At 53.1% G+C, this 121,756-nt stretch overlaps 2 protein-coding genes and 3 long non-coding RNA genes across 10 annotated transcripts; 2 read left to right on the top strand and 3 right to left on the bottom strand.

Moving 5' to 3' along the window:
• The first annotated feature begins 462 nt into the window (after window positions 1–462).
• On the top strand, window positions 463–102,956 carry ERGIC1 (endoplasmic reticulum-golgi intermediate compartment 1). The gene is made up of 10 exons (XM_070569038.1): window positions 463–695; window positions 49,825–49,886; window positions 56,096–56,168; window positions 65,720–65,814; window positions 69,904–70,028; window positions 77,787–77,891; window positions 82,611–82,671; window positions 86,768–86,868; window positions 89,522–89,644; window positions 101,085–102,956. The coding sequence occupies exons 1-10, from the start codon at window positions 502–504 to the stop codon at window positions 101,190–101,192; spliced, it is 1,047 nt and encodes a 348-aa protein (XP_070425139.1). The 5' UTR covers window positions 463–501; the 3' UTR covers window positions 101,193–102,956.
• LOC139075038 (uncharacterized) lies at window positions 23,768–25,965 on the bottom strand. The gene is made up of 2 exons (XR_011525062.1): window positions 25,773–25,965; window positions 23,768–25,416 (listed from the first exon to the last, which is right to left on the bottom strand). It is a non-coding gene; the product is annotated as an uncharacterized lncRNA (long non-coding RNA).
• LOC103542928 (uncharacterized) lies at window positions 72,682–74,652 on the bottom strand. The gene is made up of 3 exons (XR_542793.2): window positions 74,513–74,652; window positions 73,858–73,940; window positions 72,682–72,969 (listed from the first exon to the last, which is right to left on the bottom strand). It is a non-coding gene; the product is annotated as an uncharacterized lncRNA (long non-coding RNA).
• Window positions 102,957–103,515: 559 nt separating the features above from the next.
• Window positions 103,516–117,283, top strand: RPL26L1 (ribosomal protein L26 like 1). 6 transcript variants are annotated; one of them, XM_070569041.1, is made up of 7 exons: window positions 103,516–103,590; window positions 104,051–104,169; window positions 109,144–109,290; window positions 109,399–109,823; window positions 110,183–110,359; window positions 116,153–116,293; window positions 116,964–117,283. In XM_070569041.1, exons 5-7 carry the CDS (start codon window positions 110,192–110,194, stop codon window positions 117,090–117,092), a joined length of 438 nt encoding a protein of 145 aa, XP_070425142.1. In that variant the 5' UTR covers window positions 103,516–103,590; window positions 104,051–104,169; window positions 109,144–109,290; window positions 109,399–109,823; window positions 110,183–110,191; the 3' UTR covers window positions 117,093–117,283. The 6 variants fall into 6 exon arrangements, with proteins under 6 accessions (XP_070425142.1, XP_070425141.1, XP_008508096.1 ...); XM_070569040.1 differs by lacking the exon at window positions 103,516–103,590 and having other exon boundaries at window positions 104,050–104,169; window positions 109,144–109,264; window positions 109,399–109,819; XM_070569042.1 differs by lacking the exons at window positions 103,516–103,590; window positions 104,051–104,169 and adding an exon at window positions 108,813–108,952.
• LOC139075039 (uncharacterized) lies at window positions 112,891–114,321 on the bottom strand. Its single transcript, XR_011525063.1, has 2 exons — window positions 113,935–114,321; window positions 112,891–113,820 (listed from the first exon to the last, which is right to left on the bottom strand). It is a non-coding gene; the product is annotated as an uncharacterized lncRNA (long non-coding RNA).
• Window positions 117,284–121,756: the final 4,473 nt, after the last annotated feature.

The raw sequence follows: 121,756 nt of genomic DNA, 5'->3' as shown, positions 1-121,756 counted from the left end.
CTAAGCCGGTCTTCCAACTTTCTCTTTGGGCCCCCGGGAAAAAGCCCTTCGAGTAACTGTCATCGTCCTTTTTGTGCAGGCTAGAAAGGGATGGGGGCTCAGAGAAGCCAAGTGTCTTTCCCAGAGAGGCACAGCAGGGGAGTGGTGGGTCCACTTTATAGATCTAGGACTGCCTGACCTCGTCCCTCCTCACACAGTATTAGGCCCTTACTCAGAGCTAGACGCCGTCCACGGCCCAAATCTGGATCGTTCCATGTAATCTTCACAACTCAGTGGAACGGTTTTACAAATGCAAAACTCGGAGGCTCAGAGAGGCAGAGGGATTTGCCCGAGGCCACACAGAGGAAGAGAAGGAAAACACAGGGGCGCTTGGAAGGAACGAGCGCGTGAGTCTTTGCGGGGCGCCCCCCCTCCGAGAGCCTCGACCCGAGGGAGCCTACCCCCGGCCGGCGGGCCCCTTTAACCGGGCGGCGGAAGGGGCGGCGGGGCGGCGGGCGCCCAATGGGCTGCGCGGAGCGTCACTTCCCGGCGGCGGCCGCGGCGGCCAGTGTCGCTGGCGGGGGGCGGCCGGCGGGGCGGGGCGGCCGAGGAGGCGTTGGCAGCGGGCGGGGACCCACGCGGCGCGCGGCCCGCCTGGCCTGCGGCGCTCCCTCCCCCGGCGGCGGCGGCGGCACGATGCCCTTTGACTTCAGGAGGTGAGTGTGGCGACCCCTGGCCACCGGGGAGCCCCCTCCGCGGGCACAGGCGGTGGCCGGGCGCGCCGCGGGGCCCTCCCGCTGGGCTCCCAGAAGCGGCCCCCAGCCCGATGCATGCCTCGGCGGGCGCTGGGGGACCCCGGGCGGGCCCCCTGCCACGCACAAAGACAGCTGGAGCCGTGCAGGGCCCCCTCGTGCAGCGGGAGGGGAAGCCCCCCGCCCCCCGGGGCCGTCCCACCCCTTCCCTCCGCCCAGCCCCCTCCCCAGTCTGCCCCGACCTTTTGCAAACCCACCTCCCCTCCCCCATACTGGGTAACAGATTTCCTCCCTCCCCCAGATGGGAGCAAACATGCCATCCCCCTCTCCCCACTACAGAGCCTTGTTCCGTGGACCCCACCCCGGCTGGGCTGACAGGTGCGTCCGGGGCACCTTGACTGAGCCCCCAGGGCTCCGCGGGGGTCTGCAGCCCCATCCGCAGGGGGCTGGCAGCAGCTGGAGAGTTTTAGGTTTCCATAGGCTGAGGCTGCCACAGGCTGGGCAGAACCGGAGGCCCGTCCCCCAGCCAGTCCTGGTCCTGCTGGGGTCTGGGGGCGCCATGTGGAGGGGAGGAGGCCAGGGGAGTGATGGGCAGGGCCCTGCAGAGGGCCGAGCCCTGGCTGGCCTTGGCTTTCTGCAGGCACCACAATGGGTCCTTTGTGGGGTCCAGCTGCCTCCTCGTCCACGTTGTGCTGGGCTGGGCCTTCTGGAAGGCTGCCTGGGAAGGGGTCTCCACCAGACTTTCCCTTGAGGGGTGGAGCCCCAGGGGATGCCCTGGCCCGAGGCAGCCTGCTGTGGGTGTGTGGCCAGGAGAATAGCTGGGGAGGAGCTGAATTAGAATCCTGGTCTGCCCACTCCACTGAGCAGTTCAGTATATTCTAGAGATTAGGGGCAAAGGCTCTGGATTCAGAGCTCCTTTGGTGGCTCAGCTGGGTGACCTGGGCAAGCGTGGGAGCCCTCTCAGTATCTCTGTTTCACCACTGCAGCCTGGAGCTAAGAATAAAGTCCCACCTGTGAGGGCTGAGTGTGGACAAGCGTGACCACAGCCTGGGAGGATGTGGAGCGCAGGAGTGGGCATGCATGGGTGAGGGGCTGCTCTGTGAGGCCGGCCGTTTCCTCATCTACAAACCAGGGGTTCTGTGCCTGCTCTCAGGAGCCAGCTCTCCCTCCTGCCTGCTCCCTCCATCCTTACAGGTGTGACTGAAGTAAGCTTTCCTAGGAAGGAAAGCCCAGCAGTGACCCCCACGGCCTGTGGGCACGTTGGCTTTAGACCCCTTACCCTGGTTGACATGCCCCAGCAGAGTTTGCCACCCCTTCCATGCAGCCTGGAGGCGGCCGCAGGGTGTCAGACGAATGCTTGCAGACCCAGGGCAGATTCGAACAAGCCCCCTTGATGGAACTTCGGGGGCGGTCCTCATGCCAACACCTGGGCCATGGGCACTGTGGTTGGCACATGGTTCCTGGTTCCACAAAGCCGCCCCTCACCCAGCTGATAATTCCTGTCCCCCCCTCCTCCATCCCCACATGATGCAGTGGGTTCTGGTGATTTTGACCTTGTTGGGGAAATCACTGCTTTTGGTCATTGAATCCTTTCACTCTGCACCTGGTCTCCCACTTTAAGAGGAGGAAGTTGAGGCCCCCGTGCTGGGTTTTGCCCTGCACTTCACGGGAGCTAGATTGGAGGGCGGCCAGCATCCCGGGTCCCGCACAGCTCCCGACCTGGTGCCCATTGAGTTGGAGGTTTGGAGTGCCCAGGTGCCATCGGGGCCCCAGCTTCCTGAGGTGTTTTCATCAGTTTTCTCCAGGGCTCGCGTTCACCATGGAACAGGGAGACTAGGTTCCTCACTTCGCACGTGCACCCTGGAGCCTGAGCCGTCTGTGCCCGGTGCCCTGTGCTTTTGAAGGCTGTGAGTTCCATGGCTCAGGTTCTGAGGACGGTGCCTCCGTGCCCCGCGCCTGCCTCTCTTCAGTCCTCATTCATCACGTCTTCGCCGTGCTCAGCCCTCTGCCTCGTGCCCACTGTGCAGAGCCGGATGTCAGGTCGCCCTGCCTCTCAGCTCTGGAGGGGAGAAGGGAGGAGGCCGTTGTGGGGTCCCAGCAGTGGGGCGTGCGTGGGGCAGCCACCAGTGTACAGGCGCTGCAGAGTGCAGACTGGATCTCTGTTCCCTTGTCACCTGTGGGAGGGACTTTTCATCTTCATTTTAAATCAAAGAGCTGGGAGAAAGCTGTCTGCCCAGGGCCACATGCCCTGCCCAGGGCCACATGCTGGTGAGCTGGGGTTTAACTCGGGCTGTTAGCTCCAAAACCTCAGCTCTAGGAGAAAAAGGCGGGCTTGGAGGGGCCCACCACCCTGTCAGGTCTCTTAAGAACCGTGGGGGAGTGGATTGGACCCTCTCCTCCAGTTCGAGGCCAGAGAGGCCAGGCTTCCTGCTTGTTTTGCTCTCGTTAAAACAAAACAAGATCAGGCGAGGGCAAAAATAGCAACCTCCTACCCCTTCTCATCAATACTCCTTGTTTTCTCACTGCCTCTGGGACCTTGTGCAACCTGCCTCCTGTGAGTTTTCCTGTCTGTGAAATGGGGATGAAAACAGGCCCTGCTGCCAAGAGGATTAAATGAGTCCGTGCGTGTCAAGCGTTTAGGCACAGAGGAAGCACCCAGTCAGTTTTGGCCGCTATTTTCATCATTTGTGTTATTTCCTCTAAGCACCTGTATTTTCTGACACTACATAATTCCCTTAATTATTAAGCTTTTTCTCTCTCCCATTATAACATGAGCCTCCTAGGGCGAAGATGATTATCTGTTGTGTTCCCTGTTGTAACTCCAGCGCCCAGACGGTGCCTGGCCCAAGCTTGCCCCTTAGAAATGCTCCTCAGAGTCTGTCAAGGAAGCCAAAGGGATGGTGTGACAGGACATGCCAGCTCTTCCTTTATGGGGCAGATTTTCAGCTGTCGGTGGGATTTTCCCCGTCCTTCCTTGAATTTGCTCGGTGTTGGGGGGGGCGGGATGCAGGGTGCAGAGGAGGGGTCCCGGGCCTCCACAGATGACTCCTGTTTGCTTTGCTTCTGCTGCATTGTTTGGTTAATCGCTGCACATTGCTGATGTGGAACTGGCCGTGTGGCCCAGATCCGTGGGCGTTGGCCCCAACTGCAGCCAGTTCCGGCTGGCAGGGTGAGAACACCTGCTCGTCCCTCCCAGCCTAGGGCGGCGGGGGGTGGGGGGGACAGCTCCCTCGCAATGGCGGTCCCCAGGGTGAAACCCCGAGCCCTGGGATATGCTGTTGCTCTGCCACTGACCAGCTGCATCCTGGGACAGGTGACTTACCTTCTTGGAGCCTTAGTTTCTTCCTTTTAAAGAGGGAGCAGTAACTGTCGCTGCCTCCCCTGTTAGGGTAGAGGTAGGGGCAGGTGAGATGTCCCTGCAAGGCAGGGCCAGCCACATAATTTGTGGGGCCCAGTGCGAAACAAAAATGCAGAGCCCCTTATAGGAAAGGTGTTAAGAATTTCAGGGCAGCGACAGCAGAGCGTTGAGCTGCGCAGGGACCCCTCAGAGCCTGGAACCCTGTGTGGCTGCGTGGGTTGCAGCCCCTGGCGCCGGCCTCCTGGTGTGCCTCTGGCTCTGCCCTCTGAGAGGTCTCTCCTCAGGAACCCTCGTGAGCTTTCCAGAGTTGACCTGATTTTCTCACATCCTGGCTTCAGTCTTCAAGCAAGGCCTGTTGCTCTGAGGATCGAGTATGAAGTCCTTAGCTCCCCATGCAGCCTCGCCCGAGGGGGCCCTGCAGACCTTGTGGCCCCCTCACTGCCTACACCAAGATAAGCCCCGGCCACCACCGGGGGCTCCGGGCACACAGGTAACACTCAGCAGCTAGTAGCTAACGTGAGTGCCCGTATTTCTGCCCTAGCTCATTCCAGAAAGAAGCTGGGGACGCTGACAGAAACAAATACTGTTATGTTTTAAAAAGTTTTTTAAAATATAGACTTAAAAATCAGGGCAAAAGGGAAGTAAAGATTAGACCAGAGGAAACATTCTGTGAAAATCTGGTATTTTGCATTTATTGAGCACTTCCTGGTCCTGACGCTAGGGCTCTTGCATACATCAACTTGTCCTCCCTCAGCAGCCCTGGAGGACAGGCCCGGTTGTTGCCTCGCTTTACCCACGAGGGGAGTGAAGGGCCATGGTGGGTCAGCAGGAGGCGCTGGGGCTGGGACCGCCTCTGGCCCAGAGCCCCGCTTGTGTCCCACAGGCTCGTCTCTAAAGCTCCCCTTCCATTCGCTGAGCTTGGAGACACCGGAAACCACCTCTGCATTGTCGGCCTTCTCTACTCCTTCTCATCTCTACTCCTTTCCCAGCAGTGCTCATTAAGAAGCTTCAAGTCATCAGCTTTTTTTTTTTGACACCTGATTCTGAAATGGTCTTTAGTGCCCCACCCCCCCAACCCCCCCAGTTTCACACCAGCGTAGAGCATCTCGCTCTGAAGGGCCCAGGTGTCCCCACTTTGGCCAGCAGGGCTTTAGGGCGTAGAGCGTGTTTCCCTCCTTGTCTGGACGTGGAGTGAGACGGAGACTCTCCTCCTGAGGCGGTTTGGGTTTGGGGTCCTGACTGTGATGCCGTGCTATCTTGAGACAGGGCTTGGGCCAGCTGGGGCCTTGCTAACTCCGTTTCCCATCTGGCAATCCTTTCCTGCTTTGGGAGTTGCTGGCAGGCGCTGTTTGTCAGGCCTTGGAGAGGCAGGCAGGTGTGAAAAGGGCTTTTGGGGTGAAGCTTATCTCTGTGTCAGGGAACCTTAACTCTGGCTGCACGTTAGAATCACTGGAGGAGTTTTAAAAATCCCCGTGCTCAGGCTGCACCCCAGACCCAATAATCAGGATCGGGGGTGGGGAGGGCGCAAGCATCAGTATTGTTTGAAGAACTTCATGTGATTCTAGCGCACAACCAGGACTGAGAAGGACTGCTCTAAATGGGGAGAACCCATAGCAAGCAAGGTCGAGATGGCCGGAGCAGCTGGGTGGTGGAGCAGGTCCTTGGAGGAGGGGCTGGGGAGCGGAGTCTGGTCCCACCGTCACCCCTGCGTGACCTTTGGCAATCCCATTCCTACTCTGGGACACGTTCCTCACCAGAAAAATGGTCAGTGGGAGGAGAGAGTCTTAGCTTTGTATCGATGGGCTTACTCTTTGAGCTGTGGTCCCCACACCAGAAGCTTCGGCATCACGTGGGAGCCTGTGGGAAATGCAGAATCCCAGTGCCCGCCCTGAACCTGAATCTGTAGTTTGACAAGATCCCCAGGCGATCTGTAAGTAGAGGAAGGTTGACAAAGCCCTGCTCTGTATGATTGACTTGACTCAGCATCTCCCATCTCTGCTCCTTCATATCCGCTCTCCCACTTGGAGATTCACGACTTACTAAAGGCTCTGAGAAGTCCTGCACGAAAGGAACCCGAGTCACTTGGTTCAGCCCAGCTTTTGCCAAGCTTTTTGTCTAAGCCACCTTGTTCTTAGGGCGCCCAGTACCATTTCTCAGGATATAGTTTGGGAAACACAGCCCTAATTGATCCTTTAAGGAAGTGGTAATTAAGCCTAATTGTCTGCTGTCAACTTGAAGTCTGTTAACTTAATTACATTGGTTGTATATGCAGGAAAAATACAGGACAGGAAAAAACCTCCAGCACTACTATGTATTTGTTTTTAAAAGTCTTGACCCTCGGGAGAGGCAGGTGGAACTTGGGCTTCCCTGTACTGCTGAGGGCTGGCAGGTATGTAGGTAGCTTTGCAAATTCCTCACTCTCTGAGTGGGCAGTATTATTCCTAGTTTAAGTCCAGGGAAATCAACCCTCAGAGATGCTGGGTCACACAGCTGGTGCATCAAGGGGCCCCTGGGGACCAGCACACCCCTGACAGTATAATCCCCCCAGCAACACCTTCCTCCTGGAACCTGCCGGGGCGGCCTAGCTGGACAGGAAGCAAGATCCATTTGAAATGGACTAAATGTTCTGTTTATCCAAAAGGTGGACACCCTATTCAAGATGAGAGGCCTGGCTGTTAAATTTAAGTGTAGTCACAGGCCCTGAAACACTGGGTACTGGTGTCACGCAGCCTCTTCGGTGGCCTTAGCTTTCCCTCTCGCATTCCAGTCCTGGGCTGGAGTCTCTCTGGAGGAGGAGAGGAGGCAGTGCTAATCTTGTTAGGAACGCCTGCGAGTTCCTCAGCTTGTCACGTGTGGAGCACTGTGCTGCGCCAGTTGCTGGACTGAAAAGTCACCCTGGCCCCACGAGATAGATATGGTTATTGGTAAATTATTTTGTTTTAATTAACATGCAGTGAACTTGACCTTTTTTTTGGCGTACTCTTCTATGAAATTTAAGACATTATATCACGTAACCACCCTACTATCTAGGTACAGAACAGTTCCCTCACCCCAAGAAACTCTCATGCTATCACTTTATCATCACACTATTCAGTTTTGTAAAAATTGTGGTAGGAACACTTAAGATGAGATCTACCCTTTTAACAAATTTTCAAGTGTATGATACAGTGTTGTTAACTAGAGGCACAATGTTGCACAGCAGAATCATCTTGTGTAACTGAAACTTTGTACCTGTAGAAGAGCCACTCCCCATTTCCCCTTCCCCCAGCCCCTGGCGACCGCCGTCCTACTTTCTATTTCTATAAGTTTAAGTATTTTAGATGCCTCATCTAAGTGAATATCATGTTGTATTTGTCCTTTTGTCACTGGCGTATTTCGTCTAGCATCATGTCCTCTAGGTTCATCCGTGTTGTTGCGCACAGCAGGATTTCCTTTTCTGAGGCTGAAGAATGTTCCGCTGTGTGTATGTACTGCATTTTCTTTATCCATTCATCCATCCATGGACTTTTAGCTTGTTTCCATATCTTGGCTATTGTGAATAATGCTGCAACGAACATGGGGGTGCAGATGTCTCTTCAAGAGCCTGATTTCAGCTCTTTTGGATACACACTCAGTTGTGGGATTCCTGGATCATATTATATTTCTAGTTTTAATTTTTGTTGTTGTTTTTGCTTGAGGAAGATTAAGCCTGAGCTAACATCTGTGCCATTCTTCCTCCACTTTGTATGTGGGTTGCCTCCACAACGTGGCTGATGAGTGGAGCAGGTCTGCACCCGGGATCTGAACCCACGAACCCCGGCCGCCGAAGCGGAATGTGTGGAACTTTAACTACTTGGCTACGGGCCAGCCCTTGTTTTAATTTTTTGAGGAGCCCCCATGCTGTTTCCATAGTGGCTGCACCAATTTACATTCCCACCAACAGTGTGCAAGGGCTTCGCTTTCTCCACATCCTCACCAACACTAGTTATTGTTGATTAGTTTTGATAATGGCCATCTTAATGGGTGTGAGGTGATATCTCACTGTGGTTTTGATTTGCATTTCCCTGGTGATTAGTGATGTTGAGCATCTTTTCATGTGCTTGTGGGCCAAACCATACTTCTTTGGAGAAAGGTCTATTCAAGTCCTTTGCCCAGTTTTTAATCAGGTTGTTTGGTGTTTTTTTGTTTTTGTTCTTGCTGTGGAGTTGAAGGAGTTTCTTGTATATTTTGGATACTAACCCCTTTTCAAATATATAGTTCACAGTTATTTTCTCCTGGTGAAAAGGTTGCTTTTTCACCCTGTTAATTGTTTGTTTTATTCAGTTTTTTGTCTGTTTAATTAATTAATTAATTTTTTGAGGAACATTAGCCCTGAGCTAACATCTGCTGCCAATCCTCCTCTTTTTGCTGAGGCAGACTGGCCCTGAGCTAACATCCGTGCCCATCTTCCTCTAGTTTTTACGTGGGACGCCTGCCACAGCATGGCTTTTGCCAAATGGTGCCATGTCCGCACCCAGGATCCCAACTGGGGCACCCCAGGCTGCCGAGTCGCGGAACGTGTGAACTTAACCGCTGCGCCACTGGGCTGGCCCCTGTTTTATTCAGTTTTAAAACAGGAAGCCGGGTTCCCAGCTGGGGGTGGCTGGCCCAGGGCACACAGCAGGGCAGGTGCACTGCTCAGGCTGGAACCTGGGTCTGTGGTTCCCGAGCTGGGAAGCTTCACCCGGGGCCATCCTGCCTGCCGATACTCTACCATCATTGATTTTTATGATTCCCCACCAGGTCTTCTCTCTCCTCCCCTCTCTGCCCTCCTCTCTCCTGCTTTCACACCAGGAGCCACTGACATATAGAATTTAACCAAAATGTCCCTTGAGAACTTTGGGGCATCCTGGTGTCTTTGGCCTCTGGATGTTTTGCTGCGTCCAAGAGTACATTCACCGTGAGGAGAAAGTGACTCCAGGTCTTCGGGGGGGAAGCGCTAGGTGGAGGGCCGACCCTGCCAAGTCCCTCCAAGGGCTGCCCACAGCATGCTTCCCCGGCTGCCAGGCCGCCCTCGGAACAGACACTCACGTTGTGCTCGTTCAGCACATCCCTCTGGATTCGAGTCCCTTCCCCGTGTTTACTAGCCTGGACCCTGGACATGACACTTGGTCTCTCTGAACCTCAGTTTCCCTCATCTGCAGATCGGGGTGCTCACACTTTCCTTGCAGGGGTTTCGTGAGGATGAGAGGAGCTCATGTGGAATGCGAGATAAGCAGGCTTAGAGATAGGGTGTGTCTCCCCCTTCCTGGCCCACTCTGGCGGCACTGGCCCCATGCTCCTTGCCGAGCCCTGGTAGACCTCTGCAGAAGGTCATCTGGTGGGTGGACCTGGTGAAACCGGGGACCTGCTCACGGGAGAACACCTGGGGTGATTACACCTGGAGCCGGACTCCTCTTTCTGAGTGGCGCCCACGCGGTAACCCCAGACACCAGGGCATTAATCTATGGTGAGAGACAAGATGGTCAGTCACACCGTGCTTGCCCCCAGGGCCCAGGCGGGTGCCTCGGTGGGCGATTTGGCATGGCCTGTGCCCACCGGACATCTGGAAGGGGCAGCTCCAGGGCAGCTCTGTGGCTTGTTGCCCCACAGATTCCCCAATTTTTGCAGAAATGACGAAAATCTTCTAAACTGTGTGAAAATAGTTCATGCTAGGCCAAACCAAAGCCTTCTGAGGGCTGATGACGGTCTGTGGCTAGCAGCGTGCAGCCTGTGTGTCATACGCACCAGTGTGGCCAGCATATGCCAGCCGGTGGACAGGACTTGGGGTGGAGCCCCTGGGCTCTCGGGCGGTGGTCTGCTGGGCACGGCCTTGGAGGCGGAGGCAGAGGAGGGTGGGACCCACAGGTTGGGCAGAGGCCCCTCGGGGCACGGTTCCTCCAGGCCTGGCAGCTGGGCTTCCCCCCCGGAGGGCACTGGGATGGCACTGCCAGCTCTGCCACTGGACCTGGCCTTCGTCCTCGGCTGCCCCAGGGCTGGCCACAGCCCGAGCTGAGTGACGCTCCACTGCTCCAGACCCTTTAATACCTTCAGCCCCCAGGGTGTCTCTTCGGGTGACCTCCCAGGGCTGTGCTGTGATGACAGTGGTGCCCGCAGTAGCCCCATTTATCAAGTGCCAGGCCGAAGGCCTTCCTCAGGTTCCTTCAGTTCATCCTCATGTGAGGCAGGAGCCAGGCCTCGTTCCCAGCTGCCTGATGAGGATGCTGGGCACAGAGCGGGGACAGGATTTGGCCAAGGTCACACAAACCATGGATGACACGGCTGAGACTCGAGTGCTCTGTGTGTGACACCAGAGCTGGCTTTCTTAACCACGCTTTCCTGGAGCAAAAATGCCCTGGAGGGGAGTGTTATGGTCTTGATCTTATTGGGGCCGCTCCATGGGCACCCCACATCAGCTGCTGTCTACTTAGCTGTGTTTACGGTTGGTTGTGATGGAAGCCTTGGGGCGGGGGCGGGGGGGGGGGCTCTCTGGGTCCCTGGGGAGAAGGCCAGGCCTGGGTGCATTTCCTGTCACTGTGCGCATCTGTGGGCAGCTGAGCCCCTGCTGGGCAGCCGGGCAGAGCTGCAGCCCCTCCTGTGGGGGAGGGTTGGGCTGGCCATCCTGCCCTTTGGAGCCACTGTCAACAATCCGGGAGCGAGCTGTGGTGGTGAAGTCATTGGATCATTGAACATATTCATTGAGGGCCTACTGTGTGCCTGGCGGTGTTCTAGAAGCTGGGATAGAGCACTGAGCCAGCCAGACAGCTGTTGCCCCCCAATCTTGTGGGACTGATGTTTTAGTTCTGGCATTTTGCTTTTCTCTCTTTCTTTTTTTCTCAAATACACTTTTTATTTTGGAATAATTTAGATTTACAGAAAAGTCGTAAAGATATACAGATACCTCCATCCCATTTTCACCTTGGGTCACACCGTATGTTACCATATTTGTCACAACTGAGCCCCTGACACTGGCACGTTCTCATGGACTACACTCCAGACTTAATTTGGATTTCACCTGTTTTCCACCAATGTCCTTTTCCTGCTCCAGGATCCACTCCAGGGTCCCACACTGCGTTCGTGGTCATGACTGCCCGGTCTGCTCGGGCTGGGGACAGTTCCTCAGTTTCTTGTTCTGCCTGACCATGGCAGTCCTGAGGAGCACTGTCCAGGTGTGCTGTAGAATGTCCCCCAGCCTCGGTTTGTGCCAGGCTTTCTCACGATTGGACTGGGTTAGGGTGGAGCACCCTTCTCAGTTCATCCACCGGGGGCACCTGACATCCGTGTGACGTCTCAGGTGGTCTGGACCTTCAGCACCTGGTTCAGGCGGCGTTTCTCAGGCTCCCCCCGTATCGCTCCTCACTGGTCGGCTGTCGTTGTCCTCACCCTCCTTGCTGTAGGCTGGCCCCGCTGCGGGGAAGTGGACCACCAGCTCCTAGAATCCCTTGGGCTGTCTCACGTGACTTAACAGCACCTCTTTCTGCTCCATCGGTGCACGCCCCGCTGCGGTGGGCTGTGTATCACTCCTGAGGGGGTAGGAGGTATCGTGATATGGAGTGGTCCCCCCTCCCCCAATCTTTCCATTACGCCCCGTGCCCTTTGGAAGAAGAGTTGATAGCGAGGCCCATAGAAGGAGGCTTGGAAGGACTAGGAGTGTTTCACCCGGCTCAGGGAAGGGTTTTAAGGAGTGGGCGTGAGTCTTGTCCCACAGTCTTTTAGGCCACTTGTGATAGACAGGGTGGCGGGCCTGCCCTGAGCTCATTCCTGAGGATCCAGGAGGTGCTGTTGGCTGTAGGTGAGACAGCGTGTCCCCACCCAACCATGCCAGATGAAATCTCACCCGCCCTCCGCAGCCAGCCTCAAGCACCACCTCCTCCAAGAAGCCCTCCCTGTTCTTCCTAAGTGGGGATGCCCCCTGCCCTCCCACTGCCCCGTGCTTTCCTGCAGCCCTCCCTGACTGTGCTGGCCCCTCCTGTCTCCATCATGCCCTATGCCACGTGCCTCCCTTGCTCCCTTCCTGTCTCACTTGCAGGGCTCCAGGCCATGGCAAGGTCACACTTGTGCTGTCTCCTGCAGGACCCAGCGAGGCCCTACACGAGGGGTCTTGTGTAGTCGGGGCACGGCAGCCCTGGGTGATATGCTCAGCAGAGGCTGTGGGCATTGTGGCAATGTAAGGGCTTGGTGCGTCTCTGACAGTCCTGGGTTCCAGTCTCAGCTTCACTACTTGCTAAATGTGTGACTGCAGGCCAGGTGCTTCACCACTCTGGGCCTTGGTCACCTCATTGAAAGACAGGCCTATTAATCAATAGTGCCTGGCTCCCAGCACTGCCGCGAGGAAGAGTTGAGCTCGGCTCTGTAAAGCCCTTACACCTGTGCCTGGCACCTGTTAGGGGCTCAGTAATTATTCATTACAGAAAAAAGCACCAGGACGTCCAGGCTGTCATAGAAGAGTCCCAAGTTGGCAGGAAATTAGACTAGAAATGCCCCTTTTATATTAGCCTAAATCAGCTAATTCCTATAAACAACCTGAAAATCTCAGTGATTTGATGCAACAGTTCACTTTTCACTCATGTGAAGTCCCAGGGGCTGGGGATGCTCTGTCCCTCTCAGGTACCCAGAGACCCAGGCTCCTGCCATCTTGTGGCCCTGTCCTCCCGGAGAGTGTGTGGGATCCCCTCTGAGGCCTGGCAGTGGGAGGACACGGAGGGCTGCGGAGAGGGTCTGGTTGTGGCACCATCACTTCTCATGTTTCCTTGTCCTGAACTTGGGGACCTGGCCTCACGTGGCTCCAGGAGTGGTCAGGAGACCAGGTCTCGCCATGTGCCCGGGAGGAAGAGGAAAGAGCGGGCTTTGATGCTCCTGTCACCGTCTCTGCTATGGTAAACTTCAGCCCATTTTTAATCCTCCACCATTCTGGTACCATCTTCATAATTTGGGGCATATTCCTAAACAACACATGTTATTTACCTAATAATTTTTTCTTTAAGTTACTCAGTTTTTGAACTTAACATTTTTATTTACAAAAGCTAACTTTATAACAGCTTTGAAAATGGAAAAGCAGTACCACCTGCCACAGATAGATATTATGCAGAGTTGCTCAGTTCTGGCTCAAGTTGCTGGGTCTGTTAAAGAAGGGATGTCAGCAGGTGCTGGAGAGATGGGAGGTTGGAGACCGAACAGTGCCCATCTGAGACTTTCTCTTTATGTCCTCAGAACATTCAAATGAGACCGGAAAGGAAACAGCCTTCTCACTGTGACGCCTGCCATTTAAGCAGGTCCCAGTATTGCCCTGAAATCACCCCAGGTCCCCCTGGTGGCATGGGTGCCGCACTTTGGGAAATGCTGGCGTAGGGGACAACCAGCACACAATCTGTGCACAGACAAATCCGAAACTCGGTGCAGGGAGAGGTGAAGGGTGGAAATCACCCGTTCACCTCAGCGCTCATCCTTGAGGTTTGCACCTTGGTCACCTTGATCTAGAGGGAGGAATTAATGGTGTCGCTTTACCCATGGGGAAACTGAGACTGAGGGCAGGGCATGAACCCCCAACCTCCAAGGGCCACACTGTCAACTTGAGTGCTTCTTCCATTGTCCCTGGCCATCTCTGGTCGGGGAAGATGCCACCCCACTGGGCAGGGGTCTTGTGTATTCATGCTGCCCTCCCATCTCTCTGTCAGTGTCCCTCATCTCCTGCCTGGTACGTGTGGCGGTGTTTGCACAGGAAAGCCGGCCTCCCAGGCCTGCTTCGAGGAGCTGGGAAGTCAGGAGGCAGTCCTGAGCATGGCTGGGGACTTGTCACCATTTGCTGGCCCAATGGGTGACATAAGATTTGTCCAGTGACAGCATCCGTCGTGCCAACACCTGGGGAGGTGCTCAGCCGTGTGCTGTTCAAGGGGGCCTCCCTTGTGCCCCCACATGCCTTTCCGCCGTTGTCTTGTCCTCTTGACCCCACGCGTGATTTTTTCACCAGGTACAGGAGTCCCACTTTCTCTCCTGCTCCTAATTCCCCCCTCACATCCCACCCACCCCACGTTATAACAGCACGCAGCCCCACCCACGAGAACAGGCAGTGTGCCCCCATCTCCCAGCAACATTGGCCCAGGAGCCTGGTTATTCCCACCGTGGGGAGGGGAGGTCAAGGCCCAGGGAAGCGGGTTTGCACGTTCATTCATTTGTTCATTCACTTACTCACTCAGAGACCTATTGGGGAAGATTCCAGGGAAAATGAGACTGACATCGTCCTTACCTTCATGGCATTTCCAGGCTAGTGGGGAAGATGGGCAGAGTGACAGTGTGCAAATAATTGCACAGATGTTTGTTTTCCATTGTGGTGGGTCCTGAGGGGGAAGGAGGAGATGGGGTGAGAGAGTTTGTGGAGGAGGAGATGACTGGGTTAGCTTGGCCAACCGGTGCTCCTCCTCCAGGGAGCTGCCCAGACTGCCTCTTCTGTCTGATTTGGGTTGCCCCCACCCTGTCCCTGGCTGTCCCATTCTGTCACACCTGGACCTGTCCTTCAGGTCACTTAGCACAATTCCTATGGTTTGTGTGTGCATTGGTCATTTAACATCTGTCTGTCTTGATGGAGTGTAAGCTCTTGAGAGCAGGAACCAAATCCATTTGCTCATCACTGGATCCTGCTGCTGAGTGCTGGGTCTGCACCCAGCAGGTGCTCAGACAACAGGTATTAAATGGAGGAAGGAGAGAGGCAGGAAGGAGGGGCCAGTCCAGCTCAGATCAGAGCCCAATCTGTGGCTATGGGGCCCGTGCTCCCCCAACTTGCACTCCCACAAAACAGCTTGGAACCCCAAACGAGAGGAGAGTCCCCCAAGACCTGGCCGAGGGTCCAGCCCTGCCGGATTGGGTGCTTTGCTGCTGCATCTCTTTGTGTTTGGAAAGCGTTGCTGGTTTTCTTCTAAGGGTGTAAGTGTATTAGGAAGGATTTATTTCTCTAGCAGTGGGGATGGAAATTGTTTGCTCCCAACTGTGTCCTGAGGAATTGGGAAGTCAGACACACTCAGGTCCTCCCACAGTGGGAGCATGTGGCCAGCTGCCTGTCCCAACGGGAGGCCTTGGGTACCCCCACCCCCGCTGGCTCCACTTGCTTGAAATGGCCCAGAATCTGAGGTGGGGAAGTTGGGAGGGAGGGACACCTGACGTTCCACACTCACCCCAGCCTGGGCGGTTAGCCTAATTGTTCCCATTTTGAGGAAACAGGCTCAGAGAGGTTGAGGACCTGGCATAGAGTCACACAGCTGGCCAATTGTCAGAGCTGGTCCCTAAACTCAGGGCTCTCTGACCACCAGCAAGCAATGCTTTATTAACCTGCCTGACCTGGAAGATCCAAGATGCCTGATTTTCAGTTTCAGTTGAACAATTCTGCTCTCTCTCGAACTGGCAGGTTTCCCTAATCTCCTGGGCCCTGTGCTGCCCCCACCCCTACCCCCAGTCCAGTGGGCCTGGGATGGGCCCGGGAATCTGTATTTTTAAGGGTGTCCTCAGTGATTGCTAGGACCAGGTGAGCTGGGGAAGGCCTGAGGAAGGCTCCCCATTATGATGCAGGTGTAACTCTGGCACCGAGAACCACAAATCTTCATTGACTTAGTAATGACTATCACAGAGCATCACGTGGGACTTGAGAGTTTAGAGACCCCTTAGGAGATGCGTGTGCCCTGGGGATGGTGCTGTTCTCTGCAGACGAGGACACTGAGGCCCAGAGGGGTCATGCAGCTACAAAGCGGCTGCAGGAAAGTGACTTTTCTGAACCTGAATCCCATGCTTTTTCTAGTTTACACGGGAGGCGTTTGTGTCTTGCTGGGTGTTGGGTCCCCAGATCCTTGTCAGTGACGCAGCTGTGGGTTTTGCCCCTCTTTGTCCCTGGTGCAGAGGACCGACCTGGCTCTGTGGAGGGAGGAAGTGAGAAGCCGCAGGTGCTAGACGGTTCAGTGGCGGTGATGCTGGAAGTCAGTGATGTGAGCGGCTCAGGGCTGGGCTCCGTGAATACACCACTGTGTTCTGTTCTGACGGCAAACCCCGGAGGTGGGGTTCTCACCTGCCCCGTTTCACAGGCGGGAAGACAGGTGGAGCGGTTTGCCCTGCGTTAGGTGTCACGGCAGCCTGGGAGCTGGGAGGGCCTCAAGATGGATGGAGCCGGCCCCTCCTTTTTGGAATCGAGCTGGGGTTCCGAGAGCTGAGAGCCCTGCCCAGATTCACCCTGCAGGCCCTGTGGCAGGGCCGCTTCCGCTCCCGACTGCCGACCTTCCCGGCTCGCTCGGCTGGCCATGCTGCGAAACTGGGTCACAGCGAAGCCAGGTGCTTGTCAGAGCTGAGCTAACCCTGAGTCAAGGCTGGATGAGAAGGTTTGCCACCCCGCCCCGCCCCGCCTGCTCAGGCCCCTCGGAGCGGGGCCACATGGGCACATTGCCACGCTTGGCCCTCCGCCTGCCCCGCACTCTCAGAGCCGCAGTTGCGTGCTGCCAGGCAGACCTGGGGCAGCTGTGCCTCAGAGCCTGGTGCACCTGAGTCCTGATCCTGGCCGCTCGCTGTTTGTCCTTGGGCAGTTCACTTCACCCCTCTGAGCCTGCTTTCTGATCTACAAATGGGACCATGAACCCTGACCCCACAGGGTTGCTGTGCAGGATTCAGGAGAGAGCCTCCCACAGCTCTTGGCTCATAGTGGGTCCTAATTCAATGTCACGGCTCCTCTGCTCTCTGCCCCCATTTGTGAAACTTCCCGACAGACATGATCTTCTAAAACGGAGATTGTAAACTGGCAGCATGGGGGCTGGAATTCTGCCCAATCACAGATGTGATTATTTGGTCCTCAGATTTAAAAAAATTTTGAGTTCAATGCAAGCATTTTCAAATTAGGAAATCTCACATAAAAAACTGGATTTCCAGTGCCTCTAAAAAAAATGGGGTTTCCTGGCCTCTGTGGCCACGTGGCAGCTCGCAGCTGCTGCTAAGAGCAGCCGCCTTGTGGATGGGGCACTCGCTTTCCTGCCCCCCACACTCCCTGCTGCCTCACACGCAGCACTTCCCCTCGTTTGTGAGACCTGCACCCTAGTTCTTTTAGGCAGCTTGTGGGGATGAGGCGGCCTGAGGGGAAACAGGCCTCAGGCAGAAGCTGGGCTGCACAAAGCCATGGGACCCTGTAACTGGGTGGGGAGGTATGTGGGCCAGGTCAGAGGCCCGGGGCCTGGACAGGGAGGGGAGTCAGCTCAGGGGCCTCAGGCACCCCGAAAACTTCTGAAACGTGAGGACACTTGCAAAGAAACCGAATCGACGTGACCTAATAGAGAGGCGATGGAGTTTGAGAGTCCAGGTTCCTGAGACAGACCCCAGGGCTCAGGTGTTCCACTACCAGCTCTGTGACCTGGCGAGTTACTACACCTCTTAGTGCCTTACTTTCCTCATTTGCAAGATGAGACTAATAGGTGGTTCAAATGTGTGCCCTGGCACATGGTAAGCGCTCCATGAATGTCAGTGGCTGATAGGATTCCATCCCCAAGTGGGAGATTTGCCTAAGATCTTTAAGAGATGGTCCTGGAAAGATTCCTGGAGAGATAGGCCTGTGTCTGGAAACCCCAAACAGAGACTAGTATAATTGAGTCTACGCCTGCCAAAGGGAAACTGCCAAAGAATCAGGTGCATTGCCATCCTCGGGGCAGTGGGGGTGGGCAGTGTTGCATGTCTGCTGCCTCCACGGTGAGCCCAGTGCCTGAAGATTCTTGAAGGCCACCCCACCGGGAAGGAACAGAGAGGAGGAGAGCGAGGTCGGAAGTGGCTCTTGATTTTCCAGTACGCTGGTGCGGTCTGCCCGGGGCCTGTGTCAGTAGACTAACCTACAGGACCAGGTTTCTGCTGGCTGATGTCATCTAATCTGGACCACCACCTCACAGGGTCTTCAGAGGGCCTCCTTCCAGCAGCGGATGCCAGGGCCCCAGGCAGGGAAGTCTCCTTTTGGAAGGAGCCGGTGGCCTTTGGAAGAGTGGACACCAGGGTTAAGAGCTTGGTCTCCAAGTCTCCCACTGGGCCATCGGTGCCATGCTCTGCCCCCAGGGGTCCCCAGGGCCTAGGACAGTGCCAGGCACACTAAAGGCTCTTACGTCAAGTGGTGAACGAGCAGAGCCCTCCTGGGTTTGAGTTGTCTCTCTGCTCCTTGCAGGCTCTCTGATTTGCTAGCAGCCCGCCCTGGTCATCTGCGGGGATGGTGATGACGCCTTCCTGCTGGGCGGCAGTGGCGCTTCAATGAGATAACTCGGCACGTCGCTCAGCGTGGCCCTGCCGTGGTCAGCGCCCAGAACACGTGGCTGTGAGTGTTATTTAGTTTGCACAGGTATTTCTGTGTGTGAACCTTGATACAGCTGCCACGTGGGACTCTGGCCCTGCAGGTGACAGTGTTACAATGGTCATTTTGGAATCTTTACCCGAGCGTGCTGGCAGCAACGGCCCAGAAGAGAGAGGGCATGCGGGTTTGGCCAAGGGAGAGGACCTCAGGGGGAGCCACCCCTGTTTGTCAGAGAAGTGCCTGTGGATACAAGTGTGCATGTGGGCGTGTACGTGTGTGAAACGTGTGTGTGTCTTTGCTGCAGGCCCACGAGGTGGCCATCAAGTGCCCCAGCTGGTGTCACCCTGTGGGGTCCCCGGTGTGGGGTGTGCGATGTAGTCCTGGTGTCCACCCTGCCCCCAGCTCAGCCGGTTTGCCGCGTGCTGCTCTTGCCTGGAAAGACAATGCACAGAAGATAGGCTGCGTAGGCGTGTGCCCTGGCCCAGCCCACCTGGTGACTTGTGAGCGGCTCCCCGGTCTGCTACTGCCTCAGGTGGAGGCAGCCGGAAGAGCCTTGGCTGCAGCCCCGCAGAGGTGTATGGGCATCTTCAGAGGGCCCTTTATAGCCCAAGGGCCCCTGAGGTGGAGGTGGAGGGGCTGGTGGGCTGCCCAGAGGCGTCTTCCTCCATGGAACCTCCTGCCAGGCACCTCTGGGCTGTGTTTAGAACACATACCCAGCATTCCCCTCGCATGACCCCAGAACAGCCTGTGGGGAAGGAATCACCCCTTTCACAGATGGGAAAATTGAGGCCCAGGGCTCACAGCTGGCTGAGGGCAATTTGCTGGTTCAAATGCAGATCGCCAGGGCCCCGCCCGGAGACCGTGTCATGGGACATCAGGGCTGCAGCCTCTGTATTTTAAACATCCTCTCTGGGCCGTGGTAATGATCAGGAGAGTGGGAGACCCAAGCAGGAACCCCGGGTTTGTGCTCTGGCCCTGCTGTTTGCTCCTCGGCCAATCACATCACCTCTGGGCTTCCTTCAGTTTCCCCAGCTGTGAGGTGGGGAGGGTAATGGTACCCACCTCAGAGGGAGGTTGTGAAAATTCCCTAAGCGGTCGGTCGTGTCACACTCCTAGGGTTCAGTGAAAATGGGTTTGTTGCTATTGTTCCTCATGGGATTTGTCACAAAAGCAGAAACACGGAAAAGACGTGTGTGTGCTTTACAGCAGTGCCCTCTCGTCTCCTTAGAGGGGAGGGTCTCTCAGGATGCTGGGGGCAGGCTTGCTCTGTCCCCATTTTAGAGATGCAAACACTGGGGGGACCTCTCGTGGACGCTCAGCCGCCGTGGGTCTGGGCTCCTGAAACGGACCCCTTCAGAGCGCTGCCTGGGCTCGGTGCTCCTGGGGGCCAGCCGAGCATGGGGCGGCCGCCTTGGGAGGGGCTGACGGTGGGCTGCGGCTACAGCTCACCGTACCTCCTGCCACCTCGCCTGAACCCAAGGGACGTTTCTCAGAACACCAGGACACTGCGGGGCAGAGGCCGTGAGGCTGGTTTCCAGGAGGGCAGTGGAGGCGGGAGAGGGAGCCGCACACCAGTCAGCTGTACCTGGTCTGGATCCGGGGAACACAGCGTCCGACATGCTCTGCACTTCTCCGCTGGCAGCTTGGCTGGGCCAGAAGTCCCACACAGAGCACTTCTGCCAAGAAGGTCTCACTCCCGGCCACAACTAGTTTGCACCTCTGCTCATCCGTTCGTGTCAGAGTCACCTGTGAGCAGCGACTGCGTGCCACGCTCTGTGCTGGGGGTGGGGCATCGAGCTGCACACCACGGACACGGTAGCTCCTCATGAGCTTCCGTTCCAACAGGGGAGGTGGGCAACTAAATAATCAAGAGTTTTCTGAGCAAAAGCATCCAGGGGTCTCTGGGGATGTTCTGATTGAACTTCATACGGGGTTCAAGAAGGGCCCTCCCACAATGCCACCCCAAGACCTCAGTGATGAGCGGAGCTGGGTGGACGCCAGGCGAGGAGAACAGCCATCCAGAGGCAGAGGCAGGAGTGAGCCGTGGCACATGGCAAACTGGAGACTCATTGCAGGTGTGGTAAGTGAGCCCTTGACCCTCAGCACAGTGAGGACAAGTTTGAGCAGGGGACCGGCTTCCGTCTGTGGTGTGGGCAGCCGCACGGGCTGTGCTCCGGACCCCGGCCTGGGTGCAGCCCAGCAGGGGCCAGGCTGGCAGCCGCTGGCTCTTGTGGTGTCCGGTCTCTGCCAAGAGGCCTCTGATTCACATTTTCCACATGGACTTGATGTTTTGAAAATGTTGACCTTCAGCTAATAAAGTATCACTTACTAAATTGTGTCACATCCTATTCTATTAAAAAAAGGACAATGGACCAGTGAATTAGTTCGTGGCCTGTTGGCAGGAGGAAATTTGACAGCACTTGAGGCCAGAGAAAAGAGCCTTATCAGTGACAAGGCCCACTGTGTCCCCAGCGGGTGGGCAGTGTCGTTTCTGTGAGAGGCTGGACTGAGCGTGAGCTGGGTCAGCAGCCAGGCCGGAGAAGCTGTGACGAGGCTGGAAGGCCAAGTCCAGGCGGGGGGACCTGAGTCTTGCTCACAAGAAGCAGAGTCCTGTTGGGAAGGTGAGGTCTGTTCACAGGCCGGAGAGGAGTTGAGGCCACGTAGGCAATGCTGCTGGACCAGAAAAGAAGCAGGTGGCAGAACGTGCACAGGCAGGGAGTGAGTTGGGAGGGCTTCCTGGAAGAGAGACACTGGAGAGATGAGTTGGGATGGGATCAGTGGAGGGGAAGGTATGGTGTTCTAGCGAGAGGCTCTGCAGCCTGATGAGAGATTGGGGGGGCAGGGGCAGCAGTGTGGGAAGGAGTGGGGCCACCAACAGGCAGGGGAGGTGGGCCTAGTTTGTGGACCTGGCTCTGGGTCTGCATGTTTTGCATCAGGCACTGGGGAGCCATAGCAGGTTCTTGAGCAAAGGCAGTGCTTAGGAAGAAGAAAGCGGTCAAGTGAATGCAAAAACTCCCTAGGGCATGGACAAAGGGGAACAGAAAAAGCCCAGTGGCATGGGTTAGTGTGTTCCCCAGAAACGTGGGGGGTGTGTTCTCCCTGACAGGATGACTGCTCCTTATTCAGACTCTCATGGTGACAGAAGACAGACTGGAGGCCGACCTGAGACTGAGACTGAATTCATGCATATCAAATGCCTAAAGCACATGGCAGACGTTTGGGCGGCACTGGGGGAACTGCGGCCAAGGGTTAGGGCCCTGAAAACCCCACGGCAGGAAATTCACAGCCGGGGAATTTAAAAGCTTTTTGGAAAATAGTGTTGGGGCCCCGGGGCCACTAGTAGACCTTGGGGACTTGTTGATGTATGTTGAAGTTCCTTAAAATAGTACAGTAAAGAGAATCCCTGTGACGTTTTAGGCATCTCGAGTTAGGTGTAGCAGGAACTCCTGTCAGCGTCAGTGCCCTCGTCTGTAGGATGGGTCTAGATGAGCCTGCCCCTAGGGCCAAGCTGGGGTTCAGCGGGCAGGTGCAGGGGCTGCGCTCGGCGTGGGCCTGGATGGGGGTCCTCGGCTGGTGTCCCTGCGGCAGTCCAGTGCGTTCCCACTTGACTATGTTTACTTGCTCAAAGTGTGAGCAGTTCTGCCCCAGCATTTTCAGGAGATGCTTATCACTTTGTTTCGCTTTCTTACAGGGATGCCTGGCCCCACCCCATCCCAGCTGTGGGACCTCAGGCAGGGCCTTTCTCCCCCTGGGACTCAGTTTCCTCATCTGTGACAATGGGCTAATAATAGTGCCTCCCTCCAAGCGTTTTGTGAGGCAAAGTGAGATGGTGTTCAGGAATTGTCAGCGGTGGCCCACTGTGGCCCCAGGTCACTGACCCCCGCCTCCTGGGGTCTCGTCCCCTGGGAACCTGGGAAGCCCTTACCTCTGACTCAGCTCTCCCCCCTGCTTCTTGTCTTCCTCCTGCCGTTGTAGTCCCTGGAGCGGGAGCAGTAAGACCTGGGCCTGCCCCTCTGCTCTCTGCTTTACTTGCCCTTGCACTTGTCACCCCGCAGGCTGTTTGTTCGCTCACTCACTCACTCACTTGTTTATTTACAGACATTGATGCTGGTCATTGCACTAGGCCCCGGCCATCAAGGGGTGAATGAGAGCGATACAGCTCCTGCCATCCTGGAGTCCTCGGTTTCAGCAATTAAATCAAACATCCAATTAAATTTGTACTTCTCAGTTGATCTGTGGGCTGTGAAGGGAAAAACAGGAGGTTCTGGGACCTGAGTGTTCTAGGGTCCGGGGAAACCTCACTGCAGTGATGTTGGAGTGGCCATCTGAAAGACACTGAGTTCAGTGGTCATTGAAAGGAAGAACGCCCAGGTGGAGGCAATAGCATGGGCAAAGGCCCTGAGGTGAGCAGGTGGAGGTGGCAGCAGACAGAAAGCTGAGGAGTGCCCCAGCTGGAGGTGTCGGCTGGGCCAGGCCATGAGGGCCTGGTAGGGGACAATTAGGAATTAGTTGTTTATCTTGAGAAGCTTCGGCCCTTTAAGTATTTTAAGCAGACCGTCTGCAAAGCTCACTCTGGACTGAAGGGAAAGACCAGAGCAGTCAGGAGCCTCCTGCAGGTCTGAGTGAGGAGGGGGTGGTCTGCATAGCCACACACCAGCTCCTTCTTTGATCACGCACAAGAAGGCTTGCACTTAGCGAGGCCAGAATCCTGTGCTGGTTCAGAAGAAAGTCACAGACCCCAGGCTGTGCATCCCCGAAGCTTGGGGTGCGGTGGAGGAGCCTTTGCTGGATCACCGGCTGCCATGTGGGTGTGACGGTTATAGTCCAGGCCACTCCCGAGGAACCAGGGGAAGCCTGTCTACTTAGACCCTACTGTGCGCCCCGCAGGTCTAGGTTCAAAATCTCAGCTGACCTTCCCAGCGCCCTGCAGACTTGGGTGGGAGCCCTCTTGTCCAGAGAAAGAGCACAGAGTCGGGAGTCGCCCAAGATCCCGAGGCTGCTGCCTGCCAGGTGTGTGGGGCCAAGTCCGCGCTCCCCTGCCCTGAGGTGGCCGCAGGGAAGGCACCCGACCTGAAGCCCTTTGGGTGGGTAGCACCGAGGAAGAAGCTCCGTGTGTAGCCATGAGGCCCGAGTCTGGGGAACTGGCTCTGGAGGCGTGACTTCTGAGCCCTCACCGCCTTCTCATGCTACCTAGTCCTGGCTCGCCCTCAGCTTCCGGGATCCTCCAGGCCTGGCTGGGCAGTGGCTGGCTTTGCCCGGAGGGCTCTGCTCCCCTGCAGGCCCCCGTCTTGTCCCCAGGCCCCCAGTCCCTCCTTTCGGTCCTTGGGTCAAGGCAGGGCCGTTCCCTGTAAATACCAGTCCCCTTACATGCACATTTTTCCTCTATGATTTTTCCTGTTTTGATGAAGCACTGCTCTTGGCTGTGCAGGTTCCCAAGAGGGGACTGAGGCCCCGGCCTGGCCAGCCAGTCATTCAGGAACTTCGCTCCCAGGCCCGGCCCACGCCCAGCCTGCATTCCGCCGGCAGGGCCACAGCCTTCGTGCTCGGCGTCAATGGGCCTGTCCCCCCCCAATTCCCATGGTTCCCTGGCCCCGTCCTTATCGCTTTTCCCAGCTGCCTGAAAAGGCTGCATTCCAGGCCGAAATTCGCCCCGACTCCCTCCTTTCTGCTTTCTTCTGGACCGAGGGCTGCGAGAGTTTAGAGCCCGCTGCATCGGGACCAGATCTGCAGGCTGCTGGGGGAAAGGACAGGAGTGATGTCTGTTAAACACATTAGCCCATTTATTTGTTCACTCATCCGGCAGATACGAGGAGCGCCTCCTGTGTGCCAGGCACTGTTCCAGGTGTCAGGCGCAGAAAGCAGGACGTTAACAAGTGTCGCGGGGGGAACAGTGCCGTCCACAGCCCGGGAAGTGTGGCTGCCTTCCTCGGTCCTCACGGCGACTTGGAACTGAGGCTCTAGGAGCCGGTGCTGCTGCGGGAGGTGCTTTAAAAGCCCTGCTTCTTCGGGTCCCCCAGAGCCCCATGTGGCCCTCATGCCTCCTCCAGCTGGGCCTGGGCTGGATTCCAGCCCTCGCCCTCTGCCTCGGTCAGGTGTCCTTGGGTAGGGGGCAGCCTGCCCGCTGTGCACGGTGGCCTCACTAAGACCATAGCACGGCCGGTAGGTGGTGGCTCTGGGACTCAGAAGCCAGCTTTGCCTGACGCCAAACTCAGAAGTCAGTTCTTGGGGGTTCTGGAGTGTTGTTGGCTCTGTTATCTCGATTGCTCTTCTCCCTCTGCGTCTTGCCTGCGGGCTATGCTGTGCCTGCAGCCTTGTCTTAATCACCCAGCTCTGCCACAGACACTTCTGTTGAAAGTGTTTGTCCTGAGTAATTGCAGGCTGTTAGTCTTACCTCTGACGCACGGTTACCCGTTCGGACTCCTGCTTGTTTGTTCATTACTTATTCATTCTGTCAACAAACAGTGGGTATACAGTGCCAGGGAGGGGGCAGGGACAGAGCTGAGCCCACGTGCCCCTGTCCTGGGGGCTCCCAGGCGGATAAGGCAGTGGACGCAGTAGTCCGACGGGGGAGCGGGGAGGGCTGGGAGCGCGGCGGAGGCTTGAACAAGGCCCTGGCGATGGCAGTGGGAAGGCCCACGCTGAGGTAGTGCTGTCAGGGCGCCTGCGCTGCCTTCTCGGGTCTGTTGGCTGACTTAATCCTCACGTCCACCCCTGTGAGGGCGTAGGATCAGCTATTGTGAACGTTTTGCATTTCAGGAACTAACTTGCCCTGGGTCACCTAGACGGTGGCAGAGCCCAGATTTGAACCCAGACTTCCTGGCTCCTGAGTCTGTGCCCTTAACCACTGCACCACACCGCGTGAGCATGAGCTTGCCACATAAACGGGAGCCGTGCGTGCACCTCTCAGAACCGCGGAAGAAACGGATGCTCCGAGGCTCCTGTGGCAGCGTGGAGGCCAGCAGGCGCCTGAGCAGGAGCAGGCCGTGGGCTGGTCCTGAGCGCGGGTCCCGGGGTCAGGACAGGAGAAGGACGGGGCGCAGGTCGTTCTGGAGGGGGAGGTTCAGAGGGATAGTGTGTGAGGAAGAGGTCCAGGGCATTAGCCACGCCTGTGTTTCTTTGTGAGCTTAAAAACGCATTCCAGTGCCAGACACTGAGCTCCGCAGTGTCTGGAGCTCTGCCTGAGGGCCTGGCCAGTGCTGTGTGGAGGAGGAAGGGCCTGGCTAGGGTGGACGTGGGCTAGGCCAGCCTCGGCCGAAGCCCAGCTCTGTCACTGATGGCTGGGGTCACTCTGGGTGAACCTCGGTCCCCGCTCCTGGGCACTCAATGCTCTACTTCAAATCCACCATGGAGAACAATCCAGAGTCCTTTCCCAGCCCCCAAGGCCCTGCGTGATCCGTCCTACCTTGCTCGCTGACCTCATGCTGTGCCATCTCCCTCCCCATGCTCCAGCCACGGCAGGCAGTGCTGCTTCTGGACCAGGTCGACTGTGCGCCCACCTCAGAGCCTCTGCTGAGCACCAGCCCTCCCCTCTGCTTGGAAGCCCCTTCTCAGGCTCTCAGCACAGCTGGCTCCTCCCCGTCCTTCGGGTCTCTGCCGGGAGGGGCCTCCCTGACCGCTCAGCCTGAAGAGTCCCTGCCACGCTATCACATCACCCTGAAGTGTAGCATGATCCCCTTTCCTTTCTGCTGATCAGAAGGTGTATTGTCTGTCCCTCCCTGAGCACATAAGTCCTTCAGTTCATGGGCCTTGTCCATCTTGCTCACTCCTGTTTCCCCAACACCCAGGGTGCCTGGCACTTGTGGACACTAAATATTTGTTAGTTCAATGAATGAGCCTCAGTTTCCTCATCTGTAAAATGGGAAGCATCTTGCCGACCTACTAAAGTTGGTGTAAAGATCAGAGTGTGTTTAAGTCAAGGTGCCCAGTACAGTGCCTGGTGCTTAGTAGGTACTTAGGACTGACAAATCAGGCAAGTGTTAAGGCCCAGGTGTGAATTTCCAGCCTAGTAGACTCCGTGTACACTGCGGAGCTGTGTTTTTTGACATTACCAGGACTGGTGCTCACCAGCTCCAAAAATCAGGGTGATGGGTGGGGCAGGATGAGGTGAAGGAAGGAAAGAAGAAAAGAGGAAAACAAGAAAAGTCCTGGGGTGCAGTGGACTGTTCCAGTGGAAATGTCAGAGATGGTTTATCTCAAGGCCAGCTTTGCCCACTGGAACGTTTATAAATTCCTGCCAAGGACTTTTATTTTGAAGACCAAAAAAAAGGGGGGGAGTCACAGGTATTCTAATTAATAAATGTAGAAAGAATGATGGAATTTGAAAATCACCATTCGAACAGTAATATTGTTTCAGTTAAAATCCACTGTGGATGCTGAAATTAGGGGCAGGAGTTTAAGCAGCAACAAAATATTGTATAGTCTCAGTGTATCTCCTCCCAGGTATTTAGTAATTATAGAGGGGAAAACAGTAGCTGTACGGTGGAGAATCCTAGCAGATCCCATCTCAGCCAACTGATGAAGGCTCACGTCACAGTAGTAAGACATATGGACATCCCGTCCCCTGGTGGGTGCACTGAGAAAGGCACATCGCTGTGGGATTCTTCCCAGAAACGCACGGCCTGCCCTACATCAGCAGAAAACGTCAGACGGACCCAGTTTGAGATTCCGCAAAAGAACTGACAAACACTCTTAAAAGTGTCGCAGTCACGACAGACAAGGAAAGCCTTGGAACTGCCACAGATTGGAGGGGACTGAGGAGACACAACAGCCAAACACAGTGTGAGACCCTGGATTACATCCTAGACCAAAAAAAAGGACATTAGTGGAAAAACTGGTGAAATCCTGATTAACTTTGTCGTTACTTAACGGTATTGTACCAAGGTTAATTTCTTAGTTTTGAGAATTTTTCTGTGGTTTTCTAGGCTCTGTCGGATGTGAACGTTAGGGGAAGCTGGGTGAAGGATGTGTGGGAACTGTCTGTGCTGTTTGTGCAATGCTTCTGTAAGATGCAAATGACCTCGAAATGAGACGTTTGGAGGATGGCATGAGACGAAGGGGGAAGAGAAAGAGGCACAGTAGAGAAAAATGTAAGCCGAGACTTGGTTGTGGCATGGGGACCACACAAATGAGTACGTGTTTGTAGAAAGGCCTGGTGGTGGTGACAGGAGCAGACTCCTTTCAGTTGTGAAATCCTGTTTCCATGAAGGATTCTCCACGGCTGGTTGGCTGGCCGGCCTGGACTTTGCTCTTCCCTAAGGGGGTCTGGTTCTCCCCGCCTGAGCTCTGTCACCCCCTTTCTCGGCAGGGGGCATGTCCTTTTGTGACACCCATTGATGTCAGTGCACCATGGTAGCACTCCCCAGCCACAGATTCAGGAAGCCCGTAGCTGCCTTCGCCAAATTTGAACCACTCCTGGGCCACTGTCACCCTTTTTGCCATATCTACCTTCGCCCATACTATTAGAAGCTTTATATTTTATTTAAACAGACCCACTTGTAAAAACTTGGTAGATGAGTTTGAAAAAAAAAAGTAAATATGTTACCTCAGCCCTAGAAATGGAAAACCAGTGTTGCCTGCCATGAATTCAAGGTTTCTAGAAAATTCAGAGCAGTGAGAAGCAAGTTCTAGCTCAGGCATGTTGCTGGGAGAAGGTGCTGAGCTTGAAGCCTGCTCTTCTCTTTAATAACAAGTGAGATTAGTGGGTGATGAAAGCCCTACTAGTACAAATGAGCCTTCCTCCTAGACTCCATCAAGAGAATTGAAGGAGAAGTGGAACGGAGTCACTCCCTCACCCGCTGATTCCTGCTGTTTGCTGCCGGGTCCGGGTTCCACCTGAAACCATCTCGTGCGGGGCCACTGCGAAGCTCCCCACAGCCACCAAGCCCTTCCTGTGGGACAGGAGACAAAGGGCCCCGGGGCACGGCTGGCCACACTGTCAGTCTCCCGCTGACCTGGCCCACTTCTTCCTTCCAGTCCCAGGAATTTGCATCTGACTGTTTATGCAGATCCAGGTCTGAAGCCACTTCCTCTAGGCGCTTCCCTCAGCTTCAGAGCATTTTGGCCCTGAAAAAAAAAAGTGTGACTTCTTGGAGGTGTTAGAGTTCTTCTCACAGTGTACTATTGTTCCTGCCTAGTTCCAAGAGCTGGGCTTTGTCACATTGAGCTGGTACCTGCGAAGTCACAGAGCCGTCGGCTCCAACGGAACAGGGCTTTTAATCCCTTTTGACATCTGCTCTTTGTAAGAAATACATTTTATGTCACAACCCAGCATACAACATATAAAAACAACACAACGATGCTTCCCTTGGTACAGGCAATGCAAATAGATATTTTCTATTCTGTTGTAGTCTAATTTTTTTTAACACTGGTTGCAACCCACTAAATTGATTGCCCAACCCACTAATCAGTCATAACCTGCAGTTGGTAAACATTGCTCTGGAGGGCTAGAGCACAAGCTGTATTAACAGGTCCCATTTTTTGGAGCGCCCGTTATGAGCCAGGCACAGGGCTGAGCACCGTCTTGTTTAATCCCAACCACAGTTTGTACGTCAGACCGCCAGGTCTGAGAGAGGGGCGTCACTTAGCCCAGCTCACATAGCAGGTAAGGGCAGGACCAGGATTCCTGCCCGAGTCAGCCTGACTGATGCCCATGTTCTTTGGGCCTTGGAACACTTCCCCTGCGTGTCTGCCATTGCACCTTGCTCAGGATTCTTCCAGAGCAGGTGTCGAAGGATCCAGGAATGACGGAATCAAACATCAAGTTGGTGTAGAAAGAGATAAAAGAGAGTCTCTTTACTGTGATGCTGAGCCAGGGCAAGGTCCCAAACCTGGCTGATGATTTGATTTTCTTTCTTTTTAGAATTTTAATTAATTTTTAAATTGAGGTATAGCTGACTGTAATGTGCTCTCTCTCCTCCTAAGTGCTAAAAGCAGCTCGATGGCTTTTTACATACATACACCACGTGAGCATCCCCAGATCAAGCCACAGAACCCTTCCAGCAGCTCTGAGGGCTCCCTCGTGCCCTGTCCCGGTCAGTACCCCACTGAGAGGCCCCCTTCCCCTGACTTCCTTGCCGTTGGTGAGTTTTCCCTGTGCTTCAGCCTCATGTGTTGGAATCCTACAGTGTGTGTGTGTGTCAGTCTTTCATTCACGGTAACATCTGTGGGCTTCACCCCTGTTGTATGCGTGTCAGTAATTCATTCTTTTTTGTTATTGTAGCATCTGATTTCTTTTTAGTACTTTTAAGCTTTTTTCAATTTCATAGAATATTCTAGACCTATCAAACAGCATAGAGAATGACCTAGACCTGCCTCCCGTCTTAGAGACAAACCTAAAGCCTGCCTGCTTTCATACTTCCATCTGGGATGCATCCCCAACCCGTCCCAGTATACCTATCCTCCTAAATGTGGTGGCGATCCTTCCTGTGCATGTCAGCAAATTTTTACTACCTATGTATGGATTCTTATGAGTCCTTAATTTGAGTGTGTGCATGCTTTTTTTTTTTTGCGTTGCTGATAAAAATTTTTTTTTTTTAATGTTCCAAGTCTTTCTGGAATTCAGAACCCCAGCTCTGTGCTGAGGTCAGGAGAGTTGGAGCGGAGTCCAGAAGGAAAGACAGCTGGGGAGCAGCAGGAAGAAAGCAGAGTGGGGAGAGAGGCCCTGGGGCAGGGGGCAGGGGAGCTGTTCCTGGCCTGGGGGAAGCAGCTGTAACCCGGGGTCCCTGAGGCCCCTGCCCTCTGTCTCATCCTGGACCTATGGGGAGCTCAACGTTCCCCTCTTTCTGGCTGATTTCCTGGGTCTACTGGTGCCACCCCCTAGCCAAGGCGGCCCTCAGAGGGACTTGTGGGGGAGGATGAGTTTCTCTTTTGGGAAGAAGGACGTGCTTGTGGTCCTCCATTCCTCACAGCCTGCAGCCTCGTGGTAGTGGGTACAGCGCTGAGCACCCGCTTGTGAGGCCAGGCACCGTGTTAAATAAGCACTTTCCAGGGGCTGACTCACGGAACCCCTCAGAACAGCCCAGTGGGGTGGGCACTGTGTGACAGACTGGGAAACTGAGGCACCAGGGCAAGGAAGTAAGTTCCCCAAGGCCATAGCTAGCGACTGGTGGCGCTGAGACTCGCACCCGGCTCCAGACCCACCACGCCCCATACGCTCTCCAGTCCCAATTCTAGCAGATCACAGAAGGCCCCTGGGCCTTTGCTTCCTGGCGCTCCTCTCCTCCTATAACTCCACATTTGTGATGGAGGTTTTCTTGACTCGCGCTCCAGGCAGGCAGGGACTGCCTTTGTCCAGCTCACATTGTATCTCAAGGGCCTAGCCTGGCATCCAGAACAGAGTGGATGCTAGTGATATTTGCAGAATGGATGCTGAATGAATGAATGAATGAATGGGCAATAATGCAGATGCAGAGCGGTGGGAAACCATCTATGGGGAGGCCTCCGCGTGGAGTCTCTGCAGACCCCAGGCTTGGCTCCCGGCCGTGAGGAATCCGAAAGCCAAGGGTTTGAGTCCCAGCTCCAAGGCTCCCTAGCATTAGTGTCACCTTGAGCGACGTTTATCTTCCTCACCTGGAAAGCAGGTATTGTGACCGTCCCTCCTTCCCAGGGTCACTGGCACAGCGTGTCAAGGTATGACACGTCACAGACCATCCTGGGTACAGGTGGGGCAATAGGCCTCCCATCTGGGCAGGTCCTTTGTGGACAAAAGGCCAAGGTCGTTTGGTGGGACAGCACAGAAGTCCTTGTTCAGGCCCAGTGGTTCCCCAGAACCCACTGGGGGCACATGTGAGCTGTGTGATTGATGCTGCCCCGTAGCATTTCCTGTGTCCCCAGTCCTGCCTCTCGGAGGCCGCAGGAACAATGCTGACTGGCTTTGGCCACTGCCTCCTTGTTTCATCCTTCTCTGTCATTTGACACCAAGAAGACAGCCAGCCAGGCCTTGGCTGCCTGCAGAGGTGTTACTGCCCCCGTTTCTGGCTGATGTCCGCTGGGTCCTGGCTGAGCAGGACAGCACTTGCCTCTCCCTAGACTCACTCCGCTGGAAGGCGCCCCTCCTGGCTCTGGTTCTCACCAGCAGGCTTCCATCTCTGTCCTCTCCTACGCCCGCTGTTTGCCTTCCCTGTATTGTGCGCTCAGCAGGGCTGTTCACAGGAAATGCCAAAGACCTCTCCCTCACAGCTGGGAACTAACCTTTTGTGAGTGCCTACTGGGTGCCAAGGGCTGTTTCTGCATTCCAGTTGGTGATCTCATTTTCTCAAAATTGTACTGGGAGCGAGATGTAATCCCGCTCCAGTTTAAAGATGGGTAAACCGAGGCTCAGAGAGGTCTAGCCAGTTGCCTAAGCAGAGTGAGGATTTGAACCCCAGCCTCTGAGCCCAAAGCCAGAGTTGTCTCCACTCCCCCCACCCCATGCCGCTGTGCAGAGAGAAGGCGGTGACAGCCACGGTGCTGGTGATGTCGACTGCGGCCACCATCTGTCATGCACTGCGCCGTGCTGCAAACTGGAGTCACTGCCTCACGTGCGCTTCCACGTGTAATCCTCACTCCCATGGAGTAGTCAGTATTTTTATCCCCATTTTACAAACGAAAAACATGAGGTTCAGAGAAAAATTTGTCCAAAGTCATGTAGCAAGTGCATGAGGCAACAGAGGCCCTGGCTCTGCAGACCCACGTCTTAGGGACTGGAAAACCAGGTACGCTGTGGGACATCCAGACTCTGGGCTGTTATTCATCACTAGAAAGAAGTGAGCTGCCGAGCCATGAAAAGATGTGGAGGAACCTTAAATACATATCACTGAGTGAGAGAAGCCCATCTGAATAGGCTGCACACTGTGTGGCTCCAGCTATATGACATTCTGGAAAAGGCAACACTAGGGAGACAGTCAAAAGACCAGTGTTTGCCAGGGGTGAGGGTGAGGAATGAACAGGCAGAGCAAGAGGCTGTTTAGGGCAGTGAAACTGTTCTGTGTGATACTGTAGTGGTAGATATAGGTCATTGTACATATGTCCCAACCCATAGAATGTTCAACACTAAGCGTGAACCCCAATGTGGACTCTGGACTCTGGGTGATGCTGATGTGTCCGTGTAGGTTCATCAGTTGTAACCAATGTCCCGCTCTGGTGGGGGATGTTGATAACGGGGAGGTCATATGTGTGTAGGGGCAGGGGGTGTGTGGAAAATCTCTGTACCTTCTGCTCAATTTTGCTGTGAACCTAAAACTGCTCTAAACAGTAGTCTCTTTTTACAAAAGGAAACAGGTACACAGTGCCCTCGTTGGTGCTTGAGCCGCCCTCAGCCTGGCCCCCTGGCCTGTGCTTTTCCCACAAGCCCCAGCAGTGATGTGAGCGGGGCGTGGCTCTGCGGACTGCAGGGCTTCCTTGGCTGGATTATCTGCGTCTTTTCCAGGTGTTGTTCCAGGCCTGCTGTCAGGTGTGGTTTGAAATCCAGTCCAGGAGTGCGCACTGCATGGGGAGCTGGAGGGAGGTAATGCTACAGTTAGGTGACCAGGGGAGGCCAAGGGGATGGCAGGCGTGCCAGGAGGCTCTGCTGGGGGATGGACTGATCCTTCCACTTGGGGAGGATGTGAGGGAGGTGATAACCACATTCTTTGGTACCTATCCCCTGGGACACAGTGTGCTCGCTTAGGGGAGGCTGGCCTCAGCACTGCCAGGGCATTGCAAAATTCAGGCTCAGTTGAATCAATGTCCTTTGGAAAAGTACATTTTGCTCGGGAGCCAAGTAATACTGAAGACTCTGCAGCCAGCACAGTGAAGTGGAGAGCCGTGACTCATGCTGAGTGGGAGGGCCGAAGGCCCAGGGCCGAGCTCAAGGCAGACGGCGGCCCTTGCGTGGGCCCAGGCTCCCTCTGGTGCCAGGCCCCTCTGCCAGCTCAAGGCCCTCCACTGGGACAGTGTATGTGCTGTGGGCAACATCCTCAGATGGCTGCATCAGGGCTCCGACCCCCTTGCTGTTTAGAAAAGATTCTGTCCCTAAGAAGCCATGGATAAAATGAACCACTGTAAAAATCAAATTTAGGGGCCGGCCCGGTGGCGCAGCGGTTGAGTGCGCACATTCTGCTTCGGTGGCCTGGGGTTCACCAGTTCCCATCCCGGGTGCGGACAAGGCACTGCTTGGCACACCATGCTGTGGCAGGCGTCCCACATATAAAGTAGAGGAAGATGGGCACAGATGTTAGTTCAGGGCCAGCCTTCCTCAAAAAAAAAAAATCAAATTTAATTATTGACTTGCATTATTGGTTTAGAGATACCTTCTGCCTAAGATTACTATTTGGTAGGTCACAGCTCCAAAAGCCTAAAGATTTAGGAGCATCTGGCTGTCTTAGAAAGAGCCCACAGATAGTTCTTACTTGTGACATTAGGCAATTTGTTGTAGCTCCGTGGACCTGTTTTTCTGCCTTTAAAATGAGTCTGGACTAAATCAGCCTTGCTGAGGACCCAGGAAGCGTGTCTGCAGTGTCCCCATTCCCATGTCCTTGTCAGACATTGCTAATCCATCCCAGCACACACTCACACACTGACTCCAGTCTCAGCTTAGCAGCTGGGCAGCCACTGGAATTGATTCCTGAGAAGAACCTTCTGGGCCCACGGGGACCCCGTGATCTCAAAGTTCCCTTCTAGCTCCACAACTTTTAGGTTTCTTTGCCCTGTTCTGTCTTTTCAGTTCTGTTGTCTATTCTGGTACAAAAATACTTCAAGATTTAAGGCCAGGTTCACAAACTGTTTGGTCCTTAGGCCAAATCTGACCCATAGAAGTGTTTTCTTTGATTTGTATACTGTTTTATTTTAAAAAACAAAAAACTAGTTGCCATCATCTTTAAACTGGTGATTTCACGTAAGACCCCAGAGTTCTGGTTTTCCCTGATCTGGCCACCTTGGGGCTCCTTGTTCCAGCCATGGGCCAAGCTGAGGGGCTCTCTACCCCCTTTATAGGGGCCATGGACCCTCCAGTTTGCCACAGGCCTCTCCTGGTCCGCTTCCCTCTCTTGTGGTGCCTGCCAAGCCTCGGTGGGCGTTTTCCACTTGGGAGAACGCACGGCTTTCAGAGACACTAATGCCTGGTTCTCTCTTGTTTGGTGATGAGAGCAGCTAGGTGATCGGTGCCTGGACCCTTCATTCATTTGGGATTTTTGATGTTTCCTGGAACCTTTCAGAGGGCAGGGTGTCTTCTGTCTGTGAATGATCACTCCCCGGTGGATAGGTTTCTGTTTTTATTTTCCTGAGTGGGCTTTCCTTAAAGCGAGGGCTCCGATAAGCCCTGAGCTGGTGGGGACAGCACAGCTTGAGGCAGATGCTGGAAATGCGGGATGGGGAGGAGGCCCCTCCCTCTCTCGGTCGCCCACTCTGCCTCCCGTAGGTCTCATCAGGAGAGTCTCATTGCTGTTGCGTGGTTAGGAAACCAAATGGCTCCTTCTGGGGACTCACCTATACGTCTCAGGTGAGCTCTTGGCTTGGGCAAGACCCACACTCTTCTGTGACTCAGTGGGCCTCTTGCTTGATAACTCCCTACCTAAGTGCAGTGCCAGGCACTGGGGACCCCAAGATGCGTAAGACCATCCCTGCCCTTGAGGAGTTCACAGCTCCGAGGGGAAGACACCAATAGTGTTGATGAGACAGAGTGGGCTGCGCTGTTCATTCACGATTGCAGTCGTACGTGTTTAATGACAACGCACCATGGGCCAGATGATGACAGAGAGAAGCAGAAGAGTGTGCCTCAGGTGGCCTGAGGCTGAGGGAGATGTCTTCTCAGAGAAAGGGATGTGTGAACTGAGTTTTAAAAAGTTACCTGGGGCCTCTGACCTCCTCCCACTCCAGCTGCATCAGCCTCCTTGCTGTTCCAAGAGCCTGCCACGTGTGCTCCTTGCCTCGGGGCCTTTGCACTTGCTGTCCTTTAGCCTGGAATGCTCTTCCCTGGATATCCATGTGGCTGCTATCTCACTTAATTCAGATATCTGTTTGCTTGTCACCTTGTCAGATGAGCCTTCTGTGACGCCCCTCACACCCCATCCGAAACAGCACCTCCATTGCACTCTATCTCCTTAGCTGATACATTTTTCTTCATAGCCCTTCTCAGTACAGACATATATTAGTTCATTTATCGTTTGTCTCCCCGACTGGGATGTGAGCCAGGTGAAGGCAGGGAGTTCTGTGTCTGAGCACCGCTGTGTTCCCAGCACCCAGCACAGCCTGGTCCTCAGTAGGACCCCAGAAGTGACAGGAGGGTGGGGATGGCGCAAGGGTGGTGGAGAGGGCACAGTGCAGGTGGAGGCACGGGGCTGCGGCAGGACGGGCCTTTCTGGAGCAGAGAGCGGTGGGGAGGAGGGGAGGTAACCCCCAGACAGGGATTGGGCAGCCAAAGACCCTGACTGTCCCTTTTCTTGTGTAACCTATTTACTTCAGAACAGCTGAGAAGCACTGAGCTGCCCCAGTGAAGATGATCACCGACTGGCCTCCCACCCAGGCCCACGAGGAGGGTGCTCTGCTCCCTTTCCTTAGGCTTTTTTGCATGCGACTGTCTGGAAATCTCACCTTATAACTTGAGCCAGACTTGCCCTCCCAGGCACACAGCTGCTCCCCGTGCGGCACAGTAACGTCATCAGACAGATGAGGACGCAGGTCCCAGCTGTGCCGCGCGCCACTTGAGTGACCTTGGGCTTCGGGAGCTGTGAACCTCAGTGGGAGCTGTCGTTCTGCCTGGGACACCCTCTGCCCTTTCCCAGCCTCGTTTCTGCTTGTCTCTCTGGACTCAGGCTCCCAGCCTGAGAGTCGCCCTCTCTACACAGTCTCTTCCGAGCCTCAGTTTCTTTTTCTGTAGAAATGGGGATGATCCCAGTTTTGTGTCTTGGACAGTTTTGAGGATTGGACAAGATGACGTGAGTTAAGAGGCTGGCTCACAGAATATTCTCTTCTCCCCATGACACCGGATCCCTCGCCAGCTCCTTCCCTAATATACTTTCCTTGCCCTGCAGACCTCTTAAAATCCTAATCCTGTCCTAGGCTTTTACCCCCAGGCCGAGCCAGAACTCAGCCTCAACTTCTCAAGGTAGCTGAGGATGTTGCAGGGGGGGCGTCTCCGAGCACAGAGTAAAATGGGGTCACGTGGCAGGTGTGGGTGGAGGTCGAGGGACATCTGGGCTCCCCGCGAAGGGGCACCTTCCACAGGTGTCTTGGCATGACTGTCTTTCCCCTCGGTGCTCTCCCCCTAAACTTAAAAACACTGACATCAATGGTTTCTTCCTTTTAAATCTCTGTTGACGGCCGTGCCCTGGCGGGGAGCCACAGGGATGAGGATGCAGGCCCCAGAATAGCTCCTGCCGCGCAGCATTTAAATGCCGTCTGTATTTTTATCCGATGATGGGTCACTTCTGAAAACCCCGCTCGTGTTCTGCCCTCTAAGAATACATTGCCATTTATAGCGTCCGCACTCGGGATGTTGCTGTGTCTCGGTGTGGGGCCGCTGGCTGCGTCCTGTTTCCAGTGATTTGGAAACACTTTGGGGGCCCTTGCTGTCCCCCTGACCCATGTTCCCTGTGGCCTTGACAAGCAGGAAGGCTGATTCCCAGCCGAGCCCTCAGGCCCCGACACCTGGCCTCTCCTCTCTGTGAGAGCGTGAGCTTGTGGGGCTGTTCAGGGGTGGGCGAGGGACCCCGTCCAGCTGTGCTCCGCCAAGGCCTCAGGGTGGCAGCGCACCCCATTTCTGTAGTCCACGGGACCCTTCCTCCTTCGCTCCATCCCCAGGTGCCCACGGCTTGCTGATGGCACCAGGCCATCGCACGGGCACAGGAGGGCAGCGGTGAGCACAGACAGCCAAGGCCCCCAGAGGCCAGCGTGGAGCTTTTGAGAGGCTGGAGAAGGTCGTTGTGAGGCTGTCCAGGGTTCCAATCCTGATTCCTGCTCTTGCTGGCTGTGTGAGCTTAGATGAGTGGCTCAGCCTCTCTGAGTCTTGGTTTCCGCATTTACTGAAGGTACCTCCTGGGTGGTGGGGAGGATTCAGTGGGCTGGAGTAGGTCATGTCTCAAGTAGTGCTTGCTCGTAGGGTTGGAGCCCAGGAAATGCAGTCCTCTTGCCTGTGCCTCTGTTGACCTGTGGTGACTCAGGTGGGTACAAACTGAAAGTCTTAGGAAGTAAATCTGAGCTTAGAAATAAATACGCGGCTTTTTCCTTAGCAGCTCTAGCCCCCGGCATCTCCCGAACTGCACTTTTCCGCATTGCAGGTTCCTGCCCTTCCCGCCCCGTCCTAGTTTAGTTCATTCTATGGGGGGCGGGGGGGGGCCTGGAATCTGCAGATTTAACCAGCTTCCCAGTGGATTCTAGGGCAGTGGTCCATGGACCACACTTTGAGAAATGCTGCCTCCTTCATCCATTACACAGGTGTTTCTGCAGACCTACTATGTGCCTGGCTCTTTTCTAGGCTCTGGGGATATAGTGGAACTCAAAGACAGGCAAGGTTCCTGCTCTCCTGTTACTTATGTTCTAGTGGTGGAGTCCGGCAGTGAACAAAGACACATAATGCCGGGTAGCGATCTTAAGTGCTGTGAAGGAAAACACAGCAGAGTGAAGAGAGGGAGGATAGTGTGTTTTAGTTGGTGCGAGGATAGGCCTCTCTGAGGATGTGACATTTGAATATAGACCAAAATGAAGTGAGGGAGCAAGACATGCAGATATCTAGAGAAGAACTTTCCAGATAGAACGGCAAGGGCAAAGGGCCTGAGGTGGGAGCAAGCTTGCATGACAGCTCAAGAAGCAGGTCACGTTAGGACTTAGAACTCTTTGAGATGCTAAAATTGATCCCTGGGTTCAGATGACCCTCCCTGCTGTGCATGAGCCAGGGCCGGCCGGCAGGGAGCATATCCTGGCTGAGTCTGCCCACTGCTGAGGGCTCGGGGCAACTGTGTCATTGTCCTTTGAACAGGTTAAGAGTCTGCTACAAAGCAAGAGCTATTTGCTACTGATTTCTGCTCCCCGTCTCTAGAGAGCTTCTGCTAATGTTTGTTTCCATTGTTGTGAAAATCCTAAATTCTGACAGTTAGGTAAAGGGTGTTGTCCGGCCCAGAAAGGTCTCGTCTTTTTGCCGATAGAACATCTAAAACAGCTTCTGAGAATTTCTTGGTCGTCTTCCTGATCAGCTGATTGACTGTCTTGCTCATCCTCGTGGCCCGGTGGCCAGCACAGCACATCTCAGCACTTCTCAGGCATTCAGGAGCCTCAGGAGCATGCCAACTGTGACTTGGAAAGAATCGGGTCCTTGCTCACTCGAACACAAATGCCTGCCCTTTCTGTGTTTCACTTTAACTATCTGCGGGCGCGCAAATTTGGGTTCCACGACCCCTGAGGTTCCTCCTACGTCTGTTGTGTTGGGATTGTAAGAGCAGGTTTTGTGTGAGAAGCTGTTGAGTTTTGATCTGGACATGTCAAGTGTGATTGGCAGGCGGGATGCCCCTGGGAATAAGGAGGCTCCTTGGGCATTACCACGGGAGCTCTGTGAGGACAGGGATCATGTCTGTCTGGTTGACTTTCTCCTGTCTCTCTGGAACTTGGCGCAGTAAATTAAGGCATAGATGAGTTGGCTGTGAAGTTGAAAGAGAAGGGGCCTGAACACAGACCCTTGGGGGTACACCTGGGTGTCAGGGGCAGGAGGAGGAAAAGGAGCAGACAGAGAGGATGCGGAAGAGTGAGGATGCCATGGTACGTCAGGCAGTCAAGAGAAGAGAGAGTCAAGAAGGAAGGGAGAGTCAGCAGCTTCTGTACCGAGACGGTACCGAGGAGAGCCTTTGGCTCCGGCCCTTAGTGACTCTGGGTGATCTTAGCTAGAGCAGGAAGAGAGTGGGTGAGGGGAGCTGGCGTCAGACTGCTGTGGGATAAGGATCAAATGGAAGGTGAAATGTGAGGTTATTCTAGGCCAGTCATTGAGAAGTGTGCTGTGTACTTCCTGTTGCGTCACGTTGAGAGGTACAGAATAGCTGGTTATCTTCTCTTTGAGATGCTAAAATTGATCCCTGGGTTCAGATGACGGCAGCCCGATCCATCTATTGTGAAATTTCCCATCATTGCTGATCATTGCCTGGATCCAGTATTTCATCAGAGGGTTCACAATGATGGTTTCTCTAATTCTATGGTCTTTCTACATTATTCTTTGAAATTATTCTGTAAAATAAAACTTTGCCCTCATCAACTATTTGGTTACCTAGGAATACATTTTGTATACCAAAAAAAGTCAGAATTAGTGTTTTCCCTTTATTTACCAGTTTTCAGAAGAGTGAGTTGGTGATCTAGCAGCTCGAAAGGTGTCCAATGGGGCTTCTTTGTTTTTTGAAGTATCGTTACGAACTCATAGACTGTTTGATGTGTTTCAGTCATGACTATCATTAAAGATTTTTCCAACGGCTTTTTTGAGGTATAATTACGTACAATAAACTTCACATACTTCAAGTGTTCAGTTTGAGGAATCTGAGGAACACTTAAAGTGTTCATGTATAAATCCATGAAACCATCGTCCCAGTCAAGGTAATGAATGTATTCCTTGCCCCCCAGAGTTTCCTCTGTTCCTCCCTTCCTCCCTCCCCAGGCAACCAGTGATCACTCTAGATTAGTTTGCACTGTCTACAATTTTATTTAGATGGAATCATACCATGTATACCCTAGTTTGTCTTTCATTCAGCTTAATTAGTTTAAGAATCATCCATGTCGTTGCTCATATCAATACTTCATTGGTTTTTATTGCCAAGTAATATTCCATTGTATGGGTATACCGTAATTTGTCTATCCATTTGCCTGGTGATGGACATTTGGGTTGTCTCCAGTTTGTGGCTATTACAAATTAAGCTTCTATGAACGTTCATCTACGTATGTTTGCATGGGAATATACGTTCATTTCTCTTGGGTGAATGCCTGCGACTAGAATGGCTGGGTCATATGGTAGGTGTATGTTTAACTTTTTCAGAAACTGCCAGACTCTTTTGCATAGTCGTTTACTACTTTACATTCTCACCGGCAACGTCTGAGAGCTCCAGTTGCTCCACATCCCCACCACCACTTGGTGTGATCAGCCTTTGTAATTTCAACCATTTTAATATGTATAGAGTAGTATCTCATTGTGGTTTCAATTTGCATTTCCCCGATGACTTTGATGTTAGCATCATTTCATGTGGTTATTAGCCATCAGTAAATCTTTGGTGAAATGTCTTTTCAATTCGTTTGCCCAATTTTTAGTGGGTTGTTTGTTTTCCTTTTGCTGAGTTCTGAGAGTTCTTTATACTGCCTATAAATCCTTTATCAGATGTGTGATTCACAGATTTTTTTTTTCAGTCTGTCGCTTGTCTTTTCATTCTTTTAATAGTGCCTTTCAAAGAGCAGAAGTTTTTAATCTTGACGAAAGCTTATTTATTAGTTTTTTTAATGGATCCTGCTTTTGTTGTCTTATCTAAAAAAAACTTTGCCTAACCTAAGATCACAAAGAATTTCTCCTATGTTTTTTCTAGAAGATTTATAGTAAGTCTTGAAGTCAGACCCAACTTTGTTCTTTTTCAGAATGGTTTTGGCTGTTCTGAGTCCTTTGCGTTTCCATATGAATCTTAGAATCAGCTTGTCAATTTCTACAAAAATGCCTGTGGGATTTTGTTGGGAATTGAGTTGAATCTGCAGATCAGTTTGGGGAGAAATGCCATCTTAATGATATTGAGTCTTCTGACCCATTAATAGTATATTTCTCCATTTATTTAGGTCTCCTTTAACTTCTCTTAGTGATATTTTATAGTTTTTATTGTATGTTTCTTGTGCTTCTTTTGTCATATTTACCCCTAAGTATTTAATATTTTTTATGCATCTCCTAAGAATAATAGAAGTAACCATTTGTGTTCACTTTTGGTTACATCTTCCATTGTTTCTTTCTGAAGATATAAGCAAGAGTGTACGTTTGTTTTTACCCACCCCCACCCCCACAAACACACATAAAATTTAGTGGAACACAGTGTTCCACAATTTTTTTTTTTTAAAGATTGGCACCTGAGCTAACAACTGTTGCCAATCTTTTTTTTCTCCCCCTACTTTTTCTCCCCAAATCTCCCCGGTACATGTGGGTCCTTCTAGTTGTGGCATGTGGGATGCCACCTCAACATGGCCTGATGAGCTGTGCCGTGTCTGCACCCAGGATCTGAACCAGTGAAACCCTGGGCCGCCGAAGCGGAGCTCACAAACTTAACCACTCAGCCATGGGGCCAGCCCCAGTGTTCCGCAATTTGCTTTTTTCTCTTACTATGTAGAGAGACCTTCCTCAATCTCCTGTCCAGCTGTATCGTCCTCCACTTTACAGATGCTCTGTCATTTATTAAGCGGTCCCCTTGGGTGGATGTTTGGATGGTCTCCAGTCGTTTGCTGTTACAGCTGGTGCTGCCGTGCATAGCCCTGTGCACACGTCATTTTATGTTTTCACCTGGAATTTACTGAATGCCATTAATGGGGCAGGCCCTGCACGACCAGCAGGAGATTCAGGAACAAGTCTGACCCGTCCCAGCTCAGCAGGAGCCGAAGACCCTGCAGCCATCTCAGGGCTGTGCCAGAATCATGTGTATGTCCCTAGAACCCCGGAGGTGGGGGGGCTGCTTCAGAAGGGGCTTCTAGAAGCTCAGTGGTCAGACTTATTCCTCTTCATCTTTGGCCAGACTTAGTGGCTTCTGTGGGAAGGAGGGGAAGGGAAAGGCCAAGACTTTGTGGTTTGAGAGGGTGTTCTGGGATGGGAAAGGTCACAGGTGGAGGCGATTGGACCCGGGAGGTCACCCTGTGATAGAGACTAGGGCACCGAGATTCGGGGAGGGAACCACAGGGGGCTGGGCTGGAGGGAGAGAGCTGTGCGTGTGTTAGTGCTGTGTGCACAGTCATCATCATCTAGACCTCTGTAAACACAGGCCTCCACCCTGCAGCCCCCATCTGTCTCCCTGGGGCACGTGGCACAGTGGTCAGAGCACGTGTCCTGAAGCAGACTGCGGGAGTTCACATCCTGGGCAAGGGAAATGGGCAGCATGATGGTGTCCCTGCCCAGGGCCGTGAGAAGCAGGTGAGCTAGTGAGTGCCAGGTCCAGGTACCAGGCAGGTGCCCACGATCCCTCACGACGGGGCGGCAGCAGCGTGACTGTGATTGCGCCTCGTGGGGGCCAGAGAGGGAGACAGACGTCTTTTCCTTCTTTGACAGGAGCGGGAGCGGTGTGAGCTTGTGTTAGCAGGTTGAGTGTCAGGACACGATTCGGGGGCTGATGAGAGTGGCTCTGGGGCTCGTCAGAGCTGACGCTGGCAGGGCGTTCTCTCTGCCCGTGCTCGGCCCTGGGGAGTTCATTTACCTCTGCGTGCCCCCCGACACACACGCGTGTGCGCACGTGCACACACACATGCCCCAGTGGTTCTCGGCGAGGTGGAGGAAATGAGTAAGTGAACAAACAGGCACATTTTTCACCTAACTCCCTGGCACTCGGCACCGAGGGCTCTGACAGGCTGGTGGGCAGGGGTGACCGGGCCCAAGTGCCAACTAACAGCCTGGCTGGCTATTTTTGGGACAAATGACCCACCACTTCCAATGCCTTGCATCTAAATGGCATCTAATTTCATTAAACTTTGGAAACAGTGACATCAGGAGCGCCCGCCGGGTAGCCACCCCCGCATGGCGAACCACAGAGCGATCTGAGATTGGTCTGCGAGGGCAGGGGAGAAGTGCGGTCCCAGGCAGCAAAAGTTAAAATAGCAAAGCTGAGGCACTCTGCTAGGAAAAGAAATTACAGAAGAAATCCATTAGTCAGAGCTTTCCAGCGGCAGTTTGCTCGCTTGGGAGCAGGAGACACGCGTGTTTATTTTGGACGAGGCGAGGCAGCCCTTCCTCACTCTGGGGGCTGGATGTGGCCTGTGGAGTGGGTTTCTGCTGAGTATATCCTCTGTTCTCATTCACTCCTAGTACTCATGTTGACCTATGTTTTGTCCTAAGGAATTTGTTGTATCCTAAGGTGTAATGAAGTTAGAAGCTCAGATTCGGCACCTTTTTGATTAAAATAGTGGCACTTGTACTTACTGCACCATCAGGTCAGTCAGAAACCCAGATGGACTTTAGTTTTTCCCTGTGGGCTCCTTTGTCCAGTTCTCTCCACATGAGCTCTGTCTTCTCAGGCACAGAGCAAAGAGGGAGAGGGAAAGACTGCTTCATCCGCATCCTGGTCTCCGTGGGGGCAGTTGAGACCGTGGTCTTGGCCTCAGCAGTGGGAGCAGAGACACCTGGAGGCCTGTCAGAGAGAACACAGGCTCACGGGGAAGATGCGCGTCCGGCTCTGCAGACGACGGGGTTTCTCACCTTTAGCCCTGTAGACATTTGGGGCCAGTAATGCTTTGTTGTGGGGGGCTGTCCTGTGCATTGTAGGATGCATCAGCATCCCTGGCCTCTACCGGCTGGGTACCACTAGCACCCCCACTCCTCAGTGTGACAACGAAAAATATCTCCAGACATTGCCCCTTGTCCCCTATGGGGCAAAATCACCCCTGGTTGAGAACGACCAGCATATGACTTTTCAAAAGCATGAGAGACAACAAGGGTTTCACCAGCTTTTTATTAGCCTGTTTTTGTTTTAAATACTCTGAGTTTAATTATACCTTGAACTGGGCACGTCACTCCTCTTCCTGGGGCTTCCTTTTCTCATCTATAAAATGAATGGGTTGGACACAGTGATTTCAGAGGACCTTCTAGACCCGACAGCGGAGACTACTGAAGGCAGGAGGCCCTTCTGGGGTCTCTGTGTTGGGGTCCTGTCCCAGCAGGTGACATACCTCTTCACACTTAGCCCCGGTCACTGCCCCCCATTCTGGCATTCAGGTCAGTCTTTCTTGAGTCCAGTTGATTGTTCTCTTGCTTTAATTTAAGCCCATTTTGCCTTTTCCTTAAGTGAAAATTTCTAAACATCCACAAAAGTAGAATGGTACAAAGAACCCCCGAGGATCCACGGCTCAGCTTCCCCACCGTCCATTTCATCTGAATGTTTTTCAGGCCAGCCAGTGGACCTTGTCTCCGTGCAGGTTCATTCACTGACTCATTCATTTGGGTCAGTCCCCCAAGGGCCTGGATCGGGCAGGGCCAGGCAGCAAGGAGCCTAGGCCTGCCCTCGAGAGACTCATAGTCTGGTGGGAGTGTGGGGAGAGGGGATTTATTTGACAGCCATGAAGAATCCATCCTTTAGCTTCCTGTTTAAGGCTAAGCAATTCCAGTTCTTTAACCTTTCTTCCTAAGAAGCATCTTCCATCCAAGTGGTCCCGATTTGCCCCCACATTGTTGGGAAAAGCAGCAAGAACATGACTTAGGCCTGGATTCAGGTCCTTACTTTGGCATTTCATAGGTGTGTGAGTTTAGCCAAGTCACCAGCCTCTCTGAGCCTCAGCTATAAAATGGGCTAACAATCCCTAACTCACAGGTTGTGCGGGAGAATTGGATGAGAACATGGCGATCAAGGGCCTAGGATGAGCCCAGCACACAGTAGGTGTACACTAAGCATCCCTTCCTGTCCCCCCCCCCCCATGCTCTTTACCCTTTCCTCTACATTCTCTTGACAGCGGACAACCACAGCTAATCACATCACCGCAGTGAGGGACTGACTAATGTGAGCCAGAGGGGACGGCTCACTTCCCGATCTGTCACATGCCTGGGGTTCTCACCAGCCTCCCCGGTGGCCCGTTTTCTCAGTGACATTCACTGCTGACTCACTTGGTTTGTGGTCAGCTCTAAACCCAGGGTCTTTTTCAGCTCTCCGTTTACCCCACCACCACTCCCCAGCTTGGACTTGTGGCGTGAGAATGAGATCATTATCAGAGAACCTTCTGTTTAGGTGGCCCTTCTCAAGGAGCCAAAAGCATTGCTAGACTGGCGGCTTCATGAGGACAGGGGCCGTGTCTCCCTCGACTGCTTCCATTTCCCCACCATGTAGAACACTACCTGATAGGTAGATACTGAGTAAATATCTGTTGAATGAATTCGTATGTTTTGAACTGGTCCCTGTCTTCCAGGAGATTCCCACCTGCCCTGGGGCAGCATCCTCGGAAAAACAAATAAGCAAAACCTTGAGACTCTAATTTACCAATAAGTGAGCTCTAAACTGATTCCCACAAGTACAGGGCAGTGGAAGGACCGTGGCCCACGGACTCGGACTTGCGTTTGGACCTCAGTTCTGCTAATCATTGGCTGGGTGCTTTGAACTAGTTGCCTCAGTCTTCTCCCTGGAGAAATGGGATTTCAGTATCTGCCAGGGTTAGTAAGAGAATTAACTGTGTATGTGAAAGCGCCTGGCACGGGCTGGAAGCGATCTTGGTTAGCATCGTTCCCTCTGTCCGGAGCACCCACCTCCTGTAGTTTGGTTCAAGTCTTAGCTCCCCTCTTGGACCTCTCTTCATCCAGCCTTCCTGCCCACCCCCACTCCCACCCCCTGCCCCCAACAAAGACATACTCTGCCTGACACCCAGCACGCTCAGCAAACGTTGTGAAGCCAGCACCTCACAGTTGGAGGCCTACGGGGACCAGGCATGTGTGAAGAAAGCAGGCTGGACGGGATTTTTAAGTGAAATCTCCCCCTTTAAAATTCTTTTTTTCATTTCCATTAAATTAAAAAGAATGTTTTAACTTTTCATTTTGAAATCATTCAGACTTGGAAAAAGAAGTGTAAAATTATTGTGAAGACTTCCCAGTACCCTTTACCCAACCTTCCCCAAATGTTACATAACCAAAATATCGTTACCAAAACCAGGGAAATGACACTCTACAGTCCTGTTAACTAATCTGCAGATCTTATTCAAGTCCCGTCTCTTGTCACTCTGATGTCCTTTGGCAGATGCAGACATCTCGCATGATTTGGTCATCGTCTCTTGTCTCCTCCAGTCTGTGACAGTTCCTTAGTCTTGTCTTTCATGACCGTGACACTTGACAAATGCTGGCCAGTCATCTTGTAGAATGACCCTCAGTTTGGATTTGTTTGATGTTTTCTCATGATTCATTTGAGGTTGTGTGTTTTAAGCAAGATCCCCGCAGAGCAATGGCGTGCCCTCCCCAGTTCGTCATATCAGGAGGCACATGACATGTCTCCTTACTGGTGACACTCACTTTGGTCACTTGCTTAAGATGAGGTCTGCCAAGTTACTTCACTGTAAAGTTACTCTTTTTCCCTTTGTAATTAATAAGTATTTTGTGGGGAGGTACTTTGAAAGTATGTAAATATCCTGTTCCTCATTAAACTTCTGATTTATTCGTTTCTTTATATCTGTATAGCCTCCTGGCTTCCTATTTCATCCAGTGGGTTGTAATCTGTTCCTCTCACTAATGATTTCAGTGCTCCTAGTGTCCATTCTTTGGTCAGTGGGGGCCCTGTTAAGCTGGCTTCTTGTCCTATAGACATGTCCCTATCATACTTTGAACACTTTCCTGCTTTCTGACATAAGAATATGCTCCAAGTTCATCTTGTATTTTTCCTGCCCAGCCCTGGAGTCAGCCGTTTCTCCACGGAGCTGATTCCTTTGAGCAGAGAAGGATATTTAGACGCCAAGATTTGAGTGCCAGATGTGCTCATTGCTATGGGGCCGTCACTGTTCCTGGACCCCCTCCATGGAAAGAGCTAGGACAATGTATGTGTATGATGTGTCCACACACGTATGGATGCTTCTATATTTCTGCATATTGAAAGTCATGAATTCACACTGATACCTCCGTGTCCACTCTTGCACCACAGGCTTTATTCTGCTTTCTCTCTGTTTATACCTCCCTTCCCCAACACCCCATTATCCTCACTATATTTACATATTTGATCAGTCCCCTGTGTGTAACAGTCTCCCACTCGCCCCTCCTCACCCCTATTGGGTTCTGACACTCCGCCCCAGGCCACCCCCACCTCCTCACCTCAAGCAGCCTCCAACTTCCCACAAGGCTCCCAGATTTTTTTTGTTTTTGAGGAACATTAGCCCTGAGCTAACATCTGCTGCCAATCCTCCTCTTTTTGCTGAGGAAGACTGGCCCTGAGCTAACATCCGTGCCCATCTTCCTCTACTTTACATATAGGATGCCTGCCACAGCATGGCTTGCCATGTCCGCACCCGGGATCTGAACTGGCAAACCCCGGGCCGCCGAAGTGGAACGTGTAAACTTAACCGCTGCATCACCGGGCCGGCCCTGACTCCCAGTTGTGAAATGATGGTTCATATATTTTTTGCTGTGGGGCCCATGTTCCACCGGTGGGTGCTCAAGAGTGACCTGGTATTAAGTGGACCAGGAAACTGGATTGGGATTCCCTCCCATCTCTCCAGCCTCCGCTCCATCTGTTCCTGTCCCAGCGCTACTGCAGGTTAACGCAGTGCCCATCATGTCAGGCTCGGTCCTCCTTGTGGCCTCTGCCCTGCTCTTCTCATCCCCTGGACTGCTCTTTGCCTCCACCCACCCTTCCTCCTGTCCTCCTGCTCTGTCCAGATATCACCTCCTGCAGGAAGCTTCATGGACCCCCCAGGTGCCCCTTTCTGGGTATCTCCAGTGCCTCCAGCTAACCCCTGATGGAAAACCACTGCATGCTCCCTCTGTGTCCTTCTTTGTCTCTGCTGCTAAACTATAGGTACACAGGGTGATTTTATCTCCATGTCCCTAGTGCCTGAAAGTAGGTGCTCATGAGTGGTCGTCAAATGAGCATTAATAAGAGTAAGAGCAGATACTCACATAGCACTTCCTGGCGCCAGGCATGGGTCTGAGTGCTTTATATGCCCCAAGTCATTTGCCACTAAACCCTGTGCTGTGAGCTAGTTGCTGTCATTGCCCCCATTGTACAGACAGAGGGACTGGGGCACGGGGAGGTTAAGTGACGTGCCCAAGGTCTCACATTCGTGGAGTTCCACTCGAGCTCAGGCAGGCTAACTCTGCAATACCTGCTCTGACCTCTCTGTGCCTGTCAAAGTTGAAGGGGTTAGCGTTTTCAGAATAAAGGAGGCGAGTGGGTTTGAATGGTTCAGTATCATGAACCACCCCCATCACACTCCCAGCCTGGTTTCTAGTGCCCTTGGGGCCCAAGCACAGGTGAGTGGTGGCTGAGCAGACAGGAGAGAAGGTGGTACTTTTTAATTTGGCAGCCTATAGGAATTTTTTCTCCCCTGAAGTCTTACGAAACTGAGCACGTTCCATGTGAAATTAGAGTGAACACCCAGGAGTCAAGTATCAGATCTTATGCAAGATTTCCAAGTCATTGCATGGGAGTTAGCAGGGCATACATTGTTTCTCAATCACCTAAGGGAAACCAGCCTGCCACCCCCGGGGCTGGAGCAGCCGCCTCTTCACTCAGTGGGTTCTGCAGAGGGCCGGGGAGCACTGTGGGCGTGGAGCTCTGTTGATTGAACCCAGCTATGTGGGAACCGTCTGCTCAGGTTCAGTGAAGGGAAGGAAACCAAGTGCGTGAGGAGCCTGCCCTGTGGACCCTGTATGTCACATCTTCCACAGACATGTATTCCCTTACTCCTCAGTAGCCTGGCAGGGTCTCGCAGTAGTAGGCCCATTTTTACAGAGGAGGAAACTGAGGCTCAGAGACGTTAAGTCTTTTGCCTGAAGTCACACAGCAAAGAAGAAGACCAACCAAGATTTGAACCCAGAGTGTTCTGATTCCAGGGTCTTGACTCTCAAACAGCTGGCCAGAATTACACCCATATCTCTCTGAGTCCAAAACCCCAAATTCTTCCACCATACCCCACGACCCCTGTCTGCTCTGGTGGGATCCGCATGAAAGAACGGCGTCTGCTGTGCGTCTGGGACGGAAACCCATGTTACATGGGAGCCAGAGCCGTCACGAGCAGCTGCTGAGCCTGCGGGCCCCAGGCAGGATTTTGTGTTCCCCTCTGCCTTGGAGCTGAGGAGGATCTCCCAGAAGCAGGAGCTGGGGAAGAGGAGAGTGGGGAGGGGGAGGGAGGAAGGGGAAGAGGGGGTGGAGAGGTGACACCTTGCAAGCATGCAGGCTGTCACAGAACTCGGGAAAGACTGCGCTTCCCTGTTCCCTTCAGCGTCAGAGGAACCCGAGCCCGGGATTCAGTTCATCGCACAAACTCCTGCTGAGTCGCCTTCTGTGAACCAGGCCTCTGCTGGGTCTGGGGACGGGGTCGGGGACAAAACCCAACCAGGTCCCTGCCCTCATGGGTCCCTCATTACATTCTCATGGGGGGAACACCAACCAAGAAGTGTAACCAAATGAGGGGTCAAGGTCGTCTTGGGGGGTACAGTGTTGTGAGGGAGTGCGATAGGGCTGTGTGGGGTGCAGGGTCCCATCAGAGGGGTGTCCCGCAGGACTCTCAGAGGCGCTGGTTCTGGGAGGAAGCGCGGCCTGCAACCTGTGTGGCACACCAGCCACACCATTTCCCCTGCTGTCTGCAACCCGCCCTGTGCGCCCCCTCACCCCTGTCCCCTTTGCTCTCCGCAGGTTTGACATCTACAGGAAGGTGCCCAAGGACCTTACGCAGCCGACGTACACCGGGGCCATTAGTGAGTAGCCGCCCTTCTCACCGTTGCCCCCCCCACCCCCTCCCTGCTCTCCCTGTGCAGAACGCTGGGCCAGGGAGGGAGGAAGGGATGGGCATCTGCCAGGCCCTTCATATGGTGTCTCATCTCGTCTCTGTCCTCACTGGAACCCTGCAAGCTGCAGGCATCATCTGTTTCTGGAAGGAGATGCCAGAAACCATCAATAGTAGCTTCCGTGGGAGAGGAAACGGGGCTCAGGGGTGGGAGGGAGCCTGACTTTTCTCTTCATACCTTTTAGACTATTTGAGTTTTTGACATAAGCATGTTTCTATCCGTTTTAAAAAAATAATAATCTCACCCAGATTTTGGTTTCCAAATGCCAGTCTTCAATAAAACGACCCAGGGCTCCGTGGAGAAATGGCTGATTGCAGGGCTAGGGCAGGAAGGTTACAAAATAAGCCTGGAGCACCTTGTGCCAGCAAGCAGAGAAGCGCTCGCAGCCAGAAAGGATGGGGCCGTGTCAGCAGGACACAGGAGCCAACCTGGAAGAGACCAAAGACCAACGCTGGGCGATTCGAGTAACAAAATAAATAACGGCATTATTGGCTTATAACCCAAAGAATGAAGGAAAAGGTCCATGAGTCCATACTGGTCTAAGGAAATGGAGGAGAAGGGCTGAGTCTTCCTTACAGAAGAAGTCCAAACGGTATACGTGACTCCATCCCCCTCCAGGAGGTAGAGTGCGTTCTCCTCTCCTGGAGTGTGGGCGCACTTGGTGACACGTTTCCGAAGAGTAGAGGGTGGAAAGGGGAAAAGTAAGCTTCTGGCGGAGAGACCTGGGCTGCAGCTTAGCCGAGCGCTGGAGATCAGTGTCAACCGGTGAGGAGTAATGAGGACGTCACACCCCCTCGAGAGGATGCAAGGGGAAGGGCACCCCAAAACCACAGCCCAGTCTGATCAGGAGAAAATGTCAGACAACCCCAGTTGGGGGACATTCTACAGGACACCTGACCAGTGCTCTTCAAAAGTGGCAAGGTCTTGAAAACCAAGGAGAAACTGAGGAACTGTCATAGTTCAAGACCAAGGACGCGTGACGATTGAATGCAAAGTGGGATCCCACGCGGGTCCTGGGACAGGGCGTTAGTGGGGAAACTGCTCTGAGTCAGTCTGCAGCTCCATCGATAGTGTCATACAAAGTTGCTGTCTCCATGGGGCACGTGCTGGGGTTCCGCAGGATGTTAACGGAGGGAGAAGCTGGGGGCAGGGCATGTGGGAACTTGCTGTACTGTCTTTGCATCTGTTATTACTCCACAATAAGAAGTTTATTTAAAAAACAGTAAAAAGCAAACCCAAAGTGCCATGCAAGCAGAAGTACTTTACCCTCATTTTCCAGGTGAGAAGATTGAGGCAGAGAGGTGAAGCGACTTGTCTGAAGTTTCACAGCTCGCAAAAGGTGGGCCACCCTGCACCCTGGCGGAGGAGGGCCCCTCCCAGCAGACTGTCCCCCGATCCAGGGCTCAGGGCCAGGCAGTCAGGGTGGCGTCCACAGATGCCTCCCAGGGCAGGCCATTGTCAGGTAGGGGGATGACCTCAGGGATCCCCTCACCCTGGCTGGTCCTGCTCTGGCTCTCCCCGCTCCAGCTCAGCTGTTGAACCTGTGGATGCCTTCTTGAGTCCTGTAGCTCCACATGCCTGGGGAAGGGAACAGGGCAGCCAGCAGCAGGATGCATGTCCCACAGGCTGGGGTCCAGCAGAGCTGGGTTCACGTTCCCATTTAGCAGCTGAGTGACCTTGGGCCAGTCACTTCACCTCTCTGAGCCTCAGTTTCCTGATCTGGGGATTAAATGCGATGGCACCTGTCAGGTGTGTGTGCGTGCCAAGTCCTTGGTGCATGGATGACACTCCTTTTCCTGTCACTGTCCTCCTGGGGCCCACAAGGCCTATGAGGGTCTGTGACACTTTGTGCATTGATGCTCACAGAAAGGAGATTCGGGACGTGAGAGGAAAGGGGCTTGTTCATCTATCTGTTCAAGTAGTTCAGGAACCTAGTCAAAAAAGTTCAAATGAGGCTTCTGGTCCCCTTCCTACCGCCAGCCAACAGCTCAAACCTCCTCTTGGCTCTCTACAGTCTCTCCCTTGTCAAGAATGTTTAACAATCAGGTGTGTGTCCTTCTAGAATTTTCTAAATATGTGTTCAGTCTTTGATATACCTGTGTCGTCGTTTTAAGCACAGACGGGAGCTCCCTGCACACACCGTTCTTCCCTGTCCTTTCCTCAGCGATGTGTCCACCTCTCACACCAGCGCATCCACGGCCACCACGTTCCTTTTTCCAGCTGTGTCAGTCCCTTATCTGGGCGACCCACGGTTTATGTAACCAGCCCCCTGACGGTGGACATTTCCGAGTCCTGTTTATTGCTATCACAGACGTCCTTGTCCATATATTTTTGTATCCTTGTATGGTTCTTTCTGTAAGGTAACTTTCCTAGAAGAGGAATTACTGGGTCAAAGGGCATGTGCATTATAAAATTTAGAAGGTACTGCCAAATGGCCCTCTGGGGACGTGACGGCGAATTCCCCTACACCAGAGGAAAGACGTGAGGCATGACAGGCCAGCCCTTAGCTACCACTTAGTGAACAAATATTTATTAACCAGGTCCTGGGGCCAGGCCCCGTGCCAAGTCCTGGGACCACGCTGATGAACAGGCTTCACTGTTTGTCCTTCAGGAGTGCACGGCTGAGCAGGGCAGGCAGACGCAGAAACCCATCTTGCATTACGTCATAATAAGTGCTATTAATAGCTGGAGGCGCTAGCGAGGGCGCTGGACATTCACAGGTCGGGGTTTGAATTCTGTCTCCTCTGCTTAAGCGGCCGCGTGGCCTGGGACAAATTCCTTGACTTCCCGGAGTCTTGGGCCTTGGGTCCAGCGCCCCCTTTGCAGGCTGCACCAGGTTTCCCACCAGCAAGCCTTCTCCTAGGAGGATCACATTCCTCCTGCCCAGTCCTGAGTCAGTTCGGAAGAAGTCTGCAGTCAGACGGCCTGAGCATCTTGCCCAAACATGGGCTGAAAACCCTCATCAAGCCTTCAGTCTCAGAGGCCTTTCTGGGTGAAATACTTCCTACCTGTCTTCGTGTGTTTCATTTATCCATTCAGCAAACAATGACTTCGTACCTTCTCCGAGACAGGCACTGTGCTAGAGCCTGAGGTCACAGTGGTGCTGTCACCATCTCTGTCCTCCCAGTCTGGGGACGGGTTAGGGGAACAGACACAGAACGTGGATGATGAGGGCTACTGGACGTTTGGGTTTCAGCTGAGCGGCCTCTGTGCTTATCATGTCCACCTTCTGGGCTGACCAGGCTCTGTTCCAAGCTTTGAGCCAAGAACGTGGGTTTCAGCAAGAAGCCTTCCCAGCCCCTTCCCACACCTCTGCTCTGGACAGAGTTGGAACTTTGGGGCCTGTTGGGAGGCTTGGGGCAAGGAAGGGCAGCTAGAAGACCTCGATCTGACCTTCAGAAACACCTCCCCTTTTGTGTCCATTGCCCATTACAGCAGCCACGGGGTTGTCAGGGCTTGGGCGCGAGGGGCAGGAACGTGATTCTGCAGCGTGGGGCCTGTGGGTGATGCACAGGAAGGGTTCCAGCTTCCAGGGGAGGCTGCTTTGCCCGTTGAGTGGGATTCTTTTCCAGAGAGCGTGGTAACTGCGTTTGCAGGTGAGAGGCGGAGGGGCACGAGTTGGGACGCTTGGATTGAGAGCCAATCTCCTGCAGCGGGTTCGTTCAGCAGCTGGAGAAGGCACTGGAAAGGAATTTCCATACCATAAAACAAACACACATGGCCCCTCTGCATGAACTGAAGTGGCAGCTGCCAAGACGGAGACCGCTGCGTGAGCAAAGCACGGTTGGAGAGGATGCGGACGTTACGCTGCCGTTGGCTCAGAGGAGAAAGGATTTCTACGTCTATGCTCATGTGTGTGTGGAAGGACCCAAGACTGTAACAGCAGCGTCTCTGGGCCGGAATTTGCAGATCAGGAGTGAGAAAGAGGCTTGCACAGTATGCCTTTTTATACAAGCTTGACTATTTTTCTATCATGTGCATGTATTACTTCTTCAAAAAAAAGGGTAAACCCTTAAACTCCGCCCCATCCAGCTTTTTCAAAGTTTGGAACAGTTTGGGAGTAATTCTAGTGTGCCCCTTGTCTTGGAAGCTGAGTGAGGACTCTGGGATTCTGTGCCGTCCTCCACTTAGAGCCCAAGTTCTTGGGATTCCCCTTCTTAGGGCATTGGTTCCAGAATGCACAAGTTCTGGTCCTGTCCCACCACCATCCACTGTAGCCCCGGGCCAGTCTCTTGCTGTCTCTGAGCCTCCATTTCTATACTCTTGGCATGGGCTCCTGCCCCCTGTCAGGTGGGAGCGTGAGATGATAGGGTGTCCATTGACGCTCCCACAGCAGGTGCCCAACCAACACAGCTTGTCTTCCCTCTTCACGGGGGACACGTCGTTGTTCATTTTAAGATAGATGATGATGATGATGATGGTGGTGGTGGTGAGTAGCTGGTCTCAGGTCTGTCATGATGGTTCAACCAGTCCAGGTCGGGCTGTCAAGAATGTAACAGAATCAGCAAGTGGGACTGGGAACTTTTTTTCTTTGCAGAAACTAAGGGTCAACCAGTCTGTCAATCACCTTCCCCAAATTGCCAGACCCTCCAAGGTGTCCCTGATGAAAGTCCTAAAACTGAACTGATACTTGAGCCGTGATTACCTGCTGGGCACTATTTCAAGCCCTGTGTTGTGGAAATTCTCAGAGTAGCCCTGTAAGGCAGGTGCTACCACTGTTGCCATTTTACAAATGAGGAAACTGAGGCAGGGAGAGGTTAAGTAGCTTACCCAGGGACACACAGCAGGTGAGTAGTGTGGCCACACCATGTGAGCCCATGCCCACTGTGTGCCTCTGTGGTTAGCCCAGACAAGGCATGCTCAGTGCTCATTTCATGCTCTGGGGAACAGCTCCCTGCCTTACATGACACCTGTCGTTGCCTGCTGTGTGCCCAGCCCCGGGCCAGGCACTGGAGCTGTGGAGTGTTTGCCCTAGTGAGAGAGACAGCCACGGATAATCGATAAAGTGTGGAAAGTGTCAAAATAGAGGCTGGGAAGACAGGAGCAAGAGTGACCAGCTCCACCTCTGGGGGTCGGGGGAGCTTCCCACCAGAAGGGACATTTGAGTTGGGCCTCAGCCTGGGAGGATGAGTAGGAGTTCGCCATGCAGAGAGGGTCACCATGGAGGGGGAGGGAAGATGGGGAAGTTCACTCCAGGCAGAGGAACTGCGAGAGCCATGTTGAGGGCACAGCATGTGGCTCGGGGTGGCCGGGGGGCGGGTGTTGGGGGAGTGTCAGGAGCTGAGGCTGGAGATGGGTTGATGGCCAGACCCCAAAGTGCTTGTTATGTCCTGCCCCAAGGAGTGACTCCAGGAGCCACAACTCCGACACCATCAGGGGCCAGCCAGGCAAGGTTAATACGAGTGAAGTGGCCAATCCTAGCACTCTGTTCCACTCTCTCTGCATTTCAGACTTGTAGGACCACTCTTCACCTCCATAAAGAATTGTCCCTTCTCTTGAAGCACAGTGCTTGGTGTCCTCATTTTCCTACTTCTGATGGGGACACGGACAGAGGTTGATGGCACCACTGGGGGGGGTGGTAAATGGCAGCAGACATTCGACCTCGGCCTTGGCATCAAGGAGGCAGGAGGAAGTGGTGAGGCCTGCGGCAAAGTGCTGAGCTCAGACCCCGTGGAGGAACAAGGGCTCAAGTGTTCTAGAGCAGCGAGAAATCTGGACTTTTATGTGAAATCTCTCTGATTGTTCAGTAGCGACTCCAAATTTTAAAATATATATCACTCGAGCCAAAGAGAATATGTTTGTGGGCCACCGGTTTGCAACCTCTGTTTTTGACTGACCTCTGTGTTAAAGAGCTTTTGTGGAAGAAAGCTGGGCTGGCCCCCAGGAGGATCTGCCTGTGTCGGGGGTCGGTCCGCATGGGAGGGTCAGATCAGTGCCAAAGGCGGTCTCCCTTCCTGGGAGCTAGGCTGCTGCATATTGAGGCCAAGAATAGGAAGGGGCTTCAGAGGCTCTGCGGGCCCCCCTCCAAGCAGGTTTTCTCTGAGGCTGGAGGGTGGGTGCCAGCCTCTCTGCTTCAGTGCCCACCGCCCTTAACTGTGCGTCTGTGTTGTTTCTTCCAGTCTCTGTCTGCTGCTGTCTCTTCATCCTCTTCCTCTTCCTTTCGGAGCTCACCGGATTTATAACGACGGAAGTGTAAGTCACATCCCCCCTGGTGGCCTGTTCCAGAGCCTTCTGGGACCCCAGTTAAGAAGAGGGAGGGGCTTTAAAAGAACAGAAACCTCGGGAACTTCCAACTCCCGTTTCCAAGCCCGTGGTGCCCGTCACTCCTCCGTTTCTTACGAGGGTTTTAAAGTTAGAGCAGAAGTGAACGTTGCCATGTTAAAGCCGAAGAAAACATGTTGGCTTCCTCTGCGGGGGGCCTCCTGGGCCGCAGATGAACAGCCATCGTTTGTCATCTTTGCCATCCCTGTGTTTGGCCAGTGGGCCTTTTTCCCTCTGAATCATCACAGGGTCATTTGATGTTAAAGCTGGAAGAGTTCAGAGAAGCGGGTGCAGCTTGCTAGCCGAGGGGGGCGAGGTTGCTGACATCAGAGCCTGGCCCCTCAGCGAAGCCCCCTTGCCTGTCCTCGGGCGCACTCTCGGTGAGGAGTCAGTGTGGCTTCCTGGCAGCGACTGACGCACTGTGAGTCCATCTCCGATTCCTAGAATCATTCATTGTCTGGATAACCTAGTAAACGCTCCGGGGTGTGTGTAACACAGAATGCCATCGGAGTTATTCAGTCACGGACTCATCCGACGCCCCTCTGAGACGGAGTCAGACCCAAAAGCTTCCTGCCTTTGCCACTGGCCGGAGGCTTCCAAGCCTCTTCGTTTCCATGTTTACAACCCAGAACGTCATCCTGGGGCTGGGCCCGGGCCACCCACTCCCTGTCCAACTCTGGAATTTCTGGGTTTCCTTTGCCTCCCTCTCAGCCACGAGACAGTAGGAAACTGGAAACACAGCTGCTTAGCCCAAGGTCGTCCTCGTGGCTGTAGCCGCGTTACCCCCTTTAATCTGCAAACAGCCCTGGGAGGTAGCTGTCCCCGCTTTACAGATGATGAAACTGAGGCTCAGAGAGGCGGGGGCTTGCCCACAATTGCAGGGTTAGGCCTGCTGGGAGCATTTGGGAGCATTTGTCTTCCCTGTCCCTCTCATCCTCTTTTTAACCCTCGTGGCACCAAAGCTCAGGGGGCTTCATGGAGTGGTGGAAAGAGCACTGGACAAGGCATTGGGAGACCCAGGGCCAGGTCTCTGCTCAATTACCACTTTGCTCTGTGACCCTGGGCAAATTGCCAAACCTCTCTGGGTCTCAGTATTGCTGGTCCAACAAGGGAGGGCAGATCAGAGTCACAGCTCCCATCCAGGCCTGGGGAGGCTTGTCTGCTTCCCAAGATGTGACCCCTGACCATGCAAGGGTCAGAGAAAGGACTTGGTCCCCCCCAGCCCCTAAAGGGGAATGACTGAGTCAAGCACCTTCCCCTCGTGTGTATTTGGGCCACTAGACGTCCCAGGGGCCCCCCCATCACGAGTTGGCGGTGGAAGCAGAGAGAGCAGTGAGAGATTGAGACCCGCCGCCATTATGAAGGACCTGCTGTGTGCTAGGCACCTGCTGGTCTCTCCAGGCTGCATCCCGTTCCCTGGGAGGAGGATTACTGTGCAGGCCCCTCCTGTTCTGAGCAAGGTGAGAGGGGAAATCAGTGACAGCAGCAAGGGGGGAGCCCCAACTGTGTCCCAGGTACCAGTTGGGAGGCTTTACGTGTTCCTGGTAGGGGCACTACCAAGTGCAAAGGCTCTGAGGCAGGAATTACCTGGTGTAGGTGAAAAGCAGAAAGAGCTCGTGTGGCCAGAGCAAAGTGAGCAAGCAGGGAGGGTAGAACATGGAGTCGGTGGAACCGAGTCAGGCCAGGCCCTGGACACTGCTGTGTGTTAATGGGCATCTTCCTTGGTCCCCAGCTCCCAGAGGTCAGGGGCCAGATCTGCCTCACTCACTGCCCTGTGGTTCTACACTCAGAGGAGCTGAAAATGTGGGCAGTGGACACCGATGGTCCCCAGGCAGACAGAGCTAGACTATGTCAATTCGTGATAAGAGCTCTGAAGGAGAAACAAAGCAGGGCAGGAGACGGAGCAGGCCTGTGATATTTCATGGGGCTTAAACAAGATTGTTTACCTGGAAGGTAATTAACATAGCATCTGATATACTTTAATAGCGATAGACCCACATGTCTTCGTGCATTTATTCATTCATAGTTATTCCCCACCTAAACTAAACTAAAAAGGTTGTAAGGCTGCAAAGGACCTTTCATGTCATCAGTGTTCCGTGTATGTTGATTTCCTCATGCCCTCCCGTGCCTCCTGCTGACGTTGTTGGGGGCGGCTTGTGATCCTCAGCTCGGCCCATAGCGAGGCGTGGTGCTGAGGCCGAGGGCCCCTGACCGTGAGTTCTGACATCAGAGCTTGTGACTAGAGCAGGTGGGGCCCCACCTGGCATGTGGAGGGCCCCTCCAGCAGGCCTGACGGCTCGCTCCGCTTGCCCTGCGCAGGCCTGCTGCTCCTAAGAGCACGGTGTGTTCCTGCCGCTCTGCCCCCTCGCCTTTCAAGGGCTTCCTCGTCCCGGCTCCTGGGGACATTCTGGATACTCGGATCCCACCACTTCCCCAGAGGGGAAGAAAGAGGGGGCAGAAATAAAAGCACGAGGGGCCATTCACTGACTCTTGGCCTTGTGTCCAGCCCTGGGCTAGTAAGCACTTCATTCACAGTGTGAGCGGCTGGAGAGGGAGGCAGGCGAGAATGAGAAGAGAGACCTGCCCGGGGCCAGAGGCTCCACCTATGACCGTGCAGGGACCCTAACACCCACTTCTCTCTGTGGCCTTGTGACCACAGTGCAGGAGTTACCAAATGGAGTGCACAGGGCTGAGGACTGAGGACTCCGCAGAAAAATCCACAGGAAAAAGGATTGCTCCTTTGGGGTCTTCCCTCTACCAGAAGCTTCTCTGACCCCTGGGAAGCCCTGCTAATGCAGAAAGAACCAAAGGTCACAATTCTTTTCCTTTTCTGGATGGCCGGCCCTCCCTGGTGGTTTTATGACCACAGTGGGTCAGCCCCCCCACCTCCCATGAGATTGTAACCCAAGGAAATGAGGTCACCGCTGTTGGATCACGGTCGCTCCAACCTGGGCCTGTGGTTATCAGTGACATAGGAGGCCATTCTGGCCCAGCCCAGTGGGGAGGGGGCCTGTTTGTTTGGGTGGCTGGACTCCAACCTGGGCTCTGGACAGGCCATTAGTTATCCTTGAGAAAGTGGCCGCACAGGGGGCTCTGAGGCCTTGTGTTTCCAGGGGAGCAGCCCAGCCCCTCTCTCCTCGGATAATGTGGCGGCAGAACATTCCAGCCTTCGACTGTCCAGGCTCTGGCTGCTCTTAACTGTTACCCTGATGAGGCTTTATAATAAGAAAATGTAGTAGCTGGAACCCTCCATTGATAATTTATAGCATAATACAGCTCATCATCCTTTCCAGTTATGATTTATAATAGGTGGCCACGTGCCAGCACCTTTACAATGATCATCTCATTTAATTGTCCCAGAACCCCTCGAGTTAAGTACCACTATTGGCGTTAGTCCCACTGTGCAGATGGGGAAACTGGGCGCTCGGAGGCTGAAGCCACAATGGAGTTAGTAAGTGGTGGAGCCAGAGTGAAGCCCAGGTCTGTCTGTCGCCAGTGCCCAGACTCGGCACCCCAGCACCATCACCGGATCCTTTTCTGCCCGGAGCATTTTGGAGCCCCAGGCTCCTGGGAGCCACTGGTTTTGGTCAGAATAGTTGACCGGAAGCCTCGGATGCACCCTTCTGGGGTGCGGCGGCCAAGCAGACAGTCAGACCTCCAGGAAGCTGCTGCCCACCCACTGGGAGCTTGGAGGTACCTTCAGCTGTGTCCTCACTCTCCGGGGAACAGGCGCAGAGTGGGGAGGCCAGTAAGTAGCTTAATCAGCAGGAGGAGCTGGACGTCTCTCTCGGAGCCCAGGCTACCCGCTCTGTGGCCTGGATGTGAGCCAGGGCCGGGGGAGAGCCGTGGCTCTCACATGAAAGAGGAATGGGAGGCCTGAAGGCTTCTGAGCATGGAGTGACGGGATCGGGTTCCTCCCTGGGAAAGATCACCTCTTGTGAAGATGGGCTTGGGCTGGGCCACCCCGGCAGCCAAGGGCCTGGTGAGGAGGCTGGGCGATAACCCAAGGAGAGGGGCTGAGGGGTCAAGGGGCCGAGGGCAATGGCTGCGGAGACGGAGCTCGGGCAGGACCAGGTGGCTGCGAAGGGATGGTTCTGGACATGTACCTGGTAGGTAATAGGTGCACTTACTTATGCCTGGAATAGTCGGGGTGTAAAACTCTCCGGCCCTGGAGAGCCGGCTTGCATAAGCTCCATCCCTTCCTCCCCGCCACCCCAAGCCCTTGCTGTGGGCCTCGCTCCTGTGTAAGTTTCCATTAGATCAAATTATTAAGCATGGAGCTCAGTGACTTTGGGCAGGAATCCAGACTATTCAAGTGTTCTTCTAAAAGCAAATAAAATTGTTTTCCGTAGATGTCATCGGACTCACGCCTCAGCCTAGAATTTCAAGGCCACCTACGCTCCCCCACCCATACTTCCCAGTCCCTTTCTTCCTCTCTCCCTATGTGGCTACTGCTTACCGACCCCCACGCAGTCCACCCGACTTCTGACACTGTCTGGAGTCCCCACTCCCTCACCGGCGCACGTTGGTCACCTCCCTGGCTCATCCCACGGAGGCTGTGAGCAGGTGCTCTGTGCAGGGAGCTCTCGACCTGCTGGGAGTCACATGCTGCAGCCCACTGGGTGTGGCAGGTGGAGGCGATGGGGAGAGGGCGCAGAGGGAGTGTACCCCTTAGTACCTCCATGGCCTGTAGGGTGGGGTCGGGGTGGGCATCTGAAGATTATCAGAAAGATAATCTTGCATCACTCCTGCATCAGAGGTCCGCCTGGGGCCACTTGCTCCTCAGTTTTTCTTTGATTCCTGTCCTATCCATGTAGTGCAAGGGAAAGACAGTGGCTGTGGGCTCCAGTGGCCCTGGGTTCACATCCTGCCTCTGCCTCTTCCTGGCCAAGTGATCTTAGCCAGTCTTTTATCTGTCTTCCTCTGAGCCTCATTTCATCTTTGTGAAAAGAGAACAGTAACCCCTATTAAACACTGGCTTGCTGTGGGCATTAAATGAGGTGTTACCCGTCAAAGCCCCTAGCAGGGGGCCTGGCACCAGCTGCTCAGAACTGGGGCTTCTCCTTTGATTAGCTGTGGGTGAGGCTGGCTTTTCTGCGCCCCTTAGCATGTACGAGGGGCTGCGCTCAGCACCTTGCACACGTCAACACGTTTAATTCTCACCATAGTGCTATGAGGTAGGTACTCCCAGTACACCTGTTACCATCCACCCATGAACAATGATCTTAATGATAACAGTAGAAGTAGTGGACACTTACTGAGCACTTACTGTTTACTGAGGCTTTGCCGAGTCTGTGATTGTGCCCATTTTACGTCTGGGGAAACTGAGGCTGATGGAGGCAAAGCCCCTGGCACAAGGCCAATCGGCCGGTGGGTGGCAGAGCCAGGATTTGAATGCTGGCGGCCTGCACTTCCTCGTGATGACTTATTCTCTTTCCCTGGGAGAGCCTGTGCTGGAGAGCTGAGTAACAGACACACCCCTGCCTGGGGCAGCCTGCGGTCTCCACGGTCCGCACAGCACCATCAAGCAGCCAGAATCTTTAGCCCTTTTTTCTCCTTTCTCTCTTCTTTTCTCCCTGCCTCCCCTCCTTTTTTTCCTTTCCTTTTTAGTGAGGTGTAGGTAACTCACAAACAGCAGGGTGTACAAATCTTAAGGGTGAGACTGGATGAATGTTGGCCCATGTTTACACCCATGTCACCATCACCCCATCAAGACAACACACTTCCACCTGGGACATTCCCTTGTGCCCCCTCCCAGTCAGTAACCCCCCCACCCCCACTATTCTGACTTCTGTTACCGTAGATTAATTTTGCCTTTCTTCAAACTTCATAGAGAGCTTCCCCAGTTTTAAGGATGAGGAAACTGAGGCTCAGAGAGGTGAAGCAACTTGTCCCAGGTCCCCCAGCCTCTAAGTGGCAGAGCCAGGAGGTGAGCCCACATCTGTCTGCTGCCGCCCGACAGGCCTGCTCATCACCCACACTAGTAACAGGAGGAGTCAGGCCCACACGAGTCCCCACACAGCAGTGAATCCACAAGAAGCGTTCATTTTCCTTCTAGATGGGCTGATTTCTGGCATTTTAAAATCACTTCAGCCCAGCCAATAATTTTAGCTAGGCTTGGCAGGCACCTGCGACACTGGCCAGGGGGTGGCAGGAAGCCAGCAGCCTTGGAACATTTGCTTTGGACACGGAAGGCGGCCGTATTGACCTCAGTGGGTGGGCGGCTCAGGTGGTTGAACTGTGTGTGTTTATTCCACAGCCTGAGGCCCTTCAGGAAGGCGCCTGGGAGCAGCCGGTCCTGGCCTTACGTAACCCCCGCCTCCCGCCAACCCCCGGCCCCAAGCTCTGCAGGCTAGTGGGTTTCCCATCCCTCCGCAGCCCCTTTGTTTTGGGCAGCTCTTCAGCCCCTGGGAGCCAGTGGGCTGGGAGAGGCCTCCTGGGGCCTGGAGGCTGAGCTCACCTTGGCGCCACACCTGGGATTCACCTGGCTGTGCACCAGAGGATTGCCAGGGGGTGACATCATCCCTCAGTCCCTCAGTGGCCTCGCCTCCAGGTGGGAAAGGTGAGTCGCTTCAAGAAAGAGTCACTCACCCAGCAATCTTGTTACTCAACAGCCCGCCAAAGTTGCGAATTACGGCTGGGGTAGAAATTGGGCGCTGAAGGCTGAGGAGGAACATTTGGCTGTGGGGAAGTCGGTCCTCCCCCCGTGGAACCTCCTGTAATCCTGTTCACTCCTCCCGCGCTGGCTCATCTCTTCTTCCTGTCCTCTGATGTGGGCCAGTGCTGGGAGCCTGCCAAGCACAGGCTCCTGTCTCCCATCCCCACACCCTGGGGCCTCAGGGCCAGGGCCCTCTCATTTCTCCTTGGACCCTGGATGCTGAGGAGGGGAGGACGGGGAGGCAGCAGGAGCCCTGGAGAGCCTGGGGCCCAGGCCTGGGGCAGGACTCCAGCGCGGCCATTTCCTGCTGTGTATGCTTGGGGACAGGACTGACCCTCTTTGAGCCTAGTTTCCTGGTTTTAAAGTGGGGATCAGGGCATTTCACAGGGGCAGATGGGATAATGTGAATGCACATAGGCCTGACAGGGCCTTTCCTGGCTTCATGGGCTGGAGGCCCAGCAATCTGAAGGCCACTCTGCCTCTGTGGCTCTCTTGTCTCTGGGAACATCCCTGTGACCCCCACAAGGAAACGAGTCCCGGGTGTCCTTTTGCGCGCGCCGTTCCTGTTACTTGAGCAGCAGCTGCATCACACTAGGTGCTGGGGCACGAAGACAGGGTCTTAGTAAAAATGAATACCCTTGCCCTGGCTCCACTCCTTTTTTCCCAAGAAGTGGCCGTTTACAAGGCTCTCTTAGAGTCTAACTGTTTACAGCCAGCAATCCTTCTTTATTTTACAGCCTGTGGACAGCACCCAAGGGGCCTAATTAATGTTTAAAATAACCTCAGCCCAGCCACCTCAGGCACTGCCCCAGAGCTGCCCACTAGGCCGGGCTTTAAATTCGGTTCCCTCTCCCCATGGGCAGTTATCTGAGAATCAGAGGTGGGCTTCAGATACAGCCATCCGATGTCCACCCAGTAACCCCTCAGGGGTGTCTCCAGAGCACCTCAAGCTCAGCATGGCCACATGGAACTCACTACTTTCCCACCCCACCAGTCCCACTCCTCTTCCAGGGGCTCCCAGCCCAATGAATGGTTCCAGAAAGAAACATGGCAGCCTCTGCATGCTCCCCTCAACCTACCGCCACACCCTGAGCATCAGCGAGTCCTGCCTGCTCTGGCACACCATGCCCTGCATTGCCCCCCATCCCTGCCACACCCAGTCCAGGCCGCCATCTCTCACCTGGACCACCGAAGCAGCCTCCCTTCTGGTCTCCCTAATGCATGGTGGTCCCTCCAGTCAGTCCTCCTCGAAGCAGCCAGAGGGAGACTGTTAAAGGGCAGGCCTATCCATGCCACTGCACTCAGGATCAAGACTGAAGGCCTCGCCGTGGCCTCTGAGCCCTCACTTGGCCCACGCCCATTCTCCGGCCACCTCCCATGCCATGCTTCCCTGTGCTCCACACCGCAGTGACCTTCCTTCGGTTCCCCAAATGAGCCGTGCCCCCACTTCCTGGCCTCTGCACGTGCTGTCCCAGGGGTTCTCCCTCCCTCCTTGCCAGGACAGCCTCCTACCTCCTCAGAAAAGGCTGCCCAGCCTACTCTCCCCAGAGGTCAGTCACCCCGTTAGTCCCTCTCGTGACACCCCGCAGCTTTCCGTCAAAGTAGTAATCACAGTTGGCGTAAGGTGTTTATTTAGGAGATGAGTGGCGTCTGTAAGCTGGATGAAGGCAGAGACCACATCTGTCTGGGTCCTCACTGTCTCTAATGCCTGACTGGTGGTAGGTGCTCAAAAAGTATTTGTTGAATAAATGCATGTTGCTGACAGATCCCAATGTGGCACCCTTGTCCCCAACAACAAGGTGTCATGGCTGTCCACAGAGCCTCATGCCCCCAAACTGCGCCTCCCCCACAAAGATGTCCACGTCCCCATCCCTGAAACCTGTGAATATGTTACATTACGTGGCCAAAGGAACTTGACCAACGTGGTCACGTCAAGGGTCTTGAGATGGGCAGATGATCCAGGGTTATCCAGGTGGGCAGGATGAAACCACAAGAGTTTCTAAGAGGGAGTGAGGAGGTCGGAGAGGAGAGAAGATGCTCTGTGGCTGGCTGTATAGATGGATGAAGGGGCTATGAACTAAGGTGGCCTCTAGAAGCCGAAAAAGGCAAGAAAATGGGTTCTCCCCTGGAGCCTCCAGGAAGAGTACAGTCCTGCAGACCTATTTTGGACTTCTGACCTCCAGAAGTATAAGATAATAGATATGTGTTGTTTTAAGCCATTAACTTTGTGATGGTTTCTTACAGCAGCCACAGGAAACTAGTATGTTAGTCTAGTCATGTCTCAGACCCACTGCCTGCCCCAGGGCTTTGTGAGAGCTGGGACGTTGAGCGTGAGCACCCAGGGAGCTCCCGACTTCCCAGCTTGGAGGCGGGGAGGGAGCTCAAGAGAGTAGGGAGTAAGGTACTGTGTGCCTGTTGGTGCCAGGCCCTAATTCCTAGTAAGGCCCACGTTTCTCATTTAAGTGTTCAGACCACCCCATGGACAGTGGGTGGTCGTATCTCGTTAACAGGTGTGTTTGAAGAGGGGGTTCTCTGCCTAGGTTCACATAGAGGGCGACAGAGCCAGGACTGGAACTTGCATCTGCCTGATGCCAGAAAGCTCTGCTCTTCGCACCGCTCCGTCCCCTCCCTCCCAGTTGGAAGGCCAGCATTTGGAGAGCGCCCTCAAGATGGGAGCTCCCCTGAGCAGGCGCAGACTTCCCCCAGATGGGGCTCTGGGTTATCTCAGCAGTGGTCACCAAGTGAAGGGGTCCCTGGCCGTCCCCTGCAGCCGGTGGGGGCGGTGCCCTCATCTCAACGAAGCTTCTCTGCTTTTCTCCCTCAGCGTGAATGAGCTCTACGTCGATGACCCAGATAAGGACAGCGGGGGCAAAATCGACGTCAGCCTAAACATCAGTTTGCCCAATTTACACTGTGAACGTGAGTATTCCCGCCAGCCCTCTGCCCCGGCAGGAGGCCTCTGTAGGCAGAGCCGCGTGCACGGAACTGGCGAGATGACCAGGACGAGTGAGGCGAACGGGGCAGGCTGCAACCAACAGGCAGCATGGGGTTCTCCCCACTCTTTTGGGGGAAGAATGTAATCAACTGTGCATACACTTGGAGGTTTCCTAGAATAAAAAAAATCAAGAAACTGCTAATGGATTACCTCTGGAGAGGAGCGGTGGTGGTGTGGGGGTGTTGCTTGGGTCCAGTTCCCCAGAAGCAGAGCCCGAGACTCTGCAGATGAGTTATTGAGGGAGAGCTCTCGGGAGAGCCTGAAGGGCCCGAGGGAGGTGAGAGGACCAGGGATGTGGGTACAGCCTGGTCCCACGGGGAGCTATGATGGGGGAAGACACCCCAGTTTGTGTGTGTGTGTGTGTGTGTGTGTGTGTCCGTCCATCCGTCCGTGTGTCCCTGGCATCCTTGGCTAATGGCTGCAGGGTGGTGTGTGCAGGAGGGTGGGGGTCACCTAACTTCTCAAGCATCTCAAGGCAAGGAGCCCTCCCACCCGCCGAGAGCAGACACCTGGAGAGGATGCGGCTCTGAGCTGTGAGCAGCCCATGGGGAACTTCCTTTTTTACTTCCTACTCTGTTTTGTTTGTTTTTTTTCATTTGTTTCAACCATGAGAATGAGTTACTTAAACAAAACAAAACTCATGGGAAGTCTGGTTTGGAGTCACGTTCTGCCTCCTCTGCTCACTAGAACTGCGTGACCCTGGTTGAGACAACCTCTCAAGCGTCCGTTTCCTCATCTGTGAAACGGGCTTCGTGCTGGTATTGCCTGAAGTTGTTGGGCAGATCTGATGAGCTGGCTCCTAGACTTGTTAGTGAGGGGACTGGGTGTCCCCTCCTGGACTGGGGTTCTAACCATCCCTCTGCCCCAGCCTGGCATGGAACCCGATGCAGGCCCTTCTCCTCCCCCGGTTTCCTTCCTACTGAGGGCAGGACACTGGGTGGGTCTGTGGCCAGCAATAGGGAGAGATTCAGCCCTGTTATTGCCTTTGCTGAGAATTATGTCACCGTTATGAATCCACAGTGGGCCCCGAGCCAAGCAACCTGTTGCAATGGATTGGTTTTATTTTCATTTGTTCTCTTTCTCTCAGAAAAATAATTCATCTGACAGCTTCTCATTCAGGAGTTGGTCGTGTCTCTGGAACAAGGAAAGTCTTAGTCAGGCCAGAGGACTGGGACCGGTGGGCCAGGGGAGGGAAGGGATGTGGTTCCAGGCTGCATCCCAGCTCTGGGCAGTGGCCCAGGAGGGACCAGACAATCTCAAGCTGCTGGCGCACCAGCCCACCCGGCCTGCTGCTCTGCGGGACCGTAACCTGAGCCCAGGCAGCTCCTGGTAGAGCCCCGTACCCTGGCTTTTCTTTAAAAGAACTTCACATTTTCATTATGGAAAAAAATGCATGCTCATCATTGTACCTTTGGAAAATCAGAGCAGCAACGAGAGAAGAAATCGCCCCTGATTCCACCCCCTGATGACAGCGTCGGTTCACTTGACGCCATCCCGCCCCGCTGGCCTTCCTCTCTAAACATGGCTGAGATCATGCCGCGTGTGCAATCTCATATCCTGCTTTTAAAAATAATATTTTTTGTTACACAACCAATGCAGGAATACATTTTTTTATTTTAAGAAAGATACGTGTTGAAAATAGAGAAATATATAAAGAAAAAAGTAAAGCAAGTACAAGTTCCCCAGGGTGCCATCCACCCCACAGGAAGCCTCTGCTAGCACCCCTGTGTGTGTGTGTGTGTCTGTCTGTCTGTCTACCTGCCTGCCTGCCTGCAAACCTATGTCATGTTTGGGTTTTTGTTTTTCTTTTTACATAATTTGGATCCAACTGCATGGGACCTTTCCAGGGTTTCTTGTTTCTTCTGGTAATACCTTGGAGCTGTTCTCATATTACTCATATTATTAGTAAAATAATAACCACAGCTGCCATTTATTCGGCTCTTACTGTGGGCCAGGCCTTGTCCTGAATCCTTCGGCTGTATTACTGCATTAAGATGAGCGGTCTTCTAGAAGAGTGGCCAAAGGGTGTGGCCTCTGAATCGAGACTCTGTGGGTGCCAGTCCAAGTTCCATTGTTTCTTAGCTGTGAAATCTCACACAAGTTACTTAACCTCTCTGTGCCTCCGTGTCTCCCAATATGGGATGGGTCCAATGATATTATCTTCCCCACAGGGGTGTTCAGATGGTGCGTTCTTCCAAAAAAGGCACTTAGAAGAATGTCTAGCACATAGTAAGTGCTGTTTTAATTTTTTAAATCCTCACAAGCCCAGGACAGAGGAGGAAGCTGAGGCCCAGAAAGGTTAGGTAACTTGTTTGAGGTCCCACAGCTACTCAGGGGCGGAACGAGGAACTACACACAAGCCCATGCTGTTGGCCGCTGCCCTGCTCTGAGCTGCCTCTCCCCACATATGGATTTAGCATTCCAGAGAAGGCTGTTCCGTGTTCCATTGACCAGTCCCTGTTGACAGGCACTCGGGTTGCTTCCAGCTGTCGCAATTTCAAATAAGGTTGCCCAGAGCAGCATTGTGCACATGTCCAGACATGTGCGTGTCTGGAAGATGGGCTCCCGGAGGTGGAACTGCTGAGTCAAACGGGGACCTGCTTGCGTTTCTTTTAAACTGAGCACTGCGGCATCAGCGTTCCTGCGGACTACGGAGCCGTGAGCGCCGTTTTCAACAGCTGCATCACGTTCCCTTCTGTGGATGGGCCCTCACTCACTTCCCCCTCCCACCAAGGAATACGGGGTTGCTTCCCTTTTCCTCTTTTAGGGTTGGCTCACTTAAAATTGCTTCCAGCCGCTCCTTCTGTGTTTGCACCTTCTTTTCTAGTGCCTCTCTGGGAAATTCCTGCATTTCCACAATCTATAGCCGCCCTCCCCCTTGCCGCTTGGAGCATCTCAAGGAATGCAGCTGGCGTGGGCCTGCCCATTTTGCAGATGGGGAAGCTGAGTCACAGTGAGGAGGTGGAGAGTCACATTGGAGTCAAGGGCCAGGACGCCAGGTCCCAGGTTCCCCATTTAGTGACCTCAGGAACCTAGAAAAGTGCCCAGGCTCAGGAACCCAGAAAAGAAAAGAGGGCAGGCCCTGAAGGAATAGGTGTTGGGTAAAGGAGGTCTGAACGAATGAGCGATGAATGAATGCCTGACGGCCTGAGCCTGTCCCCCTGGTGAACCCAAGGACTGAGGAGCGTAAGCGCTGATGTTTGTTAAGCACTCGTTGCTCACTGTGCATCAGAGCCTGTTCTGAGCATTTCTGCACTTGTTAACTGTTGATCCTCATAATTCTGCAAGGAAGGTGTAATTCTTATCAGCCCCGTTTTACAGAGAAAGCAACTGAGCCATCGAAAGGTTGAGTGCCTCAGCCAAGGTTGCCCAGCTAGTGAGAGGCGGGGCCAGGATTCAGCCTTCCTTTGGTTTTTTAATTGAGATCACATTGGTTTATAGCATTATCTAAATTTCAGGTGTACATCATCATATTTTTGACTTCCGTATAGATTACATTGTGTTCACCACCAAAAGTCTAGTTGCCATCTGTCACCGTGCAAATGTCCCCTTTACCCCTCATGCCCTCCCCGCACCCCCTTCCCCTCTGATAACCACCAGTCGATTCTCCTCATCTGTGTGTGTGTTTATCTTCCACATATGAGCAAAATCAGACGCCCTTTTGACCCTGACCCTCTGCTGCCTCCCTGCAGGCTCGTTCAGCGGTCATCACCCCTCTACCCCGCAGACCTCCGTCCCTGGCCCCGTTAGCTCTGCCTCTCTAGCTCTTTTCCTCTCTTCCTTTTGGGTCACAGGCTATGGCAGGGGACGGGGACGTTGTGGACCTGCTCCCTCTTAGTCCGGCCATCGCTTTGTCCTCCTGTGCTGGCTGACTTCCTTTCTGTGGCTCTGGGCCCCAGACGTGAGCTCCGTGGAGTGGATGAAGGAGGGCTCCTGAGAGGAGGGGGCTGGTCCCCATGCTCTCCCCATTTCTCTTCATGTCTGTGACCCTCTTCTCTGCTTGGCTCCTGCAGTGGTCGGGCTCGACATACAGGATGAGATGGGCAGGCACGAGGTGGGGCACATCGACAACTCGATGAAGGTCCCGCTGAACAACGGGGCTGGCTGCCGCTTCGAGGGGCAGTTCAGCATCAACAAGGTATGGAGATCCTGCATGGGCCCCTTTTCTCTGCTCCCAGCCCCTCGGTCCCCCTCCTCCCTGAAACTGGATGGCAGAGCCGTGTGCCCACTGGGCCTCCCCGCGGACAGAGGCCCTGCTGGTGGCTCAGGAGGGGGGCTGCTCTTCTCCCCAGCTGGGGAGGCAGTGGGTGGTGAGAGCCTTAGGGTTTGCTGCCCTGAGTTTGAGTGTCAGCTCTACCAGCTCTTGGCCAGGCAACGCCCCACAAGTCACTGGACCCTCTTGGCCTCAGTTTTTACATCTTTAGGTTGAGGCTGTGATGATGATAATAGTACAATGATGCCACCCAAGGTTTGTGTGAGGATTAGGTGAGCTATTACACATTCATTCATTCAGAAACCTTTCATCGAGCACCTTCTGTGAGTCAGGGTGGGTTGTCGGCCCGGGGGCCATGCACGGAGTAGGTGGGCAGAGTTCTGCTCTAGTGGAGGGAGAGGGACAGTATACAAACGGAAAAGCATCTACTGAAACGGTGGGCGCTAAGTGCGGTGATGAGGAATAAAGCAGGGGAGGGGCGAGGGGGCGGGGGTTTGAAAGTACTCGGTCAGCTCCAAAGGACCATGCAGGTGTCCCTGTTGTTCTGTCACTAGAACCAGGAGCTTCGGATCCTAAGTCAAGGATGTGAGGGCGGTGCATTTGGGAGTGCCAAGGAGCCCCGACAAGAGGCTCTTCTCAGCTCTTTTGTATTTTCACAGTAGAGACCTATGAGGTAGCACCATTTTCCAGATGAGGAAACTGAGACCTAAAGAGGTTAAGTATCTTGCCCAAGGTCACACAGCTATCCCCATGTGTCCCACACCTCCCCTTCCCAGTCCCAGCCAGACTGAGCCACTGGCCGCTCCTGGCTTCTGCTTGCCTCCTGTAGCCTCTGCTCAGAACTGCCTTCCTCTAATCCCTCACATCTGAATCAGAGGGTGCAAACTCACTGGCCACACCCAGCCCAGAGATAAGTTCCATGTGTCCTGTACAGCATTCAAACTTGTCAGAGCCAATAGCCAAAGATTCGGAGTCCAGACTTCTGGCTTTTCAAAGTCAGAGGCTCTGGCCACACTGGCCCCATGTTCCACTACGACAGTGATCTGAGCCAAGGAGCAGCCGCCCCTTTACACAGGGCGCTGCTCTCCCTTCCCGCAGGCCCCGCGGGGTGGCTGCAGACTCGGCCCAGGGGCTTGGTGTGACTGGGCCTGTCTCTCCCTCCACGTCTCAGGGCCGCTCCCTCTCCACGTGGTCCCTCCACGTGGACTGTCTAGCAGGGTGGACTACTTCCGCGACCGCTCAGGGCTCCCTGGAGTGCCAAAGCAGAGAATGTCACCTCTGCCACATTTCATGGCTGAGAGTGAGTCACGCGCCAGCTTGGGCTCAGGGTGGGAGGGGCCTGAAGGGTGGGGGGTTGGGAGGTGTGGTTCCTGGGGGCTCTGCATGTTAGCTGCCACACAGGGTCTTTCCTGTGCCCTGGATTTTGTGGCGGCCGTGACGGGAGCCATTTGAGGGTTTTACTCAGGGAGGCAGTGTAGTCGGATTTATGCTGTAAAACTGCACTTTCTAACACAGAGCCGCTAGCTACATTCACGTTAATGAAAATTAAATAAAATTCAGTCCGTCAGTCTCACCGGCCACATTTCAAGTGCTCAGTACCCACACATGGTTAGTGGCTACCATATTAGCACAGATGTAGAACGTTTCCATCATCAGAGAACGTTCTACTGGACTGCAGACCCTTAGAGAGATCGCTGTGGCAGCCGTGTGGGGGCGCACTGGAGCGGCCAGGAGCAGAGGTCATGGGCAGTGGACGTGGCATGGAGTCGGAAGGGCAGCAGCCAGATGAGGGATGTGGAGGCAGCAGGACTCGGTGATCAGTTGGATGAGGGCAAGAGTGGAATCAGAGAAACCTTTTATGTTTCTGTCTTGACATTTTCTCGATATGGAAGCTTGGGGAAGCACGGATTCCATGGGCGGTGGGGCTGGGAATTGCTCGTTCTATCCTGGACACATTTCATTTGGGGTTCCCATGAGAGATGTTAAATTGGAAGCTGGACGTCTACTTCTGGAGAGAAGTTCTGGGCTGGAGATGTAAATGTGGGAGTCATCGGTGAATAGGTGACAAGTCTAGCTCAGTGCTGCTCAGAGTGGGGCCCCCAGACCAGCAGCACCAGCATCCCCTGGGAACTGGTTAGGAATGCGGATTCTCGGGCCCCGCCCAGAGCCGCTGACTCTTATAACAAGCCCTCCAGGGGGTTCAGATGCCACTAGAGCCCGAGGATCATTGATCTGAGCTGGATTACCTAAGGAGAGGGTTCAGATACCCCAAGGAGTGAGAACTGAATTCCACGGTCTGTGAACTTGGTGGGGGAAAAAGGACATGTTTATTTTTACTAAACTCAAACTCAAATTTAGCATTTTCTTCAAGGATGAATGTAGGCAACAAACCAGAGTAGCATTAGCAGCACCTGTGACTTTGTCACCAGTAGAAATTGCCGATATTTATATCCCTTTAAAACTGTCACAGGTAATTCAAGGTACTGTTTATATTCGCCACCACTTGGAAATTACAGTAACGAGTTGACCTGTGGCCAGATCTTGTTGTTTATTGCATTAATAAGGAAGCATATTCAAATATTTTTTAAAATATTTTAATTCTGTTTAAATATCATTTCTTTCCTTTGTGATCCTATGTATTTTATGCATTCAGAACATTCTAAGCATTTAAAATATAGGCGTCACCAGACTGGCAAAGGGTCGATGGCACCAGAAATGGAAGAAGGTCAGGACGCTGTAGGAATGCGGTGTGAGCGCTGAGTTTTGGTGCGCTCCAGGGTTTAGAAGTAGGGAGATGGGGAGCAGAGTGACAGAAGGTAGGACAAGGAGCAGGTGACAGGCAGGAGGAAACCAGGCGCGGTGGGCCCTGGAACAGGAGAGAACATACATTAAAGAGGAGGGCCAGTGCTCTAAGGTCAGGGTGTCCCGCTGACCTATGTGCTGCAGGCACAGCAAGTCCTTGGGAAGCAGAGGGCCTGGGACCCAGGTGGCGTGGAGGGTGCCCTGGAGAGGAGTGGGGAAAGGGGGCGGGTGAAGTGGTGGTGGGCTCTTGCTCTGCCTCCGGTACCTTCTCTCTGTCCCCACCAAGCTCCCGGAGAGCTGCTGCTCATCCGCAGGTCTGGTTCACGTGCGCGCCTCGGGGCAGCCGGCCCTCCCATTCCCCTGACCAGCCCCTCTGTCATGACCCTTACGTTGCTATTGTCTGTTTCACTTCTTGACTTCTTTTGACCATTGCCCCTGCCTCTTACTAGTTCACTCATACATCGTGCTGTTTATTGAGTGTCTGCTGTATGTCTGGGGTGCAGTGCTGATAGAAACAGCCGTGTTCCCTGCCCTTGGTGGCACTTGTGGTCTATTACAGGGTGACAGCCAACCCACAGATGAACACCTGAACAAGCCAATGTGCAGTTCTGATGAGGCGGCCACAAGGAGAATGAGGGGGGTGCTATGGTGGAGAATAGGAGGAGACCCCCTGAGACGGGGTCTGAGGGGTGATGGGTGAACATGAACACACACACACCTCCCAACTGTGGGGGCCCCCCCAGGGGGGTACGATCATCTGGGTTAGAAAAACGCATCTGCCCAACCAGTGAACCAGGAGCACCCAGGTTTATTCAGCACCCAGTATGGGGTGGGTGCAGGAGACAGCCAGCCCCACACCCTCCTCCCTTGGCAAACATGCCCAAGGCTGCAGTCGGCGCCCTTCAGACAGGCTACGGGTGAGCCAGAAATTGCTCTTTGGGGTCAGACAGACCTGTGGTCGAGAATCCTGGCTACGACGCTCGCTGGTTAGATGACTCTGGGCAATTTAGCCTTTCTGAGCCGTGGTTTGCTCACCTGTAAGATGGGGATAATAATACTGACCTCACAAGCGTGAGACATGAACAAATTAGAATACAGAAAGCACGTACTGCGGCGGGGACTGGACAAGCCCTGGCCCTCCCCACCCTGCCTCCTCTCCCATCCCTGGGAGCCTCTGTAACCTCATCAGCTGGCTTCCATCCTCACATGGGGACAAGTGTGCTCATAAAATGTGCATGGTGACATCCAAGAAACAGGTCTTCTCTGGTCGGGGTGGGCGGGGAGTCTAGGAAATGGTCACACCAGCCCGCGCCCTATGGCTGCCACCTATTAGGTTCTTCCCAAGCCCTTTACCGCTATTAACTCATTTAGTCCTCACAACAACCTTGAGGGTACAAGGCACCGGAGATTAAGTGACCTGCTCAAGGGCCCACAGCCAGCACTTGAACCCAGGCAGCCTGGCCCCAGGCCTCCCTCTTTCCCTCTGCACCCCCCACCCGTTGCTGCTGCTGTGACCAGCTGTGTCCATTCCCTCCAGGTCACAGCTCAGGCCAACCTCTGCCCCCTACCCTTGGAGACCCCCACTCTCCCTTGTTAAAGGTTCATACCTTCGAGAAGCTCTCAGTCCAGGGTGCTCAGATGAGAAAGCCAGCTGCACTGAAGGGCAGGCGAGGTTGGTGGCTGGCCCCCAGCCCTTTATCTCCCAGTGTCAGGCTCACCCTTGCCCTGTGGCCTCCTTATCCATCCATCAGGAAGTTGGCCAGCAGCCAGATGTCAGAGTTCACATGTTCCGAGCTGCACCAGCAGCCCCCGGCAGCCCTGACCCCTCGCTTAATCACCCAGCCCCGCAGGAGGAGGGCAGAATGGGCTGGGGTTTGGCGCCTGGCTCCATCTGTGTGTTTTTAAAATCCATCAGAGACACTGACGTCGGTTCCTCAGTCACAGGCTCTAAAAGCATCGTCTCTGCTTTCTTCAGCGCAGCGTGTGCTGGCATGAGTCAGCCACCTGTGATGGATTCCTGGTGCAGGGGAGTGAGTCACTGAGTCACAGCCTCGTGGGGCGCCCGCGGGTGGCAGATGCGCAGGAGCCAGCCTCCTTGACTCACTTACCTCTGGGAGCGTGAGGCCCAGGCCCCAAACCTGATTGTGAACTCTGCGCATAGCCTGGTCCACAGGAGGCCCCGTGTCACTGCATAGGAGGCCTCTAAAGAACGCATGCCTGATGCGATCAGTCTCTTACGTCCGGGGGTGGCGGGCAACGGGGACTTTAGCCCCAACTTTATCACGCGAATTTTTTTATAATACGACCGTATCCAGGTATTATTTATATAGGTAAAAATGAAGCTAAGCAATGTTACTAAAATACAACGGGCTTTCCCCTGGGCCCTGCCTGTTTACTTGCTCTTCCCTCTTCTGGAGGGCCCTTCCCTCCCGGCTCTGACGACAAGCGTGTTCGTCCTGTGAACCCAGCCTGCTAACAACTGCCATTGGCTCTGCACTTGTTCCTTCATTTAATCCTCCCAGTACCCTTTGTGGTTATTATCCCCATTTTGCCAGTGGGGAAACGGAGGTACGGGGGTTACTGACCTTGCCCAAGGTCCCCCTGGCTGGGGAGAGGGGCCGGACTGAGGCCCGTATGTGGAGCTCAGCTGCTCCGCTCCCGCAGGTAGTTGGGCTCCTGCAGCAGGCGATGCTGTTGTCTCTGCTTACTCCGACCCAGTGGGTCGCCCCCTCCCCTAGCATCCTGGGCCCAGATCCCAGGCACCACTCCAGCCCACACCACACTCGCTGAGCTCACAGAGGCTGGGCCGTGCCCTGTCAGCCTGGTGCCTCCCACGTCCTTCCAAAGCTCAGGTCCCAGTGAAGACAGGAATATTCCCGTGGGAAGCACACAGCTTTGTGTCTGAGACAGGCGTGCTTAGCAAAGCAGCGGACTCACGTAGGCTGCTGTGTGCCGAGCCGTAGGCCGTATTCTACCTTCCTTCCTCCAAGGCGGCTCACGAAACCTGCACTGAGCTGGAATAAAATAAACCCTGAGTTTTCCAGTAGCATTTGGGGCCTTTGCTAAACAACCTATATCCCTCTTATGCCTCTGTTTCCCGCTACTACCACCCCTCTTTTATTTAGGGTTCAGTAATACCAACCTCTTTTAGTTCCTTACACATGCGCACAAACTGGGCAGTTTCTGACCTCCACACGTTTAGGCTGTTCCCTGTGCCCAGATGCCTTTCCCCCTATTCCTGAGCAATGCAGACTCAGCCTCAGAGCCTTAGCACAAGGCAGTCCTTTCTGCTGACAAGTCCCCAGCCGAGGCAGGGGCCCTCCCCGTGGTCCCCACAGTCTGGGCATCACTCTGGTCCAATGTGGGTCACACAGAGTCTCATTTTCTGTTCCAAGCCTGTGTCACAGCAGACCAGCAGCTCATCCAGGGCCAGGCTCTTCTCTCTCTCAAAACCTGGCACCTCCAGAAGGACTGGCTCCGCGTGGCCGTCCTCCCAGGGCTGCTGAGGAGAATGGCGTCCTGGCCTCCGTGGCAGAGAGAATCACGTCCCGCTTCAGCGTGCAAAGTCTGGAGTCCAACAGACGTGACACCTGACCTTAGCAGCTTCTTCACTGCTCTGAGGCTCAGTTTCCTTTTCTGTAAAATGGGAATTACCAGGTGCCAAAGTCAAAAATGCTGTTTTAAGGATTAGTGTGATTCATTCATTTGTTCATCCATTCAATAAACATTTATTGAGCGCCTGCTCGGCCCCGGGGTCTGGGGAATCCAGCAACAAATCAGACAGCTCTGCTAGCATGGAGGGCGGACGAGGGCGGGAGAGGAGAAGGTGGCCGGTGACCCTGAGGGCCTTGGCAGGGCAAGGGGCTTGGGGAATGGGGGCCGGGGGCCCTGAGCAGGGGCCTGAGGGAGGTGAGGGAGAGCCATTCGGAAGAGGGTTCCAGGGAGGGGCACAGGCCCCAAGGTGGCACCATGCTGGCAACATTCTGGGTACCACAGGGAGGCCAGTGAGCAGAGGAGAAGCTGGTGGGAGAGGAAGCAGAGAGGTTGGACAGAGTGAGTGGCCATTGGCCAGAGCACATGCAGCCTGTGGACCCATGAGGACGAGGCTTCGCCTGGAGAGAGCGGCAGCCTTGGAGGGTTCTGAGCAGAGGAGTGATGGGGTCAACTGGAGGGTTCAGAGGGACCCCTCTGGCCGCTGTTGGGAAGGCTGCAGCCGCCACCCAGTCCAGGGTGGCATTAGGGGTTTGAGAAGGTCAGGTGCTGGGTGTCTTGAAGGTGGAGCTGACAGCGTTCCTGAGGGCGGAAGGTCGGTGTGAGAGGGACGGGGTCAGGATGACCCCAAGTGTTTCGGTCCGAGCGGCTAGGAGGAGGAGGGGCCTTTGGGTGAAACAGGGAGGCCCTAGAGAGTCGTGAGGCCCTTGCCGCAGGCTTATCATCAGCATCATTCATTCCCTAGACATTCATTCAGGACCTCTCATGACTGCGCTCTGCAAGGCCTCGAGACCCAGGGAGGAAAGGAGGCCACCACAGCCCCGCCTTCTAGGATCCCCCAGTGCAGGGTGTTGGAGCAAGTTTGGGTGGACGATGGTCTTGATTTGGGGTTCGAGGAGGCCCTGACCTGTGCTATTCGCCCAGCTTGGCACTTACCATGCATTCACTCACCCCATAACCCCAGCAGCCTCTTCCAATAGCTACTATTATTGCCCCCATTCTAAGAATGAGGACCCTGAGGCTCAGAGAGGGGTGGTGGCCATAGGTCCAAGTCCTATGGCTTGGAGCAAGCTGGGATCCAAATCCAGACCTGTCTGACTCCAGGATGAAACCCTGCACCCCACCCTCTGGGGCAGCCAACCAAATTCCTGAACCTTGCATCTCCCCCAGGTCCCTGGCAACTTCCATGTGTCCACACACAGCGCCACAGCCCAGCCACAGAACCCAGACATGACCCATGTCATCCACAAGCTCTCCTTTGGGGACACGCTGCAGGTAAGTGGGGCACACTGAAGGTGGCATGGTCGGGGTGGGCGTACAGGGGCCGCCTCTGTCCTCCCTGGTCACAGAGGGATGCCTTCCAGGGGGGTCGCCTCCTTTGAGTCTCTGCTCCATACAATAGCTCCTGGGTTCCTTCTGAGCGCGGCTACAGTATCCTCCACAGTGCGCTGGACTTGGAACCTCAGGTAGAGACCAGGTCCTGGCAAGGGACTCACTTCCAGGAGCAAGTCCTGAGTGTGTGTGCTTTCTCTGTGCCAGTGCAGCCTCTGAGGGAGGAGAGGGCCCTTTTGCAGACTGGAGCTGGGCCCAGAGAAGCCATCGTCCAAGGTCCCCCAGCACATCTGTCTGACTCCCCTTCACAGCCCTGTCTGCTCTGCTGCCCAGTGCCCACGTCCATTAAATGGGGGTGGCGCAGTGAATGAGGGATGCTGAGAGCCCCTGTTGCTTTCAACGAAAGGGCCACCTCTGGCAGCCCAGCCGGGCAGTTTCCTACCCATGGCAGCAAGTGCTGACCAGCTCTCTGCCGGCTGTAGGCCTCTCTCTTCTCCACCCCAACCCCGTGGTGCTCCGGGGAAAGTCTCTTACCCCAGTCTGACATAGCGGGACTCGGGACTCAGAAGGGGGAAGTACCTGCCCCAGCCTTCATGCTGGAATTGGGCCCTGGTCCTGAGCCTGGCTTGATGAGAACGTTTCCTGGGTGGGGTTGCTTTCCGGGTGCCCCCAGGCGCAATGATGTGCACACGGCGCCCACACAGGCCCGCCAGCACACATGCGCACACTATTACAACACCTATATGCACACCCATCTGCTCAGACTCCTACACACACTCATCAGATACACACTCGGAGGTGTGCCCTGACATACGTGTACTTATCCATACGCCCTAAGACCCATCCCTGAACACACACCACACATACACACTCAGATCCTTGCACAGACACAGCACACACACCTGGGTGTACAGCATTCTCACAAGCATTCCCCACACCAGTGCAGTCATCCTTTCACACACACTCACCACCCAGGGGCATGCTCACCAGGCTGTTACGTCTCACACACGGACGTGCATACGCTCCTGCACGCCGCCCCCTCACGGACAGGCCACAGACGTCTGCTTGCCATGGGAGCGCCTAGCAGAGCACCCCTGCGCCAGCCCCGCACTTCACAGGCACCGTCCCCTTCTGCACTCTCGGCAGCCCCAGAGGTAGGTGCTTTATGGTCCCCGTTTTACAGATGAGGGAACTGGGGCACAGAGAGGGTGCACTGTGCTGCAGAGCTGGGGTTTGCATTGGTCTGGCTTCAGGCGGCACTGCCGCTCCTGCCTCCCCCTCAGTCCTGAGCCTGCACTGCCCCTCACACGCACATCCGCTCTCACACTGCCTCCTTCCGCCCCACGCTCCCCGTGGGCACCTGGTGCTCAGCCCGAGTGGCTCGTCGTCACCTTTCCAGTCCCTCCAGAGACCCCAGAGCTCTTCCTCTTGGAGACAGGGCTCAGGGACAGAGACAGGCCGGCTTCCCCGGGAGCCGTGGGCCAGACTCCCTGTCCACACACTCGGTGAAGCACGGCCTCCTGGGACTGTGGACTCGCCTCCTGCAGGCGAATTTGCACGGGGTTTGCCACCCACACCCTCCGTCTCTCCATCTGCGGGACTGCTGGGCGGAGGGCCCCGCCTGCCTTTCTGTGTTCAAGTCCTGGCTCCACCACTTAGTGGTTGTGTGGCCTCAGACAAATTCTTTCTTCTTGCTGAGCCTCAGCTATCTCGTCTGTAAAGTGGGGACAGTGATAGTGCCTGCCTCATAGGATCGTAGTGAAGATAATTTGAGCTGATGCACATACAGCTCTGAGAACAGTGCCCAGCGCAGTCGGTGGTCAGCAAGAGGAGCCATTACCACTGTGGTTGTTAGCTGTGCCCTCCTCTGCGCCAGACCTGCAGGGCTCACAGCTGCGGAGGATGGTCACCGCCCCCAATGGACCAGAGCTGACCAAACACAGGCAGGTGGTGGGCTGAGCACTCTCCATGCACTGAGCCGTGGGCAGCGCCCCAACTGCCCGTGTACCCGCCAGCCCACCCAATCCTCACAACAGCCCTGGAAGGCACTATGAACTCAGTGTGCACATGAGGAAACTGAGGCACGGGGCCATGAGTCCAGGGTCATGCAGCTCGTTAGTGGCACAGCCACTAACCCAGTCTTTGCACCACAGCACCTTCCGTCCTCCTGGGACTTTGACACTTTCAGCCCGCAGCGAGCGTTACCCGCACTTCATTACCTAGAGAACGCCGCTATGGATGACCCCTTGTTTAATCCCCGCAAAAACCCCCTCAGGGATGCTGGATGGCATTTCTTTTTCCTGATAGGAAACTGGGTCAGAGAGGTTCAGTAACTTGTCCAAAGTCCCACAGCTTGTACGAAACCAGGTGTGTCTGGCCCCAGGTCTACCTTTACTGTGCCTCATCCAGTCCTGGATTCATCAGACCTTCTAGAAATTTCTGCTCTGCACCAGGCTCTGTGCCAGGCCATGGGGCTGCATGATGAATAAACAATACCCTTACTCAAGCAAAGAAGCAATCAAACGTAAATGAACACGATACTATAGGACAGGAGGGCTGAGGACAAGAGAGGCCTCGGATTCTGGGCAGTGATCTGAGGGCTGGGGCAGGGTACTCCCCAGCCTGGGAGGTCAGGGAGGGCTTCCCAGAGGAGGTGACCCCTAAGGTGACATCTAAGTCAGCCCTGAAATATGAGAAGGATTTGGCCAAGCACAGGACAGAGAAGTTCATGGCCAGCCATCTTACACATCACTCTTCTCCTACAGCGCCCACTCTGAGACACACCCAACTGGCCATTTTCATATAAAAGACCCTCCAGGTTACCCTTAGAAAAAGTGGAGCGGCAGGTGTCCACGACATCAGAATGGTGTCCCACCCGTGAGATGCCAAAGCCCTGGGAATAAGGGCTCCTTAGGGTCGGCTGAGAGGGCTCAGAAGCGTCCACCTGGAGGGGAAGTGGGGAGCTGGGTTTTATGTGGGGCGAGAGACCTGCGTTAGATTTGGGAAGGTGGGGTCCGACGAGGCAGGTTGGTGTCTTAGAAAGAGCGCCCACCTGCTGTGTGGACAATGGGCCATGAGGCAAGGCTGGAGACGAGGAGGGTGGGGCAGCTGCAGCCAAAGCCAGGGGGACAGGCCAGGGCTGGGGCAGGGTGGGGCAGAGGAGCGGGGAGGGACTGGGGAGGCAGGGGCCGCAGTCGGTCATGTGTTGCTGTGTGCCACTGGCAGACCAGAAGGACAGTGACAGCCTTTGGCTTAGGCATTGTTATGGTGGAAAGAGGATTTTCTTCAAATGTAAAACACTTAGGTGAGGGTCCTTCGGCCCATCTGTTGTCCATCCATCTATGCAACAGATCTTCACTGAGCACCTGCTGTTTGCCAGGCCTTGCACGCACTGGTGAGGACGAGCGTGGTCCCTGCCATGTGGAGCTTCCAGTCTAGCGGGGAAGACGGAAGTTAATCGATAATCATACAAATGAATGTAAGATAAAACTGTGGCACGTGACGATGGGAGGCAGCCTTCTAGCACCCGTGTCTCCAAAACCACTGTCCTCTTGGGTCAGAAACCAAGTCTTCAGATGGTCAATCCCAAGGCAGCATGTGGACACACTTCCTTTGGGTTTGTTGAGAGTGTGCAGTTCTGTTAAGAGCTCAGTAAACAGGAGCTGAGACCAGGATCGGGAATCATTCAGGCCACCCAGCTACTGCCCATTGTTCCTGAATGGCCCTCTCTGCAGGAGCCTGTCCCCACCCACCTCTCTGACCTCCCTCCTTCCCACTTCTCGCCCCCTTGGCATCCAGGCTCATGCCTGTGCATGTACTGCATGCCTGATTAACTTCCCACTTTCCTGCAAGTCTTGGTGTCAGTGTCACTTCCTCCAGGAAGCCTTCCAGGGTATCTGGCTCAGCAGCTCCTGTTAACTGTGCCCATGGTGACATGCCCCAGGTACCAGGTGTGCCTTGTTCTGCTTTGGATTCTCCTTGAGGCTGACCTGGTTTCCCCTCATCCTCAGAGAAGAGGCAGGATGTGGCCTTCAGCCCCACCCTACAGTAGCCCTTGCCAGGGGGACACAGCTGGGCCAGCTGCCATGAGAAGAGGTCTCTTCACAACTGCTGTGTGTTCCCTGCAGCAGACAGGGTGGGAGGCCAGCAGCCCTGGGTCCTCTTTCAGTGGGCTGTGAGGTCTCAGGAGGAGCACGCTGGGAGCCGGATCCACCTTTGCTTGAGTTTTCTGTGTTGCTTAATGGAAAGAGCTCAGGCTTGAGGTCAGACAGACGTGGATTTGGAGCTGGGCTCAGCTAGTTATCAGCTATGAGACGCTGGACACGTTTTGGTTCTTCTCCAAGCCTTGGTTTGCTTGTCTGTAAAATGGGCCCGTGGAATATCATTGGGGCATTAAATGAGATGATGCAAAGTTCCCAGGACAGAGTGGCACGTTGTGGGTGCTCAGGATAGGAAGCAAGCTAGTGCCTCCCACATGGCAGGCCTGTGCTGTGTCTGTGCCCTGTTTCCCACAACTTCTCTACGAGACAGACCCCGCTGGCTCCCCATTTTACACACAGGTAAGGTCCTAAACAGGCTGCAGCTGGCCGTCCCCCCGTAGCCAGGGCCGGGCTGGAGGTGGCGGCACCCTGGAGTCAGTCCCCTTGCTGTGTTTCTCCACAGGTCCAGAATGTCCACGGAGCTTTCAATGCTCTCGGGGGAGCCGACAGACTCACCTCCAACCGTACGTACCCCATGTCCTTGGGAACGGCCTTCTGCTCCAGGATTCCCAGCACAGCAGAGAGGAACGGGGGCGCGTGGGGGGACGTTCCTCAGGCGCTCACTGTCAGCCACGCAGTTAGTGCTCCGTTCCCACGGGTAGCCTTGTGAGCAAGGAGGACTTGTCCCTGTCTTACTGAGAAGGGAAGAAAAGCGACTTGTCCTGGGGAAAGCAGGTGGCAGCCCTGGGCACCTCCTAAGTCCTCAGTGAATACCAGCTGTTATCATCATTATTGTTAGCATTAGTGCCACTCAATCGTTCTTAGTTGAGATAATCACCTTAGATCCCACAGGGATGGTGGCGGAGCCAGGATTCATCCTGGCTCCACTGGCACCGTGAGAACAGGGCTGAAGGTGGCTCAGTCAGGTCCGGCTGCCTGGGCTGCCTCCCCCATCTCTCCCTCCCCCTGCCTGAACCCCTCCCACCCACACAGGCCCCATCCTGCCTGCTCCCTCCTCGCTCCCAGCACCTTGGCCCATCTTTACATCCCAGCGGAAGAACGTGCACACCTACACAGGTGCACTCGCACGTGGGGCCTTGGATGTGTACACAGAACGGGTCCAGGAGGCCTGTCTGCAGGTGGAGCCTGCGGGATAGGTTATCTTGACTTTTCTTATTTTCTCACCTGAGCTCACTTTTTTCACCCATATGTCATTTATCATTTCTTAAGAGACATTTACTCTCCAGCAGTCAGAAATCTAAGCAAAATGAACATCCCTCCACAACCTGCCCCCCCTGGCACTTTAAGCTTTTCGTTTATCTGGGTCCCTGGACGCCTTGTCCGTGAGCAGGGGTCCCTTTTCCCAAGTGTGGATAGCACCTTGCCCTCTGACCTCTGTCCTTGGTGGTATTACATCACCACAGTTGCCGTAGTGCTTTTCCCGTGGTGACCGAGGCGTGAGTGGCTGGTGGCGGCTCCGCTGTGCTGCTGCGGACAGTGTCTTTTCATGGAGAACATCCGTGGTTTCTGGGTTTCACCGTCACGGTGATGCCTTCGATGTTTATGGTGTTGGTTTTCCGTTACCCCATTGCTTCCAAGCGGGGTGCATGCCCATGCGTGCTGCTTCCAGCGCAGCAGGGGAGACGACTCTCCGTGTAAGGGCCGCGTGTCGTCCCAGGGTGGCCATCCACATGCTCTCGCAGTTAGCATGGGCTCCTCCCCCTCCCAGTGCTGGAATAGGGTCAAGCTAGGAAGGCCCAAGTGTGCAAGCTCACAGAGGGGGTGGACAGAAAACCTTTCCCTCTCTGGGGCTGGTGACACAAGCCATCTCAGGTGGCTCGCCTGGAAAGGGAAGTGCATTAGCTCAGGCAGCAGACGGACAGAGGCCTGGCTGGCTGTCATTTCCTCAGCTCCCAAGCCTGGTGCCCTGGGCCTTTGCCTTTGAGGGTCCCTCTGCTCCCAGGTCTTCCCACGGGGGCTGCTGCTTGTCATTCAGGTCTCAGCTCAAACGCCACCACCTCAGAGAGGCCCTCCTTGACCACCTGATCTAGCTTAACCTGCACTCCTGGTAACAAACCTGTCTTTCTTCCCAGCAGAGACCCCTATCTTTGAAGATACTGAGGAGTGATCGTTGATATTTTAGCTATGACAATGGCATTGTAGTGGTGATTTTTTTTTTTTTTAAGAGTCTTTATCTTTTAGGAAAACAACTAAAATATTAGTGGATGAATTGATGTGATGTCTGGGATTCACTTCAAAATAAAACGGGGGAGGAGGCGTGGTGGGGTAGAGAGGAAGCAGAATTGGCCATGTGTAATTAATTGCCGAAGCTGGGGAATGGGTACCTGGGAGTTCGTCATACGATTCCCTGTTTTTTGTATGTTTGAATTTTTCCATAATAAGATATCAAGAGGGAGGGAGGAAGTGGGAAGATTACGTGGGCCTGCCTGGGTCGGGTTGGAGCCAGCAGCCCCTAGGAGGAGCGGGCTGACAGAGAATCCACGTGGATGTCATTAGGTGCAGGGTCTAGTGGGCATTTGGCAAATTGTATCAAAGGCCTTAATCATGGGCATTGCCTTTGAGTCATCAATTCTACTCACAGAGGAGCAAGCTAAGGAAATAATTAAGAGAATGTGCAAAGATTTAGGAAAATAATGTTCATTAGTTCTTTGTTTATGAGAGTGAAAATGAGGAAGAGCATCAGTGTCTGGCCACGGGGCTTGGTTGAGGACATTGAACGAGGCCACACCGTGGGGTGCATGCGGCCGCGGACCGTGATGTGTGAGAACCTCGCTGGCATTCCGGCAGCAAATGTTTGTTGAGCACCTCCTGAGTGCCAGGCGCTGCGCCGGGTTACGGAGGCAGATGAAACCAGTGTGTGGAGCTTGCAGTCTGTGTCTTAGGGCTGGAAAGGTGTCTGTGAGGTTCAGTTCTTAGAAAAAGGTACAGTATGATCCAATTTTAGGAAAACGTAAATATATGTATAAATATAATTCTGGCAGCTTGTGCACGACAATATGAATCCACGGTTTTCTGTGGATGGTGGATTCGTGGGTGGTTTTTATTTTTTTCGTATGATCATCTGTGTTTTATACATATTTTAACAGGACTGTAGGGTGTGGTCTTCGTGAGGCATTCACCCTTTCATTCCTTCGAGTTTTTAGCCCGGGGCAATGGGCATTTGGAACACGATGTTCATTGGTGGTCTTTGGGCTCCTGGTTTCAAATGCAGGTTCTGAGCGCCACCCCAGACCTGAGTGGGGATCTCCAGGGTGAGGCCCGAGCGTGTGCCTTTTAAATCCTGGGTGACTGAAGAGCTCTGTGGGGCTGAGCAGAGGGGTGCTGGGGTCTCATGGGCTTAGGCTGAGGCTGCAGGGCTTGTCCCAGGTTTTCAGAGGAGTCAGGTCTCGAGGCAGTTCAGGCAGCACTGTCCTTTCCTTACCGGGATGTGGTATTGGCAGGCAGAGGCCATGAACGCCATCCACATCGCCTACCCTCTTACCGGAAGATGAGTCCAAGGACTCAGGAGTGACTCGGCCCTGAGACCAGGTTTAGAACCCACAGGCCTCAGTTTCTGTGTTGTTGTAGCTCTGTGGTCCCTGGCCTGGGATTCTAGAAGGCAATAATAGAGGGGTCCTGTGTGCCTCTTAGCATCCCAGAAGGCCCAAGGGAATCCATCCTTCCCCGGGTGACATTAGGCAGCTTTGGGCCAGCATTCTGTCAGCCTAGAGCTTGATTCTGGTTACCTCATGCTTATCAGAAGCTGATTCATCTGCTCTTCCATTCATGCCTCTGACCAGTCACCCCTCCATCCATCCATTCATTCAATAAGCATTTGTCACTGTCCACTCCGTACCAGGCCCTGCATGGGGTTCTGGGGACACGGGATGAGTAAGGCTCGATCCCTGCGCCCTGTAGCCTCCCCCATCCAGCGGGGTAGGGTAAGGGTTACAGTGGAGTGTGGGAGGGCCCGGTGGAGGGGGAACTGATCTCCCATTAATTGAAAATGGGGGAAGAAATTAATCAATGCTTCATAGATGGAGTTTTTCTGGTTGGTGGGTCTTTCTTTTAAAAACTGAAACCCAGTTTGTTTCAAAAGTAACAATATTCAAACAGGACGAGAGGGTGTACAATGAAATGTCGTCTTTATCAAATCCTGCCATCCTCCCCAGAGGCTAAAACTGCTAATAGTGTCTTGGGGATCTTTCCAGAAAATTCTTCTGTACAGTCACACATCTAGAGAGAGTGAGTCTTCCCTGCCCCCAGTACGTGGAAACATGTTCTTCGCCCTGTTCTGTAGCTCGGTCCTTTCCACTTAACAATACCTCTTGGAGAGTGGCCTCTCAAGGCACCCGCTCTTCAATGGTTGCCCTATTGATGGACATCTGGGTCGTTTCCAGAGTTTTAATATTATATGCAGTGCAAGAGTCACCATGCTGCAGGCAGAGTCTCTCAATTCCTGGGGTCCAAGGGGAGAAGATGTAGGGGCAGTCATTGGTGGTGATAATGTGGAGATGAGCCCACCGCCAGCCCTGGCAAGGCCAAGCAGGTTTAGGGTTGAAATGATGTGGAAGGAGCTGCCAGCCATCCCTGCTTCATCCCACTGTGTTCTTCCTGCAGCCCTCGCCTCCCACGACTACATCCTGAAGATCGTGCCCACGGTGTACGAGGACAAGAGTGGCAAGCAGCGGTACTCTTACCAGTACACGGTGGCCAACAAGGTGCGGGCGCCGCGGGGCCCAGCTGCGTGCAGTCGCGCCCTCTGCTGGCCGAGAGCGGAGGCAGCTAGTGTCTGGGCATGATGTCCACAGGTCCCCCTCAGGAGCCTTTTTCCAGGGAGGCTGCTGTGGCCAGGCTCTGTCCCTGGGTAAAGGTGGGAGGCCAGTCTCAGAGTCGAGGGGAGGAAGTCTAACCAGGAGATAGGGGGCGATTTGTTGAAGAAAGAGCAGGCAGGAGGCCTCCCCACAAGGTCCCAGGGGTTGCAGACGTCTCCACAGTCCTGCATCTGGCCACCGGTCGTCAGGCTCAGGATCCCGATTGGTCAGCACACAACAGGCACTCTGGCTCTCGGGGCACAAGCTCTTTATCCAAAATTGTGAATCCTTCTGGGCTGGCCCAGGAGCCTGATACTCAGCGATGGGGAAGCAGGCAGCCCTCGGTGGGAAGAAGAGCCTGGTCAGAGCCAGCAGGATGGAATGGCCAACGATTAGTGATTTCAAGCTAAGACAGCCTTGGCTTCCCCGGAGAAGACCCTGCCAGGGGGCCGTGAACGCTTGAAGCCTGTCAGCTGAGGCCCCCCCACTAGAGCCTGATGGATGGGTCTTTCCCTTTACCACCAAGATGCTCCTTCTTCTGTTCCAGGGCAGCCCAAACCCCTTAGAAGTGATAGACTGTTTAGTTCAAGTAATTATAATAATAATAAGAGTAGCAGCCATCATTTATTGAGTACTTACTCTGGGCTGGATATTATGCTAAGCTGTCCACCTCCACATCTTCTTCAGTCTTTGTGACGGCTCTGCCATTGGGACTATTGTCCTCATTTTACAGATTTGGCCGCTGAGGCACTGAGAGTTGGTCATAGAGTTACAAAGTGGCCAAGAGGGGATTAGAACCAGGGTCTCCTCAGGCTCTGGAGCCTGGCCTCTTGATCACGTCACCCACCCAGTCTGAACAAGGGCCGTTGAGTCGGCCGGGCTGGGCTCTCTCTCTCGGGTGACTTGAGGTCCCTCTGCTCTGATCCACCTGTGCTGCTGTGGTGTAACTCTCCAGAAGGGATCCTGTTTCTTTTATTCACTGTCTGTTGGAGGGCATCTCGCTGTAACCCTCAAGTACTGACAGCATCTAACAGATGGGGGAACACGGATGCAGTCTGAGCGCAAAGAGCGTGGGCTGTGGAGCAGACTGCTGGGTCAATCCCACTCTGTCACTCGCTAGCTATGTGACCTGGGACGAATCACATAAGTGCTCCATGCTTCAGTTTACTCATTTGTAAAATGGGGATGATGCCCACCTCATGAGATTGCCATCAAATGAGGCGATGTTTTTGAAACTGCTCAGCCCACAAAGAAGGCTTTGGGTGAATGATGCCTGCTGCTGCTATTTCTTATTATGCTCCTCTGTCCCTCAGCTCTGGGCTGTGACCCCGACAGTCACCCTGCCCCATCCGCTCTCCCTGGAGAAAGCTGATCTTATTTTGCCCAAGGCTCTTTCCCCCGAGGCCTTGGCAAGGGCCCAGCGACTGGAACGGCTTGCTCAGCTCTCCGTGGCCTTGGCCCCAGCCTGCCCTATGAGCAAGCGGGACTGTGCCCGTCAGGGCCGGTGGCAACCACAGAGACGGCAGGTGTCAGTGATCCCTGGGGGGAGCCTCAGAGCTCGGGCCCTACCACTTGGGGTTGGGCGTGCCCCTTTGGTTTAGTTAGGTTTCTAGTTGTAGATGAATGAGAGTAGCCCAGAGGTTTTCAGCATCCCAAAGTGCCCAGACCAGGGAGGACATGTTGTTAATTCAGCCCCTTAGCATCCTTTAAGTCCCGCTGGTGCCTCCTCAGGAAGGCTTGTGGCAGGGCTGAGCCCTCTGGCTTTCCAGTTCTGTGCGTTCCTTCTTCGAAGAACCTCACTCCCTGCATGGCCTGTAAACTCCTGTCTCTCTCTCCCTTTCTCTCTCTCTCTATCTCTCTCTCTCTCCCTCTCTGTCTCACTCTCACACACACACCGCACCCCCCTCAGGACGTCATGTGTGGCTTAGAGTGTCCCCTCCTCGCTAAGCCTTCCAGAGGCCCCCGGGGAGAGCTGGCCATTCGTTCTGGCCCCGCAGCACTCCGTGTCCCTCCCTCACAGCACACAGCGCTGTGGTATTGCAGGTGTTTTTACATCTGCCTCCTTCCCTGTGACCCTCTCTGGGGGTGGGGTGGGACTTACTCCCTCAGGGTCCCCAGCAGCCAGCTCAGGTAGAGCACACGGGAAAGGGGCTCAGTACACTATTGATGAATAAATGAATGGCTTTTGCGTGGCCCCAGCGTTGAAGGGGGAAATAGGCCTTTACTCAGACTGAGCCCAAATCGCACTTGTCCTTTTACATCTCTGTTCTCAGATTCATATTTTGATTCTGCTTCCAGGTCATACTGTCAATTTCCAAGCAGCCAAAAAGTTCAAAAATGGCCCCAGCAATGTTGCTATCCAGATGCTGACAGGGGAGCCTCCAGGGGAAGGGGTGTGAGGAGGAGCCCCTGGAGTCTGGCTCCAGGGGAGAGAGGGAGGAAAGCCCATTCTTGTGGGTTGTGGGGGGGCCCTCTGCAGTCCGGGCCCCGCCTCCTGGGATACACGGTTTGGTGTCTGATTCTCACATCCCCTCCACCCTTCTCGCTTTCTTCGCCCCAGGAGTACGTCGCCTACAGCCACACGGGCCGCATCATCCCCGCCATCTGGTTCCGCTATGACCTCAGCCCCATCACGGTCAAGTACACGGAGAGACGGCAGCCTCTGTACAGGTTCATCACCACGGTGAGTGGGTGGGGCCTGCTGTGGGCTCCTGCCTTGGCCCCTGCCGGTGCTGGAAGAAACAGGGTGCAGCCCTCAGGGCTAGGAGTTCAGGGTGCACACAGGGGCCTTGGACTCCTAGGGTGCTTAGAACTGTCATCAGAAGCACATCAGTGCCGATGGCACTTCATCAAGAAAATACTCTCCAGCGGGAATGCCACTAAGTCAATGGAATTCCTTAGCAGATCTCTGCATGGCTCAATTAGATGTTCATGATTTTCTCCAGTGTTTTATTTTTATGGAAGTTATTCTTAGCAGGGTTTATCCTTTTCTGTGTAAATTTTACAGGGAAGATTTAACTCTTTTTTTTCCCCACATCCGATTTCCAACTATAGCTGCTGATATTGTCAGGTTTTTTCCTTTCTTTCCTTCCTGCCTATTCTCTTTTCTTTCTTTTTTGCCATTGTCTCCATCAAGTCCAGTGTTCTGGGGGGCAGGTTCAAGCTGAGGGCAGTTTTTTTTTGATGCTGATTTTTCTATCAAGTGTGCTGTTTCCTGGCCTCCATTCAAAATGTCCTTGAGGTCAGAACACCAGCATCACAGTGCCCTGCCTCAGCCAAGAGGCCTGGAGATGTTTGGTAACCCAGAGTCAGCTGAGGGGGAAGAGATAGCGTGATTGTCCCTCCCTCACAGATTGGGAAACTGAGGCCTAAAGGCCCTCATGCTGCCATACAATGCCACTTCATACTTTTAATGATTCAAGATCAAGAGTCTAGTCCTGAATCTTTCATTTCCATCTCTGAATACATTTGTATTAGTTAAGACTCTGTTACAGATGAGACAGAACTCCACATCAAACTGGCTTGTGGGGTAAGTAGGCCTCAGGCATGGCTAGATCCAGGCACAAATGTCCAGAATAGGTCTTTCTTCATCCTGCTTTCCTCTGTACTGGCTTCCTTTTCAAATAGAATTTACCAGTAGAAAGTGCCTCTTTTTCAGTAATTCTACCCCAATCCTGGATAGGATAGTGCTGTCATTGGCCCAGCTCAGGTCCCATGCCATCCTTGTGGCCTGGAGAATGAATGCAGCAGTCCAGTTGGCCAGCCCCACCCAGATCACAAGGACAAAGATTGCCAGGGGGTGGAGTTCCCCAACAGGAAAACCAGGGGGCAGTTAGTAGAAGAGGCAAGAGTGGGAGCTGGGAGGTAAAACGGTCAGATGTCTGCGGCGAAGCCTCCATCTCCTCACCCACGAGCTAGGAACAGTAATCCCAGCTCCTCCACCGCCCGGGGCCTTGCGGGGCTCGAGGGAGATCAGGAAAAGAAGCTCTTGGCAGTTACAGAAAGCCATGTGGGTACAGAGGGTGTCACAAGTCTGGCGCTTCCATGAGCCTCAGAACAGCCTTTTGCTGTTCTCTGACCCCAGAAAAATTTGAAACTTCTAATCGACAAAGGGCCCCTAACATAAAGCTAAAACACCAGACACGGATTGGGGAAAGATATTTGCCCCACATACAAGAAAGGAATAATCTTTAGAATTTGTATATGAAGTATTCCTGTAAGTCAGTAAGAAAAACTTAAGTAACCGAAAAGAAAAATGGGTCGGGACTCGATTATTCACAGAAGAGACCATACTGGCAGTGAAAAGATTCCAGAGTTCACTAGAAAGTGGGGGTATGAGATTCAGAACAAGACCCAGTTCAATCCTAAAAGACTGGCCGAGTGAGAGACCTGCCGCTCTCAAGATTGGGAGGCCGCACACAGGGGAGGCCACCTCTGGCCCCTGGTGCGTGGGTAAACTGGGCCGGCCGTTTTGGAGGGAGACGCACAAACCCTTTGACCCAAAAGTCGGAATTTGTGAGCAAGTGATTTTCCCCGAGGCCCCACAGCATCGCACCGCAGATGGGTCTTGGTACTGATTCTTACCCCTGTACTCCCCCTGCAGACCCAAAATAAGACAGAATCTGAGACATGAGTAGGGGCCTCTGTGCAGGTGTAGGTGTGGTCTGCTCCTCAGAGGCCCTGGGTCTGCGGCACTGACAGTGGCAGAGACACCCCTACGCCCACACCTCACTGTAGGGTTGAGAAGGCTCTTCATGTCCCCCTTCTTGTTGCTCCTGCATGCCAGACAGTGGAGGCTCTGATGTTGAGACCCCTTGGCAGGTGGCTGAGAAATGGAGAGTCTTCATTTATTTACTAAATGTTTGCTAGAATCTACCGCGTGCGGAGCCCTTGCTGGGCAGCAGGGATGGCTCAGTTAGACAGAATCCCTGCCCTCAAGCTGCTCCCCACTGGTGGGGGAGACGGGCGAGCACACAGAACTGCAGTCCCATCCTGCGGGGGCTCCACTGGAGCAGTGCCCCAGGCACAGCGGCGGCCAAGAGTCCCCTCTGGAAAGTTCCGAGAAGGAAACCCTGAGATGGGTCTTGAAGGGTGAGTAGACATTTCCTAGACTGGTGAGTAAAGGAGAGAGGCTCTGAGCAGAGGGAAGAGCACAGGTGCCCGCATAGCATGTCTTGTGGAGGCCACACGGCCTCTTTCCACGGGGATGGACTTCTGAGAGCTGGAGGTCCTCAGGAGTCACGGGGCAGAGCCTGTCCTCCGTCACCCAGAGGCTGAACACTTGCTCCTCCCTCTGCCCTGTCCAGCTCCGCCTGAGCGTGGCCAGCTGCAGGGGGCCTCCTGACAGCCTCAGCCTGCTGGCTTTTCTGAAGGCCTCACGCTGCCATCCTGGTTGCCGCAGCAACCGTGGGGTCAGCCCTGAGGGAGCCAGCCGGCTGTCCCTGGCAGATGGCGTCATTGTGGAGCTTCAAAGGCCCTTGTCACTGGGCAGCAGATGTGGGGATGGTGCTCGCACGCAGACATGCAGCACAGAGACCCCAGGAGCCCTTGCGCATTGGGGTGGGGCCAGGGTGGAAGTGGAGGCACCTGCTGTGACTTCTCTTTCTCTCTTTTTAAAATCAAACACTTGCGTGCAAAGCCCCTGAACCCCAAATGGGGGCCTCTGCAAATAGCTCCTCAGAGGGGCTGCTGAAGAGGGGGCTTAGGCCAGGATGTCGTCATGTGGCGGCTGCAGGGCTGCAGAGGCAGCTGTGGGTGGGCTGGAATGAGGTGTCGGAGCAGCCGGGGGGTGTGGAAGGGAGAGGCAGGTGGGGCCTCCCCGATGCATTTCTGAATATCAAGTACCTGGCCTATTCAGGGTTGCCCTTCCGGGGTCTTATGGGCTAGAAAGGGCCTGTCCATCCTGAGCCTGAGCGGAGGAACATTCTTCCTCCAGAAAGTCTCCCCCAGGCTGCCCGGGGCTCCCCTCTTTGGCCCCCAGGGCACCTTGCTCAGACCTCTGCTTTGTGCTGTTCCGGAAAATTCCACCACTAAGGGAATAAACAGATGGTGTTTAACAACACGCAAGTGACCCCTTCGAAGCACCTCCTCCCACACGCACATTTGTCCCCTGCCACTTGCTGAAGGCCCTGTTTTGAGATTGCCTTCAAGTGGGTGGTGTTGACAGATTGGATGGCTTCACATTTGTCGCATGTCCTTCCTTGTGTGTTATATTCTACTGGGGGAGCAGCCAAAAGTCACAAAGTGCCAAACTGGGCCAGTATGGCCATGACAGTTTTTGCCCAACAAAAAGTACCGGCTGGTAATGACGTGCTCCCCTTGGGCAGCAGGGATCGCTGAAGTGGACACAGTCCCTGCCTTCAAGGTGCTCCTTGCCGGTAAAATAATCCCCCAAACTTTGGGTCATGCTTCATTGCTGCCAGGCCTCAGTATGATGAGCTCCAGGTCAGATCACCTCTGTGTCGCCAGCATCCAGCGCGGGGCCCAGACTGGATGCAGGTGCTCAGAAACATACAAGCGACAGCTGCTTGAGGAAGCGATCATAGAGCTGTGCTTATTAAGCATCCACTATGTGCTGGGCAATTTTATAATTGTCTCCTTTAACCCTCCCAGGAACCCTCCAAGGTAGGTGCTATCATTCCTGTTTTATATATGAATTAGCTGAGGCCCAGAGAGGTAAAGGAAGTCATCCAAGATCACACAGCCAGTATATGGCAAGGCTGGGACTTGACCTCAAAGCCCACCTCTGCCACATCCCCCACCCCCTCACCCAGTTCAGGAGCCTCCATCTTCCAAAACCAAGGCTCTCAAGGATGTTCCAGCCACAGAACCCTTGGTCAGACACCTGGGTCATTTGATACAGTGACTTGCGTCCTGGGACTCAGGAAGAAATATCATAGCAGGAAACAAGGTGATATTGTGAACATGTGTGATGAAATCAATCAAGCACATGCAAACCATAGAAAAAGCAAGCTGTCCGTCTCAGGCTTTTGGCTGGTGGTTCTCTAGTGTTCCTGCCGGTGTCTGAATGCCTTTCACTCATCTGTTTGGAGACCTGCACAAATCTGCCATGGAAGGCAGCAGGTGCCTGGGGCAGGGGGACAGTAAAAGGGATGGAGAGGACACAACCTGAGAAGGGTTTCCCCACTGACGTTGTGTGAGGTGGGAAAAGGGCAGCTTTGTAGCTGGATGGCACGGCGGCCTTTCCAGAGCCTCGGTTCTTCCTGCTCAGACTTTCCTCCTGTGTCTCTCTCCCCAGGACCGTGAGCTGCAGGACGCAGGCCTGGCTCTTAGTGAGCCCTGGTCTCCGGGCCTGGGAAGCACAGGCGGGTGATGAATAGATGTCAGGCAGTGAGCAAACAGATGGAGGGGCGTACCCCTTGGTCCAGCCCTAAGACAATTTCTATCATCTGAGGAACAGAGCAGAATGCAAATTAGCGGCTCGGTTATTCGGGTTTGGAAATGTGCAAAAACCTTTGGTTCAGATCCTTCCGGACGTTTGAGCAGAGCTGGATCTTCCAGAAGGCTCTGTACTAGGGATGGTTTGCTCCAGCTGGTCTGAACACATAGCTGTGTTGGAACAGAGGCTCCTGCTGCTTGCTTTTCTGAGGCACATTCTGAGATGTGTATGAGGAACGTTAGAATGGGATGGATTCTGTTTTACAAACTGCACTTACTCGTACAGCCACACAGCTTCTCCATAAACTCTGCTGAGGGGGCCCTACTGCAGGACATTTGATAGGGAAAACTTATCGGAATTGAGAAAACAGAATATAAAGAAGCCCTCCATGGGCGAAGACAGAGACTGAGGGGGCCTGCAGGTTGGGGCAAGCAGGCAGTCTAACAGAAGAAGCGGGCCCTTCACAGCCTCCCAGCCCTGGATTCTCGTCACCCTCCCCTACGTGACAACCGAGGGACCTTGGACAAGTCAGTGCCTCTCTGAGCCTCTGTTTTGCCCTCTGTGAAATGGAGGTCACACCGGTTCCCGTAGTGCTTGCAGGGCTTACATGAGAAGGCAGAAGACAGTGCCATCTCAGGCTGGCACACAGTAGCTGCGCCACTGAGGGGGGTTTTTTCCGATGGGGAGGTGGCTGTTTTTCAGCTGCAGCCAGTGTGAAAATGGCAGGGCGAGGACTCTGCTCTCTCCCCTCCCTGGCCCCTGCACTGGAGGGTGGGAATGGGGGGTCTGCCAGACGAGACACCACTGGGTGGAGACCACCACACCCTCTCCCCCACCCTAACCCTTCCAGGGCCCAGTCATCAGCTCACTTCCATGACAGCCCCCACCTCTGCGTAGCCGCAGCCTCGGTGCTCTCATCCCAGGCTCCAGCCAGTCTGCCGCCGCTGGCATCTGATGGGGCCCCCGATTCATTATTTATTTCCTCCTGCGGCGCCCTTTCCACAAGCTTTTCAAGCGATGCTGACTGGACGAGGAAAGTGAATGAACAGTTTCCAAGCACTTGGGGGACAGCAGGCGGCTAGAGAGGGGTCATCTCGGTCCTCAGAGTGAGCCCCATTTTACAGATGAGAGAAGCTGAGGCTCAGAGAGGTCAACTGGCTTTTGCGGCCAGGGTCGCAGAGCTGGGATCCAACCCCAGGAATGTTTACTCCCCCCGCCCTGTGTGATGTGTGTGTGTCGCTGCTTCATTGCACACCACGGAAAAGTAAATGGACGGGAGGGGCACAGGACTGGGAAAACGCTGGTGCTGGGGGACAACAGAGGGATTCAGCTCTCCAGCCAGTGTGGTTGGAACACGTCCTTTCCATATTATAAGAAATTAAGAGCCGTAATTAAAATGTAAGGGAAATACACACCCCCCGCTTCTTTTCAAGGTAGCCACGCTGACTTCATTCTCTCCGTGGTAGGAGGCCAGGAAGCTGGCAGAGCCACAGGAGGAAGTCTACGCTAAAGAACAAAGGGGCATTATTGATGACTTCTGATGAAAGCAAAGTAGTGTGCTTCTCTCAGACCCAGTGGGTCCTGGATATCGGATTGTCCTTGTTTTCATTGCTGGAGCTGGGGCTGCTGACCAGAGGAGCATTGCCTGTGCTGGCTCAGTGGCCCCCCTGCCACACCCACAGCTTGTCCCCCCGCGTGGGGCCTGGTCAGGAGGTGCAAGGGCATGGCAGCGGTGAGGGACCAAGGGAGCAGGCATGTGGGTGCCTGGGTGCATGTGTGACAGGGACACCCTGTTCAGTCTCACAGCAGTCCTGAGGGGTGAAGACTAGCCTTCCCATTTTTAAAAGTAGGGAAACTGAGGCATCGGCAGCTGGGGTGACGTAAGGCTCGCTATACCACCCTGAGTCTCCTCCGCAGCCCCGCTCCTGGCTGACACCCCAGAGGGAGCCACGTTTGCCCCAAGCCTTGGGCATGGAGTCTGCTGCTCCTCTCCTGAGCGAGTCATTCATTCATTCGTTCATTCCTCTCGCACCCACTCACCCACTCCTTCGCTCCCTCTCACCTAGCCGCTCATTCGTTTACTCGATGAGCATGTACAGAGAGCCTGCTGTGTATCAGGTCCTTCTGCCGTCTTCTCTCCCCTGGGTGTTTGGGAAAGCGAGAGTCGAAGCAGCAGGGCGGAGGTCGCAGATGTGGAGACACGAGGAGCTCCCTGACTGGCCAAAGCACAGAAACAACCTCCGGCCTAGGAGCTTTGCCCCCAAGGGATGTTCTTTATTACAAACTGTTCTTGGCACTTACCCGAGGAAGCCACCCCATCCGTAGAGCAGGCCCTTGGGGTGCGTGGGGCCTGGGCAACTGCAGAGACTCTGCCGGTGGTGCCTGGGATGCCCTTGCTGTCCTGTCTGTCCGTGAACTGACTGGTCCTCTGCCTAAAGAGTCAGGTGGAAAATGGAAATCAGGACCCACAGGCCTGCTCTGGGGAATAAGTGATACTTTGCCCATTGTTCTTGGACTGGGTCTCTGGGAGGTTTAGGGAATCTTAGCGATAAGGTTGGAGCCCCCCAGTCAACTGAAAGATGGGATCGGGGATCATTGACTGAGCACCTGCTAAGCGCCAGGCGCTCGGAAGGATTTCCCACGGTGGGACAAAGTAGGGGTGGTTTTCCCATTTTGTAGGTGAGAACACTGAGGCCCAGAAAGGCTCTCCTGTGGCTGGAGTTAATCAGTGACAGCCACCACTCAGCTTCCAAAGGCCGAGCTCTTTCTGCTGCCAGAGCAGGGAAGGCCCCAGGGAAGGCCCCAGTGCTCCCCTCACCCCCACTCTGCCTGAAGTCCACCCTCACTGTGTACAGCAAGGAGGTCCATGTCCTCCGGGCCGTGCACCCATGGAGGCCCGGTTCTCCGAGCTCTTCTGCGTGCAGAGCAACAGGCCATGGGAACTAAGTGTCGTGGGCGTGATTTGCTTTATTTTCAGTTTTAGTCACTTGTGTTCACTTTGGGCCCCATCCCCACGGGTCACGGAGGTGCCAAGTCACCGTCCTCCCTTCCCTCAGCCCCTCCTTCAGCCTGCTCTTGAGATCACTTAACATCTGTGGTCGGTCATTTTTTTCCCCACATCAGGCAAAGAATCACGGACGTGGTGAGGCCTGTTGTCCGGCCACCGCCAATGCGGGGCCCGAGTCCACACGCACATGCTGTCGTGAGGCGTCATAGCTGCGTTTCATTTCCCTGTGTTCCAGACACAGGAGCTGTGGCCTTCTCAGGACGCGGGGCAACCCTGACTGACCACCTCCTTGGACGAGGCGGGCTGTGGTAACCTCCCAGGGAGGGGGTGGTTTCTGTGGCCTTCCCTATGTCAGGATCCAGGGGGGCCGCAGCCTGAGAGCACCCCGGGACCCCCTCCTCGTGACCCCCACCTGCACCTCAGCTCCCCATCACCACCTGTGGACCTGAGCCTGTCAGGGAGGCCCGAGCAGGCAAAAGGCAAAATCACGACAGGAGGGGCTGCGGCAGCATCAGGCACACACCAGATCTCTGTCAGCCTCTGAGGGCCCCCACCACGTGCCAGAACCCCCACCTCCTCAGTTGGCCCGTGACCAGCACCTTTGATAGATGGAGGATAATGAGGACAGGCCGCTGAGCTGGGTCCTATCAGCAGAGGCACCGGGAGCTCCCTGCAGGCCCTTCTGAGATCTAGGCTGACAGGGACTCACTCTGGGACGGGTCAGCTGCTCAGCACCTTCCATGCTCCCAGGCCTCAGTTTCCCCACAGCCGTGTGCTTCTTGTACCTCAATGCTCGTGTTGTCTCCTGCTCCAGGCCAGCCCAGTGAAAGGAGGCTTCAGACCCGGTGCCAGGTGTATGTGAATCATAGGCACACGCGGGTTCCGGAGTGTGCAGATGAATATAGATGTGTGTGTATGTGTGTGTGTGTGTGTGGTTATTTTTTATTTTTTTATTATTTGCTTCATTGCACTTAAGTCACATTTTCCTATGCTCTGATCCAAGCTCTAAAAGCATTTTGTGGGATAAAATCTCCCATCATCTGATCCACTCGACCGAAATAAATCAACTCCCCTGCCGTCATCTTCCTTGAAAAGCCCCTGCGTCATGCTCCGAAGCCGGAGGGAGAGGCCTCGCCCGGGGAAGACGCTTCATAATAATCCCCCCAGCGCCCCCAGCCTCTCCATCCCCTGGGGGGCTGCTCTGGTTTCTTGGGCTGTTATTACTGGAATGCCAGCTGCTCCACTTACAGCCCATCCGTACAGACCTGCTCTGTCTGCCTCGGGCCCCACAGGCCTCCGCTTAGCTCATCTCGTGGAAATATCATTTTAAAAATAAACGCCTGTTCAATTCACACTTCCCTCTTGCCTCCGCTGTGTCTCCTGGCCTCCTGCACACGGCACCAGAGGATCCATTAAGGCACTGCTGTCTCCCAGAGCCCTCCAGTGGTCAATTGTCAGTGACTGGCCAGCCACCCGCTGGTGCCTTCAGGGCGGCCTCAGAGGCCCTCTGGGGCTGCCCAACTTGACTTCTCCTCAGTCCTGTGGTCATTTAAGAGCTCCTTAAATGTGGCATGGGGGAAAGAGTGAGAGCTCTGGAGGTGGACATACTTGGCTCTGCCACACACATGCCCTGTGACCTTGGGCAAATTATTTCCCACTCTGATCCCCCTGGGTACATGAGTGAAGAGGTGCCTCCCTCCTAGGCATACAGGGCAATGGGTGGTATTGGTTCTTATGAACGGCATAAAGTATGTTCTCAAGGGGAAACTACGTTTAAAGTTTCCTTGCAGGTCTTCTGTGAACTTCTGTCATCTTCTGTCACCCATACTGTGCTGCTTTTATGGCACCAGAAAGCAACTCATAGGTAGGCCAGGAATTTTTGAGTAAAACAGCATGATTGTGATATGTCATGAGTGGAGTTCTGACAGCTTCAAAGCAGTTAGTGCTTTGGTTTGGTGGGGCACTTCATGCCTGAGAAGCCACAGAGTGTCATGTTAAGAGGGCAGACTCCATGGGGCTGGCCCGGTGGCATGGTAATTGAGTTTGTGCACTCCACTTCGGCAGCCTGGGGTTTGCCGGTTCACATCCTGGGCATGGACCTATACATTGCTCATCAAGCCATGCTGTGCTGGCGTCCCACATACAAAATAGAGGAAGACTGGCACAGATGTTAGCTCAGGGACCATCTTCCTCAAGCAAAAAGAGGAACATTGGCAACCAGATGTTAGCTCAGGGCCAATCTTCCTCACCAAAAAACAAGTGCAGGGGCCAGCCCCATGGCCAACTGTTTAAAGTTCTGTGTGCTCTGCTTTGGCAGCCCAGGCTTTGTGGGTTCAGATCCCAGGCATGGAGCTACTTCACGCGTCAGCCATGCTGTGGAGTCATCCCACATACAAAATAGAGGAAGACTGGCCCAGATGTTAGCTCAGGGCCAGTCTTCCTCACCAAACAAATAAATAAATAAATGAGTGAATGAATGAATGCATGCATGCAGACTCCACAGTTTTGAACCCCAGTTCAGCCACTGATTACTGTGGCATTGGACAAGCGATCAGTGTCTCTGCCTCAGTTTCCTTGGCTATAAAATAGGTATAAGAAAAGTCCCTATCTCCTGGGGTTGGCATGGGGATGCTGTGAGGTGGGAGGCATGAACACTTCAAATCATGCCTGGCACAGGGAAGATGCTGTGTACATCCTGTGCGTTTGTTGCGGTCATTATATTATTATGTGGCGGGAGGTTAGGAAGGACAGACGTGCAAGTGGCATTCATTTTCATCTCACTCCTACAGCACTTCTTCTTCGGGGGCAGTTTTGACAATGTTTGGAGTCATTCTGGTTGTCACAACAGGGAGGAGAGGGTACGATTGGCATCTAATGGGTGGAGGCCCAGATGCTCCTGAACGTCCTTCAGTGCACAGGACAAGCCCCCGCCACAGAGGATTATCAGGTCCCAAAAGTAAATAGCGCGACGCTGTGAGAAACTTGGCCGTGATGGGAGCTTTCTGGTAGCGCCGTGGGCCCCTTTCTCTTCTCTAGCACTTGCCTTGGTTCTGCTTTGCATCTCTCGGTGTGATTATTTGACTACTACCCATCCCACTGATATAATGCAAGCTTCTGAGTGTGAGAGAAGATTTCTTTCTCTCTCCAGGCTGTCCAGGCCGGTGCTGCCTAGTCAGCCCCCCCCAGATCGCAGTCGAGGCAGCACTGGGACCTGTCAGACCAAGCTGAGGTCCCAGGATCGCCGCTTCCTGGCTGTGTGACCTTGGGCCAGTGGCACCGCCTTTCTGAACCTCCATTTCTTCACCACAAATGGGATTGTAAATAGCTGATAAATTTAGAGTGGAAGTTAAGATCGCAGGGCTCCAGGATCAAGACATACCTGAATTCCAGTCACAGCTCTGCTACTTACTCTGTGAACTTAGTTACCTAACTAAGCCTCAGTTTCCTCATCTGTGAAATAGGTCTAATCCCGTTCCTCGTTCAGAGGGTTCATATGGGAAGGAGCTGATGCTGATTACTATTATTATTATTATATTATTAAATTCATCATCCAACAAGTGGGTTTTTTGAGCTCCATGTTCCAGACCCCATTGGTTACCATGTGGTGGGCATGATGGGGCAGAGCGTCTGCATTTGCTGAGCTCATCATCTCGTGATTTGGGAGGTGTCTGGCCTGGCAGTCCCCCAGTGCTGATCTCTGACCTCCCCCCCTTTCAGATCTGTGCCATCATTGGTGGGACCTTCACTGTTGCCGGCATTCTGGACTCCTGTATCTTCACAGCCTCAGAGGCCTGGAAGAAGATCCAGCTGGGCAAGATGCATTGATGACCTGCCCGGCCCCGTGGCCAAGGACCCAGGGAGACTGCCAGCCCTGCCTCCGCGCCCTGTCTCCTCCTGCCCTCTCTCTGGCCCAGGATCTGGCTGCGTCCCCAAGTGGTGGTGGGGGGAGGGAGGAGGCGGCTCATGGTTTCGCAGCTACCTCTTTTCCCCAAGTTTAATTTTAGACAAACTACACTGCCTGAAGTAGTGGTGCCCCTTTCCCTGGGGAGCCCCAAGACCAGAGTCAGGGAAGGGGGTCTTGGGGATATTGGGGACCACTCCTGAAGGATACGGTCCCTTCCCTCTTAGGGAACAGCTCAGAATCCACGTCAACCAGCTCTCATCCAGGCTCTGACAATCTCAAAGCCCCCGCCACTGGGACGCTCTAATCACCCGCAGACCTGGGCTCTCAGCTTTGGACCAGGCTGCCCAATGGTACCTCCCACCTGGCGCCTTCAACAAGGGATGGTACTGCCCAGGCAAGCCCCTGAGAGATGGCACTGTAGCTGGGACCCTCGCTACCCCTCCATCCCTTCCTGCCTGCCCTAGAACCCAGGCCTCAAGTCCCTTATCCCCATCCCTTTCTTTTTCTCCCAAGAAGCAGATGCCCAGTTGCTGAGCAGCAGCGGTGGAGACTGAAATCTGCCCACTGGTCCCTGGGCAGGTGGCAAGTTCCCCTTCCTTTCTTCACCTTGCTCCTCTGAACCCTGTGCCAATGTGCCTCGGCCGGCCCCTGTGCTGTGTGGCAAGAGCATCTCTTGGTGGAGGGGCTGGTTGTGATCGGGAAGTCCTTCTTTGAGAACTAGACATGGTTTGTGCACTTATGTCCAGACGGGAAGCATCCTTCTCGGCAACCCTGAAATCATCAGGTCTCAGCCTGTCCCAGACAGCCAGCATCAGTCCAAGGCCTTAGGTGGGGAAGAAAAGCAGACCAGCATCCTCCCGTCTGTGGACGTCCACCTTCTGGGCGCCCAGGAGGTGCACAGCGCTGGCACCTCTCTGCAGCTCGGTTGTGGCCCACTTGCCACTGAGCTCCCCTGTTGGCTGGCCACACACCAACACATTCCTTGTCCCTGGGTGGCTCCACTGTCTCCCCACTTGCTCCTGGCCTGGGTCCCTACCCCACTGCTCCCTCGCGTCCTTCCCCGTTAGTCCCAAAAGGGAGGAGCAATGGTGCAGGCACTAATTCCACCCAGGGAATTTTAGGTATGCCCTCGTGTCCCAGGGAGAGAGCCGCCCGCCTCTTTTCCATTTATATCAAGATTGTTTGCATACTTTTGTAATTAAGGGGAGTGTCCAGTGGAAGGAGTTTTTAAATTGTATCTCTATGGATAGCTCAAGTCTCTGCCATTTGTAATTTTTGGCTCTGTATTCCAATTAGAAAAGCTTCCCCTTTTGCATATAGGTTGACTGATGCTGTGAATGTAAACTGCATTTGGTTATTTCTGGTGTCTGTGGCCACTTGATGGATTTTTTTTCACATTCTGTTCCCCAGTTACAGAAGGAGTCCCTCTGGTGTGTGAATACACGTGCCTGTAGAGGGTGGGCAGGGCGGGGTGGGGAAATGGGCGGCATGCACATGAGTTAGAGTTCCACTTTTATGCATTTTTTTAAAAAAAAAAAGCTTGCGGACATAGGGGATGTCGGTTTCCTATGGAAGAGACACCTCTGACCCATTATTCTCATAAACAAAATCTCCAGGGAAAAAAGTGTTTTAGTTCTTTCCCCACTCATCGGGTTCAAATAGATTAAAAGGCTAATTTTCAGAAATATTGCTGTGTGTTTCTTTCTACCTGATCTTGGCTGGGCGGCCTGGAGGCTGGGGTCACAGTCAGCATGGGATTTCATTCCAGAGGAGAGAAATTGGGAAATGTGGAAAAGATCTGTGAGGAGGATCAGAAAGTCAAGACCCCTTGGATGCAGCCCCTCCTTTATGGAGTCCCTACCGAATGTTCCAGATCTGTCACTTTTGAGCTGTGCAGCCTCAGGCCGGGTCCCCAACCTCTCAGTGCCTCAGTTTCCTCAGGTAAAAAGGGGAAAAGCAATTACCCCACATAGAGCTGTCGTGGAAATTAAGTCTATCATATGTGCAAGTAAATCATGCTGGATCAGAACGAGCTCATGGATGCAGAAAAGTGGTACATGGTAAATTTTGAAAAATGGGAGTCGTTTCCACATAACCCCCAAATACAATATAATCTCCTTGAGAACAGCACTAACCTTTCTCCCAGCTTTGAGCCAAGGGCTGCACGAATGAAAGGTGTTTCATAGATTCTTGATTTCTGAGGACCTGGCATTCCATTTTCAGCCCTAAGCTCAGCGAAGGCAGATTATCAGCTATGCTGGTACTCACCGTCCCGCTGTGCAGTGCTTGGAGGGCCTTCCCCCAACGGCACAAATGTGGGTAAGCACATCAGGGATGAAAGTGGGAGCCAGCGGTCTGCAAGAAACTCTTCATTGAGCCTCCCCGTTCTCTCTCTAACATCCTGTCTGACATCTGAGTTTTGTGACACTCAAAGCTAGTAGTCAAGAGCAGTGTGCCTACCGTCAGTCAGTTTTGTGGCTTCCCAAACCTGTTTCTGCCAGCTGTGCTTTATGCTGTAGGGATGTGACTTAGTTAACCCATGAAATATGACTGACAATGAAAGCAGCTACAAAACTGAGTTGAATACTTTGGAGAGACCTGGTAAAAGTGAGTTGCCACCCCCTCCTCAAAATTAGAATTAGATGTGAACAAGACGACCGAAAAGGTTAGGGGGTGGGGGAGGTCCTTGAGGATTGTGCATTCACATTGAAAGTGTCTTAAGTCCTCGCTCCACATTAAAGAAACCGAAAACTGGAACTCTCTGGTTGCTTTATTTAAGGACACGCTTTATGTAAGGATAATGAAGAAGGACTCCAATAGAGGTCTCTCAGGGAAAAAGCCCTGCTTCAGGGTCAAAAGATTGGCGAATACGTTTTAAGTTGACATAAAACAGTTAAGGTATGTATGTGTCCTTTCTATGATTTCTCTCTTAAACCAATTCAGTTATCTAGCCAAGTGCAGATTGCGGTGTTTTGGTGTAAGAGGATTTCTCCCTCAGGGATTACAGCGCAGACCCACAGCGGGCAGGGGATGGGCTAGGGCTGTGCTGGTTCAGGCAGCAAGGGCTCCTCCTGTGGAGGCTGCAGCTGCCAAAGAGGTGCGTCAGCGACGAGAGAAGCCCCAGGGCTGTGGCCGCACTACCTGCGCGGGTACCGCAGACGCGATGTGAACCTTGGGAAGAAGTGGGGTGCAGCGTGGGGCTCATGAGTGGCAGCTGTAGTTTTTATTACCATATATCATCAATTAGTTTTTGATTCTTGCCAGAAACAAAGACATTTTCTCAATGTGGCAGACCATTGGTAGTCCTAACCCGTTCTGAGGAAACTGGGTCATTAGCTGCTCCAGCAGGTAGATGCAGCTGTCTAGAGATGTGAGAGGGGGCCCGGGGGGAGGAGAACATCCACCTGAGACCCTTTTCCCTCCCCAGTGGGTGTCTTCTGTCAGTCACGTAACAATGAAGCCATGCACTTTATTCTGGCGAAAATAAATTATTTCTGCCTTAACTGTTGTAGTAGCAGGCACCAGTGGTTGGGCATTCTCCATGTACCAGGCAAGGAGTGACTGTTCAGGCCCAGCCTTTCTTAATCCTCAAGCAGTCCTACGAAGTGAGTGTGACCTCCTTTCTAGGAAGGGGAACACAGGATTTAGTAACTTGTCTCCATCACACAGCCAGCTGGTGGTAAAGCTGGACTTCAACCCCCTGTCCGGCCGCCTCACTCCAGGGTTACAAGGAATTGTGTGGTTCCACCTCATCTCCAAGATCACCTTTTTTTCTTTTCTTTTCTTTTTTTTTTTTTTGAGGAAGATTAGCCCTGAGCTAACTACTGCCAGTCCTCCTCTTTTTGCTGAGGAAGACTGGCCCTGAGCTAGCATCCGTGCCCATCTTCCTCTACTTTATATGTGGGACGCCTACCACCAAGTAGTGCGTGCCAAGCGATGCCATGTCCGCACCCAGGATCTGAACCGGCGAACCCCAGGCCACTGAGAAGCAGAAGGTTCGAACTTAACCGCTGCGCATCCGGTCGGGCCCCCTCCAAGATCGTCTTGTCTGTGTCGAAAGGGAAAGCCGACACCCCCTCCCACCCGGCCCGGCCACCAGAAAAAGGGAAAATTGAAAGTAGCAAGGGTCTTCTGTCTTTTGTTTTCTTCCTTTAGACAGCCTGCAGAGAAAAGCTAAATTGAAAGTTGGGGATATTCTTAAACAAGAATTTAAAACCCTTAAAATATGATTTTAATTACACAAATGATACATGCTCATAGTGCCACTGGAGGAAAATCAGAGCAAAAGGGAAAATTAAAGTCACCCATAATGCCACTAATCTGAGATAATCACTGTTCACATTTTAGTGACATCCTTCCATAAACAAAATGGGATCGTGCTGTTAATATTATTTTGCAGATTACTTTTTTCCTCCTTAATAGACACCTTTCTACGTTAATGACTATGAATCTCATCATTATCTCAATACTATATTGGCTGCAAGATAACAATAGCCATATTGAGTATCTAATGGTGGATCATGTTCACATTCTGCTCCCATCTCTTTCTGTTTTCTCAGCTATAAAGGGGACAATTCAGAGGGTTCTTTGCCAGATTAAATAAGGTGATGTTTGTAAAGTTGTTGGCACAATGCCTGACAGTAAATGCTCAGCCTAATAAAATTGGCCATTTTTTTTTTAGAGATTGGCACCTGAGCTAACAACTGTTGCCAATCTTTTTTTTTTTTTTCTGCTTTATCTCCCCAAAGTCCCCCGGTACAAAGTTGTATATCTTAGTTGCAGGTCCTTCTAGTTGTGGCATGTGGGACGCCACCTCAACGTGGCTTGATAAGTGGTGCCATGTCCCTGCCCAGCATCTGAACGGTGGCATCCTGGGCCACCGCAGCAGAGTGGGCCGACTTAACCGCTTGGCCACAGGGCCAGCCCCAGATTGGCCATTGTTATTCGTTCACTTAATAAACAATAATTTCTACCACTTACTAAGTGCTTACTTTGTGCCAGACGTTGTGCTAAGAGTTCATTTAATCCTGACACCAAACCGATGTGGTAAGTACTATCATTATTCCCATTTCTCAGATGAGGAAAGTGAGTGACCAGGAGGCTAAATATCTTATCGAAAGTGTATTCAGGAAATGGTGGAGATCCAGACCGAGGCAGTGAGAATCCAGGGCTCAGGTACTTCCCACCACATCAGCCTCTGCCTCAGAGACATGAAAATATTCCCTGGGCATTTCCTCTGTGCCAGCCGTCGGCTAGGTCCTGGGGCTTCTCTACCAGTCCCTGTTCGTGTTTCCAAGGGTGGGCATGAGGGAAGACAGTAGGCAATCCCACTAAATCCTCATTAGACTGACGGAGCCTAGGCATTTTACCTGGTGATGTCATTGCGCCTGTCTTAATTCCCTGATCCACACTGGGGGTAAAAAAATGTCTCACCACCCTGGTGGATCCTGAATACACCTTGAGGATCTTGGGTTGTGAGGCTCTGCCCTCACATGGGTGCCCTGTGCTGAGGAGGCTCTCACTCCTTGGGAGCAGGGACGAGACCTCACCCCCGCCCCCGGATCCCTTTGATCTAGCCCTGTACCTGTGGCTCCATGCAGGTACCAAATAAACGATGATTAATTTAATGAGCAAATGCATGAATGCATATGTGAGTGAGTTAACGAATGAGTGAGATAGAGAAGTGAATGAATGAACAGAGAAGGAGCCAGTGAGTGAGTGAATGAATGAATGCATGAATGAACAAACTCATCAGCGGGCTTGGGTCTGAAGAAATGTAAGGCTGCTCTGACCCTCCTGTGCACTCGGTCATAACAGCGTCTGCTCCTGCCATGCCCATGGGAAATGGCCTCCTTTCCCTCCCCCCCCCCCCAGCTTTACTGAGATATAATTGGCCTATGACATTGTGTAAGTTTAAGGTGTACAACACGTTGATCTGATACACTTACGCACTGCGAAATGATTGTCACAGTGTTAGCTAACCCCTCCAGCACCTCTTGTGGCGAGAACATAGAAGATCTTCCCTTCCTGGGACTCTTCCCCCACCTCCTTCCTCCTGGAGCCTGACACACACGTAATGGGTGGCCTTACAGTTGCTATTGCGTCAACGACTTTCACTGCATACTCTGCTGCCTGGCTTCTGCAAACAGTCCAGGTGTGGCCATCCTCCCTGAGTCCGAGGCCAGAGGTCTCCAGCACTGACTGCAGGGGGTCTGGAATCCAGCAAGCCCCGGGATGAGGCCAGGTGCGCTGGTTGATCAAGAGTATTAGTAAACACGTGTTTGACAACTTCACATCACATGTCAGGGGACACTAATAAACTCGGAGAGAGCACAGGACGTGCCTGAGTCTGGCAAGCATCCCCCTTTCTGAATTTCAAGGTTAGCCACAAACTCTTCTATCTGGCATCCGCCACAAAGTAGGTGCTCAATACACACTGCTCCAGACTTAGAAGATTTCAACTTTGTGATGGTGAGTTCCAGCACGGAGTTCCATGTATTGTTGTATTGCACAGCTCTCAGATGAGGTCGGCTTTGGGATTCACCTTACTTTAAAGATTTACTCTAGGATGAATATGTCTACATTGTAATGAATGTTTTGGTTTCTTTCTTTTTGTCTTTTTTCTTTTGAAATATACATAGACTTAAATCATCTTGTGAAATGACACTATGTGTGCATAAAGGTTTCTACTCCTTAAAAAATCTTTGAGGGACTGCCCAGTGGCCTAGCAGTTAAGTTCGCACACTCTGCTTCAGTAGCCTAGGGTTCACCAGTTCGGATCCGGGGTGAGGACCTATGCATCACTTGTCAAGCCATGCTGTGGCAGGCGTCCCACATATAAAGTAGAGGAAGATGAGCACAGATGTTAGCTCAGGGCCAATCTTCTTCAGCAAAAAAAAAAAATGAAGAAGAGGATTGGCAACAGATGTTAGCTCAGGGCTAGTCTTCCTCAAAAAAAAATCTTTGAAAATTGTTGATCTTGTTCAACTTCTTACTCAATGCATTTTCAGCTTACGATATTTTCAACTTAAGGTGAGTTTATTGGACTTAACCCCATCCTATGTCGAGGAAGATCTATAGATATGAATTGAATGAATCAATTCATTCCGCGAATGAATGAATCAATCAGTGGGCGTCTCCGAGCCAGGACCGAGACCTTTCATTCCCAGGGCCCACGCAGGAGTCTCAGCCTGAGGATCCGTGGGTGGCGCCAGCTCCTCAGGGCAGTCTTCACGGGGGCGGGAGGCGGAGCTCAGCACAACACGGCGAGGCGAGGTGCGGCCGGGTGGGCGGGGCCTGGAGGGGCGGGGTGGGCGGGGCCTGGAGGGGCGGGGTGGGCGGGGCCTGGAGGGGCGGGGTGGGCGGGGCCTGGAGGAGCCGGGCGCGGTGGGGGGGCGGGGCGAGAAGGAGCGGGGCGCGGGGTTGCACGCCGGGCCTGGGGGGACCTCGGGGAACTGGGGGTGGGGTCGGGGGGCTGAAGCCGCAAACCCCAGGCGCCCTTGGGCCGCCGAGTCCCGGCACCGAGTAGGGCCTTTCCGAAGACTCGCAGAGTCGAAAAGGGAGAGACAGCACAACCCGAGGTCCAGCCAGCCTGGCGCATGGCACGTGTTTCTTCAAACACGGAAAGCCTACACTTTCCCTCCGGAGAGCTAATGGGAAAAGTCTGAATGGGGGAACTCTGGTGAGTGTGAGGCCGGCCTTAGGGCTGCCCTAGAGCAAGCCGCACTCATAGGCCTCTGCTTTTATTAGGAAAAATGGCTGACCGTGATTGACCGCTATGTGCCAGACACTGTTCTTAACACTCGACAAGGAGCCCCTTAATTCTCGTAACAACTCTGTGAGGCACCTACTAAGATCATCCCCATTTCACAGATGAGCAAACAGGCTCAGAAACAAGCAGACATCTCTCCACAGTCCAGCAACGTGAAGAGGCGCTTGGGTCCAGGTCTGACTCTACAACCCAGCTCTTAGCAACAGGACTGAAAAACTACGGGCAAGTTTTGCAAGACGAAGTGCTTGGTTCGAAACTATCCTCAAACACGGGTGCACCTTCAAAATCTTTGGGGGATGGTTCTTGCTTTAAATTCAGAATCCTGACCTCGACCTACCACTGTCTTGGTCTTGTAGGACTACGACGGAGCACGAAAATCTGCGTTTTGATTAGGCTCCTCCGTGATTTTGCAGAAGCAAGTCTGCAGATTGCATTTGGATCGTCATGATGTTGAAAGACCTCTGTGGAGGGGAACGGAAGCAAAGAAAGAGTTCGGGATAGCAAAGAGACTATTGGTGTACCTAGAAAAAAGACGTCAATAAGCTTCTGTCGCAGGCCCTACAGAAGGACGCCCCTTCTCCCCAGAGATGCCAACGCCTCGTGGTAGCGCCGGGGGACCTCTCGGAACGGGGCACTGCGATTCCACCCCAAGCCGCGGGGGGCGCCATTCAGTTTGCTTCCTGCGGAAATGGGGCACCGCTTCCTTTCTACGCTTGCGCGGCAGGGACGCCTCACTTCCGGCCCTGCGCGCGCACCTCCTGAGCCGCGCAGCGCCAGGTAGGTGAATGGAAGTTAGTGTTTTCTCCGCATGTGACGCCCTCCGCCCCACAGGACCCTTCCCCACGTGCTGCGGGGTCCCCGCCTCCCCAGATCTCCGCTTGGCCCCTGACCGTGCCTCCTTCTCCAGCCCGAGCCTTCCTCCCCCGGCCAGCCTCAAGGCCCGGTGCCGCCCTCTCCCCACGCCCGCACGCACGCGTCCTGGTATCCCCTAGACCCCTCACATCCCCTCTTCCCCCTCGGTCGCCTTCTTCCGAGGCGGCCGCCTCCGTAGAGCGCTTGCGCAGGGGTAGGGAGGGGTGTCCTGGGTGGAGAGCAAGCCCTGCGACCCCACCGAGCGCCCCTTCGCCCCTCTCTGTGCAGACGGTCACCATGAAGTTCAACCCCTTCGTGACCTCGGACCGCAGCAAAAACCGCAAACGCCACTTCAACGCCCCCTCGCACGTGCGCAGGAAGATCATGTCGTCGCCGCTCTCCAAGGAGCTGCGGCAGAAGTATAACGTGCGCTCCATGCCCATCCGCAAGGACGACGAGGTCCAGGTACGTCTCCCTCGGCCCTGGTTGCCCAGCCGCGTGGCGCTCGGGCGCCGCTTTGGCCTGAGGACGTTGTGTATGCTTGGACCTCGGAGACTCACGTGCCCTCAGGACCCTGGCAAGGAACGTGACCTGCAGATGTGTTCGACCGAAGCTGGGCCCCAGAGCCAGCAGGGAGTGCCTGCCCAGCTTCATTAGGAGCGTTCAAGTTCAGTTTTTTCATCATAATTTCTTTAAAAACAGTATGCCAGCTAAGCAAAACTCTGCCTTGGATTTAGCTGCTAGCTTGCTGGGGCGCTGGTTTCCCAGGTATGGCTCAGGGTGGCTCTTTGACCTCGAATCTGCAGGGGATGGTGCTGTGGTAAGAGCGGTGTGCAGTATCGTTGGCTTTAGTGGAGTGTGGGCGTTGGACGGTCCTGAGCTTGGCAGAGAGGATGGAGAAGCAGCAGCAAGTCAGAGGCATGGAAGTATGAAAGCGCATGGCCCCTGTGAGAGAGTGTAAGCTCTCTGTTCTCCCTGACTGGATCCCGGGATGTCTGGTCGGGAAAGGGGAGTGGCGGGTAGGGGGTGAGGGAAATAGGCAGGGGCTAGATTCCCAAATTGAAGGAATATTTACTGAGCGCTTATCACGCACTGTTCTAGACACTAGCAGTGAACGAGACTGACAAGGCTCCTGTTATCACAGAGCTCGCATTTTAGAGTAGGGTTTCCCAGCCTCAGCAGTGCCGACGTCCTGGACTGGATAATTCTACGTTGTGGGGAGCTCTCTTGTGCATTGTAGGATGTTTGGCAGCATCCCTGGCCTCTCCCCACTAGATGCCAGTAGTACTCCTCACAGTTGTGACAAGCAAAAAATTTCCAGTTATTGGCAAATGCAAATGCCTTGGGGGGCAAAATCCCCCTGTCTGCCACACCTCCCCTAGTTGTGAACCATTGTTTTAGAGAATGAGATGCGATAAGGCCAAGGGAGATTGTGGATCATCTAAGGCATTGAGACTTTTTGAAGGTGTGAGGAGCACTTTTAGAGGAAGATTGGAAGCAGAGGGTGTGACAGGAAAGAGTAGGAAGAGTAGTTCAGAGGTGTGATCAACAGTTTGAACTTCTCTCCTGGATCCTTCCCATCAGAATGTTCTAAAATGGAGGAATTGCAAATGTGTATCAGGGCTAGTTAGGCAAATTAAATAAGACAAATGAGCTGATGACCAGAAAATGGCAACTGGAGAGCTCATCCGCCTTTAAAGGAGATAGTTTGTACTTCAGCCCATTGCTGCCTTAGGGAAATGCAAGCTCATTGTTGTCAAATTCTTTGATTTTTCAAGAGAAGTGGAAAATTTAGATTCTCTTCCCAGCCCCACATTTTCTTCTAGTTACTATTCTCTGTGCCACCTGTATGGCGAGCCGCCTCCAAAAAGTTGTCTGCCCTTCCTCCCCTGCCACTCACTCTAAGATCTTCTCTAGACTGATCTCTGTCTCACTACCTTATAGGAACTGCTTCTGCCTGACGTCACCAGTCACCTCTTTACGACTAAATCCAGTGGACACATCTTGGTCTCATCCTCCTTGACCTTTCCAGCAGCATTTGGCACAGGTGGCTCCACCTTACTTATTGAAATAGTCTCTCTCTTTGGCTTCTGAGATGGTTCAGGCTCAGGCTCCTTTGCTGGCTTTCTCCTCCGTCTGATCCCCAAATGCTGGAGTTTGTCAGGGCCTGCACCTGGTCTAACATCTCATCTTGCCTACATTGTCTACCAGGGAGATGATATCTGTTCCGGAGCTTTAAAGGTCTGCACTGTGCTAACAACTCCCTCTTTTCTATCCCAGTCCAGACCACTTTCCTGAGCGTAGACCTGTAGATCTGTCTGCCTGCTGAACATCCTTAGTTAGGTATCTTGTAGCCATCTCAAATTTCTTATACGGGAGTACTCTTGATCCTAGCCCTCCTACTCCTCTGTAATCGGGTTCTCCTCTGTCTTCCACACCTCGATAAGCAACACTTCTCCACCTGCATGTGCCATAAACCTTTCAGTTATCCTTAACAACCCTCTCCCTAACCGCCTCTTCTAGGCTATCACTGAGTCTTACTAATTCTGCCTCTGAGATGAGTCTTGAATCTGACCAGTTCTTTACATTTCCAGTTTAGTTCAAGGCTCTCCAGCTTCCACTCTTACCCTTCTCAGGCATTCTCCACAGAGGGCTATTATTTGCAAATCAGATCCTGCTTAAAATCTATCAGTGGTCCTTGGTGTGCTTATTGTAAAATCTAAAAGCGTTGACAACAAGGCCCCGGGTGACCCAGTCCTGGTCTGCGTCTCCAGCCTCATCTCACCCTGTTATCTCCCACGTGCTCTGTAGTCCAGACCCCCTGGCCTTTTCCGGTCTTTAAATGCACCTTGATCTGTTTTCCCTCTGTGTCTTCGCCCAGAATGCTGCTTCTGTGTAGAAGGCTCTTCCTTTTGCCCTTTCCCTGACTAGCTCCTCATTTTTCAGGTCTGATCTTAAATATCACTTCCTCAGAAAGGCCTTCCCAGATCCTTCAATCACGTTATAGCATAGCATCCTTTATTTTTCCTTCATAACAATGAGCACAGTTTGAGATCTTTTTTTTTTTTAAAGAAAAAAAGGCATGATGTACGAACAGTAAAAGGCACAGGTGAGTTTTGTCATGTGTAGCCATCATCCTAATTATGACATGGACTGTTTTTATCATCCTGGGAAGATCCCATGTGCCATATTCCAGTTAGTGATCATATATTTGCATGTTTACTTGTTATCTGCCTACTACCCATCAGAGTAAGCCCCATGATGCCAGAGAACTTCTCTTTTTTGTTGCCTGACCTCATTATAGAGCCTGGCATACAGCAGGGGCACAGTCAATATTTGTTGGATGAATTAAAAATTATTGACCGGATAGAATTGGAAGGTGAGGTAAAGAAAAGGCGGGTAGGGGAGAAGGAGCTGCCATTTTTGAATGCCTATGAGGTAGGAATTGTTTCCTTTTTAGATATGAAAAAACTGAAATTCGGGTTAAATATTGAAGAAATAATACAGAAAATGAGTGAACCCAGGTCTGACTCCAAAGGCTGTACTGGATAAACACGTGTCCACCAGGAGAATGAAATAGTCCCATTTGGGTTCTTCTGAATTTCACCTCTTTGTCTGAGCAGTCACTATTCTCCTGTTTACAGAGGAAATTAAAGCTATCATCCAGGAACTTTCAGAACTCCTGGCTCCATAGCCTGATTTACCTGCAGTTCGCCCCTCCGTCTTTCTTCTCTCCTGTTACAATGAAAGAGATGCCGCTCTTTCTCTAGGGCTGGTCCATCTGTCATATGCTGCGGTCCTCCACTCTCTCCTCTCCCCTTGAGATCCTTCTATCCGTTATCCCTGTGCTCCATGGTTTGCTTTAACTTTTCCTCCATACTTGTCCCTTCTCGTCAGCATTTAGACACATTCAGGTTTTCCCCTCTCTGAAAATAAAAAATGACCCCTTAACTTCACATCTCTTTCAAGCATATATCGTCTCTCTCATCATCTTCAGAGCCAGGCTCCTTGGGACTGTCTTCTCACCACCTCCTCCTCACCTCTGGTGAACTTGTCGCCTTGCTGTAGACTTCCCTGGCTTCCGTCTGACCGCTCCGCCAAGAGCACTGTAGCCACGGTCACCAGTGACCAGCTCGTTGTCACATCTTTTCCTTTACCCCACCTGTAGTTCACCGTTCCATGGCCCTCTTGGCTGCTCCAAGGCCACGCTCCCCCATTTTCCCATTCTCTCTGGCCACTTCAGTCTCTCTCTCAAGGTCTTCCAAAATGTTGGCTTTCTCAGATTTCTTCATTCTGCCCTCTTATACCACCAGATCTCTGAGCAAAATTAGGCTTCGATTGCCGTCGCTGTTGATGACTCCAACATCTTTGTGGCCGACCTGGTTGGCCTTCCGGCTCTGTGTGGAATTCTCCACTAGAATGTCACTAGGTGCCTCATATTCGACGTGTTCCAAACTAAACTGTTTTCTCCTAATGCCCAATTCTTCCCCAATGTTCCATGCCTCTGGGATGGAACATCCAGAGGCGTATCCATCCATCCAGTTGCCCAGCCGGACTGGGTATCATTCTTGCCTCTTCTCCCTCACCTTTCCAGTTAAGTCATTTAGTCTTATCCCATCCCCCTGCTCGCTGGGTATAGCATTTGTCCACTTCTCTTTAACCCACTGTTCCTTTAGAGTTGTTTTACTAACGTCTTTCTTCAGTCTTGAGGATACGTAATAGGGTCTTTTCACAGATTTTTCTGCATGAGAGTCTCTGGTGATACAGAGGGTGGTAGATTTTCAGTGAGGCCTGGCTGTTCTCTTTTCAACCTGAAAATTGCCTCAGTGAGTAAGCTGGGCAATCTAGGTACTTTTAGGAGCATTGAGATTCGCCATTTCCCTATATGTGGTACTTCCTCTCTGCTTATTAATCAACATCACCTGCATTGTGTCAGCTATTTAGAAGGGTCTTGTCTTCAGGGAAGCCATAATCTAGTTGGTTTTCTAACACAGTTGGAACATGAGCGGATTTTTAGTACATACGCAAAAACAATCCATTCGATTTTTTTTTTTTTTTTTTTTTTGGTAGGGAAGGCTTTGCCCTGAGCTAAAGTCTGGCCAGTCTTCCTCTTCCCCCCACCCCCCCTCAAAGCCCTAGCGCATGGCTGTATATCCTGGTTGTAAGTCCTTCTGGTTCTTCTGTGTAACAACTGTCACAGCATGGCAACTGACAGATGGGTGGGGTGGTCCTGTGACTGGGAAACGAACCCCAGCCTCCGAAGCAGTGAGGGTGCCAAACTTTAGCCACTAGACCATCGGGCTGGCTCAACCCATTAGATTTTAATTTGACATTTTAATTTTTTTCTGGCTATAAAATATTTGTGTTAATTTTAGAAATATTGAAATTTGGAAGAATATAAATTAGAAAAATAATCATCTGTAACCCTACTTCGTGCCTAATAGCAACCATTATTGACATTTGGATATATTTCCATCCCATCATGTTATATGCCACATATATGAAACACATACACACAAGATTCAGACTATATTCTATATATAGCTTTGTATTCTCCTTTTTTCTCTAAAGATCATATCTTGAGCATTTTCATAGGTCATAAGTTACTTTTTGAAAATAGGATTTTAAATGCTTACATGAGAGTCTGAGTATAATGTCTTTAACCATTCTTTATTTAGATCTTGAGAATAATATTTTTTCTTTCTTAAATTTTATTTATCTGTTTGTTTATTTTCTGGTGAGGCAGATTGGCCCTCAAGTAACATCTGTGCCCATCTTCCTCTATTTTGTATGTGGGATGCCACCACAGCATGGCTTGATGAGTGGTGTGTAGGTCCACGCCCAGGATCCAAACCCTGGGCCACCAAAGTGGAACACACGGACTTAACCACTGTGCCACCGGGCCAGCCCCATATTTATTTATTTTTGAGCTATAATAGACATATAACTTTGTATTAGTTTCAGATGTACAGTAATTATATTTTTTAATTCTCAGGACTTGTTCTCTGATGGCTATCCTAATTCAAGGAACATTTTGTTTTTCAGATAAGAGAAGAAAAAAATTCAGGTGAATTTCCACCTGACTTAGAATAACACAAAGCAGATTTATACCCAAAAAATAGCTGACTTGACTGCCAGGATTAACCTGCTTTTGTGGAAAAAGTTATGTGTTAGCATGTGTGTTCCTGGTGATCAATTTCCTCGCTATGATAGTCATGCGTTAGAAATGGGGGAATTCTCTTTTGCATTTCCTCTTAGGTGGTTCGAGGACACTACAAAGGTCAGCAAATTGGCAAGGTAGTCCAGGTGTACAGGAAGAAATATGTCATCTACATCGAGCGGGTGCAGCGGGAGAAGGCAAATGGCACGACCGTCCACGTGGGCATTCACCCAAGCAAGGTATCGACGTGTTGGTCCTGTTGACACAGGTGGCCCTGGCATGGGCTTCCAGAGAGGGGTCAGGCAGGCTTGACTGATTCACTGGCTTAATTATATCATGGAGGATCCAGATTCTCTCCCGGTCTGTTTTGTTAGCCTTGGCGAAGGCTCCCTCTTCAAGCAGGTGGCAAGAGAGTGCCAGGCCTTCAGGCATCACTTCCACACTAGATTATGTCCAGAGGGAGGCGAGAGAGCATCTCTTTCTTTGGCCCTCACACCCACCTATGGAATGAGCTGTTCCTCCCTCGCACTCCCAGTTTATGCACTGTCTTGTAGGCTCTCCCTCCTCCAGAGTTTCAGATCCTCGAGGGGAGAATGGTTGGGGTCTTACTTAGCCTTACAATCACTGTATTGCCCAGTAACTGGTGGGAATGCAGGTGTTTTTTAAACAATGCGTTTTGCCTCCCAAGAGATAATAGACAAACCAGAAACATGTTAGTAATACGATTTTTCCAACCTAAATGAGATTTCATATCACTAGACTTATCTGACTCCTCAGGAGTCAGGGAGTCTGGCTGGCAGAAGAACGACCTCAAGCTGCTGTAGTCGAGGGAGGCTCTGCTGTGCAAAGTAAGCGTTAGAGAGCCTTTCCACTTGGAAAAGCTAACATCTGTCTTCCCACTCCCAACAGGTGGCTATCACCAGATTAAAACTAGACAAAGATCGGAAAACAATTCTTGAACGCAAAGCCAAATCTCGACAAGTTGGAAAAGAGAAAGGCAAATATAAGGAAGAACTTATTGAGAAAATGCAGGAGTGAATATAGCCTGTTCTGTAGCTGTGGTGTAACTAATAGGTTTTTGTTCTGGTCTGTATTCCTTTGAAACTTTTCAGAGTGTCTCTGGAACATTTTGTTTCCTTCCTGTTTTGTTGTTGATATGTGACTCTGTAAATCTACTTTTACTGTTTTGATTAATAATTTTATGAATAAAAATTGGAACTGCTTCCCAATTACAAGTGGAATTCGCATTGTATTCTAGACACAATCCGTCGTATTATCGGTTCCCGATTGCCGGTCTTTCATACATTTCATCTGCAGAGCAGCAAATGGCAGTGGTAGGACAGCCCTGCTCCAGCCTGGCCCTCATGCTGATGGATGGACAGGCCAGGGCTCTGGTCCCTGATGCAGGGGTTCGTCCCACTCAGTGGAGGTCATGTTGTGAACTGGCACGCACAGAGGCCCCACTGAGCAATGGTGCTGCTTTTCACAGCCACGTCTCAGGCCTGACAGATTGCTCTCTGGCCAGCTTCTCCTTTTTGCTCCAACCAAGCCAAATAGTGTGCAGCTCCCTGACCAGGCTGCCCTTCCCAAGATGTTGACTTTGCAAGTGCCGTTTCCATGTGACTGAAATGCCCCTCCCTACTCCTGAGGCTAACTCAGGAAACCCATGGCCAGTAGGTGATATCAGACAGATACTGTTTGTCTTTCTGTTGTTTTCACAATTAAAAAAAAAAAAGTCAATTTCCAACATTTAAAACTTGGGGGATTCCACAGAGAAATCCAGATGGCTTCATCTGGCCGCGTGGGGTCTTGATCCTGCACAGTGTCGGTTGTATGGAGCCAGGGGCTGGCTGCACCCTAGTCTGCGCTCTCCGCTTGTGTAACCTTGTTGCCTGGCCCCTGCTGGCATCTGAGTTTTAGACTCCAGGTCAAACTTGTAGTTACTCTTCAAGATTTAGCTCCAGAGCCACATCTGTAATCTTCCCTTGCCTCTGTGATAAATAATCTAAAATAGATCAAACTGAGCTTTTTATGGCTCTCTAGTAACACGGAGCTTATCTGACACACGAGTGTCTCAAATGTTGACTAAATCAGAGTTATTTCCCATTTTGACTGATGAAGAAAATGAGCTTAGGTCAATTGTCCAAATTCAGAGAACATGAGATGGAGCCAGGATTTGAACCGCTTCCCACCTTAGCCAGCTGTTGCCGGTGTTCCCTCACTGTCAGCCCTGTATTGGAGTCTGATAAGAGACTGGACGTTTGTATGGAACAGAAGAACCTGTGTATTTGCAGCAGTAGTACTGCTTAGTGGGAAAAGCATCGTCACCAGCGGTTAAGCTCCAGTCCCAGCTCTGCCACTGGACGATCATAAGCCTTTGAGCAAATCACTCATCTCCGAGCTTCCGTTTTCTAAGTAGTAAAACACGGTAATACCTGCACTGCCTTCCTGTCTCATGGAAAGCGTCAGGGTCAGGGGGCTGTTTCTGAGCCCTCTGAAAGCTGTGACTATGCGAATGCTTATAGCACTATTATTGTTCAGTTCACTTGTATCTCCAATTCTGACATTCATTCTGCACTCAAAGAGGTCATGATTTTTCACAAAAGAAATCAAAGGGATCGCAAACCACAAAATTTGATCTACATTCTCTGACTTTTTGGCATTGATTTAAGAGTAGGCAGAACAATACTGTCCTGTCTCTGGAGCCAGATGGGTCTGGGTTCACATCCTGCTCTTGGGCAGTCATTGTTAGGAACCTCTGTTTCCCTACCGAGGTAAGAAGCTAAAAATGCTTATCTTCAAGGCTGTGAAAGTTAAAGTGACAGTCCACCCAACTCGCCTGATTGGAGGAGTCACCTGGTGCTGGCTCATGTTAGTCTCCGCCCCTTGCCTGGAGATTCTGTGATGCAGGAGGTCTGAAGAGAGACCTCTTCAGGTCTCATGTGCATGTGTATTTCTCACACAGCTCTCATGTGATGCTTACGACCGGGTAAGTTTGGGGAATTGTGGAAATGGATGTAGGAAAGTATATATACAGCACATAAAATAGAGTAGGTGGGCCACACAGGGTGCTTTGTTAGCATTAGCATGCTGAGCTGTATGTCTAGTGAGGAAAAGGAGTGGGTCAACCAGCAAGGTGTGTAGTTTGCTTTTTCTAACGAGTTTTGTCTTTATTCTCCACCAAAGTGTTTTAGGACCCCAAAATTTGCATAAAAGATTTTATACTAGATTAAATTTACAGTAAGGATAACATATTCTGATGCCTGGTCTGGCCCTAGGCTCCAGCTGTTACTCTCATCAGTGAATTTAAATTACAATGTTTCCTAGGAGTCAGACTTGACTTGTTTTCAGCGACTTGTTCAATCTAAGTGATAGATAAGAGCTTTGAGAACTGTAATCCCCCCACAGGCATCCAGTCATACGAGACTGCTTATACCAAGCCATGTGAATACTGGTGCATGATCAAGAGCAGGAACTCAGCATCAAATGTGAGTTCTGATCCCAGCTCTATCAGTTCTTAGCTGTGTGACCTTGGGCAAATTACTTAACCTTTCTGGGCCTCAGTTTTGTCATTTATTAAAGTGGAGATAAAAAGAGTACCTACCTCATGGAGTTGTCAGACTTATTGCTTGAGATAGTGCATATAAAGCACAGAGAGCTCAGCAAATTCTAGCTATTGTCTTTCAGAGGAGATTGGCAGTGGGTTTGCTTGCAAGAACAGAGGGAGAAGTGTTTCTGAAGGGAGTTCAGACAAATGCTGGTTCTTGAATGAAGGGAAGGATTTAAGGGCAGCAGTATTGTGTTTGGGCTGTGAAGGAAATGGGAACTGGAGAATGCCAGAGGGTGGGCCTGCTTGTCAAGCTTCAGGCCCTGGGGTTTGAACATGTTTCCTGGAATGACTGAATTAAGCAGTTTCCTACTGACCTTTTCATCAAATTTGCAGAGGTCCATTCACTTGAGTGAGTCCCCTTGTGCTATTTTGGGAAGACTCCAAACTTTTTAACCTCAGATAACTGCTTCTGAATGTCTGCTTTCATATGGCGCTCAGGCATGAGGTGCTCAGCACAGAGCGTTCAGTGTGAGCTGGGCAGGCAAGGAATTGAATCTTCCGGGACCCAGACAAAACTCTAACCCGGAGTCCGCCACACTCCGCTGCTGCTGCAGGCAGTGAGCAGTTCCCATCTGCTGGTGGCTCCGGTCTTTATCCACCGTTCTTTTAAATTAGGGGGTTTTTAATATTAGTGACACTTATATATGGTACAACCTAAAAATGGCATACAGTGAAAACTAAGTTTCCTTGTCACCTTGACTCTTAGTCACTCCGTTCTCCCCAGAAGCAGTCCCTGTTCCCAGCTTCTTTTGTATCCTCCCAGAAATGGTCTATGCATATAGGATCGGGTGTTCTCTAAAAGTTTGACCCATGAAGAAGTCTTTGTGAGGAAAGCACATCGTTCAAATTTAAACAACTATATAAGATTGGTTTATTGCCTGAATGCCATAATTACAGTATAAGTGCACACAAATAATAAATAAAATATTCTTTGTCCATCAGAAATAATGAAATCAGCCACGCCCTAGCCTGTCACTAGTAGGAAGGCAGCTGAGTCTAGAGCAGGTTTTCTAAGGTCTCTTCTTGTTAAGTAGTGCATAACTTAGGGTTTTTTGTTGACTTACTACTTGAAATAGGAGAGGCAGCATGGTTTTGTGGGAAGAATGGGAGCTATGAAGACTGACATTCAAATCCCAGTTTGTCAGTTAAAACAGCTAGTCTTGGGGCCAGCCCTGTGGCCTAGTGGCCTAGTTCGGTTTGGGACGCTCTGCTTTGGCGGCCCTGGTTCGGTTCCTGGGCATGGATCTACACCACTTGTTGGTGGCCATGCTGTGTAGGTCTGCACCCTGGATCTGAACCCACAAACCCCAGGCCACCAAAGTGGAGCATGTGAACTTGACCACACTACCGGGCCACTCCCCTAGAAATAACATTTTTATGGAAAATAACCATCTTTTCCAAAACAAAACAAAAAATGTAGCAAGAAGAGTGATGCATTACATTTTTATAAAATTCCTTAGTGTCTGGCTTGATAGAAGACAGATGGATTCTTATAATGCTTCTGCCTTCAGTCTGTTGCAATATGTTGTTTTGAGGGAAGCACAGGAAGAAAACTCAGCCTCACACAGATTGGTAGGTAGAAAAGGAGGCCCTCACAGCCTTGCTGGGAGAGTCAGGGACTCCCCAGGGGTCCGCGGAGCACACTGCCCAGACTCGGATTTATTTCCTGAAGTAGACTTTGAGTGCCTTGAAGACAAAGAATATTTCTCCATTCGGTGGGCCACTGAATCCCAGTTTCTCTCCTTCTCTCCCAGTTTTCATTTGGGCCATGTGATAAAATGTTTTTGACAGGCTGACTGATAGAGGGAGCTATTGACCAATACCAGCCCAGAAATATAACACTGAGATTCAGGATTTTTCTCATTTCCCAGAGGATGGAACAGATTTAGACAGAACTGGTATCATCCCTGTGCTCCCTAACATCTCAAAGATGCTGCTGAGACGGTGAAACAAAAGTTAGACTTAACTTAGATCAACTTCAAATATTTGCATTTATTTAAGAAACGGGAAAAAATTCACAATAACCAAAAGGTGGAAGCAACCCAAATATCCATTGACAGATGAATGGAGAAACGAAATGTGGTATATCATA

Source organism: Equus przewalskii, chromosome 13 (assembly GCF_037783145.1).
Source record: "Equus przewalskii isolate Varuska chromosome 13, EquPr2, whole genome shotgun sequence".
NCBI classification, from domain to species: Eukaryota; Metazoa; Chordata; class Mammalia; order Perissodactyla; family Equidae; genus Equus; species Equus przewalskii.
Note: the sequence above shows the minus strand (reverse complement) of the source record. Positions and strands in the feature narration are given on the sequence as shown.

Bases quoted from the DNA above. Each gene is read 5' to 3' on its own strand.
- RPL26L1 (XM_070569041.1), top strand. From the start codon at position 110,192: ATGAAGTTCAACCCCTTCGTGACCTCGGACCGCAGCAAAAACCGCAAA. The intron at 110,360-116,152 runs GTACGTCTCCCT...ATTTCCTCTTAG, and splicing joins GCAAGGACGACGAGGTCCAG to GTGGTTCGAGGACACTACAA. The intron at 116,294-116,963 runs GTATCGACGTGT...CACTCCCAACAG, and splicing joins TGGGCATTCACCCAAGCAAG to GTGGCTATCACCAGATTAAA.
- ERGIC1 (XM_070569038.1), top strand. From the start codon at position 502: ATGGGCTGCGCGGAGCGTCACTTCCCGGCGGCGGCCGCGGCGGCCAGT. The intron at 65,815-69,903 runs GTGAGTATTCCC...TGGCTCCTGCAG, and splicing joins GCCCAATTTACACTGTGAAC to TGGTCGGGCTCGACATACAG. The intron at 82,672-86,767 runs GTACGTACCCCA...TTCTTCCTGCAG, and splicing joins CGACAGACTCACCTCCAACC to CCCTCGCCTCCCACGACTAC.